The 128,996-nt window shown below is 39.7% G+C and overlaps 1 protein-coding gene across 1 annotated transcript; it reads right to left on the bottom strand.

Moving 5' to 3' along the window:
• Positions 1–71,276: 71,276 nt before the first annotated feature.
• On the bottom strand, positions 71,277–122,572 carry LOC308515451 (phospholipid scramblase family member 5-like; the record flags this gene model as incomplete). Its single annotated transcript, XM_081086031.1, has 7 exons — positions 71,277–71,315; positions 92,526–92,687; positions 94,281–94,442; positions 96,641–96,861; positions 97,790–97,832; positions 117,726–117,889; positions 122,536–122,572. The coding sequence occupies 7 exons, from the start codon at positions 122,570–122,572 to the stop codon at positions 71,277–71,279; spliced, it is 828 nt and encodes a 275-aa protein (XP_080942157.1).
• Positions 122,573–128,996: the final 6,424 nt, after the last annotated feature.

Raw genomic sequence — 128,996 nt, 5'->3', positions numbered from 1 at the left:
AGGTGGTAAGAGAGAAGGGAGTTGGAAGGGAGGGATATAGGGACATTGAGAAAATAAGACTGAAAAAGGAGGGAGGAAACTGTTAGGGAGGAAAGTGGTAAAGAATTATAAATTTACTAGCGGCCTGGTGCAAGAAATCTGTGCACTGGGGGCAGGGTGGAGGGTGTGTGTGTCCCTCAGCCCAGTCTGCACCCTCTCACAATCTGGGAGCCCTCGGGGGATGTCTGACTGACATCTGGCAGTCGGATATCCTTAGCGCTGCTGCAGAGGCAGGAGAGGCTCCCACAACCACCACTGCGCTCACCAGCCATGAGTCTGGCTTCTGGCTGAGCAGCACTCCCACAGAGTGCACTGACCACCAGGGGGCAGATCCTGCATTGAGCATCTGCCCCCTGTGGTCAGTGTGCATCATAGTGAGCAGACATTCCTGTCTATTTGCATATTAGCCTTTTATTATATAGTACAAGAGGCCAGGTGCACAAAAATTTGTGCACTTGGGGTGGGGGGTTGGTCCCTCAGCCCGGCCTGTGCCCTCTCACAGTCTGGGACCCCTCGGGGGATGACCATCTGCTGGCTGAGGCCTGCTCCTCGGAGGATTTGGCCTAAGATGGCAATCAGACATCCCTCTGGCAGCACGGCAGCCCTCGGGGGATGTCCACTTGCCAGCAGAGAGCAGACTTAAGCTGCAGCCAGACAATCTTAGTGCTGCTGAGGAGGCAGGAGAGGCTCCCACCACCACTGCTGTACTGGCAGCCATCAGCCTGGCTTGTGGCTGAGCAGAGCTCATCCATGTGGTAGCTCACTGACCACCAGAGGGCAGCTCCTGCATTGAGCATCTGCCCCCTGGTGGTCAGTGTGTGTCATAGTGACCAGTCATTCCCAGTCTTTCTGCTGTTAGGGTCAGTTTGCATATTACCCTTTTACTGTATAGGATAGAGGCCAGGTGCACAGGTGGGGGCTGGCTGGTTTGCCTTGAAGGGCGTCCCAGATCAGGGTGGGGGTCCTGCTTGGGTGCCTGGCCAGCCTGGATGAGGGGCTGATGGCTGTTTTCAGGCTGCCCACATCCCCTTCAGGGTGGGGGTCCCCACTGGGGTGGCTGGCCAGCCTCGATGAGGGGCTGAGGGCTGTTTTTAGGCAGGCCAAGCCTAAAACTGAAGCTCTCAGTCTCTCCTTTTTTCTTTTTTTCTTTTTTTTTTTATTCTGGGATTGATTTATCTTCTGTAATTGAAACTTTGTTGTGGCTCCAGCTCTGAGGCTGGCTGGCTGAAAACAGGTACCTGGGGTGTTTAGCTTCTATAATTGCAACATAGTTGCTTAGAGTGCAGCTCAGAGCTGGGCCCGCTACAGGCGGGAAATCTTGGCTTCCTCCATCTCCGGGGCAACCAAGCCTCCTGTTCGCTTCAGCTGCCTGGCTGCCGGCCACCATCATGGTTGGCAATTAATTTGAATATCGCCCTGATTAGCCAATGGGAAGCGTAGCAGAGGTATGGTTAATTACCATGTTTGTCTATTATTAGATAGGATTAGGTCACCTAGAAACCAGGTGGGTTGAGCCCCAAAGTGGCGCCAGCACCCAAGGATGGGGATTCAGAGATTTTAAAAGAATCTAGGAAGACTTTTTCAGAGGGAATTCTCTGGACAGGTCCAGATCTGGGGCAAGTCAGGAGGGGAAAGTTCCTGGTCTTAGCAAATGGAAGGTGGTCTAAGCTAAAGGGAATGTCAGTTGCCAAACGATCTAAAGGTCAGTTTCCCAGGGAGGGGAACATGGATTCAATTATTTGATCAGACCTAACAGAAACCAAGTCACTTTGGTTTGAATCCCTTCTCATTTGTGTGACTTTATGCAAATTGCACTCTCTGTGTCTATTTTTTAATCTGTAAAATGAGGGTAGTAATACTATCTACTCGTAGAATTTTTAAAAATCTTTTTTGTTGAAAGTATTACAAATATTCCTTTCCCCCCCTTTGATGCCCTCCTCCCTCACCCTTCTCCCCCCAGCCTTCACCAAACTATTGTCTATGACCATGGGTTATGCATATATACATGTAATTCTTTGGTTAAACTCTCCCGTGCCTCCCCTTCCCTCTGAGATTCATTAATCTGTTTTATGAGGATTAAGAAAGGTAAAATATACAAAAAGTTCAGAGTGATGTCTGCCACAGAGTAAACACTAAATAAATGTTTAAAAACATAAACAGGATTATTTTATATAAAGTGTTCTCTCATGTGTTTCCACGTTATGATACATCTTGGAAATCTCCTTACCTTTGATACAGAACTTAATGTTGATCTAGTCATCACAGTATACTTTGCTTCTAATTTCATCATTACAAATTATTTCATGGTCATAAACCTTGCACATATCTTTCTGTACAGACCATAGAAACTTATTCTGTTCTTCTGCCAATATAGTCTGAGAATGCTTGTTTTACCAGATCTCTCCACCTCATAAATATAATTTCCAAATGTTTTCTCTTTTTATTGGAAAGTATTAACTTATTATTGTTTTTGTTAATTCCGATTGTTAGTAATACTGAGTAATTTTTTCATATTTTTACTGAACATTATACCACTTTCTTTTGTGATATGTCTGATATTTAATACAGTTTTCTGTTGGATTGGGACATTTACTCTTCCTTTCTTATTTGTTGTGCTCTTTATATAGTGTGGATTGAATCCATGATTTATTAATAAGGTACAATCTTTTTGCCTGGATGGTCTCTGAATTAGGTCTAATTGTAAGTTGCTTTAGCAATACATAGTTTTCATTTTTAATCATCTTTTACAGTGTTTTCCACTTTTGACTTCTGGAATTTGCATCTATTTTAGAAAGCTTCCTGTATGCACTCCAGAAGATCCAGTATGAGTTCTTTCTTGACATCTGTTTATTCTTTCTTTTTAAATCAAGACACAACTTTTTATTTTTTTATAATAGTTAATTTACAATATTATGTCAGTTTCAGTTATATTAATTAGACATTTTATATCTTACAAGTGATCACTCCAATAAGTCTAGTAACCATCTGACAATATACATAGTTTTTACAATATTATTGCCTATATTCCTTATGCTTTACTCTACATCAGCAGTTCTCAACCTGTGGTTCGCGATCCCTTTGGGGGTCAAATGACCCTTTCACAGGGGTCACCTAAGACCATCGGAAAACACATATATAATTACATATTGTTTTGTGATTAATCACTATGCTTTAATTATGTTCATTTTGTAACAATGAAAATACATCCTGCATATCAGATATTTACATTATGATTCATAACAGTAGCAAAACTACAGTTATGAAGTAGCAATGAAAATAATTTTATGGTTGGGGGTCACCACAACATGAGGAACTGTATTAAAGGGTCGCGGCATTAGGAAGGTTGAGAACCACTGCTCTACATCATTGTGACTCTTTTTGTAACCAGAAATTTACATTTAATTTCTTCACCTTTTCATTCATTCCCCGACACCCCTCTCATCTAGCAAACATCAATTTGTTCTGTGTCTATGAGTTTGTTTCTGTTTTGTTTGTTTGCTATTTTGTTTTTTCAGATTCCACTAGTAAGTGAAATCATAAGGTATTTGTCTTTTACAGCATGGCTTATTTTGCTTAGCATGGGTCTCAAGGTTCATCTATGTTGTTGCAAATGACAAAATTTCGTTCTTTTTTATGGCTGAGCAATATTTCATTGAATGTGTACCACCTCTTCTTTATCCATGCATCTATTGATGGACACGTAGGTTTCTTACATATCTTGGCTATTGTAAATAATGCTGTAATTAACATGGGGGGTGCATATATCTTTTGGAATTAGTGTTTCAGATTTCTTTGAATAAATACTCAGCAGTGAAATTGCTGTGTCATAAGACTGTTCCATAATTTTTTGAGGATTGTCCATATTATATTTGTTAATGGCTACACCAATTTATAATCTCACCAACAGTGCTTGAAGATTCCTTTTTGTCCACATCCTCACCAACACTTGCTGTTTGTTGATTAGTTGATGGTATCCATTCTGACAGGAATGAGATGATATCTCATTGTTGTTATAATTTGCATCTTGTACCTCCTTAGTTAACTTTATTCCTAGGTATCTTAATTTTTTGTTGCAATGGAAATGGGATTGTTAGATTAGTTTCTCTTTCTGTGAGTTCATTATTGGTGTATGAAAAAGCCATAGATTTCTGGGTGTTAATTTTGTATCCTGCTACATTGCCAAATTCATTTATTAAGTCTAGTAGTTTTTTGATAGAGTCTTTAGGGTTTTCTATGTACAATATCATGTCATTTGCAAATAATGACAGCTTTACTTCTTCTTTTCCAATTTGGATACCATTTGTTTTTTTCTTCTTGTCTGATCATTATGGCTAGCACATCCGGTACTACGTTGAACAGGAGTGGTGAAAGTGGCATCCCTGTCTTGTTCCTGTTCTTAGGGGAAATGGTTTTATTTTTTGCACATTGAGTATGATGTTGACTGTAGATTTGTCATATAAGGCTTTTATTATGTTGAGGTATGATCCCTCTATTCCCACTTTGCTGAGGGTTTTTTATCAAGAAAGGGTGTTGGATTCTGTCAAATGCTTTTTCTGCATAGATTGATATGATCATGTGATTTTTATCTTTCAATTTGTTTATGTGATGTATCATATTTATTGACTTACAGATATTGTACCAGCCTTGCATCCCTGGAATAAATCCCTCTTGGTCATGGTGTATTATCTTTTTCATGTATTGCTAGATGTGGTTTGCTAATATTTTGTTGAGGATTTTAGCATCTATGTTCATAGGGGATATTGGCCTGTAATTGTCTTTCTTGTAGTGTCTTTATCTGGGTTTGGGATTAGGATAATACTGGCTTCATAGAAATAGCTTGGAAGTGTTCCTTCACCTGTAATGCTTTGGAATAGTTTGAGGAGAATAGGTGTTAAATCTTTTTTAATATTTGGTAAAACTCACCTGTGAAGCCACCCAGACCAGGGCTTTTGTTTGCTGGGAGTTTTTTGATCACTGCTTCAATTTCATCAGTAGTTATTGAAAGGGCAAGGGATATGCCCTCCATCTTGCCCCAGGGCGAGGGCTACACCCTCCATCTTACCCCGGATCCTCCATTTTTGGGCAGCAGCCATTAGCCATGTGCTCAGCAAGGAGCTTCTTCCCGGAAGCCCAAGCCTCTGCTAGCCACACCTAGGATTTCTTTAAACTAACCAATGATAATCAAGGGAAGTGCACGCCATAGATACGACCACATCCTGTGTAACAAGACACCAACTTGCACCCGGCCAATCGGCAGGGCCCACAGTACTCTCTCCTCCCCTTACTCCAACCCCCCTATAAAACCCCTCTCCACACAGAGCTCCCTCTCTCTCTGCTGCTTGCCGCTGTTTCAGTGAGTGTGGTCGGGGAGCCGAGCTAGCTCGAATAAAGACTCTTTGCTTTTTCATCAGACTCGGGTGGCTCCCTGGTGGTCTTTTAGGGATCCTGAAATCGGGGCATAACATTTGGGGGCTAGCCCGGGATCCCCAAGACCCTCGAGGGACCCCTGATCCAGAGAGTCTGACTGGCAGCAGTAGGTGTCTGTGTGTTGTGTATTCTGTTCTGTGTGTTATATGTTCTGTCCTGTGTTGTGTGTTCTGTCCTGTGTGAGCTCACTTCTGAAATTCTGTAATTCCCAGAGTGGTCTAAGTGGACGCACTGCTGAAGGACCACGGGCAGGGAGAGTCAGAAGACGTTCTGCTCCCCAGAAGGGACGTATATTCCCCTCGAGGATCGGAGACGAGGAAGGTCGCTCCAGCCAGTTGACGTACGGCCATCGTCTAGCTTTTGGTTTTGCTTCCATGGAGTTGGAAGACTGTACTTTTGGGCCCTTAAGTTGTCTATGTTTGTGTTGTTTTTTTCCTGTTTTATCCTGTGGACTTACTGGACGGACATTATGGGACAGACTCAAACTACTTCTTTAAGCATTATCGTCATTTTAATATCAAGGGCTGGGCCAAACCTGCTTGCCAGCCTCAGATGTGGTTTCTAGAACCGCTGGGAACTTGGGACCTTGGAGCTTACTGAATTCAAATGATAAAAACTTATTTCTAGGTATTTTGAAGTGAAATAATCCTGAAATATTGCTACAGGACAGAATTGAATCTGTTGGTTGATTATGTCTTGCATTTTTGAAGTTTATTCTTAAAAATGTTACTGATTGAGAAATGCTGAATATTTGACTTGCCAGCTAAATGTTTAAGGTTCAGATTGAATTGGGAAAAATTGTGTGTTGTGGTAGCTAAATGCTTTTGCTTATTGGTCTGATTAAAAAAGAGGATTAATTTTATGACCTCAACTGAAAATTTTTAATACAAAAACCAGTTTAAATTTAATTGATATTCTTTGAGATAATTATAAAAGGTATAAACAGCTAATGAGATTTCAGTTTGTCTGCAATATAATGTTGGCCATCTATCTTTTAGGGATTTTGTTTTGCTTGGTCAAAAAAAAAAAAAAAAAAAAAAAACAGTGTAGACAGCCACCATTTTGGGCTGCATGACTTGGCAGCTGCCATGTCAGCCACATGACTTGCCGTGCCCCTGGGGGCCGCCATCTAGAAACAGCAAAGGCCCCTCCCTCTGATTTAGTCAATCACAGAAGGAATGTCTGCTCACTAACGCAGGATGGAATTTCAGGGGTGGAGCTTTAAGGCAAAGTTTTACTACAGAAATGTGGATGGGGCAGAAAGTGTGCTTGCCTTGCAAATTTATTTAATACTATTTTTAAGAAGATATTTTTAATACTTAATTAGCAATCACGGTCTTAATATAATTTCAGTAATATGGTAGACCAATGTTTCTGAGCAGTTGACTTTATAAGAGCCGACAATAGTAAATCTAAAAAACCCTGCTTTCCTTAAACTAAGGACAATTAAAGGTTATATGTTCCATCCCTAAAGAAAAGTTAAGTAGCTTATGTCAAAGTCTTTAAAAGGGACTGATAACAGTAATATGGTAACAATTATTTCAGGTAAAACAAGAAATGATTTATTCTCTTCCACTGTGTGGAAGGCCCCCTGGGAAGGCACTTAAGCATTCTGTATTGACCTCTCTTGACCTTTTTTTGCCAAGAGGATTCCAATTGTCTACAGCTGTTATCTGAGCTCTCCATTCAAGCTGAGATCATGAAAAGCTGGTACCATGGATCTGTCTCTTGCCCAATGGCGTAAGCTGGGCCCTCTCTGGAGAAGAAACCTGTGTTCCCCATGATCAATGCCGGGGCCCCGCCAGCAGGTGAGGGGATGCAAAGGCAGTTGCTGGGCATGGAGGCCAGAGGGACATAGGTTAACAAGGAGACAGAAATGAACCTCACATCACCCTACTTGGCCCAGAGGATGGCTGGTAGTCAATGATGGGTAAGACCCCTCAGGGATGGGCGACCTAAGACAGGCACAGTTGGGGGGGCAGTAGGAGAGAACTTGAGGTTCAACAGAGGTGGGGCACAGATCCTCACCCCCCCCCCAATGGTGCAGGGGCTTGAACACTCGCCCCTTCTGAGGAAGGTCTCCTGTCCCCATGGCTGCTTCTTGCTTCCCATGCCCAGCCCAGATCAGGAACCAAATAACAAAAGAGATTTGGTCCAACCGAAATCAGAATCCAGATAAACGGAGGCTTGGCTAACAGACCCTATGTCTAAATCTAGCCTAACAACAGGAATGCTCAGAGCCTTCACAAGGATGTAAATTAAAATTATTGTTAGAGTATTAAATTTGACAGTAAAATAGTTGTCAAGTTTTCAAATTAATTAAATTTGGCTAACTTGAAATAGGTAATTATTCAAAAGGTATTAACCAAAATTTTCATTTCGTGGTAAGCTGCTGGAAGACATCTTACCCAGGTATGGTATTCCTGTTATGATAGGATCTGACAATGGACCAGCCTTTATTTCACAGGTAACACAGGTAGTAGCCAGGGCTATTGGGGCAAATTGGAAATTCTTATAGGCCCCAGAGTTCTACCTACCCAGGGCAGGTAGAAAGGATGAACATATCTCTAAAGGAGACCCTTACCAAATTTACCATGGAGACTGGTGGGGACTGGGTGGCTCTCCCACCATATGCCCTTTACTGGGTAAGGAACTCCCCTTACACCCTGGGCTTTACTCCCTATGAAATCATGTTTGGCAGGCCACCCCCTATCATTCCTAACCCTGTCTGTGACTGTGTTTTGTTTGACTTGCTGTTTTCAATTGTTTGTTGGAATCCACATGGAGGATGTGGCTTGGTCTTTCCCTTCCTCCCTCCTCCTGATTCTGAGATCATCTATAGCTAGATTTCGGGTGATCTCCAGGCTTTCTGTCTGCTAGAGATCTCCCTATGCACCCGTTGTATTTCCAGTCTGACTAGGAGTCATATTTCCCCACAGGTCGGACCCCAGCCTCCGGGAGGGAGGATGCTATGGGAGCAGTCTGTAGTTTTCTTTGAAACTCCCATTGCTTAAAGGGAGACAAGCAACCGGCCTGGGCTGAGACAAGGGGAGGGGGTGTTAGCAGTTATGTTACCAGCTGCAGACTGCTAGAAAAGCGGAGGAGGAACAAAGCTGAAGTCAAAACACCGCCCAGCTCCTGTACCACTTGCTTGAGTCCATGCCACTGCAAGAGGGCAGCAGCTTCCGGGATTTGCTGGGGGACGCTCTGGTCGGGCCCCCGGGAGACCCTAGGAGAAGCAGCTGGCTCGCAAGGGGGGCTGATGTCCCCTTCTGGTGCGCTCCCTTGCAGGAGACCTGGTTGCTGCTCTGCCACAAAGGGAACAGGTGGAAAGGCAGGAGAGCGGAGTGCTGTGGCTGATGGGCAGGGTTAACAAAGGGGCACTCTCCCTGGACCTGGAATCCATCAGGACTTTGAAGTTCTCCAAGAGAGTAGGAGTCTGACTCAGAGACTTGCCGAAACCTCGTTGGGTTAGGAGAACCGGAGGCTGAATGTTGAGCTTGTAGACTGCAGTTTGCTGGGCAAAGATCCAAGCCCAGTTGTATAGGGGTTGAGCTACCTGTGTTCAGCAAAACAACTTTCTCCCATGCCAGAATACATTTTAAGGAAATTGGACAGACTGTGTTTGCCGCTAGAAAGAAGAACTGGCCACAGTGCACAGCCCTGACAGTGACCTGCAGAAAACTATAATAGACTCAGGTGATGCCTGCATCTTCATGGACATTGCTCCAGAGAGGCGAGGACAATTTTGCCTTATATAGGAGGGTCAGGAGTGGACTTTAGTCACCTCCCTAAGATGTTTGTATAGCCCTGCCATATCTCATGTTTAGTAGCGGAGGATTTGGCTGCCTGAAGCAGCCATGGTGCCAATATTATGTTTCACTGTATTAATATTTGTATTAACCTTTGATTCTCTTACAGGTTTAAATGTAGCTGTAGCTGCCAGCAGTTGCTGTAGACCGGTGATGGTCTACAATCCTTGGTAGTCTTTGGGAGTAACTGGCAAGTGTCCAGTCTCCCACACTGAGGGACTTTGTTATAGCTATGTATTAGCTGTCCTGGAAGGTGGTCAGTTACCATTCTTGTTGTGTTTAAGTTGTTGAAGCTGAAATGGTTTCTTTCCCTTCCACCAGACCATTTGTTGTAGTTTGTCTCTGCCAGGTCACAGGCCCAGCTCCTTCTGTGCCCAGGACAGCAGGGAGCCTGAGTGGAAGGTGACCTCTGGCCAGATCACCCTCGGGAGGACAGCAGACCTCGCCAGACCCCTTGTAATCCTACTAATGCTGTTGACTTTCGGCCCTTGCATTATTAACAGACTAGTCCAATTTGTCAAGAAGCATATAGGGGTGGTTCAGTTGATAGTTCTGCGTACCCAGTACAGGCCTCTAGCAGCAGAAGGTGAAGTAGAAATGCAAACCGACCCATGATTGGGCCTTTAAGTCTCAAGACAAGGGGGGGATGAAAGGGCGAGTGCTACGCCCTTTATCTTGCCCCAGGGCAAGGGCTACACCCTCCATCTTACCCCGGATCCTCCATTTTTGGGCAGCAGCCATTAGCCATGTGCTCAGCAAGGAGCTTCTTCCCGGAAGCCCAAGCCTCTGCTAGCCACACCTAGGATTTCTTTAAACTAACCAATGATAATCAAGGGAAGTGTGCACCATAGATAAGACCACATCCTGTGTAACAAGACACCGACTTGTGCCAGGCCTATCGGCAGGGCCCACAGTACTCTCTCCTCCCCTTACTCCAACCTCCCTATAAAACCCCTCTCCACACTCACTGACACAGCAGCAAACAGCAGAGCTCTCTCTGCTGTTTGCTGCTGTGTCAGTGAGTGTGGTCGGGGAGCCGAGCTAGCTCGAATAAAAACGCTTTGCTTTTTCATCAGACTCGGGTGGCTCCCTGGTGGTCTTTTGGGGATCCTGAAATCTGGGCATAAGAGTTATTGGCCTATTAAGGTTTTCTGATTCTGCCTGATTGAGTTTTGGAATATTGTATCTTCTAGGAGTATGTCCATTTCATCTAGCTTGTCCAATTTGTTGGAATAGATTTGTTCCTAGTAATTTTTTATGATCCTTTCTATTTCTGTGGGGTTGGTTGTTACTTCACCTCTTTCATTTCTGATTTTGTTCTTTTATTTCTTGGTGAGCTTGGCTAGAGGTTCATAAATCTTGTTTATATAAATATTTCAATATAAATATTTCTCTTTTTTTTGCATCCAGTGTGGCTAGACAGCGGTCCAGTTCCTGAGTAGGGATGATGGGGAATTGAGAAAATGAAAGAGACAGACACAAATACAGTAGGGAAAGCTGGGACTGGGTGGGACCACTGTCCTCTGATGGAGAGACAGGGACCCAGAGTCAATACAGCGAGTTTATTTTATATAGCAAAAACCAGGAAGTTTTACTAAAGCCCAAGACAAAGGAGATTATGTGCATTCTTGTGACTTCTTTGTAATTATCACTTCTGGGTGGGCCCGGGTAATTGTGTTTGTTCCTGGTGCTTGGCTGGATTTAGATAATGAAACCCACCCCCTGACGCCTGAGCTGAAGGTCAAGCTGACAACACACCTGCCTCTAGCAAGGTGTGTTTCCAGGATGTGGCTCTGCCCATGCCACTGGATTCAGCTGGCAATAATTAAAGAAATGCTCACGTGCCTTCCCAGGTGCTCTCTACATGTTTATCCTTTCAAAGAACCAAGGACCTTTTTAGTAGGTCCTTGGGTTACGTAGGAGATCCGTTCCTATGGTGGGCGATGTAATGCAATTTTCACCATAAGTCCAAACCCACCTACATAAGCACCTATGTCACTCACATGGAGCACATACACAGCAGTAATGAAGTGAAACAGTAAAAAAAATTAAAAGAAAAATAACAATTCCTGACCTTTACTTGTGGTAAATAAATAATAAAAACATACAGCACATATGTACATACATTGAAATGACAGAACTTTTTAAATAAATAAATGGGAGATGGTGATGTAACCACAAAACAACATACATCGAGTCCAACGTAACCCGAGGACTGTCTGTATTCATTTTTTATATTTTTTGTGCGTGTCTCTATGCCATTTATTTCCAATCTGATCTTTATTATTGTCTTCCTTTTACTTACTCGGGCTTCTCTTGTTGCTCTCTTTCTAATTCCTTAACTTTTAGGGGTTAGATAACTTATAGCCATTTTTTTTTTCTTGTTTTGTGAGGTAGGACTGGAATGCTATGAACTTTACTCTCAGGATTGCTTTCACTGTGTCCCATAGATTTTGGATTGTTTTGTTTTCATTGTCATTTGTTATAAGAATGTTTTTTATATTTCTTACTTGATCTCTGTGGTTATCCCATTCATTGTTTAATAGCATGCTATTTAGCCCCTCATGTGTTTAATTGTTTTTGAGTATTTTTATTGTAGTTGATTTCCAATTTTATGGCATTGTGATCTGAGAAGATCCTTGATATGATTTCAATCTTCTTGAATTTGTAGAGACTGAGCCTGTGTCCTAATGTGTTCTATCTTTGAAAATATCCTATGTGCACTTGCAAAGAATGTATATTTTATAACTTTGGGGTGAAATGTTCAGAAGATGTCAATTAGTTCCATCTGATCTAGTGAGTCATTTAGAATTGCTGTTTCCTTGTTGATGCTTTAGATTTTCCAGTGATGTCAAAAGTGTATTAAACTCCTCTACTATGATTGTATTGCTATCGATCTCTCTCTTGATATCTTCCAGAAGTATTTTTATATATTTAGATGCTCCTGTATTGGATCTATATATTTTTACCAGAGTTAAATCCTCTTGTTGTATATATTTCTTTAGTATTATGAAATGGCCTTCCTTTATCTCTTGTTATGGCCTTCCTTTGGAGGTCTATTTTGTCATCTATAAGTGTAGCTACCACAACTTTTTTTTTTCATTTCCATTCGTCTGAAATTGTTTTTTTTTTTTTTCATTCCTTCACTTTCAGTCTGTGTGAGCCCTTTGTTCTGAGCTGGGTCTCTTTTAGACATCATATATATGGGTCATGTTTTCTTATCCATTCAGCCACCCTATGTCTTTTGATTGGAGCATTTAATCCATTTACACTTAAGGTTGTTATTCTTAAGTACTTTTTTTGTTTCCATTTTTATTCCTTATGTCTTTGTTTCTCCCTATCTTTCTATTCCTTCTTCTTATACCAGTCCTTGTAGGATTTCTTGCATTACTGGTTTGGTGCTAATAAACTCCCTTAGTGTGTTTTTGTCTGCAAAACTCCTTATCTTGTGTTCCATTTTGAAAGGTAACCTTGCTGGATATAATATTATTGGATTTGGTCCCTTTCTTTTCATTACTTTGCATATTTCATTTTATTCCCTTCTGGTCTTATGGGTTTCTGTTGAGAAATTATTTGATAGTCTACTGGGAGATACCTTGTAGGTAACTTTCTCTCTCTCTCTTGAAGCCCTTATGATTCCTTCTCTGTCGTTAATGTTTGCCATTGTAATTATTATGCGTCTTGATGTGGATCTTTTTTGGTTCATCTTGTTTGGGACTCTATGTGTTTGTGTGACTTTTTTCATCCCAAAGTCAGGGAAGTTTTCTGTCATTATTTTTTAAAATTGGTTTTCTATTCCTTACTTAGCTTCTACTTCTGGCACCCCTATTATGTTTATGTTGCTTCATTTCACATTGTCCCAAATCTCCCTTAAACTGTCCTCCTGCTTTTTACATTTTTTTTTTCCAATAGCAGTTCAGATTGAGTGTTTTTACTACTCTGTCTTCTAATTCACTAATTCAGTCTTCACCTCCTTCTAGTCCAGCAGTTTCCAACCTTTTGGACCTCATGGACCACCAGTGGTCACCAACCTTTCAGACCTCATGGACCACCAGTGGTCACCAACCTTTCGGACCTCACAGACCACCAGTGGTCCATGGACCATCAGTTGGCGACTGCTATTCTAGTCTACTGTTGAAACCTTCCATTGTGTTCTTTTTTGCAGCTATGTCATTCTTGAATTCCTCTAGATTCTTACTCTTGGTGAATTTCTCATCCACATGTTTAAGCATCCTAATAAACATTACTCTGAATTCTTTCTTTGACAAATTGTTTGCCTCCATTTCATTTAGTTCCTTTATTGGCAATTCCTCTTTTTCTTTCCTTTGAGGATCTTTTCTTTGTCTCCCCATTTTTGCTGTCCCTTCTTATATGTTTCTATGTAATGTGAGTGCCTATCTCTTTCTGTTCCTTGGCAACCTGTTTGAGCTTCAAGAATTTGAAGCCCATAGAGGTCCAATGGTCTGATACTCCTTAGACCAGAGGGTGAGCCTGCCTTGAGTCTCATGCCTTTATTGTCTCTGCTCTGAGTAGTATCCCCTTCCCCCACAGATCTTCCCTCAGTTATCTGCTGCAGATGCTCGGGGTTGGTGGGGGCACTTGCACAGTTCTTCTGGTGTTCAACTCCCTGTGAGGACTCCTCTGGCATGTGATTCACTGCATGGCCCCAGTGCCCATGGCAGGGTGGTACCCTAGGTCATTCTGGCAGCACACTTGTAGTGCAGTCCTGGATCCTGGATGGGGTGCTGTTCTGGGTGCCTCCATTGCACTTTCAGCATGGTCCTTGGGCCTGGACAGGGTTCTATGCTGGGTGCCTCTGCCTTTCACTATCAGCATGGTCCTGGGGCCTGGGTGGGGTGTCACAACAGGTCTGTTGAGTGTTTTTTGATTAGTGATTTGATTTTGTTATCAGTCTGTTTACATTTTCTATTTGTTCCTGATTCCATTTTGGAAGATTATATGTTTCTATGAGTTTATGTATTTCTTCCAGATTGCCTGATTTGTTTGGATGTAATTTGTATTCATGTCATATCAATCATCACCTCTCCTCTTTCATTTCTGATTTTATTTTTTGGATCCTCTCTCTTTTTTCTTAATAAGTTTGGCTAACGAATTATCAATTTTGTTTATCTTAAAAAAATAACCCAGCTCTTGAGAGGGAGGAGCAAGTGGTGGCTGAATAGTCAGACCTATTGTGTACTTTGTCCCAGGGCCAGACTTGAAATACAACTAAAGTAGAGAACATGCATCTGGAATTACCAACTGAGGTCCAGCTGAGGAAGTGACTTATAACAAGAAAGAACAAAAAATATCTGGAGACCGATAGGAAGGGCGAGGTCATGAGAGGAGGGTTGCCTGGAGAGGAAGGAGCACTGCGCTATGGGGAGAACTGTTCCCTCAGAAAATAGCTGGGAGCACAAGCTGTGCTCCACACACCTGCAGCCCCACCTGACCCATGGCATGACCCATGTCACCTGAACATCTCATCAATTGTGAAAAGTCGTAGAGCTTTTGGCAGCAGTGGAGTCTAGCCCTGGCAGACTGGAGCCACTGGGTGAGAGACCCACAGTTTTGTTGCTTTTATTTTTTAAATCTCTAAACCCAGAGCACAGGAGTTTTCATTGGCAGCTACACACCTGAGGCATTGGTGCAGGAAGGGAGGCATGGACTTGAGATGCCTGAGGAATTGCTGGAGAGAGAAGTAGTGCAGGGAGACTTGGAAAAGCAATAACTAGGAGTCCTGCATTGGATAGTTCAGATGCTTCCAAAATGGCGATTTTCATGGGAGGAGCTACCAGAGGTCAGGTAAAGGAAAAAAAAATACCCTAGGTCAGTGGTCAGCAAACTGCAGCCCCTTGAGTGTGGCTCTTCCACAAAATACCGCGTGCGGGCACGCACGTACAGTGCGATTGAAACTTCGTGGCCACACTCAAGGGGCCAAATAGCCACATGTGGCTCGTGAGCCGCAGTTTGCGGACCACTGTCCTAGGTTATACAGCCTGCCACACCCTGCATTTTGAGCTTTACAGAGGAAACAAGGGCAGAGGCCAAGCTTTCAGGTCTGAACAGTTTCCAGGAGTCCTCCGTACTGGATTGGGGGAGAGGCTATCTGTCCCACTATTCTAGGAACCAGATTAATGAAAACTCCAGGGTCCCAGCTGATCCAATTACTCTCCATACAAAGATCTCTGTCCAGTCAACGTCAGAGTAATATTTTGGGCCACTCGTGGAGGAATAGTGCTGGAGACCATGATCAGCAGTAATTGATATAAATGTTAGGAGTCTGGCAGAAGGCTGACCAGGACTCCTTTTGATATTCACAGGGTGAATATCTACATTTTATTACCTGCTGCTGACTCAATGGCCTAAAACAAACTCCCCAAAAACCTGGAAGTCTTACTGTTTACTAAACATTACCATTGATATGTCTGTTTGCATTCCTAAAGGCAATTGTGTATTCTAGCTAATAAAAGCAGCTGGGAAAGGAGCAACAGAGAGAACTTGACTCCTATAGTTGAGTTGTCCTCTGGTTTCCCCAGTATTCAAAATAATATTTCGTCTTGGGTGCCATTTGTGAGTCAGCCCTTCCTCCAAGTCTTTGAATCCGAGAAAGCCACGCTGGCCGTGGACTCTCGCAATTGGCATCCAAAACAGAAATTTGGAGGGAAAGGATTCGCCATAGCGGAAAAATATCACTGGACCTGGTGGTGGAAGTTTAACTACGTGCAAAACTCTTGTCAGCTGTGGAAGTCCGCGGATCCGTAAGTGCTCGAGTGATTTCTTTTGTTTCAACCAGATCAAAATGGGGCAGAATTTGTCAAAAGAGGAGAGAATTTCCTATAGACTTCTGACTTGCTTATTAAAGGATAAGGGAGTTGCAGTTTCAGAAGATCTTCTTTTACAGTTTCTAAAGATTATTATAGAATATAATCCATGGTTTTCTGATGAGGGTACATTGGATATTGAATGTTGGGAATGGATAGGTCAGAACTTGACAGAAGCTCAGCAGCAGGGGAAAAATTTGCCTCCAATTGTTTCTCCTTGTGGGAAACAATATTGTATTTGCTAGAGCCTTTCAAAGAAGAAAGACCTTCTCCCCTTGCACCCTCCGCTCCTAAAGAGAAGCAGAAAGATAAATTGGAGGAGTGGCCTTCATGTCCTGATTCTGAACATTTAAATCGCCACTAACAGAATCACCTATGCAAAAAGCCATCAGTAAAGGATTGAAGGACATGACAGTAGAAGATAGACTTGCTTTTCCTATTATACAAGTAGCTAATCCACAATTCCAAAATCAAATAATAAGACAGCATGAAAGAGTTGACTTTAAAATGATAAAGGCCTTGCGTGATAGTGTAATACAGAATGGTGCAAATGCTCCATTTACTGGAGAAATTATAACTAATATTTCTGAAGCGTTCCTAGCTCCTTATGATTGGTGAATACCTGTGCAACTCTGGATGGAGATGATTATTTGCCCTGGAAAGGAGAATTTTTAGAGAAATGTCAAGAGCAAGCCTCTTCAAATCTCAGGCAGAATGTTCCCATAACTTTTGAGATGCTTGCAGGACAGGGACAGTTTAGTGATGTTCAAAATCAGCTCCAATACGTCCAGCAGGCGTATGAGCAAATTAGACGTTGTGGACGAAAAGCCTGGTGGACTTTACCAACAAAAGGGGAACCTGAAAAAGCCTTTAGTAAGTGCATGCAAGGGCCCACTGAGTCATTCTCTGATTTTGTAGCTTGTCTCACTCGAGCAGTGAGAAGGCAGATTCAACATGAGACAGCAGAAGATATTTTGACTCAGCAATTAGCTTATGAAAATGCAAATGCTGATTGTAAGAAATGTTTAATACCTCTAAGAAAAAATAGTACCATTACCGAAATGATTTGAGCATGTCATAATGTAGGGCCAGGCATTTTTCAGGCAAGCTTACTAGCTGCCTCAATTACAAGAAGAAGCAAATTATGTTTCAATTGTGGACAACAAGGACATTTTAAAAAGGAATGTAAGCAACCAAAAAATGATGCTCAGGGAGAAGGCATAAATATTCCGCCTCCCAACTCAGGTAATGCAGGTCTATGTCCCAGATGTAAGAAGGGGAGTCATTGGGCCAATCAATGTAGATCTAAATTTCATAGAAATGGCCAGCCATTAAATCAAGACATAGGAAATGGCCAGCCACAGGAAAATGGCCTGAGGGGCTCCCCTCAGCCCCATTGTTAAATAAGGGGAAGTTCCACCCTGCCAGGTCCACAGTAGATTCCCTCCTTCAAGTCACTCCAGAAAGAAATGTTAACTTTGATCTTAATAGCACAATAACAATCACCCTGATCCCCGATATGGCTAGACAAGTTGTTCCTACAGGAATTTGGGGACCTGTGCCACCAGGTTTAATCCTAGGAAAGAGTGAAAATACGCTAAAAGGACTGTTTTTCTTGGAGTCATAGATTCAGAATATAAGGGAGAAATCAAAGTAATTTTAGAATGCAAACATATTATGCAAATTATTCCAGGACAAAAAAATTGCTCAGCTCTTGCTTTTACCTTATATTCAGCAAGGTGAAGTTATAAATAGGAGGAGAAGGACACAAGGATTTGGAAGCACAGATATATATTGGATACAGGAAATTAGCAAAACCCGTCCTATGATTAATCTAAAATAGAGGGAAAAATGTTTAAAGGTCTAGTAGACACTGGAGCAGATATTAGTGTCATCAGTCAAGAAATGTGGCCTCCAAGTTGGTCCATGGTAGAAGCTATGGGCTCTATCACAGGTGTTGGAATTCCTGATAACACACAACGCAGCGCTGCAGTGTTAAAGTGGAAAGATGAGGAAGGACAAACAGGATGGTTTCAGCCTTATATTGTCTCTGGAATTGCAGTCAACTTATGGGAATGAGACATTTTAGAAGGTTTACAAGCTTGTATTATTACTGGCAAAAGACAACAGTTAATAACTCAGATATTATATCAAGCTGGTCAAGGTTTAGGAAAAGATAATCAGGAGATTAAAGAACCCATTTAGGCCAAAGAAAACACAGGAAAACAAGAATTAGAATATCAGCCTTTTTAGGAGTGGTCACTGCTCAATCTCCTCACCCTCATGCTGAGCCTATACAATGGAAAGATAATAGGCCTATATCAGTGAATCAGTGGCCATTAACCAAGGAGAAATTAAATGAAGTAAGAAAAGATTGCCTTAAAACCTTAAATGACTTTCAAAAATTATTAGGGAATATTAATTGGTTAAGACCTTATCTAAAAATCTCTACAGGAGAAATGACAAATTTATTTAATATACTTAGAGGTGCCTCTAATCTTTCCTCACCCTGAGTATTGACAGATGAAGCTAGAAATGAGTTACAAAGAATTGAGCAGGCAATCTCCTTAGCCCAAGTGGTACGAGTACTGCCTGAATTGCCTTTATTGGGACAGATTAATCCTACTGCAAATAGTCCACTGGAGTCATCTTCCAAAATAAAAACTCTCTTGCTATTATTGAATGGGTCCCTCTAGGTCAGGGGTGGGCAAACTTTTTGACTCAAGGGCCACAGTGGGTTCTTAAACTGCACCGGAGGGCCAGAACAAAAGCGTGGAGGGAGTGTTTGTGTGAACTACTATAAATTCAAAGTAAACATCATTACATAAAAGGGTACGTCTTTTTTTTTTTTAGTTTTATTCATTTCAAACAGGCCAGATCCGGCCCGCGGGCCGTAGTTTGCCCACGGCTGATCTAGGTCATCAATCCTCTAAAACTGCAGTTACATATATATAGAGCTTATGGCTCAGTTAATATTTCAGCTTAGAAAACGCTGCAGACAGCTTAGAGGCCAAAAACCCCGATGTATTTACCTTCCCCTTACTGGGAAGCAATTAGAAATGTTATTTCAGACTGATTTAAATTGGCAAATTGGACTGAGTGGATATTCAGGGAATCTTAGTTGTCACCTACTAAAAGACAAATTTTTATATTATACTCTTATTATTATACCAAAAAATACTAGACAGGAATGTATTCCTGAAGCATTAACTGTTTTTATTGATGGATCATCAAATGGCAAAGCTGCTTATCATACAATGAATTTAGACCGAGTTATCCAAACTAGTCATACTTCTGTACAAAGAATTGAGTTAGAAGCTATTAAAGCTGCATTACAAGAATTGCAGGAACCTCTTAATATTATCTCTGATTCTTTTTATGCTGCAGGTTTATTAAATAGAATTGAAACTGCTCGTTTAAAATGTCTCAGTGACCAAAGTTTGTTTTTACTATTTAAACAAGTTCAGCAGATTGTGCAACAAAGACAATATCCTTTCTATATTACTCACATAAGGGCTCACAGTTTATTACCTGGCCCTTTGGCAAAAGAAAATGCACATGCTGATCAATTGGTAGCTTTATTAAAACAGGCCTCAGAATCTCATCAGATTTTACATCAGCCTGCCAAAATGTTGTCTAGACAATTTTCAATCTCTCGCCAGCAGGCAAAACAGATTCTCAGAGAATGTCCCACTTGCATGTTACATCTACTTCAAGGGCCTAACACAGGAGTCAACCCTAGAGGTTTGCTAAGGGACCATATCTGGCAAATGGATGTGACACATTATACTTCCTTTGGATGCCTTGGGGCATTGCATGTCTCTGTAGACACCTTTTCAAAAGTCCTTTGGGCTACTGCATCTACAGGGGAGACAGCAAAACAGGTTATTAATCATTGCCTAGCTGCTTTTGCCATCATGGGAATTCCAAAAATTATTAAAACTGATAATGGGCCTGCTTACACAAGCTGTCATTTCCAACAATTTTGTAAAAAGTGGAAAATTCAGCACATTACAGGAATACCATATAATTCCCAAGGACAGGCCATTATTGAATGACAGCATCAGTGGCTAAAACCCCAACTTGAAAAACAAAAATGGGGGATAATGATGGAGAAATCACCTGTGGGAAGGCTGCACCAAGTCTTAATTACCTTAAATTTTTTCACTTGTGATGCTGATGGCAAGACACCCATGGAGTTACACTGGTGTCAAAATAAAACAAAGGAAAATGGTCTAGTTAAATGGAATGATCTGGAATCTGGTTTATGGAAGGGACCTGACCCATTATTAACCTTTGGTTGAGGGTATGCTTGTATATTTCCAGAAAATTTCTCCAAACCTGTGTGGATTCCTGCTAGAAATGTTAAACTGCAACATGGATCCAAGAGAGGAACTAGCCAGATTAATGAGGACCTTGCGCCTGGAGCCAAACCATGCAGCTGTAGACAATCAGCTACCCCAGCCACAAACAGCAGCCCCAGGCAACACACTGAAGATAAGGAGTGGAAGAAGAACATGGCGGATGATGAACAGCCCAGAGATGACTTGGGGAGTGATAAAGAAGATGGTCCAGAAAGCTGAATGAATTTGCGAAGAGACCAGAACCCCAAGAACACCTGAAAATGTCTTTCTTGTCATGCTGGCAGTAACCAGCTGTGTGGGGATGTCCTCCCTGGGTAAAATCCCTTATATGGACTGATCCCCTGCCTAGTATAATAAATATATGGGCAAAGTATAATTACCCGGGTGTGCCCACCCAGCTTCCCTTTTTTATATGACACAAGAATCAAACTACTGCTCCTTTGTGTGTAGAATTAAAGCTGGCTAACATCACACCAAAGGAAGGGGAAGTGAAAACCTAATTAATTACTATCACTGCTTCTGGGAGAGTCCAAAAAAATTTAACATTACTAAGACCTCCCCCCATTAAGCCATTATGTAAAAAATCTTATGAATGGCACCTACTAACAGCAAACTTGAGAACAGTTTTTTCTTTGGTGGATTGAAGCCCCTATGGGTCTGCATAAAGTAATAATCAATGAAAATCAGCTGCTGCAATTGCACCAGTAAAATGATATAGTTTAAAATAATAACTTCAATGAAAAATCATCTTCTTCATGCTTACAGTAAAAATAACACCAACCTTGATATTTTAAAATTACAGCAACATCCTATCTCTAATAATAGACAAACATGGTAATTGACCATACCTTCACTATGCCTCCCATTGGCTAATCAGCATGATATGCAAATTAACTGCCAACAAAGATGGCGGCTAATTGGCATACTGCAGGCAGGGCGGGACAGCGCGAGCCGCCAGTGCGCCGCCATCCAACGCAGTCAGGCCCCAGAAGCCCCAGAAGCTGCCTGATATGGTAGTAACTCTATCAGTAAGCACTCTGAAAGTCAGTGGCATAAATGCACCAATTAAAAGACAGATTATGAGGTGAATCAAAAACAAAACCCACTTTAAATATAAAGACACATATAGATTAAAAGTAAATGAATTAAGCTGCAGCCTGTTTTGCTCAGTGGATAGAGCATTAGCCCGTGGACTGAAGGGTCCCAGGTTTGATTCCAGTCAAAGGCATGTATCTCAGTTGCTGGCTTGATCCCCAGTCCCTATCAAAGCATGTGCAGGAGGCAACCAATCAATGTGTCTCTCCCTTTCCCTTGACTCTCTCTAAAATTCAATGGAAAAATATCCTTGGGTGAAGATTAACAAAAACAAAGTAAATGGATTAAGAAACATTAAAGAGATTACAAGAAAAATATATTTCAAATTTTGTTAGTTGTATAATGGCTATGTTTAAATTATTAACACCTAAGAAATTGGGTGAAGGGTACATATAATATGCTGCAGTATTTTATATGGGTTTTTTTTACATGTATGCAATTATTTCAAATTAAAATATTAAAAAATTAAAAATTAATAAAATATTAATTGAAATATATCTGCATTACATGAAAAATCTAATTGTTTCTAGCATAATTTATTAAATTGTGCTAAAATTTATAAGGGTTCAATTAAAAATATCTTAATTCTAAATGATATAATAGAAAATATATAATAGTACAGTTATAAGCACTTATCTGAAAATAAAAATTTAAAGAAGTGAATTTAAAGAAGGGATTAGCCAAAGAAAATATATGCACAACCCATGGACACAGACAATAGTATGGTGATGGCCAGAGAGAAGTGGGGGGCAAGGGCTGGGTAGAGGGGGCAAAAGGGAGGAAATAGGGACATCCTATATTCTATATAATAATAGACAAACACGGTAATTGACCGTACCTTCGCTATGCCTCCCATTGGCTAACCAGCATGATATGCAAATTAACCACAAACAAAGATGGCGGCTAATTTGCATACTGCAGGCAGGGCGGGACAGCAAAGCCCCCAGCACCAGCCACCATCCCGGGCTGCAGGCTGGCCCCAGAAGCCCCAGAAACTGCCCAGAAGCCAGTGATCAGGGGGAGATGGGGGTCCCCTGCCCAGGCCTGAAACCTCTGGTGGAGGCGTCATGCCTGGGCAAGGGGCTGATCCTGTGATCGGAGGGTGATAGACGTCAATGCCTCTGGCCGAGGCATCAGGCCTGGGTGGAGGGCAGAGAAAGCAATCGGAGGGGTCTGGGGGTCCCCTGCCCAGGCCTGACGCCTGGGCCAGAGACATCAGGCCTGGGTGGGGGGGTTATCCGGCAATTGGAGGGTGATGGGTGTCCCCTGCCCAGGCCTGACACCTCTGGCCAAAGCATCAGGCCTGGGCGAGGGGCCAATCCAGCAACTGGAGTGAGATAGGGATCGATGCTTCTGGCTGAGGCGTCAGGCCTGGGTGAGGGCAGAGCCAGCGATGGGAGGGAGATAGGGGTCCCCTGCCCAGGCCTGAAGCCTGGGCCAGAGGCGTCAGGCCTGGGCCAGGGGGGCCAAGCCGGCAATTGGTGTGAACTACAGAGAAAACACCTTTTCTGACTGCTCATTAGCTAAGCTCCCTGTATGCCACTGGTAATATTCTTAGTAACTTACCCAAGTTAATAAGAATCCAAAAAGGTGATCTAGGGTTTTTCACCACACTCCTGGTGAAAAAAAAAGAAGGTCTGCTGCTGGAGGGCTAAGAAATGTCATATCCTGCTCTAGCTGGTTTGGCTCAGTGGATAATGCCTTGGCCTGCCAATGGCAGGGTCTGGGTTCAATTCTGACCGAGGGCATGTACCTAGGTTGCAGGCTCCTCCCTGGCCTCATGCAGGAGGCAACCAATAAAAGTGTTCCTCTCACTTTGATGTTTCTCTCTGTCTTTCCTTTTCTCTTCCACATTCTCTAAAAATCAATGGAAACATATCCTCAGGTGAGGATAAAAAAATAATAAGGAAATTATTATTATATGAAAGACACATCTTGAAAATGCCTAAAGAAAGTTGTCATTTTTTCATGGTGAGGAGATGAGTCCATGTTGATGAAAAAACCTTGCTGGCTACAGTGACTTGCAGTGGCTGCAGTAGCAGGGTGATGGGGCTGGTGCCTTCCCCTAATCAGCCTGGTCACCTCCCACAAAGGGAGGCCAGACTGTGACTTAGGCCCACTCCCCAAGGGGAGCAGGGAGCGGGCCTAAGCTGTCATTAGGACATCCTCTGAGGGCTCCCAGTATGTGAGACGGGGCAGGCTGGGTTGAGGGACACCCCCCCCCCCACCCAGTGCACAAATTTCGTGCAATGGGCCCCTAGTAATAATAATAAAAGGCTAATATGCACATTGACTGAACTGCAGAATGACCGGTTGCTATGATGTGCACTGGCCACCAGGGGGCAGATGCTCAATGCAGGAGCTTCCCCATGGTGGTCAGTGCACATCCATATGGGGAGTGGCACTCAGCCAGAAGCTGGCTCATGGTTGGGCAGCACAGTGGTGGTGGCAGGAGCCTCTCCCACCTCCGTGGCAGCACTAAGAATGTCCAAGTAATGGTTTAGACCTGATCCCTTGGGGTCCTAAGCCTTTAGTCAGACATCCTCCGAGGGATCCCTGGCTGCCAGAAGGATGTCTGATTGCAAGCTTAGGCCTGATCCCCCGGGGAGTGGACCTAAGTCAACAGGTGGACATCCCCCAAGGGGTCCTGGACTGTGAATGGGCGCAGGCCCGGCTGAGGGACCCGCCCCGAGTGCACAAATTTTTGCGCACCGGGCCTCTAGTCCTATCTAATAAAAGAGAAACATGCAAATTGACCATAACCCCGACACCCTTCCCATAGGCTAATCAGCATATCCTTATGCAAATTAACTGCCAACCAAAATGGCGGCTGGCAGCCAGGCACTGAAGCGAACAGGAGGCTTGCTTGCTCCAGTGATGGAGAAAGCCAAGGTTCCCCGCTTGCCGCTGCCGGCCTCTGAGCTTGCACTCTAAGAAACAATGTTGCAAGTACAGAAGCTAAACAAACTCCAGAAACCTGCTTTCAGCCAGCAGGGCTTCAGCCAGCAGGATCGCAGCAGTGTTTCAATTATAGAACCCAAACAAACCCAGGACTTGCTTTCAGCAGCCGAGGCCTCAGAGATGCAGCCGAGGTCTCAGAGCTGCAGCTGAGCCTCAGAGCTAAAGCCGGCCTTCAGCTCCAGTGACAGCCATGGAAGGTAAATAAATCCCAGAATAAAAGAAAAAAGAATAAAAGGAGAGATTGGGAGCTTCAGTCACCCACCAGCCTGAAAACGGCTCTCAGCCCCTCACCCAGACTGGCCAGGAACCCCAGTGGGGACCCCCTCCCTGAGGGGGTGTGACCAGCTGCAAACAGCCATCATCCCCTCATCCAGACTGGCCAGGCACCCCAGTGGGGACCCGCTCCCTGAAGCAACAAGGGGGTGGCTAATTTGTATACTGAAGGTGGGCGGCAGTGTGCAAGGCTGTCTACGGTCCCGGGACCGGATCTGTGACCCTGCCGGGCAGGGGGCAGCATGGGAGGCTATCCGCAGTCCGGGACCGGATCCGTGACCCTTCATGGTGGGGTGGCAGCTCGCACAGGGGTGGATTGGCCGGGTTTGGGCAGGGCAGGATGCCTGGCTTCCGCCCAGCCCTACTCACTCTGGGCAGGTGAGCAGCACAGAGAGCCTCTGGACAGGGGAGGCAGGCTAGCGGAGGGTGGCCTGTACTCCCCACATGGCAGTGGTGACAGCTGTGAGCGCACCAAGCGGAGCCTGCAGGCTGAGCTGAAGTAGCGCCTGCAGGCCATCAGCGCCCAGGAGTGGCTGCGCAAGATCCGCCTCCTGGCCCAGAAGGTGCAGGATCGCAGGGACAGCCACTGTGGTGGGCCAGATTGATATCTTCCTCCTGGCCACACCACGGGGGTTTGCAGATCTGCAAAGCCAGAGGCCTCTGGTGTGCACATCCCCCCCTGGCGTGCAAACATCTCCCAGCACACTGTCACCCTCCCATGCCTGCAACAGTTGCAAACCAAGGCATGCACAAGTTCCCCTACCTCTCCACTGCACTTCCATCACCCAGCATGCCTAACACCCCCACAGGATGTGCACACATCCCCTCTGATGTGCTCACGTCCTTTGGAGAGAGAGGGTGGAGTGGTGATGCCCTGTTCCCACAGAGGCCAGTGCAGCTACGAGATCACCTCTGGGGGATTAATGCAGGTGCTGAGGCAGGAGCAGGTGCAGATAGACACACCTGGTCGGCACAGGCAGCCCTCGCTGAGGTTCCTTCGGTCAGCGTTCAAGATCAAGAACCCAGAGGCAGAGAGGAATTCCATCCTCTCAGTGAAACAGTGGGATAGTTGGGGCAACTGTAGAGGAGGAATGTACACTTTGGGTGCCAGCACCCATGAGCAAAGGCTGCCCTGACTGAGCCTCGCTTGCTTGGGGCCTAGCTCACTCCTGCCGGGCAGCAGGTGAGAGGACGTGCTTTTCTGAATTAATGAGAGAAAACGTTGATTCTCCTGCTGCCTACGAAGGTGGAAAGTGAAGTGGGGAGACATGTGGGGAGTGAGCGAGGTTCCCTGTCTGGGGGTTCCAAATCTGCTGTTGGTTTCTTTCACTGCTGATTAGAGATATACAGGGTGTCCCCCCAAAATGTATACACACTTTGAATACCTACTAATTCCAATGGTTTTAAGCATAAGAAAGAAACAACAATGGAGCTGTTATCTGTTAAAAGTGTGGTCACAAACAGGTAGTTGGACATTCCCTGAGGGGTCTCAGATTGGAGAGGGTGAAGGCCAGACTGAGGGGCCCCTTCACCCCCCTACCCCAGTGCATGAATTTCATGCACCAGGCTACTAGTCCTATATAATAAAAGAGAAGCATGCAAATTAACCATCCCTCTGCTACTCTCAAGCCATGCCCATTGGCCAATCAGGAGCGGGTATGCAAATTAACCCAACTAAGATGGTGGTGGCCATGGAGCTGGAGAGAGAAGGAGGCTTGGGTTGGTTCCCCCAGTAATGGAAGAAGCCAAGCTTCCCGCCTGCCCTGGCTGGCCCTCGGCTCTGTTCAAGGCTACAAAGTTTCAATTATGGAAGATAAATAAATCCCGGATACCTGCTTCCAGCCTGCTGTGGCCTTCGCTCAAGGAGGGCCTGGGAACCAGGGCAGCCCAGGCTTCCAGCCAGACCTGGGCTCTGCTCAAGGCTACAAAGTTTCAATTATAGAAGATAAATAAATCCCAGAAAAAAAAGAAGAGGCTGGGAGCATGGGTCACTGGGGGTTGTGGCCAGCCTGAAAATGGCCATCAGCCCCTCACCCAGGCTGGTCACACTCCCATGGGGTGAGAGTCCCCGCTGGGTGGCTTGGCCAGCCTGAAAACAGCCCTCAGCCCCTCAACCAGGCTGGCCAGGCATCCCAGCAGGACCCCCCTCCCTGAAGGGGGTGTGGCCAGTCTGGAAACTTCCCTCAGCACCTCACCCAGGCTGGCCAGGCACCTAAGTGGGACCCCCACCCTGATCCGAGGCACCCTTCAGGGCAAACCGGCCGGCCCCCACCCATGCCCCAGTCCGCTATCCTATATAATAAAAGGGTAATATGCAAATTGACCCTAACAGCAGAAAGACTGGGAATGACTGGTCACTATGACACACACTGACCACTAGGGGGCAGATGCTTAATGCAGGATCTGCCCCTGGGTGTTCAGTGCTCTCCCAAAGGGGGCACTCTGCTCAGCCACAAGCCAGGCTGATGGCTGCCAGCATGGCGGTGGTGGCGGGAGCCTCTCCCTCCTCCTTAGCAGTGCTAAGGATGTCTGACTGCAGCTTAGGCCTGCTCCCTGCTGGCAAATGGACATCCTCCGAGGGCCCCCCGGGCTGCCAGAGGGATGTTTGACTGGCAGCTTAGGCCCGATCCCCTGGAGACCAGGCCTAAGCCAGCAGGTTGGACAACCCCCGTGGGGTCCCAGACTGTGAGAGGGCACAGGCCAGGCTGAGGGACCCACCCCAAGTGCACAAATTTTTGTGCACTGGGCCTCTAGTATTATATAATTATTCCAGGCAAACTGAAAAATCTAATTCCTTAGATGCCTGGAAGCAATTTAAAGAAAGAATTTGCTCCTTTACTTTTTCCTTTTAGCATAAACACTATTACCTGTCTCATTCTTGTTCTTATTTATTTAATTTTAGTCTGTAGATGCGGAATAAAAATTTTAAAAGAATTGAAACTCTGCAAGGGACATATCAACCTCTATTAAGAATTTGAAGAAGGGGGAATTGCTGGAGGCCTAGATCAGAAGTAATTGATATAAATGTGAGGAGTCTGGCAGAAGGCTGACCAGGACTCCTTTTGATATTCACAGGGTGAATATCTACATTTTATTACCTGCTGCTAACTCAATGGCCTAAAGCAAACTCCCCCAAAACCTGATAATCTTACTGTTTACTAAACATTACCATTGATATGTCTGTTTGCATTCCTAAAGGCAATTGTGTATTCTAGCTAATAAAAGCAGCTGGGAAAGGAGCAACAGAGAGAACTTGACTTCTATAGTTGAGTTGTCCTCTGGTTTCCCCAGTATTCAAAATAATATTTCGTCTTGTGTATCATTTGTGAGTCAGCCCTTCCTCCAAGTCTTTGAATCCGCGAAAGCCACGCTGGCCATGGACTCTCACAGAATAGCTCTGGGACAGGAAAACACTCTTATCATATTCCCTGAAAATGAAACTGCACTTACCCCACCTAAAGCCCTGTCAAAAAGAGACTTTTGAGTGATTAAGATTGATAGCTGTCTGACAGGCAAAGGTGGGCAGTGGTGGAACCCCAGGAATCAGGGGAAGTGTGCTGAACCAGCCCTGGGCCACGGGCAGCTGACAAATCTACTCTAGAGTGCAGATTGGCCCCTCCTGCTTGCAGCCAAGGCCTGAAGAGATAGAAGTGTTGGACTGGTGGATCACTTGGAGCTTCAACAGGGTGCTAAAAGCCAAAAGACAGTGCCTGACAGTGGTTAGCACCTAAGTGGTTAGCATCTAACAAGAAACCCAGAATTGGCAGACAGAACAGAAGAATGGGGTCCTAAGCCAGCTCCCATGGAGCATTAAAACTTGGATGAAATTAACACTTCACTTTTTTTGCACCTTTTTCTTCCTCCCTTCTCTTTTTTCCTCCCATTTTTCTTGTCCTTTCTCCTTTTTAGTTTTTCTCTTTACTTTCTCTTTTCTCCCTTTTAAAATGGATCTTCTTCATCTAGCTGCTTAGTTTTTTTTATTATTATCTTTTGTTAATTCTCACCCAAGGATATTTTTTCATTGATTTTTATGGAGAGTGGAAGAGAGAGGGAAAGAGAGAGAAACATCAATGTGAGAGAAACACATCGGTTGGTTGCCTCCTGCATGTGCTCTGACCAGGGCCTGGGCCGAGGCGGAGCCAGCAACCAAGGTACGTGCCCTTTACTGAAATGGAACCCAGAACCTTTGGTCTGCAGGCTAATACTCTATCCACTGAGCCAAACTGTCTAGAGCTATCTAGCAGCTTTATTGATTTGTTATTATTCTATCCTCTGTTGTTTTGTTCATATATCTAATTTTCATCTTCCCTGCTACTACTCAATTTTCCTTTCTCTTTTGCTGTGTCCCATAGAGTTTGGGTTGTTGCATTTTCATTTTCGTCTCAAGGTATTTTTTTTATTTATTCCTTGATCTCATTGTTAATCTAGTTGTTGTTAGTAGAATGTTATTTAGCTTTCACATGGTTGTATATTTTTCAGTTTTCCTTTTGTAATTGATTTTTAGTTTCATACCAATTTGATAGGAGATTCTTGATATAATTTCAATCTTTTTAAATATATTGACACTTGTGGTCTATCCTAGAAAATGTTCTATTTGAACTTGACAGGTTTGTATATTTGGCTGCTTTTTGGTTCAATGTACTAAAAAAAATCTGTTATGATGTGGCATTTAAGGCCAATGTTTCCTTCTTTATTTTCTGCCAAGCTGATCTACCCATTGATGTCAATAGGCTATTAAAGTATCCTACTATGAATGTATCACTGTTGACTTTTCCCTTTATACCTATCAGCTTTATATATTTAAAAAGTGCTCCTAAACCGGGTGCATAGATGTTTATGATTATTATATTTCTTTGTCTTTGGTTACAGCTTTTTTCTTTCTTTATTTTTAAAACTATATTGTTGAAAGTATTACATAGGTTCTCCTTTTTCACCCACTAACCTCTTCCAGACTCCTCCTGTCTTCCCACCCACCCCAGGTCCTCACCACCCCATTGTCTGTATCTACAGGTTTATGCATATGTGCATATATGCATATATGCATTGAAGGTCATTGGTTGATCTCTTCCCACCCTCTCTTCGTATGAGGTTCAACATTTTGTTCATGATTCTATGACTCTGGGTCTGTTTTTGATCATCAGTTTATTTGGTACATTATATTCCACATATGAGTGAGATCATGTGATACTTATCTTATTCTGACTGGATTTTTCTGCATCAATTGATATGATCATGAGATATTTGTCTTGCAGTCTATTTATGTGTTGTATCACTTTTATTGATTTGCAAATATGGTACCAGCCTTGCATCCCCAGTTTGCTAAAATTTTGCTGAGGATTTTAGCATCTATGTTCATCAGAGATATTGGCCTGTAGTTTTCTTTCTTTGTCATGGCTTTATCTGGTTTTGGAATTAGTTTGATTCTGGCCTCATAGGAAGAGCATTGGCAAATATGTTCTCCCATGCAGTGGGCTTTCTCATTGTTTTGTGGATTGTTTCTTTTGCTGTGCAGAAGCATTTTATTTTGATGTAGTCCAATTTGTTTATTTTCTCCTTAGTCTCCATTGTCCTAGGAGCTGTGTCAGTAAAGATATTGCTACATCATATGTCGGCTATTTTGCTGCCTATGGAGTCTTGTAGGATTTTTATGGTTTCCCATCTTATGTTTAAGCCATTTTGAGTTTGTTTTTGTGTATAGTGTAAGTTGGTGATCTAGCTTCATTTTTTTGCATGTATCTGACCAAATTTCCTAGCACCATTTATTGAAGAGACTATCTTGACTCCATTGTATGCTCTTGCCTCCTCTGTCAAATATTAATTGAGCATAATGGCTTGGGTCTATTTCGGGGTTCTCTGTTCTGTTTCATTGGTCTGTATATCTGATCTTGGACTAGTACCAGGCAGTTTTGAGAACTGTGGCTTGGTAATATAGTTTGATATATGGTATTGTGATCCCTCCAACTTTGTTTTTCTTTCTTAGGATTTCTTTGGCTATTCGGGGTCTTATTTTATTCCAGATGAATTATTGGAGAGTTTGGAGATCTTTGAAATATGCCGTTGGTATTTTAATGGATATTGCATTGAATCTGTAGATTGCTTTGGATAGTATGGACATTTTAATTCTACCAATCCATGAACATGGTATGTTCTTCCATTTGTTTATGTCTTCCTCTACCTCTTTTTAAAATATCCTGTAGTTTTCCAAGTACACGTCTTTTACCTTCTTAGTTATGTTTACTCGTGGGTATCTTAATATTTTTGGTGCAATGGTAAATGGGATTTTTTTTGTTTGTTTTTCTTTCTGTGAGTTCATTATTGGTGTATAAAAAAAGCCATAGATTTCTTGGTATTTCTTTTGTATCTGCTATATTGGCAAATTCATTTATTAGGTCTAGTAGTTTTTGATGGAGTCTTTGGGGTTTTCTATGTACAGTATCATGTCATCTGCAAATAAGGACAGTTTTACTTCTTCTTTTCCAATCTGGATGCCTTTTATTTCTTCTTCTTGTCTGACCGCTATGGCTAGCACTTCCAGTACTATATTGAATAGGAGTGGTGAAAGTGGGCATCCCTATCTTGTTCCTCTTCTAAAGGGGAATAGATTTAATTTTTGCCCATTGAGTATGATGTTGGCTGTAGGTTTGTCATATAAGGCTTTTATTATGTTGAGGGATGATCCCTCTATTCCCACTTTGCTAAGAGTTTTTATCAAGAACGGGTGTTGGATTTTGTCAAATGCTTTTTTTTTGCATCAATTGGCATGATTATGTGATTTTTATCTCTCAATTTGTTTATGTGATGTATTACATTTATTGATTTGTGGGTATTGTACCGTTCTTGCATCCGTGGAATAAATCCCATTTGGTCATGATGTATGATATTTTTAATGTAATGCTGGATCCAATTTGCTAGAATTTTGTTGAGGACTTTAGCATCTATGTTCATCAAGGATATTGGCCTTTAGTTCTCTTTCTTTATAGTGTCTTTAACTGGTTTTAGAATTAGGGTAATGCTGGCTTCATAGAAAGAGCTTGGAAATGTGCCTTCTTCTCGAATTTTTTGGAATAGTCTGAGGAGGATAGGTTTTATTTCTTCTTTGAATGCTTGGTAGAACTCTCCTGTAAAGCCGTCCGGACCAGGGCTTTTGCTTGCTAGATTTGTGATCACTGCTTCAATTTCTTCGTTGGTTATAGGCCTATTCAGGTTTTTTAACTCTTCCTGATTGAGTTTTGGGAGCTTGTAATTTTCTAAAAATTTGTCCATTTCATCTAGGTTTTCCATTTTGTTGGAATAGTGTTGTTCTTAGTATTTTTTTTCCATAATCCTTTGTATTTCTGTGGGATCGGTTGTTACCTCACCTCTTTCATTTCTGATTTTGTTTATTTGGGTCCTCTCTCTTTGTTTCTTGGTGAGCTCCGCTAGAGGTTCATCAATCTTGTTTATCCTTTCTAAGAACCAGCTCTTGGTTTGTTGATCTTTTGTACTGAGTTTTTGGTCTGTATGTTGTTTATTTCTGTTCTGCTCATTGTTATTTTCTTCCTTCTGCTTATGCTGGGCTTTTATTGTTGAGATCTTTCTAATTCTTTGAGTTGTAAGGGTAGATAGTTTATTACCATTTTTATTTTTATTTTTTTTATTTTTGAGGTACGCCTTTCAAGCTATGAACTTTCCTCTCAGGACTGCTTTCATCGTGTCCCATAGATTTTGGATTGTTGTATTTTCATTGTTGTTTGTTGCCATGCTTCTTTTTTTTATTTCCTCTTTGATCTCTTTAGTAACCCGATCATTGTTTAATAGCATGATATTTAGCCACCAGGTGTTTGATTTTTTTCATTGTTTTTATTGTAGTTGATTTCTAATTTTTATGACATTGTGATCTGAGAAGATGCTTTATATGATTTCTATCTTCTTGAATTTGAAGAGTCTTTGCCTGTGTCCCAATATGTGGTCTATCTTTGAAAATGTCCCATGTGCACTTGAGAAAAATGTATATTCTGTAGCTTTGCAGTGGAATGTTCTGAAGATGTCTATTAAGTTTACCTGATCTAGTGAGTCATTTAGGATTGCTGTTTCTTTTCTGATTTTTTGTTTAGAGAATTTACCCAGTGGTGTTAGTGGGGTATTAAAGTCCCCTACCATGACTGTATTGTTGTCAATCTCTCCCTTGACATCTTCCAGCAGGTTTTTTTTTTTTAATGTATTTGGGTGCTCCTATATTGGGTGCATATATGTTTACCAGAGTTATATCTTCTTGTTGAATTGTTCCCTTTAGTATTATGAAGTGGCCTTCCTTATCTCTTGTTATGGCCTTCACTGTGAGGTCTAATTTGTCAGATATAAGTATTGCTACCCCAGCTATTTTTTCATTTCCAATTGCCTTAAAAACCTTTTCTATCCCTTCACCATCAGTCTGTGTGAATCCTTTGTTCTGAGGTGGGTCTCCTGTAGACAGCAGATATATGGGTCAGGTTTCTTATCCATTCAGCAACCCTATGTCTTTTTGATTGGGGCCTTTAACCCATGTACATTTAAAATTATTATTGATAGGCATTTGTTTGTCGCCATTTTTATTCTTTATGTCTGTGTTCCTTGTTCCCTTCCTATTTCTTCTTTTTACAGCAGACCCTTTAGCATTTCTTGCATTGCTGATTTGGTGGTAATAAACTCCCTTAGTGTTCTTATGTCTATGAAGTTCCTGATTTCACCCTCAACTTTGATTGCTAGCATTGCTGCATATAGTATTCTTGGATTCAGACCCTTGCTTTGCATGACTTTGTGTATTTCGTTCCATTCACTTCTGGACTGATGTGTTTCTGTCGAGAAATCATTTGATAGTCTGATCAGAGCTCCCTTGTCAGTAACTTTCTGTCTCTCTTTGGCAGCCTTTAAGATTCTTATTTTGTTATTGGTGAGCTTTTTGTTATCTGTGAGCTTTTTGGACTTGTGTGAGTTTTTTTCTGTCCAATATCAGGTAATTTTTCTGTTATTATTTCTTCAAACAGGTTTTCTATTCTTTGCTCAATTTCTTCTTTTTCTGGCACCCCTATTATGCAGATGTTGTTTTGTTTCATGCTGCCCCAAAGTTCCCTTAGGCCAGCTGTGGGCAAACTACAGCCCACGGACCGGATCTGGCCTGTTTGAAATGAATAAAACTATTGAAAAAAAAAGACTGTACCCTTTTATGCAATGATGTTTACTTTGAATTTATATTAGTTCACACAAACACTCCATCCATGCTTTTGTTCCGGCCCTCCGGTCCAGTTTAAGAACCCATTGTGGCCCTTGAGTCAAAAAGTTTGCCCACCCCTGCCTTAGGCTCTCCTCTTGTTTTTTTTTTTTTTAAGTGTGTTTTTTTTTTTTTCCAGTTGCTGCTCTACTTGGTTATTTTTTTCCTGCCTTGTCTTCTAGCTCACTGATGTGGTCCTCCGCTTCTTCTAGTCTACTGTTGATGCTTTCTATTGTGTTCTTTATTTCAGTGATATATTCTTCATTTCTTCTTGGTTCTTCTTCATTTCCTCTTGATTCTTACAAATATTGTTGAATTTGTCTTCCATCCTTTTCAGCATCCTAATTACCATTGCTCTGAATTCCTTCTCTAACAAATTGGTTGCCTCCATTTCATTTACTTCCTTTTCTAGTGATTCCTCCTTTTCTTTCATATGGGGGCTATTTCTTTGTCTCCCCATCTTCACTCTTCTCAGGGTGTTTGGTTATGTATCTCTCTCTCTCCTGCAGTTACTTAAGGGCATAAAATACAACATGACAAGGCACAAGACATAGGCTGCCAAGCACAAATGTATTCATGATACCAATAACCGCAAATAAATGTGACTACCAGAGAAAAGAGAATTAGGGGAGAGAAGTGAGTGAAAAAATGATATTGAGAAAAGGAAATAATGTAAGAGAGAAAAGAAAGAGAAGAAAAAGAAGGGGAAAAATATATGTATATTGGGAGAAAACCACAACTAATTCGAAAAATGCAAATAACAAACACTCAGAGAAGAATGCAAACAACAACTAATTCAAAAAATTCAAACAACAAACACCCAAATAAGAAACACCCAGATGAATCTGAAGAGGCAGAGCTCATTTATAGAAGGTAAGGTCAAGGAATTGAATGAATGGGGAAATTTCCATGATTTAGTATATAGGAGGTAGAAAGAGAATAAGTATATAACAAGAAAAGTAAAAAACAAAATACAAAAAAAGAGAAAAAATAAATAAAAATATATGTATATTATATATGATATATATATATATATATATATATATATATATAATCTTTCCCCCTTCTTTATTCTATCTATGAATTCATCTATTTTTGGAAAAGGAGAATAGAGAGCAGATAGACCTGCATTTGTGATTGGAACTAATTCCACTGTTAGTATAAGAAGAGAACAAGTGAGGAGAGGAAAAATAGATGCAAAGCAAAAAGAAAAACAAACAGAAAAAACAAGCTAACAAACAAACTTCAACAAGAAGACAGAAAGAAAGAAAAAGGAAGAAAAGAAAAAAAATGGCTAGTGAAGAGAGAATTGTGCTTGGACTTGGAGCAGTGGAGAGGAAATCTATACTAATAAAAGGGTAATATGCTAATTAGACATCTTCTGGATGACCTCTCAGATGTCCTTCTGGACAAAGCCATGGTGGCAGGGCTGAGACAGAGGCATTTAGGGGGATAAGGCTGGCAGGGGAGAGCAGTTAGGGGTATCAGGCTGGCAGGGGAGCACAGTTAGGGTGATCAGGCCAGCAGGGGAGAGGACTTAGGGGGATAAGGCCAGCAGGGGAGATCAGTTAGGGGGATCAGGCCAGCAGGGGAGATCAATTAGGGGGATAGGGCCAGCAGGGGAGAGCAGTTAGGGGTATCAGGCTGGCAGGGGAACACAGTTAGGCGATCAGGCCAACAGGAGAGAGGAGTTAGGGGGATAAGACCAGTATGGGAAATCAGTTAGTGGAATCAAGCCAGCAGGGAAGAGCAGTTAGGGCAGCGGTTCTCAACCTGTGGGTCGTGACCCCTTTGGCGGTTGAATGACCCTTTCACAAGGGTCACCTAAGACCATACTGCATATCAGATATTTACATTACTATTCATAACAGTAGCAACATTACAGTTATGAAGTAGCAACGAAAATAATTTTATGGTTGGGTCACAACATGAGGGACTGTATTTAAAGGGCCAGAAGGTTGAGAACCACTGAGTTAGGGGGATCAGGCTGGCAGGGGAGAGTAGTTAGGGCTATCAGGCCAGCACGCAGGTGAGCGGTTAGGAGCCAAGAGTCCCAGATTGAGAGCAGGATGTCCGACTGCCAATTTAGGGCCTAAACTGGCAGTCGGACATCTCCCAACGGGGTCCCAGATTGGAGAGGGTGCAGGCCGGGCTGAGGGACCCTCCTCCTGTGCACGAATTTAGTGCTCCGGGCCTCTAGTCAGATATATGAGTAAGGCCAATTTTTAACAGGGAGTCAAAGGAAAGGATAGAGAAAAACTAAAGCAGGAAAAGGGTAAGAGAAACAAGACAAAAAAGGCAAAATTGAGAAAGAGAGTGTTGGCATAAAAGAAAAATTGAGATATAGTAAAATAATGCTAAAATAAAAATAAAAATAGAATGTAGAGCACTAATCCAAAAATAAAATAAAGAAAAAATAAAATAAAATGTAAAAAGCTAAAATAATAGTAATAATTATAAAAATTAAAAATAAAAATATAATAAAAAAGTAAAATAAAGGGAGAAAAATTTTAGTTTCTTATGTAAAAGATAAAAAATAAAAAAGTGAAGTAGTGAAGGTCGTTCACTTCAGTGGGGATTCAATAACCCATGGGTGCTGGTTTAAGACCCCTCTCTACTGTTCTGTCTGGCACGTCTGTTTCCTGTCAGGTAGTCAGCACAGTGTTAAAGTTCCCTGTGGTCCACCACTCTACTGTGTCATAAGCCACAACCTCTTTTTCAAGCAGGCAGGATCTCCCTGATCACTTTGTTCCTCTGCCTTCCTTCAGTTGTATTTACACAAGACTCACTTTCTGACACAACCCCTGGTGGTGGTGTTTTTGTATTAATTTCTGGGACTAAATGTCCCCTCTACCCAGTGTTTAGATTCTTCTTTCCCTGCCGCACTTAATACTGGAGGGACGGACTGACCCAGAGCTGGTTCCCTGCCTGTCTCTCCTCATTCTGATCCCCAGTTTCCACAAAAACAACTTTCCCCTGCAGTCTTGGTGAGTGCTTTTAACTGGAAGATCCTATGTACTGGACTTATCAAGCAAAAGCAAGGAGGGTTTTTTTAAAAAAAAAAAAAAAGACAAAGGGAACCACGCCAACTCAAGTCTTTTTTCCCCTGGCACTGTGCAGCCAGTATAGAACTTCAGGCTGCCTTTCGGTGCACAGGTTCTCATAGCTGTGGGCTTATATCTAGAGTCGCCTTCTGCCAGCAGCCCTGCGGACCCCCTTCCACTGTCAAAGGTTACACTGACCCCAAGGGCCGCAGGTTTGGTGGAGCGCAGTCTCCCACTGAGACTCTAGACTCCACTGCATGCATTTCTCCCTCCAGCCTGGATCCCATATCTTACCTCTGTCTAGGCGATCGATCTCTGACCTTTCTGTCCATGTATTGCCTCACCAGCTATGTTTCATTTGTCAATTTCAGGTGGGTGTTATTTGATTCAGCTGTTCCTTCTATCTGCTCTGTGAGAAGGCACAGGAGCCGTCCACATATTTGACAGCCACCTTGACTCCCCTGGACAAACTTTTTAGGTTCCCATGGCCTAAGAGGCTGGAGTCTTGGTGTTTGTGGGTTTGTAGCTGAGGCAGCTGGTCTGTGAGCATTGTGGTTGCAGAGTTCCTGGAAGTATCTGAGGTCTTCCTGGTTGAAGGTAAGGCTGGGGTTCTGATCACAGCTGCTCTCCCCTTCAAGATGATGTGGTCTCTGAGGCAGAGCTGGATGCTCAGCTAGATATTTCAGTAGTAGTAGAGGTTGCCCAGCTAGGGGAGCCTGGTCTGCTAGTCCCCAACCATCCTGTGAATATAACTGTGCCTCACCCACAAATACAGACACTCCATGCACGTCCATGCACTCTCCTTTTGCTCTGTCACTCACACACTATCTTGCAGCTTGCTGTCCTGTCAGCCACCATCTTCCAGCCTGACCCATTTTTAGTCTATTTTTTAATTGTTGTATCATTTAAAGTATTACAAAGAGTATTATATATGTCTCCTTTTTTTTCCTCCCCTTGACCTTTCCCTAGCCTCCCATACCTCCCAGTGTCTTGTGTCCATTGGTTATGCTTATATGCATGCGTACAAGTCCTTCAGTAGATCTCTTACCCCTCACCCCCCAACCCTCCCCAGCCTTCCGACTGTAGTTTAATAGTCTGCTCAATGTTGCTCTGCCTCTGTAACTGTTTTTGTTCATCAGATTATAGTGGTCTTAATTATCCATAAATGGGTGAGATCATGTGGTATTTCTCTTTCATTGACTGGCTTATTTCACTTAGCATAATGCTCTCCAGTTCCATCCATGCTGTTGCAAATGGTAAGAATTCCTTCTTTTTTACAGCAGCATATTATTCCATTGTGTAGATGTACCACAGTTTTCTAATCCATTCATCTGCTGATGTGCACTTAGGCTGTTTCCAGATCTTAACAATAGTAAATTGTGCTGCTATGAACATAGGGATTCATATATCCTTTCTGATTGGTGTTTCTGGTTTCTTTATATATTTTTTATTTTATTTTATTGTTTTACTGCTTAAAGTATTACAAAGGGTATTACATATGTGTCCTTTTTTTCTCTCGCCCGCCCTTGACAAACCCTGGCCTCCCCTACCCCCCAGTGTCTTATGTCCATTGGTTATGCTTATATGCATGCATACAAGTCCTTCGGTAGATCTCTTATCCCGCTCCCTCCTGCCCCCCAACCCTCCCTGGCCTACTTGGTTAAGTTTGACAATCAGTTTGAGGTAGCTCTGCCTCTGTATCTATTATTGTTCATAAGTTTATAATGGTCTTTATTATACATGAATGAGTGAGATCATGTGGTATTTTTCCTTCATTGACTGGCTTATTTCACTTAGCATAATGCTCTCCAGTTCCATCCATGACGTTGCAAATGGTAAGAGTTCCTTCCTTTTTACAGCAGCATAGTATTCCATCATGTAGATGTATCACAGTTTTCTAATCCATTCGTCTGCTGATGGGCACTTAGGCTGTTTCCAGATCTTAGCTATGGTGAATTGTGCTGCTATTAACATATGGGTGCACATATCCTTTCTGATTGGTGTTTCTGGTTTCTTGGGATATATTCCTAGAAGTGGGGTCACTGGGTCAAATGGGAGATCCATTTTTAACTTTTTGAGGAAACTCCATACTGTCTTCCATAGTGGCTGCACCAGTCTGCATTCCTCCCAGCAGTGCATGAGTGTTTCGTTTTCTCCACATCCTCTCCAGCACATGTCGTTTGTTGATTTGTTGATGATAGCCATTCTGACAGGTGTGAGATGGTACCTCATTGGTGTTTTGATTTGCATTTCTTGGATGATTAGTGACTTTGAGCATGTTTTCATATGTCTCTTGGCTTCTTGAATGTCCTCTTTTGAAAAGTGTCTATTTAGGCCCTTTGACCATTTTTTGATTGGATTGTTTATCTTCATTTTCTTAAGTTGTATGAGTTCCGTATAAATGTTGGAGATTAAACCTTTATAGGTGATAACATTGGCAAATAAGTTTTCGCATGCAGTGGGCTTTCTTGTTGTTTTGATGATGGTTTCTTTTGCTGTGTAGAAGCTTTTTATTTTGATGTAGTTCCATTTGTTTATTTTCTCTTTAGTTTCGAATGCCCTACGAGTTGTTGTATTGGTGAAGAAATTGCTTCGGCATATGTCTGAGATTTTGTTGCCTTTGGATTCCTCTAGTATTTTTATGGTTTCCCGTCTTACATTTAAGTTGTTTATACCTTTTGAGTTCATTTTTGTGTATGGTGTAAGTTGGTAGTCTAGTGTCATTTTTTTGCATGTATCTGTCCAATTTTCCCAACACCATTTATTGAAGAGACTGTCTTGACTCATCGTATGTTCTTGCCTCCTTTGTCAAATATTAATTGAGCATATTGGTTTGGGTCGATTTCCGGGCTCTGTATTCTATTCCATTGATCTATTTGTTTGTTCTTGTGCCAGTACCAGGCAGTTTTGAGAACAGTGGCTTTGTAATACAGCTTGATATCTGGTATTGAGATCCCACTTACTTTGTTCTCCTTTCTCAAGATCGCTGCAACTATTCAGGGTCTTTTTAATTCCAGATGAATTTTTGGAGAGTTCCTTCTAGGTCTGTGAAATATGCAATTGGTATTTTAATGGGAAGTGCGTTGAATTTATAGATTGCTTTGGATAGTATGGACATTTTAATGATGTGAATTCTACCAATACATGAACATGGTATGTTCTTCGATCTGTTTATGTCTTCCTCTATCTCTTTTTTCAACGTCCTGTGGTTTTCTGAGTAGAGGTTTTTTACCTCTTTAGTTAAGTTTATTCCTAGGTATCTTAACTTTTTTGGTGTGATGGTAAGTGGGATTGCTTTTTTAGTCTCTCTTTCTGCAAATTCACTATTGGTGTATAGAAATGCCTCAGATTTCTTGGGGTTAATTTTGTATCCTGCTACATTGCCGAATTCATTTATTAAGTCTAATAGTTTTTTGATGGAGTCTTTAGGGTTTTTTATGTACAATATTATGTCATCTGCGAATAAGGACAGTTTTACTTCTTCTTTTCCAATTTGTATGCCTTTTGTTTCTTCTTCTTGTCTAATTACAATGGCTAATACTTCCAGTACTATGTTGAACAGGAGTGGTGACAGGGAGCATCCCTGTATTGTTCCTGTTCTTAGGGGAAATGGTTTTAGCTTTTGTCCATTGAGTATGATGTTGGCTGTGGGTTTGTCAGATATGGCTTTTATTATGTTGAGGTATGATCCTTATATTCCCACCTTGCTGAGAGTACTTATCAAAAATGGGTGTTAAATTTTGTCAAATGCTTTTTCTGCATCAATTGATATGACTATGTTTTTTTCCCCCTCTAAATTTGTTTATGTGATATATCACGTTTATTGATTTGTGGATATTGTACCATCCTTGCATCCCTGGGATAAATCCTACTTGGTCATGGTGTATGATCTTTCTGATGTACTGCTGGATCCAATTTGCTAAGATTTTGTTGAGGATTTGGCATCTATGTTCATTTGGGATATTGCCCTGTAATTCTCTTTCATTGTGATGTCTTTACCTGGTTTTGGTATTAGGGTGATGCTGGCTTCAAAGAATGAGCTTGGAAGTGTTCCTTCCTCTTGAATTTTTTGTAATAGTCTGAGGAGGATAAGTTTTAGTTCTTCCTTGAATGTTTGGTAAAACTCCCCTGTGAAGCTGTCTGGTCCTGGGCTTTTGTTTGCTGGGAGCTTTTTGATGACTGCTTCAATTTCTTCCATAGTTATTGGCCTATTGAGATTTGTAAATTCTTCCTGATTGAGTTTTGGAAGCTTGTATTTTTCTAGGAATTTGTGCATTTCCTCCAGGTTGTTTGGTTTGTTCATAGTATTGTTTAACAATCATTTGTATTTCTGTGGGGTCTGTTTTTATTTCGCCTCTATCATTTCTGATTTTGTTTATTTGGGTCCTCTCTCTTTGCTTCTTGGTGCGCCTGGCTAGAGGTTCATCAATACTGTTTATCCTTTCAAAGAACCAGCTGTTGGTTTCATTGATCTTCTGTATTGTTTTTTTTTTTGTTCTCTATGTCATTTATTTCTGCTCTAATCTTTATTATCTCCTTCCTTCTGCTCACACTGGGCTTTTCTTGTTGCTCTCTTTCTAATTCTTTGATATGTAGAGTTAGATGATTTACTACCATTTTTTCTTGTTTTTTGAGATAGGCCTGTAGAGCTATAAACTTCCCTCTCAGGACTGCTTTCATTATGTCCCATAGGTTTTGGATTGTTGTGTTTTCATTGTCATTAGTTTCCAGGGTGTTTTTAATTTCTTCTTTGATCTCATTGATAACCCAATCAATAATAAATAGTATGCTATTCAGCTTCCAAGTGTTTGAGTGTTTTGGGTTGTTTTTATTGTAGTTTATTTCTAATATTATGCCATTGTGGTCTGAAAAGATGCTTGGTATGATTTCAATCTTCTTGAATTTGGGGATACTTCGCTTGTGACCCAATATGTGGTCTATTTGTGAAAATGTCCCATGTGCACTTGAGAAGAACATATATTCCGTGGTTTTGGGGTGAAATGTTCTGAAGATGTCAATTAAGTCTATTTGATCTAGTGAGTCATTTAGGATGGCTGTTTCTTTGATGATTTTTTGTCTAGATGTTTTATCCAGTGATGTTAGTAGTGTGTTAAAGTCCCCTACTATGATTGTATTGTTGTTGATCTCTCCCTTGATATCTTCCAGGAGTTTTTTTATGTATTTGGGTGCTACGGCATTGGGTGGATATATGTTTTTCATGATTATATCCTCTTGTTTTATCGATCCCATTAGTATTATGAAGTGGCCTTCCTTCTCTCTTGTTATGGCCTTCACTTTGTGGTGTATTTTTTCCGATATAACTATTATTACCCAGCTTTTTTTTTCATTTCCATTTGCCTGAAAGATATTTTTCCATCCCTTCACTTTCAGTCTGTGTGACTTCCTTATTCTGAGGTGGGTCTCTTGTTGACAGCAAATATATGGGTCATGTTTTTTTTTTATCCATTTAGCCACTCGATGTATTTTGATTGGAACATTTAGTCCATTTACGTTTAAAGTTATTATTGAAAGGTTCTTGTTTGTAGCTATTTCTATTTTTTGTGCCTTTTTTCTTTCTTAGCTTTTTATTTCTTCTTTTTACACCAGTCCCTTTAGCATTTCTTGCATTGCTGGCTTGGTGGTGATAAACTCCCCTAGGCTTTTTTTTGTCTGTGAAGCTTCTTATTTCCCCTTCAATTTTGAATGATAGCCTTGTTTGATAGAGTATTCTTGGATTCTGTCCTTGCTTTGCATCACTTTGTAAATTTCTGTCCATTATTTTCTGGCCTGATGTGTTTCTGTTGAGAAATCATTTGATAATCTAATGGGAGATCCCTTGTATGTCACTTTCCATCTCTGTCTTGCAGCCTTTAAGATTCTCTCTTTGTCCTGAACATTTGCCCTGGTAATTATTATGTGTCATGGTGTGGGTCTTTTCAGGTTCATCTTGTTTGGGACTCTCTGTCCAGTAGAGAAGGGGGTCCAGATTCCACTCGTCCGCACCTCCTCCCATTCCTCAGCATGGGTGAGTGTCTGTATCCAAAATTTCCTTTCATCAGGGTTCAGTGAAAAACAAACAAACAAATGCCGACTGCACAAATGGGGAAGACTGAGTCTCTGTGAGCTCCTCTCTTACCTGCACTGCATGGTCTGGTCAATGCTTCAGGCTGCCCCCTCTGGGCTCAGTCTTCCGTAATTATGGTACCCAGATCTCAAATCCCCGGGTGCCAACAGTCCTGCGGATCTCCTTTCCCTAGTCAGAGGCTGTACTTTTCCCAAGGGATGTGGCTGGGTGCAGCGCAGTTTCCCTCTGACCCTCTTGGCTCAGAGATCTGGCAAACACTCCTGCCCAGATACCTGTTTTTTACATTTCCAGGAGAACTCTGCCCTTCCTGGCTGCAAACTGTCTTACCAGCTGAGTTTCCTTCGCCAATTCGGGGTCGATGTTATTGGTTTCAGCTGCTCATTCTATTTGCTCCGCGACAAGCCTTGGGATGCATCTGCCTATTCCACTGATGTCTTGTCTCCTCTTTTTTCTTTCCAGGCTACCCCCTTGCATAGGTGTTAGGCAGTAGGTCTGAGGAAGATCCACAGAGAGGGTAGGCCTGAGATTCAGGGGAAGTCGGTTTCAACCAGCAGCAATGACTCCAAATCTGTGTTCATCTCAAGAATCCAAGGAAACAAAATAATTCCAAGCAAACAAATAACTTCGTCTTTTTGTTCTTTTTACAGCATCTTGCCTTTCAGGAGCTGCTCTTTCGCAATTTCCCTTCCACCTGCAACGCAGAAACCGAGATCCAGTTCATGTTGTACAGCCCCAAACCCTGGCTGTCTGACAAGCCGACAAGCCGCTGCGTGTTGACACTCGGAGCTGCTCGGTCAGGCTGAGCTGAAGCAGAGGCAAGAACAGGACCATTTTTATTCTTTATCCCTGTGTTTCTTCTTCCCTTGTAGTTCTTGTTTTTACACCAGTACCTGTAGGATTTCTTGTGTTACTGGTTTGGTGGTAATAAATTCCCTTAGCCTTTTTTTGTCTGTGAAGCTCTTGATTTCCCCGTCAATTTTGAATGATAGCCTTGCTGGATAGCGTATTCTTGGATTTAATCCATTGCTTTGCATCACTTTGTATACTTCATTCCATTCCCTTTTGGCCTGATGTGTTTCTGTTGAGAAATCAGTTAATAGTGTATTGGGAGATCCCTTGTTGGTAACTTTCTATCTCTCTCTTCAGCAGCCTTTATTACTCTTATTATGTACTTGATGTTTGCCAATTTAATTGCAATATGGCTTTGTTTTGGTCTTTTGGGGTTCATCTTATTTAGGACTCTCTGTGACTTCTTGGACTTGTGTGGCTTTTCTTCCCCCCAAAGTCAGGGAAGTTTTCTGTCATTATTTCTTCAAATAGGTTTTCTATTCCTTACTCAGCTTCCTCACATTCTGTCACCCCTATTATGCAGATGTTGTTTCAGTTGATGTTGTCCCAATGCTCCCTTAGTATGTCCTTTGGCTTTTTATTTTTGTTTTCTTGTTTCTTCTCTCTTTGCTGTTTTTTTTGTTTTTGTTTACATTGTCTTCTAACACACTGATTTGGTCCTCAGTTTCTTCTAGTCTACTGTTGGAACCTTCCATTGTGTTCTTTATTGCAGCTATGCCATTCTTAATTTCCTCTTGATTATTACACATGCTGGTGAATTTCTAATCCAGACATTTGAGCATTCTTATAATTATTACTATGAATTCTTTCTCTGAAAAATTGCTTGCCTTCATTTCATTTAGTTCCTTTGCTGGTGTTTCCTCCTTTTCTTTCATTTGTGGGTCGTTCCTTTGTGTCTCCATTTTTTGCCTCTCCTTTGTAATTGTTTCTATGTTTTAGATGTAATGGCTATGCCACCTAGATATTTTGAATTGGTCTTATACATTAGATGTTTTGTGGGACCCAGTGATGTAGGCTCTCATGTCTCCTGGGCTGAGTGTTCTAGGGAGGCCCACTCCTTGAGATATTTGAGTTCTACTGATTTAGTTGGGTCTTGAATGTTATTATTCCATTCATGGATGTAGTGTCCCCTCAGAGTGTCCAATTATCTGGCTCATTCCCTACCATGTAGTGCTGTTTTAGAGCTGCTGACTGAACAGTACCAAATACCACATGACAAGGCATGACATGGTTGGAACAGAACACAAATGTACACAAGCCAATTATTACCTTAATATATGTGCCTATCATAGAAAGAAGAACTAGGAAAGAGAAAAGAGAATAACATTCATAGTGAAAAAACATAAAAGAAAGAAAGAATATTGGGAGAAAACACACCAAAGCAATCAAATAAACCAAAAGACACAAACAAACAAACAAACAAAAAAACACTCAGAAAAAGGCAGAATCTGTAGATGCAGAGTTTAAATAAAGAACATAAGGTTAAGGAATTGGATGAGTAAGGGAAGGACCATGGTTTAGAATAGAGGAGGGAGAAAAGAAATGAGAAGATAAGAACAAACAAAAATAAACAAATAATAAAAAAAGGTGTTTTTTTTTGTGTGTGTGTGTTTTTTAAGCAGAATAGATGAGAGAGCAGATAGGTCTAAATTGAGGAAGTGAAACAAGTTAAAAAATTAGGAGAAGAAAAGAGTAAGAGAGGAGAGAAAAAAATAAATCAATAGTGAAGAAAAAGATAAGAGAAGGGGAAATGGAGTAGGAGCAGGGAAGAGGGAATTAGATATATGACTAAACCAACAGAGACTAGAATAATAACACATCAATAGATAAAGAAGATCATTTTTTTAAAAGGAGAAGAAAGAAAGGAAAGAGGAAAACTAAAACAGAGAAAGGAGAAGAAAAATGGAAGGAAAAAAAGAGAAGAGGGAAAAAAAGCACAAAAAATAAAAAAGTAAAAAATAAAAAAAAAATAAAAGTGAAGTATCATTTGCTTTAGCCGAGTTTTATTGCACCATGGGAGCTGGTTTAGGATCCCACTCTTCTGTTCTGTCTGCCAATTCTGGGCTTCCTGTCAGGTACTTAGATGCTGACCACTGTTAGTTATTATCTTCTGGCTTTTAGCACTCTGATTGATGATCCAAGTGATCCATTGGTCTTCTGCTTATGTCTGTTTCTGCATGCCTTGGCTGCAAGAAGGTGGGGCCAATCTTCCCTCTTTGCCTGTCTGCCAGCTGTCAATTTTAATCACCCAAGGGCTTTAGGTGTGATTGGTGCTGTTTTGCTTTTGGGGAATAAGATGGTGGATATTTTTCTTACACAGAGCTACTCTTCTGTGAGTGGCCCAAAATATTGCTCTGCCCTTGGTTGGTTAGAGATCCTTGTATGGATACCAATGGGGTTGGCTGGCAATCTAGAGTTTTTATCAGCCTGGTTTCCAGAATAGCGGGGCAGATGGCCCCTCTTACAATCTAGTCACTGAGGGCTCCTTGGGACTATTCTGACCTGTAAGCTTGGCCTTTGCCTGTTTCCTCTGTAAAGCTCAAAATGCAGGGTGTGGCAAGCTGTATCACCTGCCTTGAAGCTACTGGGAGGGGCTAGCTCTTCTGGGGAGAAATGGACGCTTATGTTTGGAAGCTTAAGAACATCCCAATGCAGGACTCCTGCAGTCTCCTTGCCCTGCTTCCCTCCACATCCTCTCTTCAGGCACCTCAAGTTCGTGCTTCCCTCCCTGTGCCAAAGTCTCAGGTAAGTGATTGCAATTGAAAAGTCTTGTGTTCGGAGTTTAGAGAATAAAAACAAAGACAAAACAAAACACAACACAACAACAAAAGCATGGCTTTCTCTCCCCCCAGCACCACTCTGCTTTCTCCTCGAAGTGCTGCCTTTGGAGGGGCAGCCTTTCATGGCTGTGGTCTTGGGTACAGATTCCCAGGCTGCAAGCAGCCCTGTGGCTTTTCCTTTTGACAGTTGGACATTAAATCTGCTGTTAAGGGACATGGCTTTGGTGCAAAGCCGTTTTCTCCTCTCCTTCTCAGCCTGCTGGTCCGCTGCCCATCTCAAGCCCAAGTCCCCATTTCAACCTGTTTCCAGGCATTTTCTTCCCTCTTGTTATAAGTTGTCTTCTCAGCTGTGCCTAATTTGTTAATTCGGGGTGTATGTTCTCTGATTTAGTTGTATTTCCATTCTGGCCCCTGGATGAAGTGTACAACACATCTGCCTATTCGGCCACCATTTTTTCATCCCAGCATTTTCTTTGAAAGTCTATTTTGTTTAATGTAAGTATTACTATAATAGGTTTTTTGTTTGTTTGTTTCTACTTGCATGGAATATTTTTTCCCATCCCTTTATTTTCAGTCTGTGTCTTTTAATTTGAATTGGGTCTCTTGTAGGCAGCATATGTATCTTTATTTTTCTTTTTTTATTCATTCAGCCAACCTATATCTTTTGATTAGAACATTTAGTCCATTTACCTTTAAAGTGATTATGGATAGCTATGTAGTTATTGCCATTTTGCTCAATGTTTTGTAATTATTTTTATAGTTTTACTCTGTTCCTTTTTTAGTTTCTTGTTATCTTCTTTTATAGGTTGATGACTTTCTGTAGTGTTATGTTTGGATTTTTTCTCTTTATTTATCTTATATTCCTTGTTATTTTTGTTTTGTGGTTATCATGTGCTTCCTATATACCAAGCTTTGTTTACAGTAGGGTATTTTAAGTTGGTGGTTGCTTAAGTTTGAACAAATTCTAAAATCACTACAATTTTTACTCACCCTCTCCACATTTTTACTTTTTATGTGCATGTGTATTTGTGTATCCCTTAATTTAATGTTGTAATTGTACATGATAGTCTTTCTTTTGCCTTTTGACTTTTGAAGTATATATTTTTATTAGTATCAAAGAGAAAGGGAAAAGGAGAGAAAGAGATAGAAACATCAATGATGAGAGAGAAAGAATCATTGATTGATTGCCACTTGCATGAACCACACTGGATTGAGCCTGTGACCTGGGCATATGGCCTGACCAGGAATTGGACTGTGACCTCCTGGTCCACAGGTTGATACTCAACCATTGAGCCACTTTAGCTGGACAAGATCCAGGATTCTTTAGTAGCAGAGCTGGCTATTACCAATCTTAGCAAAGTTAATTTCTCTAAAATGATGGGGATGGAAGCCATATTTTAGTAGTTTCCAGAATAAAAGAAAAAGCAATGAAGTACAGACAAGTGTAGGATTTTTTTAAAGGGAAATACAATTATTGGTAACCAAACTAACTTAAAAGTAATTATAAGCAAAGTAGAGGCCTGGTGCACAAAATTCATGCACTCAGGGTGGGGAGGAGGTCCATCAGCCTGGCCTGTGCCCTCTCGCAGTCCAGGAGCCCTTGGGGGATGTCTAATGAGAGAGGCTCCTGCCACTGCTGCTGCACTCACCAGCCATGAGTCTGGTTTCTAGTTGAGTGGTGCTCCCCCTGTGGGAGTGCACTGACTACCAGGGGCAGCTCCTGTGTTGAGCATCTGCCCAGTGCACATCATAGTGAGTGGTTAAGCAGCCTTAGCATATCATTAGCATATTACACTTTGGTTGAATGGACAACTGGATATTTAGCATATTAGGCTTTTATTATATAGGATACCAAGATTACTAACTATGAGGATGTAATGAAAAACCCAAAAGGGAATCAAGATTATTGGACTAAATCTTTTATTACAAGTTCATTGGACTAAACCTTTGTTAATTGAAAACAAACTTTCTTCAATGTATTTATTACAAATAAAAAGAAGAGAAGAGACACTTTAATAAAACTCTGAGAACAATTTGATACCCTGTTAACTGAAGAACTTAATATTCAGATAATAAGGGCTGATGCTTACAAAGTACAGATATTTGGTTACCTAATCATAGCTGAGATTTAGTGTCATACTTCATATGAATGCCAAATTTAGACAAAACGAAATGTAACATTAAAAATAAAAATGCATAGAAGGTCAATAGGGGAGACAACTAAGATGGCAGCATAGGTAAACACCTGAACTTGCTGCCATGCATAACCACATTAAAACTACAACTAAAAGACAAAACGAATATCATCCAGAACCACGGGAAGGCTGGCTGAGTGGAAATTTTATAACTAGAAGGAAAGAGAAAAGCACATTGAGTTTGGTAGGAGGTGCAGAGGTGTGGAAGTGTGGAGGTACAGAGGCGTGCGTGAAAGCGGCTAGCAGCTGGGTACGCTGTTGTCTTTTTCAATCGGGAGGGAGATACAAGCTCCTGACTGCTCTGACCTCCAGTTCTGGGAGAGTATTTGGGAACCCAGACTCATACAGAGAAAAACTGGACTGTCTGGCATTGGGCCAGAATGTGAGGGTGGCTTTCTCGCAGAGGTTCTTGCAGCGTTCATTGTTCCTGCACAGGGCCGGTGGGACAGAGAACCAGGGACCTCTCTGAGGCAGAGCAGACTGGTAGCCATAGCAGTTTGCTCCGCCCTGGTGATTTCCTGAAACCCCACCCCACCCAATTTACAAAATCACCCAACCTGTGCTCAGAGGCTTTTGCATACAAATGGCCTGGCCTTTCTCTGCCTAAAAACCTGTCAAACTGTAGCTGGGTCAGAGAACCCCAGAGCTTCCAAAAGAAGGCCTAATGGTCGCCAGCAGCCTGCATTGCTTCACAGCTGAGCCTCATTGGGGCACCTCCAAACCCCAAACAAAGAGGAGGAATCTCCAGATCTCTCTGTAGCTCCTACTGGGTGGCCTCAGGCAGTGGCTGACTTTGCACCTCCTTGGAGATCCAAAAGCCAGTGTACCCAGTAGTCATAGTGAGACCATCCAGATTACAACTCTTCACATCCATAAAAGACACACTCAGGGGGCAGACGCAGTGAGTGCCAAAGCCACACTGAAGCAAGTCCTGCCCCATAAGGGTGTCTCCAGCAGAAAAGTTCTCCCATTATAGACACAACTGCTCCTCACAGCCAGCTGGCCTGGAGGTCAATTCCTCCCAGTGATACCAACAGCAATCAAGGCTTAACTACAACAAGACTGTGCACACAGCCCACAAAGGAGTGCACTAAGATTGTCCACCTCAGGTAATTAGGGAGGCTGAGCCACTGGGCCCTATAGGACACCCAGCACACAAAGCCACTTTGTCAACATAGTGGAGAAGCCAAAATACGGAGACAAAGAAACAGGTCACAAATGACAGAAATGGAGGAAAGCAAACTACTGGATATAGAGTTCAAAACCACAGCTTACGGTTACTCAAGAATTTTCTAGAAACATCTGAAAAATTTAGTGAGACCCTCAAGGATATGAAAAAGGACCAATTAGAAATTAAGCATACACTGACTGAAATAAAGAAATATACAGAGATCCAACAGCAGACTAGAGGATCCCAAGAATCAAGTCAATGATTTGAAATACAAAGAAGCAGTAAACACCCAACCAGACAAGCAAAAGGAAAAAATAATACAAAAATATGAAGATAGTGCAAGGAGCCTCTGGGACAACCTCAAGCGTACCAACATTCGAATTATGGGGGTGCCAGAAGAAGAGAGAGAGCAAGATATTGAAAACCTATTTGAAGACATAATGACAGAAAACTTCCCCTACCTGGTGAAAGAAATAGACTTATAAGTCAAGGAAGTGCAAAGAACCCCAAATAAAAGGAATCCAAAGAGGGCCACACCAAGACACATCAGAATTAAAATGCCAAGGGCAAAAGACAAAGAGAGAAAATTAAAAGCAAGAAGAGAAAACAGTTATTTAACTACAAGGGAGTACCCATACAACTGTCAGCTGATTTCTCAACAGAAACTATGCAGGCCAGAAGGGAGTGGCAAGAAATATTCAAAGTGATGAATAGCAAGAACCTACAACCAAGATTACTTTATCCAGCAAAGCTACCATTTAGAATTGAAAGTCAGATAAAGAGGTTCACAGATAAGAAAAAACTAAAGGAGTTCATCACTGCCAAAACAGTATTATATGAAATGCTGAAGGGTATTCTTTAAGAAGAAGAAAAAGTAAAGATAAAAATTATGAACAACAAAGTGACTACAAATACATATGCATCTACAAGTGAATCTAAAAATCAAGTGAATAAAAAAATCTGATGATCAGAATAAACTGGTGAATAGATTCGAATCAGGGTCATAGAAAGGGAGTGGACTGATAATTCTCAGGGGGAAGGGGGTGTGGGGGTGTGGGAAGAGACTGGACAAAAATCGAATACCTATGGCCGAGGACAATGAGGGGGGGAAGGGCAGGGGGTGGGGTGGGAACTGGGTGGAGGGGAGCTATGGGGGGGGAAAAGAGGAACAACTGTAATAAACTGAACAATAAAGATTTATTTAAAAAAAAGAAAAAAGGTCAATAATGCCTTCAACTCCCCCAATCATGATAATAAGTATGTTATATGTCAATCTGAGTTCAATGTAAATAGTTTATTAAATAGTGTCAATAGATAAAAATCCTGGGCTCGGGAAGATGGCGGCGATATAGGGAGACGCGTCCCAGGTCATGTCCCGGAGCAAATGGAGTGTGCAGCTCAAACTAATAACACCCACACCGAATTGGCGAAATTGCTCAGCTGGTGAGACGGTTTGCAGCCAGGAAGAGGAGAACTCCCCTGGAAAGGTAAAAAAAAACAGGGAATTGGGCAGGAAAGTTTGCCAGACCTCTGAGCCCAGAGAGTCTGAGGGAGACCGCGTGGCAGACAGCCGCATCCCTTGGGACAGGCACAACCCCTGACTGGGGAAAGGAGAACCTGGCGCCGACAGGGGAATTGAGAGCTGGGTTCTGTGATCACAGAGGACTGAGCCTAAAGGGGGCAGCCTGAAGAGCTGACCAGACCATGCAGTGCTGGTAAGACAAGAAGCTTACAGTAACCAAGCCTTCCCCGTTTCTGCGGCCGGCGTTTGTTTGTTTGTTTTCACTGAATCCTGTTCATGGGACATTTCGGATACTCACCTGTGCTGTTCATGGGACATTTCAGACACTCACCTGTGCTGAAAAGAGGGAGAGTGTGCAGAGGAGTGGAATCTGGGGAGAGACTGAGGAGAGAAGGGGGGCCGGGAGAGGTGGCAGCGAATTGAGTGCTGAGACACCCCTGAGCCCAGGACTGGGACAGCCATTCTCTCCGGAGAGTGACACTCCTCCCCCCAGCCCCCAGGCAAGGAGCACAGCCACACCCAGATTCCACCCTGAATGAGATCAAGGATTAAAATATCCTGATCAGTTCCTGGGAGTTAACAGGGTCTGGCCTATAGAGGGATTTTCAATCCCAGCAACAACACAGCGCCGGTAACTAACTATTTTGCAGCCAGCTCTGGGCAGTGAACTTCCACTGGACAGACAGGCCCTATAGCCTCAGAGGCCAACCCCAGAACACTGCCACCCAGAGGCTGACCCACAAACTGACTCTTTGCTAAACACAAAATAAGGCAGTCTGGGAAACAAATGCGGCCTGCTTTAAAATAAGGACTGTGGTTTACAACACAGAGGAACAGTGTATCGCAGGGAAACTCAACACTCTCCTGAATACTTGGCAGGTCTTAGGCGAGCCACACTGAAGAATAGAAGAACTGAAGAACCTTCACTACTGCAATTTTTTTTCTTTTTTCACCTTTTAACTAAGAAACCAATTTTCTTTTCTTTTTTTTTTCTTTTTTTTCCTTCTTTTTCCATCACCTGAATTTACTCTTTTAATTAGTACCTTCTTATTTTTAACCAGTATTATTACTGCTACCATTTTACCATTTTTTAAAGTGACATTTTATTTTCTCTTTATTTTATTTTGGGATTAGTGTTCTCCATTCTATTTTCATCGTTATATTATTGGTTGTTTCTAGTTTTCATTCATCTCCAGGGAGCTGTTGCTGGAATTTGGTGGGATTAGTGGCTGTTTTATAGGAGTATTATCCTCATATAAAAAGTCTCTTCCCCTCTTCCACTTCATTCTCTCTTTTCGCTCTCTTTTTTTTTCTTTTCTTTTCTTTTCTCGCTTTTATTTTCCCCCCTCCTTTTTCCCAAATTCATTTTTGTACTCCTTTTTATGGTCCCTACTTTTCTTTTCTTTTTTCTCTTTTATCTTTTTCCCTTCCTTCCTCCTTATCCCCTAATTCTCTTAATTCGGGTGATCACCTTTATTTGGGGTTATTAATATAGTGAATATATGTGTGTATACTGCCTGGTACGTGGTGCCTTGTTGTGTTGTATTTTGTGCTTTTAAATCAACGCAGCAGATCCAAGCTACAGCAACCTCCTGAGCACCACACCCTCTGCTGAGGAAAAGCAGCTGTACGTGAAACCTCGCCCCACCAGCCAGAAGAGCCACCACAGCTGTGAACAGCACCCACCAAGGAGCTGCTGCCAACTGAAGAGCAGCTGCTACCACAACCCCCCGAAGAGCAACCACAAATCAAGGAGTCACTGCCACCAAGGGAGCAACCCCTGAATGACTCAACGTCTAGATATGTCAGTGAGATCAAACATGGGTAGACAAAGAAACCCCCAAAGGAAAGGGAAGGAGGACTCTCCAGAAAAGCAGCTAAGTAATACAGAGGCATGCAACATGACAGAAAAAGAATTCAGAATAAGGGTCCTAGAGTGCATAAACTGGATGGAAGAAAAAATCGACAACCTCTGCAAGAAGCAAGAAGAAACAGATGAAAAAATCGATAACTTATGGGAGAAGATAGAAGAAACAGATGAAAAAATCAACATCTTAAGTAAGACCCAAGAAGAAATGAAGAGTGATATAGCTGCAATGAAAAACTCCATTGAAAGTATCAATAGTAGACTAGGAGAAGCGGAGGACCGAATTAGTGAATTAGAAGACAAGGAAGCAAAACACACCCAAAATGTACTGCAATTGGAGAAAAAAATTAAAAGACAGGAGGAGAGCCTAAGGGAGGTTTGGGACAACATGAAACGAAACAACATACGAATAATAGGGGTACCAGAACAACAGAAGGATGAACAAGGATTAGAAAACCTATTCGAAGAAATAATATCAGAAAACTTCCCTGAGGTGGGGAAGAAAAAAGTCACAAAAGCCCAGAGAGTCCCAAACAAGGTGAACCCGAAAAGACCCACACCAAGACACATCATAATTACCATGGCAAATGTTCAGGACAAAGAGAGAATCTTACAGGCTGCAAGAAAGAGACGGAAAGTTACATACAAGGGATCTCCCATTAGATTGTCAAATGATTTCTCAACAGAAACACATCAGGCCAGAAAAGAATGGACGGAAATTTACAAAGTGATGCAAAGCAAAGGACTAAATCCAAGAATACTCTATCCAGCAAGGCTATCATTAAAACTTGAAGGGGAAATAAGAAGCTTCACAGACAAAAAAAGGCTAAGGGAGTTTATCACTACTAAGCCAGCAATGCAAGGAATGCTAAAGGGACTGGTATAAAAAGAAGAAAAAGCTCAGAAAGAAAACAGCCACACAAAAAAAGAAATGGCTACAAACAAGTACCTTTCAATAATAACTTTAAATGTAAATGGACTAAATGCTCCAACCAAAAGACATCGACTGGCTGAATGGATAAAAAAACATGACCCACACATCTGCTGTCTACAAGAAACCCACCTCATTAGAAGGGACTCACACAGACTGAAAGTGAAAGGATGGAAAAATATCTTTCAGGCAAATGGAAAGGAAAAGAAAGCTGGGGTAGCAATACTTATATCTGACAAAATAGACCTCAAAGTGAAGGCCATAACAAGAGATAAGGAAGGCCACTTCATAATACTAAATGGATCAATACTACAAGAAGATATAACCCTGGTAAACATATATGCACCCAATGCAGGAGCACCCAAATTCATAAAAAACTCCTGGAAGATATCAAAGGAGAGATCAACAACAATACAATCATAGTAGGGGACTTTAATACACCACTGACAGCACTGGATAAGTCCTCTAGACAAACAGTCAGCAAAGATACAGCAATCCTAAATGACTCACTAGATCAGATGGACTTAATAGACATCTTCAGAATACTTCACCCCAGTGCCACGGAATATACATTCTACTCAAGTGCTCATGACACATATTCAAAAATAGACCATATATTGGGTCACAAGCAAAGTATCCCCAAATTCAAGAAGATTGAAATCATAAAAAGCGTCTTCGCAGACCACGATGGCATAATGTTAGAAATAAAGTACAATAAAAAAAAAACGCAAAATACTCAAACACCTGCAAGCTGAATAGCATGCTATTATATATTGATTGGGTTACCAATGAAATCAAAGAAGAAATTAAAAACACCCTGGAAACTAATGACAATGAAAACACAACAATCCAAAACCTATGGGACACAATGAAAGCAGTCCTGAGAGGGAAGTTTATAGCTCTACAGGCCTATCTCAAAAAACAAGAAAAAATGGTAGTAAATCAGCTAACTCTACAACTCAAAGAATTAGAAAGAGAGCAACAAGAAAACCCCAGAGTGAGCAGAAGGAAGGAGATAATAAAGATTAGAGCAGAAATAAATGACATAGAGACTAAAAAAAAAATACAGAAAATCAATGAAACCAACAGCTGGTTCTTTGAAAGGATAAACAAGATTGACAAACCTCTAGCCAGACTCACCAAGAAGCAAAGAGAGAGGACCCAAATAAACAAAATTAGAAATGATAGAGGCGAAATAACAACAGACCCCACAGAAATACAAATGATTGTTAAAAAATACTATGGACAGCTCTACTCCAACAAACTAGACAACATGGAGGAAATGGACAAATTCCTAGAAAAATATAACATTCCACAACTCAATCAGGAAGAATGTAAAAATCTCAACAGGCCAATAACTATGGAAGAAATTGAAGCAGTCATCAAAAAGCTTCCAGCAAACAAAAGCCCAGGACCAGATGGCTTCACAGGGGAGTTTTACCAAACATTCAAGGACGAACTACAACCTATCCTCCTCAGACTACTACAAAAAATTCAAGAGGAAGGAACACTTCCAAGCTCATTCTATGAACCCAGCATCACCCTAATACCAAAACCAGGTAAAGACAACACGATGAAAGAGAATTACAGGCCAATATCCCTCATGAACATAGATGCCAAAATCCTCAACAAAATCTTATCAAATCGGATCCAGCAGTACATCAGAAAGATCATACACCATGACCAAGTAGGATTTATCCCATGCATTCAAGGATCGTACAATATCCGCAAATCAATAAATGTGATACATCACATAAACAAATTGAAAGAAAAAAACCACATGGTCATATCAATTGATGCAGAAAAAGCACTTGACAAAATTCAACACCCATTTTTGATAAAAACTCTCAGCAAGGTGGGAGTAGAAGGATCATACCTCAACATAATGAAAGCCATATATGACAGGCCCACAGCCAACATCATACTCAATGGACAAAAACTAACACCATTTCCCCTAAGAACAGGAACAAGACAGGGATGCCCCCTCTCACCACTCCTGTTCAACATAGTACTGGAAGTATTAGCCATTGCAATTCGGCAAGAAGAAGAAATAAAAGGCATCCAAATTGGAAAAGAGGAAGTAAAACTGTCCTTATTTGCAGACGACATGATATTATACATACAAAACCCTAGAGACTCCATCAAAAAGCTACTAGACTTAATACATGAATTTGGCAATGTAGAAGGATACAAAATTAACCAAAAGAAATCTGAGGCATTTCTATACACCAATAGTGAACTTTCAGAAAGACAGATTATAAAAACAATCCCGTTTACCATCGCACCAAAAAAATTAAGCTACCTAGGAATAAACTTAACTAAAGAGGTAAAAGACCTCTACTCAGAAAACTACAGGACGTTGAAAAAAGATATAGAGGAAGACATAAACAGATGGAAGAACATACCGTGTTCATGGATTGGTAGAATCAACATCATTAAAATGTCCATACTACCCAAAGCAATCTATAAATTCGACGCACTTCCCATTAAAATACCAACGGCATACTTCAGAGATCTAGAACAAACTCTCCAAAAATTCATCTGGAATAAAAAAAGACCCCGAATAGCTGCAGCAATCCTGAAAAAGAACAAAGTAGGTGGGATCTCAATACCAGATATCAAGTTGTATTACAAAGCCACTGTTCTCAAAACTGCCTGGTACTGGCACAAGAATAGGCATATAGATCAATGGAATAGAATAGAAAGCCCAGAAATTGGCCCGAACCAATATGCTCAATTAATATTTGACAAAGGAGGCAAGAACATACAATGGAGCCAAGATAGTCTCTTCAATAAATGGTGTTGGGAAAATTGGACAGATATATGCAAGAAAATAAAACGAGACCACCAACTTACACCACACACAAAAATAAACTCAAAGTGGATAAAGGACTTAAATGTACGACAGGAAATCATAAAAATTCTAGAAGAATCCAAAGGCAACAAAATCTCAGACATATGCTGAAGCAATTTCTTCACTGATACAGCTCCTAGGGCACTTGAAACTAAAGAGAAAATGAACAAATGGTACTACATAAAAATAAAAAGCTTCTGCACAGCAAAAGAAACCATCAACAAAACAACGAGAAAACCCACTGTGTGGGAAAACATATTTGCCATTGTCATATCTGATAAGGGCCTAATCTCCAAAATTTATAGGGAACTCATACAACTTAACAAAAGGAAGATAAACAATCCAATCAAAAAATGGGCAAAGGGCCTAAATAGACACCTTTCAAAAGAGGACATTCAGAAAGCCAAGAGACATATGAAAACATGCTCAAAGTCACTAATCATCCGAGAGATGCAAATCAAAACAACAATGAGGTACCATCTCACACCTGTCAGAATGGCTATCATCAACAAATCAGCAAACGACAAGTGCTGGAGAGAATGTGGAGAAAAAGGAACACTAGTGCACTGTTGGTGGGAATGCAGACTGGTGCAGCCACTATGGAAGACAGTATGGAGTTTCCTCAAAAAACTAAAAATGGAACTCCCATTTGACCCTGTGATCCCACTTCTAGGAATATATCCCAAGAAACCAGAAACACCAATCAGAAAGGATATATGCACCCCTATGTTCATAGCAGCACAATTCAACATAGCTAAGATCTGGAAACAGCCTAAGTGCCCATCAGTAGATGAATGGATTAGAAAACTGTGGTACATCTACACGATGGAATACTATGCTGCTCTAAAAAGTAAGGAACTCTTACCATTTGGAACCTCATGGATAGAACTGGAGAGCATTATGCTAAGTGAAATAAGCCAGTCAATGAAGGAAAAATACCACATTATCTCACTCATTCATGGATAATAGAGACCACTATAAACTTTTGAACAATAATAGATACAGAGGCAGAGCTGCCTCAAACAGATTGTCAAATTGCATTGGGAAGGCCGGGGAGGGTTGGGGGGCAGGAGGTAGGGGAGTAAGAGATCAACTAAAGGACTTGTATGCATGCATATAAGCATAACCAATGGACAGAAGACACTGGGGGATAGGGGAGGCTAGGGGACTGTCTGGGGGGGGGATAAAATGGACACATATGTAATACCCTTTGTAATACTTTAAGCAATAAAAAGAAAAAAAGAAAACAGATGAGACTTATTAGGAAACACTAAACATATTTATTAAATATTTATACCTCAAAATGCTTCAAAAAAAAAATAAAGAGGAATAGCAAATCAAATTTGGGAATTTACTTTTCATCACATGCTCAATTTTTATGGTTGCCTTTATTTAACTGTTTGATAAGAGAGTATACTCAGTCTCCTGGGAAAAATAGGAATATATGCATTCACTAAGTTGATTGGAAATGTATTCAGTCTCATCATAAAAAATAGTAATTACTAAATTTTTATGTTTTGTATAATGTATCCATAAAAAATGGTCTGTTTCTTGTTTGATAACAAAATTAACATCAAATTCACCCTCCTAAATACAAAATCAGTACCTTTTCTATTGCATATTAAACAAATAACACAGTGAATATTTAATAAAAATGTATATTTTCATGAGTCTGCTGGTATAGCTAAGCAGAGTTGATAATGTAAACTGTTGCTGCCATCTCCAGCATGAGACACTTTACAAGCATATTACTTACACTTATATAACTGGGTTTTGAACAACTTGCTTACTTGAAATATAAGAACTGTTTAATATCTGTTAGTTTTTCTATGTATTTTCTACAGCTAGCTTTAAACATAGTTAAAATATAACATATTTTAAAACATTCAAAGTATTTGTGAATATGATATAGATGCTAAAATAAATACTGAGATTGTATTTATTATTTGATTATGCTGAATTTGAAAAGGGAATTAAAAAGTCGATTAAAATAGTCTTTATGATTTATTTATACAAGAAAATATTTTCTAAATCTTTTATGTTTGACAAAATTAGAAAAATACTCCAATAAAATTTAAACATTTTCTCAGAGATCTTTTTCAGGTTTATCTATTTCCCACTTAATCTGTTATCTAGAATAGTAACCAGAGAGACAGCCACAAAAATGACATCAAAGATATAGTGAATATCTTTGATGAAATATTTTAAGTTGTTTTTTATATGCTGTTTTTCTGGAAAAGAGATAGCACATAGCATTGATGAGACTATTACTTATTCAGGTCTTAAGGGGATGAGAATACTTCTCTCCTAGTTTCCTGAATTCACATTCTATGTATTATAGAAGTTTTCCTTTTGCCATTTCTTGTCTACTCATATTCTCATAGTAGAAGGTGGGCTAAAACTTAATAGCTCTGTAAAATTTGTCAAGTTACTTTAACATTCCTGAGCATTGATTGCCTTATCTGTGCTTTTGGGCTTACAATAATAATTTTGTTGTATTGCATTGAAATTAAATGAGAATTGTATGTGAGATGTCTAGCATAATGCCTAAGATGTGCTCATAAATGTTAGCTTTTATATATTCATAAAAAATCATTTCATCACGTTTAGTTTTATTTCAAGCAAAATAACAAATTTCTATACTTCACATTTCTTATATTTCTATTGCAAGTGAACTTAAAAACCAGATATTTATAATTACACTAGAGGCTCAGTGCATGAAAATTCATGCACTGGAGGGGGGATCCCTCAGTCCGGCCTTTCCCCTCTCACAGTCTGGGAACCCTCAGGGGTGGGAGTCGACCCAGCGATCAGGGGAAGGTGATGCCCCCATCACACCTCTGCTGCTGTCATTGCTGGCAGAGGAAACCTCGGCCAGCCCTGGTTACCAGAGACTTGGGTGGGCCTGGGTGGCTGGGAAGCCACCATCTGAGGCTTGCCTGCACCTCGGGCCAGCCCTGGGTGGCTGGGGGGCTGATGGGACTTGGCGCCACCATCTGTGGCTGTGGGCTCCACCATCTTTGAGGGCAGGGCAGTCAATTAGCATATTCCCTTTTTATTGGCTGTGGGTGCTGCTATCTTTGAGGGTGGGGCAGTCAATTAGCATATTCCCTCCTTATTGGCTGTGGGTGCCACCATCTTTGTGACAGCATGAGGGTCAAGTAGCATATCACCTCTTTATTAGATAGGATAGAATATGCCAGAAAATGCATTTCGATTATTTTGATAATACTCGTTTGGAAGACAGTCATAAAAATACTGGCTCAGTTAGTAAATCCCAATATGGTTTTCTCCTTTTCTTCTAACAAAATTTTAATTACTTTATGTTTTTCTTTTTAAAATAAACCATAGATTCCATAAATTAATTAATTTAAATTACTGAAATCTGTAATGCCTGAATTTAACACCTGGACAACTGGATGAACTCTAATACATGCCACTAAGTACAATGTTCACATTTTGTGGCAAAAAAATGTCCTAGAGTAAGAAATAGAGTAAGCCATTTGAATTTAGAGAATTTTTATTAGAAATAACTTTTTTTCTTTCTAAGATAATCAACAGATTCCAACACAAAAATTACAAGAAAGAAAAATATTATAAATACTTTATTTTCCTCCTAATATTAACAATTAAAGACACTGTGACAGAACTGTAAAAATTAAATAAGAGAAAATTGTGAAGTACTAAACTTTTATCTTATTTCTTAGGTTTATTCTCATTTTGATAAAAACCAAATCTATAATAAATGTAGTATATAAACTGCATTTATGAATCAAATTTTAGTAAACTGCCATATATGCTGTCTAGGCCATACACTTATACTTCATATTACTGCTCCTCTTTAGGAGGAAAATACGTATGATTTACTAAATGAGTTTTAGTTTCCTTTCTCTAGGACCGTGGTCGGCAAACTGCGGCTCGCAAGCCACATGCGGCTCTTTGGCCCCTTGAGTGTGGCTCTTCCTAAGCCTTAGGAGTACCCTAATTAAGTTAATAACAATGTACCTACCTATATAGTTTAAGTTTAAAAAATTTGGCTCTCAAAAGAAATTTCAATCATTGTACTGTTGATATTTGGCTCTGTTGACTAATGAGTTTGCCGACCACTGCTCTAGGATATTATGAATAGGGAAAGATATTCAAGGCATTTTTTTCCCAGTACCTGTTGGTTTACTCAGACCTAGTTAATGACTTCAATATAGTTTCTAAATAAATTTCAAAGTACAAAAACAAAGTACATATATCCAGGAAAATAAGCTATTCTTTTTCTTTTTTAAAATCTTCACCCAAGGATCTGTTTTTATTTATTTTAGACAGAGAGGTAGTGAGAGAGAAAGACTGATGTGAGAGAAACATCAATTAGTTGCCTCTCATTCACACCTTGACTGAGGATCAAACCCACAACCTCAGTTTGTGCCCTGTTCAAGAATTGAACCCACAACCTTTTGGTGTACAGGACAATGCTCCAACCAGCTGAGTCACCCAGGCAGGGTGAAGCTATTGTTTAAATCATGATATAGCACTACTACTTGGAGGACACCTGGGCATGGCTGAATGGGAAAGTGTGGCCTATTTGCTGAAGAAGAGAGTCTAACTCATTAGGCACAACCTGAATTCCTGGGGTTTTTTCATCTTGGTGATAGCCATAATGATTCTCACTTCTATGTCTATGCTGTACTCTTGACTGGGAATGTTCTCCCAGACATAGATTTCCTGGTTTTGACCTCACCTGGCCTGGGGAACACACACTTATCTGATATGTTATCTACTCTCTAAGGGCTCTAATCTCCCACCCTAAGTGAATTGAATGTTAGTTCTTCTTGTGCCTTGATGTACATTCTTTTATTATAGCAGCTATAACACTGGATTACACCTGTTTGGGTGAGTGACATGGCCATACTTTCAGTTTCCTACAACAGAATCTGGAATTTAAGTTCTTAATATATCTTGCATCCCAAATTCAATCAAGTGCTAGGTTTTGTAAATTACTCTTCCAATCTTGCCTTGCATATATAGTCAGGGCTATATAGGATCTAGCCCCCAACTACTTTTTCTGGTGCAATGCATGCTTCTCTTCTTGTTTACTATACTCCAGTTCCTTAGCCTTTCTGTTTCTCAAACTTTCCCATCAGGCTCTTGATTTAGAGCCCTTGCATTTCCTTTTCCATCTGACTTTCCAAAATATTATTATAAATTGCTGCTTTCCTCCCTTTCTCTGGACAAATATAACAGCATCTCCATTTCTCTCCATTTCTTTATACTGAAGCCATTTTCTTTATAGTTTTGAGAATATAATGTTCTCTGCTCCTAGAAGGGAATTGATTGTTTTCCATTAGAGCAACAAGTAACAATCAAAACCAATATTTTAAGCAGGTTTAATCACTCAGTGACTGATTACAAAAGTGCACACACTTCTGAATGAAAACTAGTAACATCCTCTGCAATTAACTTCAGAAAATCAACTTTCCATATGCATCCAGGTCCAAAGGAGGAAGCCACAAGCTGTGAATTGCTGATAGCTCTTAGCAGGTTGCCCAGGACCAGTCATAGACAGTGTCTGACATTGGCCTGCACTAAAGTCACTCCAAAGAGGCCCAGAATCAATATACCCAATTGGATCCTGCTCAGGCAACAACAGATCAGGATCCAATAAGCTTCATAAGCAGCATATCCACAGGGAGATACTGGCAGGCATTAAGTCCTACTGAGGTGAATTTTGTGTGATCAGAACCTGCATAATAGCTTACACACTGTGTTGGAGGTTGAGCCTCGCAGTTGGCCATCCTGAGGATCAGTACCATGCACAAATGCACCAACAGACCTCAAGATTCCATTATAACAGGACGACACACATAATATGTACAAGGGGTATTTCTAGAGCATCAGCCTAGGTGATCAGGGAGACTGCACCACTGGTTCCACCAAAAACCTACTATATGAGGCCATACTATCAAGACTGGGAGTCATAGTAGATCTACCTAATACATAGAAACAAACACAAAGAGGCAACCAAAATGGGAATATAAAGAAACTGGCCCCAAATGAAGAAATAAGAGAATTTTCCAGAAGAAAAGCTAATTGAAATGGATGTAAGCAATTAATCATATATAGAGTTCAGAGTAATGATCATAAGGATGCTCAACAGCATGAAAAAATAACAGAAAAAATAAAAAAGGACCAGTCAGAAATGAAGAATGCCATTTCTGAAATAAATAATGCACTGGAGGGAATAAACAATAAGCTTAATGAAGCAGAGGCCATCAACTCAGTGACTTGGAAGACAAGATAGAAAAAAACCCCACACAAACAGAGTAGCAAAAAGAAAAAAAAATATTTGAAAATGAAGATTGTTTAAGGGACCTTCAGGACAATATGAAGTGTAACATTATCTGTGTCATAGGGATACCAGAAGGAGAAGGAAGAGAGCAAGGGATCAAGAAAATATTTGAAGAAACAGTGACTGAAAATTTCTCTAACTTGGTGATGGAAAAAGGCATGCAAGTCCAAGAAGTGCAGAGAGTCCCAAATAAGAAGGACCCTAAAAGGCTCATACCAAGATACATCATAATAAAATGGCAAAAGTTAAAGACAAAGAAAAAAATCTTAAAAGCTGCAAGAAAAAGACAATTACCTGCAAGGGACCTCCTATAAGACCATCAGATGATTTCTCAAGAAACATTTCAGACCTGAAGGGACTGGTATAAAATGTTCAAAGTAATGAGAAGCAAGGTTAAATAACCCAGGATATTTTACCCAGCAAGGTTATCATTTAAAATTGAGAGATAAAGAGCTTTCTAGGCAAGAAAAATCTAAAGGAGTATTTTACCACCAAACAAGTATTACAAGAAATGTTAAAGGGGTGCTTTAAGGAGAAAGAGAAGAAAAAGAAAAACCACAGAGGAATATAGTAAACAAAATAAATTGGTAATAAATACATATCTATCAATAATAATTTTAAATGTAAATGGTGTCAATGCTTCAATCAAAAGATATAAGGTAGCTAGATGAATACGAAAACAAGACCCATGTATATGCTGTCTTCAAGAGACCCACCTCAAAATTAAAGTTACACATATACTAAAAGTAAAGGGATGGAAAAAAATATTTCATGAAAGGGATAAAAATCTGGGGCAGCAATACTTATATCTGACAAAATAGACTTTAAAACCAAGGCTATAATATGAGATAAAGAAGGAAACTACATAATAATAAGGGATCAACCTAACAAAAAGATATAACCCTTTTAAACATTTATATACCCAACATAGAAGCACCTACATTTCTAAAGCAAATCTTGATGGACATAAAGGAATAGATTATTGAATATAGTTATAACAGGGGATTTTAACACCCCATTGACATCAATAGATAGATCTTCCAGGCAGAAAATCAATAAGGAGATGGTGGCCTGAAATGATACACTAGATCAAATGGATTTCATTGATATCTTCAGAGCATTTCACCACTAAGCAGTAGGATATACATTCTTTTCAAGTGCCCATGAAACAGTTTCTAGGATACACTATAGGTTAGGACACAAAACAAGTCTCAATAAACACAAAAAGATTGAAATCATATTGAGCATCTTCTCTGACCATAATGCTATGAAACCTGAAATCAATCATAGGAAGAAGAGAAAAATATGCAAATATATGGAGATTAAATAACATGTTACTAAACAATAAATAAATTAACAAGTGCAAAGAAGAAATCAAAAGATAACTTGAAATAAATGAAAATGATAACACAACAACCCCAAATCTGTGGGACACATGGAAAGCAGTTCTAACAGGGAAATTCATAACATTACAGGTCTATCTGAGGAAGAAGGAAAAGCTAAAATAAATAATCTAACTTTACATTTAAAGGAACTTGAGGAAGAACAACTAAATAAACCCAGAGTGAGTAAAAGGAAGGAAATAATAAAAATCAGAGCAGAAATAAACAAAATAGAGTTAAAAAAACAACACACAATTCACATATCAATGAAACCAAGAGTTGGTTCTTTAAAAGATAAACAAGATTGACAACACTTTAACCAGATTCATCAAGAAAAAAAGAGAGAAGACCCAAATAAATAAACTCGGAAATGAAAGAGGAAAAGTGACAACTGTCACCAAAGAAATACAAAGGATTGTAAGAAAATATTATGAACAACTATATGACAACAAATTGGACAATCAGGATGAAACGGGTAAATTCCTAGAAACTGAATCTTCCAAAAAGGAATCAGGAAGAATCAGAAAATCTGAATAGACATATTACAACTAATGAAATTGAAGCCGTAATAATAATAATAAAAAACAACTCTAACAAACAAAAGAACACAATGGCTTCACAGGTGAACTTTACCAAACATTCAGAGAAGAATTAACACCTATCCTTCTCAAACTATTCCAAAAAATTCAAGTGAAGGAAAGACTCCCAAGCTCATTTTACAAGGCTAGCATTATCCTAATTACAAAACCAGATAAAGACACTACAAAGAAAGAAAATTATAAGCCAATAACCCTGATGAACATAGATACTAAAATCCTTAACAAAATATCAGCAAAGTGAATCCAGCAGTACATTAAAAAGATATACATCAAAATCAAGTTGAATTTATTTGCGAATGCAAGGTTGGTACAATATCCACAAAATAATAAATGTGATATACCAAATGAACAAAATAAAGGATGACCACATGATCACATCAATAGATGCAGAAATAGCATTTGATAAAATTAAGCACTCATTTCTGATAAAAACTCTCAGCAAAGTGACAATAGAGGGAACATACCTCTATTGCCATATATGACAATACCACTGCCACCATCATACTCAATGGGCAGAACTAAGGGGCCTTAAGATCAAGAACAAGGCACGGATGTCCACTTTCACCATTCTTATTCAACATAATACTGGAAGTCCTAGTCACAGCAATCAAGAAGAAGAAGTAAAAGGCATCCAAATTGGAAAGAAATAAGTAAAGTTCTCATTATTTGCAGAGGACATGATACTGTATATAGAGAAATTTGAAGATTTCACCAAAAATCTACTAGATGATAAATGAATTCAGTAAAGTATCGGGATACAAAACAAATATCCAGAAATTAGCTGCATTTTTATACAATAATAATAAACTATCAAAATGGGAAAGTAATAAAAAAATCCTATTGCTTCAAAAAGACTAAAATATCTAAGAATAAATTTAACCAAGGATGTAAAAGACCTGTACTCAGAAAATTATAAAATACTGAAGAAAGAAAATGAAAAATATACAGCTAATCTGCAGCATATTCCATGTTTATAGGTAAGAAGAATTAATGTCGTTAAAATGTCCATACTACCCAAAGCAATCTACAGATTCAACTCAATTTCTGTCAAGATACCAATCATGTATTTCAGAGAACTAGATCAAGTCTTCCAAAAATTTATATGGAACCACAAAAGACCCCAAATAACAACAGTGATCTTGAGAAAGAAGAACAAAGTTGGAGGAATCACACTACCTGATATCAAACTATACTACCTTGGCCATAGTAATGAAAACAGCATGGTACTGGCATAAAAACAGACATATAGGTCAATAGAACAGAACAGAGAGCCCAGAAATAAATCTATGCCTTTATAGTCAATTAATATTTGACAAAGGAGACAAAAAACATACAATGGACTAAAGATAGTCTATTATAAATGGTTCTGTTAAATTGGACAGACATGTGCAAAATAATGAAACTAGACCACCTTCTTGCACCAGACAAAAGAATAAACTCAAAATAGATCAAAGACTTGAAATGTTAGACTTGAAACCATAAAAAAGCCTAGAAACAAATATAGGCAGTAAAATCTCTGACATTTCTCATAACAATATTTTTTTCTGATATATCTCCCCGGGCAAGGAAAACAAAACGAAGTATAAACAAATGAGACTATATCAAACTGAAGAGTTTTTGCACAGCAAAGGAAACCATTAACAAAGTGAAAAGACAAGCTACTGAATGGGAGAACATATTCGCCAATGATACATCAGATCAGGGGTTATTATACAAAATTTATAAAGAATTTATAAAACTCAACACCAAAGAAACAAACAATCCAATTAAAAAATAGGCAAAAGACCTGAATAGACATTTCTCCAAAGAGGACATACAGATGGCCAATAGACATATGAAAAGATGCTCAACATCACTAATCATCAGAGAAATGCAAATTAAAACCATAATGGGATATATCACCTCACACCTAATAGAGTGGCTATCCTCAATAAATCAACAAACAATAAGTGTTGGCTAGGATGTCGAAAAAAGGGAACCCTATTGCACTGTTTGTGGGAATGCAAATTGGTGCAGCCATGTGGGAAGCAGTATGTAGTTACCTCAAAAAAATTAAAAATTACCCATCAATCCCGCTTCTGGGAATGTAACCAAAGAAACCTGAAACACCAATTCTAATTGCACCCCTGTATTCATCACAGTGTTATTTATAATAGTCAAGATTTGGAAGCAGCCCAAGTGTCCACCAGTCTATGAGTGGATAAAACAGCTCTAGTACATTTACACAATGGAATACTACTCCACTGTAAAAAGGGAGAAAAAAAAATTATCCTTTGGGATAGCATGGATGGACTTGGAAAACATTATGCTAAGTATAATAAGCCAGTTAGAGAAAGTCAAATACCATATGATTCACTCCTATGTAGAATTTAATGAACAAATTGAACTAACAAGAAAAATAGAGACAGACTCTTAGATAGCAGGCAGACAGTTTTGGAGGATGGAGGTGGGGGTAGGAGACAGGGAGGGTTTGAGCAAAAAAGGGGAAAAAAGAGAAAAACTCATGGGCACGGTCAGCAGTGTGGTGACTGCAGAGGTGAGGGTGGTGGTGGAGGTAGGAGAGGTTATAGGTGGAGTAAGTGGTGATGTGAATAAAAATAAACAAAGAGAAAGAAAATCAGCAAATCAGCAACATATTCAGTCCAGCTAACGGATTTCTGACCAGCCAGTCTGCAACATTCTTACTCTGGTGATCCTGTTTCCACAGCTAATGTCAGCTCCTGTTGCTTTGTTCACTGCTAGAACTTAATGCTTGATATAAGCACCTAGCACATAATATGAATGTCACAAGCATTTATCAAATGCATCTTTAGATTAGGAATAATTGCCACTGAGCATAATATCCCCACTGCTTGAAACACTGCCTGGTGCATAGAAGTAATTTCATAAAACATTAGTTAATGAATGAATGAGTGAATTCATTGTCCATGCATGTTTTAAAATAATTGTGAGGGATATCCTTGAAGTAAACCAGTGATTATTCAAATATTTAAATTTCTGTAGGTTCATATACATCTCATATACATTTCTTTTTAAAAATACAAAGATGCCCACCTGCCTATTTGGGAGAGTTAAAAGCATTACAAATTCAATATGTTTAAAACTGAACCCATGCTTTTTATCCTATTTACTCCTGAATCAGATCCTCTTCTACTGTTTCCTCTGTCAGTAAATAGGATAGGTCTGAAATCTCCTTTCTCCTTTGAATTTCCATTTTCTACTCAGCATCAAGTAATGGTAATTTTACCTCCTAAATATATTTTGAATATTCTCAGTTCTCTCCCTTTAAATGAGTGAGCAGACATTAATCCAAGCTACCATTAGTTGTCACCTAAATTACTTTAGTAACCTATTAATTGGTCCATGGGCATCCTCTCCAGCCTTCTCACCACACTTAACTTTTATCAGTCAAGTCTCTCCTAATAAACTTTTATCAGATGCTTTGCTAATAGGACAGAGTCTAAATCTTTAACATGGCCCACAGGCCCCATTTATTCTCATCTGGTACCACATTCTTCCTCACTGTCTGAACTTCAATCACTGGCCTTCTTCAAGTAACTTGAGATTGTCATGTCTTCTCTTCCCCCATGAGAGAACTTTTGCAAATGTTAGTATCTCAGTCTGAAACATTCTTCCTTCTGCTCCTACTTATTCTTTATGTACTAAATCCCCATCACTCCTTTATTCCTTGACCAAGTCAAATATCCCTATCTTAGCCCTTTGTCTATTTCCTTTAAACAATTCTCATGTTCGAAATATTTTGTTTGTGTCATTATTGAATTAAGAGCTATTCTTTAACTAAACTATAAGCTATAAGAGGGGGAACTATACTTTTGGCATATAGAGGGAACTCAAAAATATTAAATTAATATAACAATGAATTAATGAATGAATTAATGGGAGGCATTTGGATCTGATTAGGTCTTCTCAGTACAATAAAAGTGAACAGTTAGATCCTGCCTTCTGAGAGGGTAGTGGGACAAAGGGAAAGCAATGCTGCTCAGAGGAGCCACCTCATTTAGCTGCATTCTTTTCATGGAAAATTTCACTGAACAATGAAAGTCTCTCTAGCCTCTCATGGATTCGTGTTAGGTGGTAAAGCAAAAATTAGAACATAGAAGACATATAAAAGTCAATTTCATCTTTACTGAGGAAGGGGAAGATGGATTTGTCATAGTGTGCTAATTCAGGAGTAAAGTACTAAGGCAGGTTTTACTTAATAAAATAGCCAATTTAAAAATGTGTGCTATAGTGTAAGAAGGATTTTTACCTTTAAGGAGTCTCTTTGTCTTTAGGTGTTATGTAGCTATTTTCACTTCTTTTTAGGGTTCATTTGGATAGTTTTTAAAAATACAAAAGCGATTGTAATTTTATAATGTACCATGTATAAATGGTATTTTTTCCTTCTATTCTTGCCTCACTGTGAAAGTTTCAATCACTGCTGTTACAACATCAGCAACAAAAATGTTTCATCTTAGAACTCAAAAGTAAAAGACAAGAAGAAGATATGAAACAAGATCAGCCTTAGGAAAAACATTTGGGATCTGAGCAGGTCTTGCACATACTGCCAAATTTTCCTTTGTTTTCATATCATTCTGTTACCTCATCAGGAAATGTTAGCTATTTTCCTCCATTTTATTAGTTAATATGGATCAACTTTTAAAATGCCATTTCATTTAGCTACTTATAAATTATCATAAATCACACACATTATGGTTAAAATAGATAAGAGGAAATGGAGAAAATATTGGGTTCTTAATTATCAACACAGCTCTGCAAAGTAGCAAATGGAAGAACTGAGAAGGGTCAGAAAAATTACATGTTTATGTTTATTCCTAAGTATCTTAATTTTTTGTTGCAATGGTAAATGAGATTATTTTTTTGTTCATTTCTCTTTCTGAGAGTTCATTATTGGTGTATAAAAATGCCAGAGATTTCTTGGTGTTAATTTTGTATCCTGCTACATTGCTGAATTCATTTATTAAATCTAGTAGTTTTTTATGGACTCTTTAGGGTTTTCTATGTACAATATGCCACCAGAAAAAATTGATTTCATCTATCTTCCTTCTCATCTTTAAACATATTATTTAACCAACTTTTAGCTTTTCCAAAATAAAGTCCTACTACACTAAGATTAATTAATAAAGTAAAAAAAAAGACTATTTACAAAAAAACATTTTAGAAATCCAGTTCTTTTGATTAGTAACCAGGTTTGGTACCAGAAAAACTTCAAAGTGCTCTCTAAACATTGAATTTTCATCAGTGATGCTGCAAGCCTTAGTTCTCATCTTTCATGCTTACTCATGCAATAACTTCAAAGGAATCAAATGAAAGGATGGTAATCTCTCAAAGCAACATTGTGCTAGGGCCAGTAATCTTGTTTTTAGCTATCATGCATTTACAACCAAATAATTGCTTCATTACACTATACTTTATTAAATATAATAATTAAAATTTTGTTACAAATGAGTAAATATTCAAATCATTCAGAAATGAAATCCAAGCCCAAGGGTTTCTAAAAAAAAGGAAAAAGAATTAGGGTCAAATGTCAACATCTTCAAGAGAAAGAGATAATTTAAACTTGTCTTTTACTTACAGAAATATGTTCTGCATATTTTATTGTTTTGTCATCTTGATTGTTATAATCCAGCCAGTGAATGTTCAAAGAACATAAAATCCTACAAATAAGTATACTGAGTATGAGTGAATTTATAAAAAGGCAACAATTTAAAACCAAGAGTCTCACATGCAATCTTTGATCACATAAAGCAATTTATCTTTCCTAGTGGTGCTTCAATAACATGTAATGTATCAGTAGAAGAAAAATAAAAAGAATTTGTAAGCTTCATGACACTTGTATGTTTAATTTTTCAGAGCAAAAGTAAGTTGAAAACCTTATCTGAATCAGCATGGTATCATCAGTAAAAATTTGGGTGATCAAGACTTTGTAAAATTAGATTGTAGAGCATTCTGAGTCAGTGCAGAAAGCTGTACTAGACACTGACTTTTGAACATGAATTAGACATATCATCATGGACTTTGTGGTCAGTAATTATCATCTGAGGAAGTACTGAAAACTATACCAGAAGGAACTTTGGAGGCAAAAGGTTAGAACTATGAGTTATGGAGTAGTAGCCTTGAACCAAAGGAGAACAAAAATTACGATGTACTTAAGAATTTTGCTGTTCAGATCAAGAAATGTCCTCATACTAGCAGCTTTTTAAAGGTCTCTTACAACAAAGTCATAAAATGGAGACAGCATTTAAAAATTAAAAATATAATTCTTCCTATAAATTTATTTAGAAGTCAGTAATTTATGCTGGTACTACAGGTGAAAAATTGTTTTAAAAGCTATGTTGGCAAAAAGTGTAAATGTTTTATAATATTATGGTAAAAAGGAAAAAAGGAAGGGAGCCATTGGATGTTCTCTGTAGTATCTTTCTCACTCAAGACACTGGAGTTAAAAATTATCTTTTAGATAATTGGGATATTATCTAGGTCTGTGCTTCTCCAACTTATAGTATATAGAGAATTGCTGATAGTACATTTTTGTCATCCACCAGTTACATATAAGAGGCAGTGGGGGCAGATTAAAGATGATCTCTTTTTTGATATAAACATTAAGTATAGGGATTATCAATAAGTCCAAATTGAAGTTTTGGAAAGGGGATATGTGTGTGTGTGTGTTTGTGTTGTGTGTACACACATGCATGTGTGTATTTGGAAAGATTGGTATTGAAGTGCTGAATGATCAAAATGGAAAAAGTGAGCAGGAAATCGCTAAATAAAAAGCCCTGTCAAAGATTAAAGTCCTCAGGATCCAAGAAGGTGGCAGACAGGACAGCAGTGAGAAAGAGTGTGAGTGAGTGAGGGACAGTTATATTCCGCAAGACTGTTGGGGACTGGCAGACCAGGCTCCCATGGCCAGGCAGCCTCTACTGCTGCTGAAATCTCTCCCAGGGTGGCCTACGCTGCTCCAAGTCCGCACACTCTTCCCTTTTCTCTTTCTTCGCAAGCCAATTTCTTTTCTGGTTGGTTGTTTGATTGTTTGTTAGTTTTTTTGTTTGTTTTTGTTTTTTATTTTATGATTTTGTTTTTCCTCTCCTTGCTTGTTCTCTTCTGCCGCTAATAGCTTAATTAGTTTCACTCACCAAACTCAGGCCTATCTTCTCCCTACTCTATTCTCCTTTTCCAAATATATATATGGTGAAATCATTTTTTATTGAATATTTTGTTTTTTACTTTTCTTCTTATATACTCATTTGCTTTCTATCTCCTCTAAACTAAATTGTGGCTATTCCCCCATTCATTAAATTCCTTTATCTTATCTTCTGGAAATAAGCTCTGCCTCTTCAGATTCAGGTCCCCTCCATTTTTTCTGGGTGTTTGCTGTTTGAGTTTTTTGGTTTAGTTGTTGGTTGTGTGGAGCTTTCCTGCCATATATGTATATATTTTTCCCTTATTTTTTCTTCTTTTTCTTTTCTCTCTTACCTTTTTTCCTTTTCTCAATATCATTTCTGCGTGATTTCCTCTCCCTTAAGTATCTTTTCTCTGGTGTTCACCTTTATTTGGGTTTATTGGTGTTGTGTATACACTCGTGTTTTGTTCCCTCTGTGTCTTATCTTGTAAAGTTGTATTTTGTGCTTTTTGATTAATGTGGTAGAGAGTGAGCAACATAACCAGACACCCAGAGAGGAGCAAACATGGGAAGACAAAGAAAGAGCCCCCATATGAAAGATAAAGAGAAATCACCAGAAAAGGAAGTGAATGAAATGGAGCAAGCAATTTGTCAGAGAAAGAATGCACAACAATGGTCATAAGGACACTGAAAAGATGGGAGACAAATTCAAAAACATGTGTAAAAATCAATAGGACATGAAGAATAATCAAGAAGAAATGAAGAATAACATTGCTGCAATAAAGAATACAATATAAAGCATCGACAGTAGACTAGAAGAAGCTGAAGACCACATCAGTGAGATAGAAGACAAAGTAGGGGAAAAAAACCCAATCAGAGCAGTAACTGGACAAAAAACTTAAAAACCAGGAGGAGAGCATAAGGGAGTTTTGGGACAACACAAAATGAAACAACATCCTCTTAGTAGGGGTAACCGAAGGAGAGGAAACTGAGCAAGGAATAGAAAACCTGTTTGAAGAAATAAAGACAGAAAACTTCCCTGATATTGGGAAGAAAAATCCACACAAGTCCAAGAAGCTAACGGAGTCACTAACAAGATGAATCCGAAAAGACCAACACAAAGACACATCATAATTACAGTGGCAAACACCAATGACAAAGTAAGAATCTTAAAGGCTTCCAGAGAGAGACAGAAAGTTACCTCCAAGGGATCTTCCTTTAGACTATCAACTGATTTCTCAACAGAAACACAAAAGGCCAGAAGGAATGGAATGAAATATACAAAGTGATGCAAAGCAAGGGATGGAATCCAAGAATACTATAGCCAGCAAGGCTATCATTCAAAATTGAAGGGGAAATCAGGAGCTTCACAGACAAAAAATGGTTAAGGGAGTTTACTACCACCAAACTAACAATGCAAGAAAAGTTAAAGGGACTGCTGTGAAAAGAAGAAATAGGAAGGGAAGAAGGAACACAGGCATAAAGAATAAAACAACTACCTATCAATAAGAACCTTAAATGTAATTTAAATAAATGCTCCAATCAAAGGACGTAGGGTAGCTGAATGGAGAGGAAAACATGACCCATATATCTTCTGTATACAAGAGACCCACCTAAGAACAAAGAACTCACAAAGACTGATAATGAAGAGCTGAGAAAAAAGAATTTAGGTGAATGGAAATTAAAAAAAAAAAAAAGCTGGGGTAGCAATAACTATATCTGACAAATTAGATCCCAAGTAAAGTCCGTAACGAGAGATAAGGAAAGCCACTCCACTAAAGGGAGCAATTCAACAAGAAAATATAACTCTGGTAAACATATATGCACCCAATATAGGAGCACCCAAATACATTAAAAAAAAAAACCTGCTGGAAGATATCAAGGGAGAGATCCACAGCAACACAGTCATAGTAGGGGACTTTAATACACCATTGACACCACTAAATAAATCCTCTAAACAAAAAATCAGCAAATAAACAGCAATCCTAAATGACTGACTACATCAGATGGACTTAATTGACATCTTCAGAACATTTCACCCCAAATCTACAGAATATACATTCTTCTCAAGTGCACAAGGGTCATTTTCAAAAGTAGACTGCATATTGGGACACAAGAAGTCTCTTCAAACTCAAGAAGATAGAAATCACATCAAGCATCTTCTTGGACCACAATAGCATAAAATTAGAAATTAACCACAATAAAAACAATGGGGAAAAAATCAAACACATGGAGGCTAAATAGCATGCAATTAAACAATGATTGGGTTATCAAAGAAGAAATGAAAAGCATCCTGGCAAGATACGACATTGAAAACACAATAATCCAAAATCTATGGGACACAGTGAAAGCAGTCTTGAGAGAGAAGTTCATAGCTCTATAGGCCTACCTCAAAAAAACAAGAAAAAAATGGTAACAAATTATCTAACCTTATATCTCAAAGAATTAGAAAGAGAGCAACAAGAAAAGCCCAGAGTAAGCAGAAAAAAAAGGAAATAATAAATATCAGAAGAAAAACCAAGATGGCGGCATAGGTAAACACCAGAGTTTGCTTCCTCGAACAACCACTTCAAAAAGCAACTAAAAGACGGAATGGACATCATCCAGAACCACAGGAAGGCTGGCTGATCGAGAGTTCTACAACTAGGAGGAAAGAGAAAAACATACCGAGACTCAGAGGAGGCACAGTACTGAAGTAAAATACTAAGGTGCGGAGTGCATGCGGAGCGGGCTGGTGGCTGAGGGCGCAGTTGTCGTTTTCAATTGGGAGGGAGCCTCAGGCTCTGAGCTTCAGTTCTGGGCGAGTCTCTAGGGACCCAGACTCATACGGGAGAAGCGGGACTGTCTGGCATCGCTCAGAACCCTAGGGAAGCTTTCTCTCTGTGGGGCTTGGAGCAATTACTGGGACACTGGGAAGCAGAGCCTCTGAGGGCAAGACTCAGAGCAGCCATAATTGCTAACCCCGCCCTGTTGATCCTGTGGGACCCGCCCCGCCCAAGCCCTGTAGGGAGACTTTTGCTGGATAGCCTCAGGCAAAGGCTAGATTAGCACCTCCCTAGAGATCCAGGAGCCAGGAAACCCAGAGGTCAGAGTGGGACCATCCAGTTTGCAGCTCCATGGAACCATAAAAGACACACGCAGGGGGCAGACTCAGTGAGCACCAAAGCCCCATCAAAGCAAGTCTAGCCCCAGAGGGGTGTCTCCAGCACAGAAGTTCTCCCACTGCAGACACAGCTGATTCTCACAGCCAATTGGCCTGGAGGTCAATTCCTCATAGTGATAACTACAACAATCAAGGCTTAACTACAACAAGACTGTGCACAAAGCCCACAAGGGGGTGCACCAAGAGTGTCTACCTCAGGTAATTGGGACACTTAGCACAGAAAGGGACTCTATCGACACAGCGAAGCATAAAAAATGCTGAGACAAAGAAACAGGACACAAACAACAGAATTGGAGGAAAGCAAACTGTTGGATATAGAGTTCAAAACCACACTTTTAAGGTCTTTAAAGAACTGTCTCGAAGCCACCAGTAAATTTAATAAGGCCCTCGAAAAGACTGGTGAGACCACCGATAAATGTAGTGAGATCCTCAAGAAATCTAATGAGACCCTCGATGTGTGATAAAGAACCAACTAGAAATTAGGCATACACTGACTGAAATAAAGAATATTATACAGACTCCCAACAGCAGACCTGAGGGTTGCAAGAATCAAGTCAAAGATTTGAAATACGAAGATGCAAAAAACACCCAACCGGAAAAGCAAAATGAAAAAAGAATCCAAAAATACGAAGATAGTGTAATGAGCCTCTGGGACAGCTTCAAGCGTACCAACATCCGAATTATAGGGGTACCAGAAGAAGAGAGAGAGCAAGATATTGAAAACCTATTTGAAGACATAATGACAGAAAACTTCCCCTACCTGGTGAAAGAAATAGACTTACAAGTCCAGGAAGTGCAGAGAACCCCAAACAAAAGGAATCCAAAGAGGTCCACACCAAGACACCTCATAATTAAAATGCCAAGAGCAAAAGACAAAGAGAGAATCCTAAAAGCAGCAAGAGAAAGAAAATCAGTTACCTACAAGGGAGTACCCATATGACTATCAGCTGATTTCTCAACAGAAACTTTGCAGGCCAGAAGGGAATGGCAAGAAATATTCAAAGTGATGAATAGCAAGAACCTACAACCAAGACTACTTTATCCAGCAAAGCTATCATTCAGAAGTGAAGGTCAGATAAAGAGCTTCACAGATAAGAAAAAGCTAAAGGAGTTCATCACCACCAAACCAGTATTATATGAAATGCTGAAAGGTATCCTTTAAGAAGAGGAAGAAGAAGAAAAAGGTAAAGATACAAATTATGAACAACAAATACACATCTATCAACAAGTGAATCTAAAAATCAAGTGAATAAATAATCTGATGAACAGTATGAACTGGTGATTGTAATAGAATCAGGGACATAGAAAGGGAATGGACTGACTATTCTTGTGGGGGGGGGGAGGAAAGGGGTGTGGGGGTTTGAGAAGAGATTGGACAATAATCATGCACGTATGGATGAGGACAGTGGGTGGGGAGTGAGGGAGGAGGGTGGGGTGGGAACTGGGTGGAGTGGAGTTATGGTGGGAAAAAAGAGTAACTAATGTAATAATCTGAAGAATAAAGATTTAATTGAAAATAAATAAATAAATAAATATCAGAGCAGAAATAAATGACTAGAGACAAAAAAGAAATCAATACAAAAGATAAATAAAACCAAGAGCTGGTTCTTTGAAAGGATAAACAAGATTGATGAGCCTCTAGCCAAGCTCACCAAGAAGCAAACAAAGAGGACCCAAATAAACATTATCAGAAACAAAAGAGGTGAAATAACAATCGACCTCATAGAAATACAAAGGATTATGAAACAATACTATGAACAACTCTACTCCAAAAAATTGGACAACCTAAACTAAATGGGCATATTCTTAGAAAAACACAAGCTCCCAAAACTCAATTAGGAAGAATTAAAAAAAAAACCTGAATAGTCCAATAACTACCGAAGAAATTGAAGCAGTAATCAAAAATCTTTCAGGAAAAAAAAGCCCTGATCCAACGGCTTTCCAGGGGAGTTCTACAAATCCTTCAAAGAAGAACTAAAACCTATCCTCCTCTGACTACTCCACAAAGTCCGAGAGAAAGGCAAATTCCAAGATCTTTCTATGAAGCCAGCATTACCCTAAACCTAAAACAAGATAAACACACTATAAAGAAAGAGGACTAAAGGCCAATATCCTTGATAAACATAGATGATAAAGTCCTCAACAAAATTCTAGCAAATTGGGTCCAGCATTACATTAGAAGCATCATACTTCATGACCAAGTGGGATTTATTCCAGGGATGCAAGAAAGGTACAATACCCACAAATCAATAAATGTGATACATCACATAAACAAATTGAGAGATAAAAATCACATAATCATACCAACTGATGCAAAAAGAGCATTTGACAAAATTCAACACGATTTCTTGATAAAACTCTCAGCAAAGTGGGAATTGAGGGATCATACATCAACATAACAAAAGCCTTATATGACAAACCTACAGCCAACATCATACTCAAAGGGCAAAAACTAAATCTATTCCCCCTTAGAACAGGAACAAGATAGGGATGCCCACTTTCACCACTCTTATTCAATATGGTACTGGAAGTGCTAGCCATAGCGGTCAGACAAGAAGAAAAACTAAAAGGCATCCAAATTGGAAAAGAAGAAGTAAAACTGTCATTATTCACAGATAACATGATACTGTACATAAAAAACCCCAAAGACTTCACCAAAACACTACAGTACTAGATTTAATAAATGACAATATAGCAGGATACAAAATTTATACCCAGAAATCTATGGCTTTTTTATATACCAATAATGAAGTCACAGAAAGAGAAACTAAAAAACAATCCTGCTCACCATTGCACCAAAAACATTAAGATACCTAGGAAAAAACTTAACTAAGGAGATAAAAGACCTATACTCAAAAAACTACAGGACATTAAAAAGAGATAGAGGAAGACATAAACAAATGGAAGAACAAACCGTGTTCTTGGATTGGTAGAATCAACATCATTAATATGTCCATACTACCAGAAGCAACTTATAGATTCAATGCAATCCCATTACAATACCAATGGAATATTTCACAGACCTAGAACAAACTCTCGAAAAATTCATCTGGAATAAAAAAAAAAAAGCAAAAAACTCCTAATAGCCACAGCAATGCTGAAAAAGAAGACTAAAGTTGGAGGGATCACTATAGCAGATATCAAGCTAATTATAAAGCCACGGTTCTCAAAACTGCCTGGTACTGGCACAAGAACAGACATATAGACCAATGAAACAGAACAGATAACCCAGAAATAGACCCAAGCCAATAAGCTCAATTAATATTTGACAAAGGAGGCAAGAACATAAAATGGATTCATGACAGTCTCTTCAATAACTAGTGCTGGGATATTTGGTCATATATACATAAGAAAACAAAACTAGATCACCAACTTACACCATACACAAAAACAAACTCAAAATGGTTAAAGGTCTTAAATGTAAGACAGGAAATCATAAAAATCTTATAAGACTCCATAGGCAGCAAAACATCAGACATATATAATAGCAATATCTTTACCGATACAGCTCCTAGGGCAATGGAAACTAAGGAGAAAATAAACAAATGGGACTACATCAAAATAAAAAGCTTCTGCACAGCAAAAGAAACCATCAACAAAACAACAAGAAAGCCCAGTGCATGGGAGAACATATTTGCCAATTCTATTTCAGAGAAGGGTTTAATCTCCAACATTTACAGGGCACTCATACAATTTAACAAAAGAAGATAAAAAAATCCAATAAAAAAATGGGCAAAGGACCTAAATAGACCATTTTCAAAAGAGGACATACAGAAGGCTGAGAGACATATGAAATATGCTCAAAGTCACTAATCACCCAAGAGATGCAAATCAAAACAATAATGAGGTATGATCTCCCACCTGTCAGAATGGCTATCATTAAGAAATCAACAAAAGACAAGTGCTGGTGAGGATGTGGAGAAAAAGGAACCCTCGTGCACTGCTGGTGGAAATGCAGACTGGTGCACCCACCGTGGAAAATAATATGGAGTTTCCTCAAAAAGTTAAGAATGAAACTCCCGTTTGGCCCAGTAATCCCACTTCTAGTAATATATCCCAAGACACTAGAAACAACAATCAGAAAGGATATATGCAGCCTTATGTTCACAGCAGTACAATTTACCATAGCTAAGATCTGGAAACAACCTAAGTGCCCATCAGCAGATGAATGGATTAAAAAATGATGGTACATCTACACAATGTAATACTATGCCACTATAAAAAAGAAGGAACTTTTACCATTTGCAACAGCATGGATGGAACTGGAGAGCATTATACTAAGTGAAATAAGCCAGTTGGAGAAAGATAAATATCACATGATCTCACTCATATGTGGGATATAATGATCAACATAAACTGATGAACAAAAATAGATCCAGAGACAAGGTAGCCAACCTCAGAGAGAATGCAGGGGAGGGGAGTGGAGGAAGGTTAGAGATAAAGCAAAGGACTTGTATGCATGCATATTAGCATAACTAATGGATGCAGACACTGGGGAACTGGGTGTTTGCCCTTGGGGGTGGGAGAGGCTGGGGGGTTCAATCAGGGGAAAAGGAGACATGTAATACTTTAAACAATAAATATATAAATTAAAAGCCCTGTCAAATGGGAAGAGAAGAATAAGGAATGAAAGAAATATTGGGTGTCAGGCAAGATTGGCTGGAATTGTTATATGTGTAGATAAAAATAGGAATTGAGGGTGACGGCTTAGTAAGTATAAAAACATAGTGGTCTATGTATAAAAATTCTCCCTTCTTCCAACAGTAGGGAACCAAAGAGTTAAGTTAAAGTAACTCCTCTTAAATTTCTGAAGAAAATACTCTCTCTTTATATATCTATATATCTATATATCTATGTATATCTATTATTCTATATATATGATCTCTTAACCACCCTCCTCCCCTGCCTTCCCTCTGAGGTATGAAGGTCTCTTTGGTGTTTCTCTGTCTCTAGATCTATTTTTGTTAATCTGTTTATGTATATATCTATTTATCTATATCTATACAGATATATATCTATTTATTTATATCTAAAGATATTATCTACCTATATACCTATATCTATATCATCTATATCTATATCATCTATATCTATATCTATATCTATATCTATATCTATATCTATATCTATATCATCTATATCTATCTATCTCTATATATCTATATCTATGTATATCTATCTATCTGTATCTGTAGTTATATCTATTCTATATTCATATCATGTATAATCTATCTATATAAATTCCTTAAATAGGTATCATTGAAGTCACTAGGGAATTATTTTTAGTTCATATATTTCCTAAGTGTCTTTAGAAGAGACTGAGAAAATAGAGCCTGTTATTTTTCCCACAGCAGCACACATTAATATAACCATAAGATTTACATTCTTAAAACCCAGAACAACAACAAAATATGAGAGTTAGAATGTAGGATTATTTTATTTTTTAAATTTGTCTTTATTGTTGAAAGTATTATAGGTTTCCTGCCTTTTCCCTCATTGAACCCTTCAACCCCACATGTAGGTTTATTTTTATTTTATTTACTTTGTTGGTTAATTAATTTATTTATTATTTTATTTTTTTATTTTTTTATTGTTTAAAGTATTACATATGTCTCCTTTTCCCCTATCAATCTCTCCCTGGCCACTCCCAACCCACACAACAAGCCCCCACCAACCCAGTGTCCATGTCCATTGGTTATGCTAATATGCATGCATACAGGTCCTTCAGATGATCTCTTAACCACCCTCCTCCCCTGCCTTCACTCTGAGGTTTGAAGGCCTGTTTGGTGTTTCTCTGTTTCTAGATCTATTTTTGTTAATCTGTTTATATTGTTCACTGGAGGGCCAGTTCATAAAATTTGTTCACTTGGGGGGTTTCCTCAGCCTGGCCTACACCCTCTCACAGTCCGGGAGCCCTTGGGGGATGTGTGACCGACATCCTTAGCACTGCTGTGGAGGTGGGAGAGGCTCCCACCACTGCTGCTGCACTCTCCATCCATGAGCCGGGCTTCTGGCTGAGCGGCACTCCCCCTGTGGGAGCACACTGACCACCAAGGGTCAGTGTACATCATAGTGGCTGGTTGTTCCGCCATTCGGTCGATTTGAATATTAGCCTTTTATTATATAGGATGAGAGGACCAGTGCATGAATTCGTGCACCAGTGGGGTCCCTCAGCCTGCCCTGCGGGATTGGGCCAAAACCGGCTCTCTGACATCCCCCGGGGGGTCCAAGATTGTGAGAGGGTGCAGGCCAGGTCAAGGGACCCCACCAATGCATGATCGGGGCCGGGGAGGGACCGCGGGAGGGCTCTAGGGCATGTCCAGCCTGTCTTGCTCAGTCCCGATCAGCTGTACCCCAGCAGCAAGCTAACCTACCAGTTGGAGTGTCTGCCCCCTGGTGATCATAGTGACTAGTCTACCAGTCAACTGTCTGCCACCTGGTGGTCAGTGCACGTCATAGTGAGCGGTTGAGCGGCTTTAGCATATCATTAGCATATTATGCTTTGATTGGTTGAACGAATGACAAGACACTTAGCATATTAGGCTTTTATTATATAGGATGTTATTTGGTTGATTACATCATACCCGCCCACCCAGGATTGGGGCCGGGGAGGGATGTAGTAGGTTGGCCAGATGGGGAGGGACTGCAGGAGGTCTCCAGGGCAAGTCTGACCCGTCTCGCACAGTCCCGATTGGCTGGATACCAGCAGCAAGCTGATCTACCAGCCGGAGTGTCTGTCCCCTGGTGGTTAGTGAACATCATAGCGAGTGGCTGAGAGGCCTTACCATATCATTAGCATATTATGCTTTGATTGCTTGAACAGATGACTGGATGACCAGGCACTTAGCATATTAGGCTTTTATTATATGTACTAGAGGCCTGGTGCACAAAATTTGTGCATGGGGGGTGTCCCTCAGCTGGCCTGCACCCTCTCCAATCTGGGACCCCTCGGGGGATGTCCAACTGCTGGTTTAGGCCCACAGGAATCATGCCTACACCAGCGGTCGGACATCCCTCTCACAATCCAGGACTGCTGGCTCCTAACCGCTCGCCTGCCTGCCTACCTGATTGCCCCTAACCGCTTCTGCCTGCCAGCCTGATCGCCCCCTAACCGCTCCCCTGCCAGACTGATTGATGTCTAACTCCTCCCCTGCTGGCCCAATCACCCCCAACTGTCCTCCCCTGCAGGGCTGGCCATCCCCAACTGCCCTCCCCTGCCAGCGTGGTCACCCCTAACTGCCCTCCCCTGCAGGCCATCTTCTGACAGCCATCTTGTGATGAGTGAGGGCATCACATGAGGGCACAAGGACCACCTAGGCTTTTATTATTATAAGTAATAATAAAAGCATAATATGCTAATTAGACGGGACAGCTGAACAATCTTTAGGACGTCATTCTGATATCCTTACCGATGAAGCCACGGTGGAGGGGGCTGAGGCAGAGGTGGTTAGGGGCAATGAGGCAGGCAGGCCAGCAGTGAGGGGCAATGAGGCAGGCAGGCAGTGTGGTTAGGGGCAATCAAGCAGGTGAGTAGTTAGGGGTTATCAGGCAGGAAGGCAGGCAGGCAGAGCGGTTAGGGGTTAGGAGTGATCAGGCAGGCAGGTGAGCTGTTAGGAGCCAACAGTCCTGGGCTGTGAGAGGGATGTCCAATTGCCAGTTTAGGTCCAATCCCTGTGGGCCTAAACCAGCAGTCAGATATACCCTGAGGGGGCCCAGATTACGAGAGGGTGCAGGCTGGGCTGAGGGACCCTGCATCCCATGTATTAATTTTGTGCACTGGGCCTCTAGTAGGATTATCCTATCTAATAAAAGAGAAACATGGTAATTAGCATACGACCGCTACCCTTCCCATTGGCTAATCAGGGAGATATGCAAATTAACTGCCAGCCAAGATGGCGGCCGGCAGCCAGGCAGCTGGAAGTGAACATGAGGCTTGCTTGCTACAGTGACGGAGGACTCCAATGTTCCCTGCCTGCCGCTGCTGAGCTCTGAGCTGCTAAGAAACATTGTAACAGATATAGAAGCTAAACAAAACCCCAGAAACCTGCTTTCAGTGAGCCGGGATCTCAGAACTGGAGTTATACATTGTTTCACTTATAGAACACAAACAAACCAGATACCTGCTTTCAGCAGCAGAGGCCTCAGAGCTGGAGCCAGAGCTAAAGCTGGCCGAGAATAAAAAAGAAAAAAAGGAGAAGTTGGGAGCTTCAGTCACCCGCCAGCCTGAAAACAGCCCTCAGCCCCTCACCGAGACTGGCCAGGCACCCTAGTGGGGACCCCCACCCTGAAGGGTGTGTGACCAGCTGCAAACAGCCATCATCCCCTCACCCAGGCTGGCCAGGCACCCCAGTGGGGACACCCACCCTGATCCAGGACACCCTTCAGGGCAAACCAGCCAGCCCCACCCATGCACCAGGCCTCTATCCTATATAGTAAAAGGGTAATATGCCTCCCGGCACCGGGATCAGCATGAAAGGGGGCAGCGCCCAAAACCCCTGATCGCCCTGCAGCTCTGTGTGTGACAGGTTGCAGCGCCTCCCCTCCCCCCGCCACCCACGGGCCCTGCTCTGTGTGTGATGGGGTAGAGCCATAACCTCCCCATTGGCCCTGCCCTGAGTGTGACAGTGGTGGCATCCCAAACCCCTGATTGGCCCTGCTCTGTGTGTGACAGGGGGTGGTGTCCCAACTCCCCTATCGGCCCTACTCTGTGAGTGACAGGGGGGAGCTCCTCAACCCCCTGATGGGCCCTGCTCTGTGAGTGACAGGGGGCAGCGCCGCAACTCCCCGATTGGCCCTGCTCTGTGCATGACAGGGCGTGGCGCCGCAACCTCCCCATCTACCCTGCCTTGAGTGTGACAGGGGGCGGTGCCCCAACCCCCCAATCGGCCCTACCCTGAGCGTGACTGAGGGTGGCATCACAACCTCCAGATCCACACTGCTCTGTGCATGACAGGGGGCGGTGCCCCAACTCCCCAATCAGCCCTGCTCTGAGCCCGACCAGGGGCTGCACCTAGGGATTGGGCCTGCCCTCTGCCACCCGGGAGCAGGCCTAAGCCAGCAGGGCGTTATCTCCCAAGGGGTCCCAGACTGCGAGAGGGCACAGGCCGGGCTGAGGGACCCCGCTTCCCCCCCTCCCCCCATTGCACAAATTTTTGTGCACTGGGCCTCTAGTATTCTATAAATGAATGAGATCATATAATATTTATCTTTCTTCAACTGGCTTATTTCACTTAGCATAATGGTCCATCCATGCTCTTACAAATAGTAAAAGTTCCTTCTTTTTTATAGCAGCGTAGTATTCCATTGTGTAGATGTACCACTGTTTTTAAATCCACTCATCTGCTGATGGGCACTTAGGCTGTTTCCAAATCTTGGCTATTGTAAATTGTGCTGCTAAGAACATAGGGGTACATATATCCTTTCTGATTGGTGTTTCTAGTTTCTTGTGATATTTTTCTAGAAGTGGGATTACTGGGTCAAATGGTAGTTCCATTTTTAACTTTTTAGGCAACACCATACTGTTTTCCACAGTGGCTGCACCAGTCTGCATTCTCACCCAGCAGTGCACAAGTGTTCCCTTTTCTCCACATCCTCACCAGCACTTGTTTGTTGATTTGTTGATGATAGCCATTTTGACAGGTGTGAGATGGTACCTCATTGTTGTTTTGATTTGCATCTCTTGGATGATTAGTGACTTTGAGCATGTTTTATATGTCTCTTGGCCTTCTGTATGTCCTCTTTCAAAAAGTGTCTATTTAGGTCATTTGCCCATTTTTTGATTGGATTGTTTATCTTTCTTTTGTTAAGTTGTATGAGTTCCCTATACATTTTGGAGATTAAACCCTATTGGAGATAACATTGGTAAATATGTTCTCCATGCTGTGGACTTCCTTCTTTCCTTTCTTCCTTCCTTCCTTCCTTTCTCTCTCTCTCTCTCTCTCTCTCTCTCTCTCTCTCTCTCTCTCTCTCTCTCTTCCTTTCATGGTTTCTTTTGCTGTGCAGAAGTTTTGTTTTGATGTAGTCCCATTTGTTTATTTTCTCTTTAGTTTCCATTGCCCTAGGAACTGTATCAGTAAATATATTGCTATGACATATGTCTGATATTTTACTGCCAATGGAGTCTTATAAGATTTTTATGGTTTCTCGTCTTCCATTTAAGTCCTTTATCCATTTTGAGTTTATTTTTGTGTATGGTGAAAGTTGGTGATCTAGTTTCATTTTTTTGAACGTATCTGACCAATTTTCCCAACACCATTTATTGAAGAGACTGTCTTCACTCCATTGTATGCTCTTGCCACCTTTGTCAAATATTATTTGAGCATAATAGATTGGGTGCATTTATGGGGTCTCTGTTCTGTTCCATAGATCTATATGCCTTTTCTTGTGCTAGTACCAGGGTGTTTACATTATGGTGGGTTTCTAGTATAACTTGAAATCTTGTATTGTGATTCCTTCAACTTTGTTTTTTTGTTGTTATTTTCCCCCCCTAAAATTGCTTCAGTTATTTGGGGTCTTTTTTGATTGCATATAAATTTTTGGAGTTTTGTTCTAGGTCTGTGAAATATGCTCTTGGTTTTTAATAGGGATTGTATTGAATATGTAGATTGCCTTGGGTAGTATGGACAATTTTATGATGTTGACTAGATGCCTGGTGTATGAAATTGGTTCACACAGGGGGTGTTCCTCAGCCTGGCCTGCACCCTCTCCAATCTGGGACTCCTTTGGAGATCGGGCCTAAACTGGCAGTTGGACATCCCTCTCACAATCTGGGACTCCTGGCTCCTAACCTGCCTGCCTGCCTGAATGCCCTTAACCACTTCTGCCTGCCAGCCTGATCGCCCCCTAACCACTCCCCTGCTGGCCTGATTGATGCCTAACTGCTCCCGTGACAGCTTATTTGCCCCCAACTGCCCTACCCTGAAGGCCTGGTCCCCCCTAATTGCTCTCCCCTGCAGGACTGGTCGCCCCCAACTGCCCTCCCTTGCTGGCCTGTTCACCCCCAACTGGCCTCCCCTGCCAGCCTGAGTGCCCAAAACTGCCCTCCCCTGCTGGCCATTTTGTGGTGACCATCTTGTGGCAGCCATCTTGTGGTGTCCATCTTGTGGCAGCCATCCTGTGATGATGTGAGGGCGGCCATCTTATGACAACCTCGCTCAAGGGCGTCACACGACTCCACCTAGGCTTTTATTATATAGGATTCTACCAGTCCATGAATATGGTCTTGTCTTCCACTTGCTTATATCTCCTTCTATCTCTTTTTTCAGCATCCTGTAGTTTTCTGAGTACAGGTATTTGTCCTCCTTTGTTAAGTTAAATCCTAACTGTTAATTTTTTTGTTACAATGGTAAATGGTTTGTTTGTTTAGTTTCTCTTTCTGAGAATTCCTTATTGGTTGTGTATACAAGCCATTGATTTTTGGGTGGTGATTTTGTATCCTGCTACTTTGATAAATTCATTTATTAAATGTAATAGTTTTTTGGTGGAGTCTTTAGGTTTTCTTTAGTCTTTCGGTTTACAATATCATGTCACCTGCTAATAATGAGAGTGTTACATCCACCTTTCCAATTTGGATGCCTTTTATTTCTTCCTCTAGTCTTATCGCTGTGGCTAGGACTTCCAGTACTATGTTGAATAAGAGTGGTGAGAGCAGACATTCCTGTCTTGTTCTGGTTCTTATGGGAAATGGCTTTAGTTCTTCCTCATTGAATATGATGTTGGCTGTAGGTTTGTCATATAATGCTTTTATTATGTTCAGGTATAATTCCTCTATTCCCACTTTGCTGAGAGTTTTCTTTTTTTTTAATCAAAAATATGTGTTGGATATTATGCAATGTTTTTCTGCTTCTATTGATATGATCATGTGATTTTTGTCTTTCAATTTGTTTATGTGATGTATCACGTTTATTGATTTGAAAATATTGTACTAGCCTTTCATCCCTGGAATAAATCACACTTGGTCAAGGTGTATGATCTTTGTAATATATTACTGGACCTGATTTGCCAACATTTTGTTGAGGTTTTTAGCATCTATGTTCATCAGGGATATTGGCCTATAATTCTCTTTATCTGTAGTGTCTTCATCTGGTTTTGGAATTAGGATAGTGCTTGCCTCATAAAAAGAGCTTGGAGGTGTTCCTTCCTCATGGATTTTCTGAAATAGGTTGAGAAGTATAGGTATTCATTCTTTGAATGTTTGGTAAAACTCCCTGGTGAAGCCATCCGGGCTTTGGCTTTTGTTTGCTGGGAGGTTTTATTACTGCTTTTATTTCATTAGTTGTTATTGGCCTATTCAGGTTTTCTGATTACTCCTGATTCAGTTTGGGGAGATTGTATTTTTCTAGAAATTTGTCCATTTCTTGGGCATTGTTCAGCTTGTTGGCCTATAGTTGTTCATAGTACAGTGGGGCCTTGACTTATGAGTCTAATTTGTTCCATGATAGCGCTCATAACTCAAATTACTCGTATGTCAAATCAAGAAGTGAATGAGTGAGACACGTGATGCTGGGCTGATGTTGTGGTGTTCACTGTGACGTTCGCTGCTCCAACTAGTGGTCGGGTATCTGAAGCTGGCTTGTAACCCAAATTTTAGTTCACAACTCAAAGCAAAAAATCAGCCGAGAGAAGGCTCATAACTCGAAAAACTCGTTAGTCGGGACACTCGTAAGTCAAGGCCCCACTGTATTTCCTTACAATCCTTTGTATTTCTGTGGTGTCAGAAATACAACACAGAAATACACTTTTGTTTCTGATTTTATTTATTTGGGTCCTCTCTCTTTGTTTCTGACAAGTCTAGCTAACGATATATCAATTTTGTTTATCCTTTCAAAGAATCAGCTCTGGGTTTCATTTAGTTTTTGTATTTTTTTTTTTCAGTCTCTATGTTATTTACTTTGGCTCTGTTTATTATTTCCTTCCTTTTACTTACTCTGGGCTTTTCTTGTTCTTTCTAGTTCTTTAAGTTGTAAGGTTAGTTTCTTGTTGACTTTTCTTGTTTTTTGAGGTATGCCTGTAGTGTTTTGAACTTGCCTCTAAGGACTGCTTTTGCTGTGTCCCAGACATTTTGGGTTGCTGTGTGTTCCTTTTCATTTGTTTCCAGGAAGGTTTTTATTTCTTTCTTGATATCATTGGTAATCCATTCATCATTTAATAACATGTTAGCCTCCATGTGTTTGAATGTTTTGGGGTGTTTTTACTGTAGTTGATTTTAATTTCATTCCACTATGATGTGAGAAGATGCTTGATATTTCAATCTTCTTGAACTTTTAGAGACTTTTTTTGTGTCTGACATGTGGTCTATCTTTGTGAATGATTTATGTGCACTTGAGAAGAATGTATATTCTCCTGTGTTGGGATGAAATGTTCTATCAATGTCAATTAAATCCATCTGACCCAGTGTGTCCTTTAGGTCACTGTTTCTGGGTTAAGTTTTTGTCTGGAAGATCTATCCAGTGAATTCAGTGGGGTGTTAAAAGTCCCCTACTATGACTGTATTTTTGTTGATCTCTCCATTAAAGTCCTCTAGAAGGTTTTTTATATATTTAGAATCTCCTATATTGGATGCATATATGTTTACCAGGGTTATAGCCTCTTGTTGGATTGATCCCTTCAGTATTATATAGTTACTTTGTTGTCTCTTTTGTTGGCCTTCATTTTGAAGTCTATCTTGTTGGAAATGAGTATTGCTATTCTGTTTTGTTTTTCTTTTCCATTTGCTTCGAAAATTTTTTCTTATCCCATCACTCTCATCCTGTGTGTGCCTTTTGTTCTGAGATGGGTCTCTTTTGGACAGCATTTAGTTGGGTCATGTTTTTGTATCTATTCAGCTATCCTATGCCTTTTGATTGAATCATTTAATCCATTTACATTTAGGGTTATTATTGATAGGCACTTATTTATTGCCATTTTAATTCTGAATGCCTAGGATTCTCTCCGTGTTTCTTTTTCTCATTACAGCAGTCCCTTTAGCAATTCTTGTTAAATGCTTGCTTGGTCATGATACACTCCCTTAGTTTTTTTGTTTTTGTTTTTGTCTGGGAAACTCTTTATTTGACCATCTATTTTGAATGACAGCCTTGTTGGATATAGTAATCTTGGTTTCAGATCCTTGCTTTCCATTATCTTGAGTACTTCATGCCATTCCCTTCTGGCCTGTAGAGTTTCTGGTGAGAAATCAGGCGTCAGCCGTATGGGAGTTCCTTTCTAGGTAACAGTTTTCTTTCCTCTTGCTGCCTTTAAGATTTGCTCTTTGTCTTTAAATTTTGGCATTTTAATCATGATGTATCTGGGTGTAGATGAGTTTAGGTTCTTCTTTCTTGGTGTTCTCTGTGCCTCCTGAACCTGTTTGAGTTTTTCCTTTAACAGTTCAGGGAAGTTTTCTGCCATTATTTCTTCAAACACATTCTCTATCCCTTACTCCCTTTCTGCCTCTTCTGGCAACCCTGCTATTTGAATATTGTTATGTTTCACATTGTTCCACAGCTCCCTTAAGCTGTCCTGTTTTTTTGGTTGTCTGATTGAGCGAATTTTTTCAACCCTGTCTTCTAATTCACTGATTTGGTCCTCAACTTCCCCTAATATGTTGCGTATTCCTTCCATGCGTTCTTTATTTGTGTTATGTCATTATTCATTTCTGACCATCCTTTTTTCATAGTTACTATATTTTTGTTCATGCTGTTGAGCTTCTTTGCCATCATTACTCTGAACTGTTTCAGATAAATTTCTTATCTCTGCTTCATTTTCTCTTCTTCTGGAGAATTCTGTTTTTCTTTCATTTGGATTTTTTTTTTCTTTGTCTCCTCATTTTGGCCATCTTTTTGGGTTAGGTAGATCCTCTATGCCTCTCAATCTCTAGTGCAGGACAGTGTCAAATGCTGTTTCTGACTAATTAGACCAGCAAAGACTTAAAGACTCCAGAGACCACCTCTGTCTACAGCAGTGGTTCTCAACCTTGGCTGCACATTAGAATCACCTGGGAAGCTTTTTAAAATCCTGATTTATGGGCCTCACCCTCCAGAAATTCTGTTTCTTTGTTACTTCTGGAATTACAACTAAAATACAGAAAAATACAGAAATTCTAGAAACAGAATTTCTGGAGGATGAGGCCCAGAAATCAGGATTTTAAAAAGATTCCCAGGTGATTCTAGTGTGCAGCCAAGGTTGAGAACCACTGGTCTACAGACTGATAGGATTCTGACTTTAATGGCCCTAGAGCCTAGACAATTGTCCTCAGGTGAGGCTAGAGTTTTTTTTTCAACAGGGTGGGGTGGTTGCTGCCTGGAGGCTAATTGTTATTTTTAGTCTCTTAAGTGGCCTCAGGGCAAGGTGTTTTCCAATAGGATGTGTCAACTGTCTTCCCCCCACGCAAAGCAAATGTCTGTGTGGGAAAGATGTCCTCTGCTGTGTGAGGGAATGACTCAGCACTGGAAACTGTGCATATCTGCCTTCTGAGCTCTAACCCCCAAGTCTTCAATCCTAGCTCCTGCTCACCTAGCTCTAGTACACTCTGCCCTCCCTCTGTGGAAGCACCAGGTGGGTCATTCCACAGGGAATTTTGTGTATTGGCCCTTTAAGAGGGTGTCTGAAATTCCAACTCTCTCTTCCTGGCAGATAACTACCCTGCTGCTTTTCACAGCCACATGTTATGTTGGTACCCTTCTCAGGAGTGGTGATCTCTGCTGGGGAGCCCATATTGGAGCTTAGACCCCAGAATTCTCAGTAGCAACCCCCCACAGCTGAGATATCTCTCCAGAACTTCAGTTGCTTTCTGTGGGTGCCTGGCCAGCCCTTTTGTGCCTCTGCCCCTCCTACCAGGCTCTATGCAGTCTCCACATTCGGTCCTTGTGTATCAGGGTTCTCTCCTGCGAGTATTCCATTGATTATTATGGAAGTTTTTTCTCTATTTTAGTTGTAATTTCAGTTTGTTTCTGGGAGCATGTTCATGAAGCATCCACTTACTCTGCCACCATTTTTAATCTTCTGTAGGTTTATTTTTAAATTCCATGAGTTTTTGTTACTGCACTGAAAATGCTGGGCAGTGAGCAAGATATTGGAGGGACATGAGGAACAGGAGACAACCAATCCTTTGGCACAGATATTATCAGACTTCTATTCTTCTATCCAAAACCAAAGAAGAAAAGGTTGCTAATTAAGTTGAAAGTTGGAAAGAAAGGACAGACATAATATCTTTATAACATGGAAAATCTGCCATCTCCTATATCTATGCACACATCAGAAGGGCAAGAACAGGGCTCTTTTCACATTCTGAACATCACCTAGTTCATTCTTAAGCAATGAAACTGCCCTGAATTTTATCTAGGGTAAATAATTGGGATACTTTTGTTTACATATTTTTCAGTGAAAGTGAAAACAAGCCAAAAATATAAATTGAATTTGAAAGAGAAGGGAAACTCAGGTTTTGAGGAAATACAAGAAGGTCTGCCTACCAGAAATGCATTCTCATTCCTGAAGAATGTTGGTTCTAAACTAGCCTTCTATATAAAGCTTAGAACTGGGGGAGTGTGAAATGCTGTAATTGACAATTGAAAGGGAGAGAAATAAGTCAGTTACACTCTTCAAGACCATACTTACAAAGAGAAAACAGGCACCAATCATGGCTGCTTTGACCCTCACATCTAAATCCGCAGGAACATGAATCCCAAAGTTGTCAGCATTGGTGAAAACATTGTTTACAAACCCGGACCAGTACTTTGAAATCTTCCCAATTGTAAGATTTTCATTAACGGTCTTCACCTTTAAAAAGAAAATAAGAGGAATGTAAACAGATGGTCTTATATTTCTTCACATGCTTATTTCATGAGAGATTATTTTATTCATCGTCTCTAAATGACAATATGATGTTACTCATTCCTTTATATAAGCATAAGTTTATATATTTAACTTTCCATTTCACTGTTCAGGAATTTTGCTTTCCTGACAGTTTTCTAATCCATCATAAATTTTTATTTTGTTTTGGATATAGATGGAGAATATAATAGCAATACACAATTAAGGCCAGCTGACCACAAGATGGCAGCAGGTACATATATAGTTTCAATTATGTGGTCTAACCAGAAAGGTGATTCCTTACTGGAGGTCCAAATTTTAAACCTCAATTCCTCATAAAAAAAAAATAAAATAAAGAGAGAAAGAGAGAGAAAGGGAGAGAGAGAGAGAGAGAGAGAGAGAGAGAAATAGATAAAGGCTTTAGGAGGAATTAGCTTCACTTCTAGATACAATTTGTTAACTTCTAAATTTTATTACTGATTTTATAAATACAAACACATTTAAATTTTATTAGCCATTGCTTAATCTCATTTTTATATTATACTTAGACATTTACTAGCTAATTTCTTGAATAACCAATCATAAGCAATATTTTTGCATTAAAAAGTCCTAATATACCACATAGGAAGTTCAGACTAATTTGACATAAAAAAAAAAATCTATAGTCCTCCTCAGCTAGGTGTTCACAATGAAACTTTATCAGCTATTCATTTGCTTGCCTTGTTTCCCATTCAAAGGCTGAAAATGATTCAATATAAACTTTCATTTTCAGTATGTCAGTAGAAGATAGAAAATAGAGAAAGTTACTTAGGACATCCCTATACCCAGAATATTAAAACTCTATGTCTAATTTCTTCTTTGATCATAGGGCATGTTTTTATACTTTATTCTTATTAGAGCCACGCCACGTCTTTTTGGAATGGAGTGGAGTTAAGAGATCTCCTTTTGCAAAATTTTCATTGTATCTTATGTGAATGCTGTTAAACTGAACATCTTAGGTGGTGCACATGAATGAATAAATAAAAAATTAATATACAGTTTAAATCAGACCATATCCTCTGCCTAAGGTGGAGAAACTAAGATAGTTCATATTGATATGAACATATTGTTTTTTAACATTCAATTCACATAAATACATTTATGTGAGAATATCTTGTTCTATAAAACAAAGATAGCAGGTCTTATGAACATAACTTTTCAATTAGTGATATTTTAATGGAATGTGCTTCTGAGATGAGATCTGAACTGGGGTATGTTACCACCAGGGCTATAGGATGTAATTTATGTGACTCTAAACTATATATATTTGCTTTATACCATGGGTGCTATACTTCTACATAAATAAAATTTTTGTAGTATGTTTAAAAATTCCTTAGTGTTTCTGAAATTATGAGTTACTATAGGGATGTAAAATATTGGTTTATTACATTATTTCACAATATATATTATTTTCTAAATTTATTACAGAAATATTTTATTATTTGAACATTTAAAAGAATTGAATTATGTTGCAACAAATCAGGATCTAAGCGAAAACTTCCTTCATTTTGTCGATCATACCTCAAAATCCACATCACCAAAACAGCCACATGTTGCACAAGGACCAACAATTTTCAAAATATCTTCTTTGTTTGCATTTTGTATTGTGAATTTAGGCAGAAATGGGTCCCACTTCTGTGCCACATAACCAACTACAGTACCAGGAGGAGCTTGGATTTCTAACTGGAAGAAGAAATAATAATAAAATAAGATTCTCTAAGGTTATTGTATTTTAATTTTATTATAATTTAAATTTACTTCTAAACAATATACTTTTATGAAATTATTTTCACATTATACAAGTCATTTTAAATATCTGGTTCTAAGGAAGCAAAGCAGTGTTTATTCATATTTTATAGAAATGAAGAAACTCACTGTATAGATATATGTTTGGTATTATGCACTAAAAGTCCATATCTTTGATCTTATTTCCTAAAGAGAACCTATCCCAGAACTGTCTTTTGAACCTGGGACACTGGATTCTTTGCCATTTTTGTTCCAATTACAGCAGTTTGTCAAGCATGGAAAGTTGTTTCCCCTGAGGGCCCTAGTATCTACTTCTTTTCAGTTGTTGCCACAATACACATCTATTTTTAAGCCTCTTATCAATTATTAAGTATGCATATTTCTTCTCTTCAGATTGTCAACTTCCAGATCCTCTGTGTTCTATTAAAAGTAAATGTTTCTGAAGAGTTCAGTTATTACACACCTATATCATCACTGTTTAACTTTTTCCAAAGTGTTAAAAACAAGCAATTATTGCATTTTCCCAAATAAAATCCTTTGTATAATAATCTGGAAGTGGGTGCAAATAATGAAAATTGTTTGCTTTTAAATCAAACTAACTCTCCATCATCAGATCTCATTCTGTCTTTTCTTATTTATTAAGTTAATAGTCTTATGTATATGTCTATAGTGTTTTTGCATAAACAAAAGTAGTTTCAACAAGACTGCTTAGAATTACATAGAATTGTTCTGGGATCCCTTTCAAAGTTATTGGTTTGATTATGACAAAAATTTTTAAATTATTAATGGGTATCAAGATACATCTAATGTTTAATTTATGTGATAATGACTACTATAAAAATAAAATATCAATTATCAGAAATATTCAAATATTCTGTGATTATACTGACTATACCATGTTGGGCCATATTAGATCTTAAATATCCTCAGTGGGAGGATAGAAATTCTTGGGTTCATGTATAAGTACCTTAGCTATCTTATCACTTAGCCAGGTGATTAGCTATAAATAGTTGGAGAATTAGTTGGAGAATAAACTTCCCTAATTATCCTTCTTACATTAATATTTATTTCCATTGTCCTAAATAGAGTATATATACACTACTTAATAGAGTATTTGTACACTACTTCATTAAGACACATAGGCTTGAATAAGAACACATGGATCAAGTCCCATTTATGAAATTTTCTAGATATGTGATCGTAGGTTAATCATCTCCAGTTTCTAAGCACCAGTTTGCTCAACTGCAAAATGTGGAGAGTAAAATCTGTTCTTTCTAGCTCATAGAGATGTCATGATACTGAAGATGTCTAAGTAAGTAAATGTTCTTTGTCACCTGCATTATGTCAATAAGAGCTATTATTACAGGTCCATTAAAGAGTAATGGAATTTATTATATATTGAAATAAAATAATTGAATCATTCCCTCTAGAACAGCAGTTCTCAATCTGTGAGTCACGACCCCTTTGGTGGTCCAACGACCCTTTCACAGGGGTTGCCTAAGATCATCCTGCATATCAGATATTTACATTAGATTCATAACAGTAGCAACATTACAGTTATGAAGTAGCAACGAAAATAAATTTATGGTTGGGTCACAACATGAGGATCTGTATTTAAAGGGCCAGAAGGTTGAGAACCACTGCTCTAGAACAATAACATTGTCTTTTCCAAACCTTGATGTTTCTCATAAATGAGAGCATGCAATGTGACATCTGTACTAAATAATATTACATAACTAAGAGAAACCACCTTAGAAGAGTTCAGTATTACTTGACACTTCCTGAATTTTGCTACAGTGAGAGAAGACAAAGGGACAAAGGATAGATTTGCTTAATGGTGGAACTCATAGATATTACAATTAAATGCTATTAACAAGATTCAGGAAGGTATGTCTCATTTACATGATGCATGAGCTGTCTTCACCAATTAACATCACAGAAGCCAGTATCATTTTTGGTTGGAAAGGGAAAAAATATTAGTGAATTACCAAATCTTCAAGGTGTTCTAATTCTAAAGGAGTGATGTACCAATCCAAACAATTGAAAGGCCCCATAGTTCTAAATGAATGCCATTTATTAAAGAAATGTTTGCTAATCTTTTCAAAATTAGAAGGGAAAAGCACACCAGAGCCAACCTCTTGTAGGAAGCAAGGACACCAGCAGCTGTCACACCTCAAAGGCCTGTTTACTGTAATCACCTCTTGACCCGAGTTGTCTGTGATCCTTAGAGTGCAAGATCGAAGTGTGGAACAGAAAGTACGATTGAAGCAGACACTTTCCTCCACGGCAAAGTATATTCTTTGTCCCAAGTTGTTTTTAATCTCATATTTGTTTACAGTTTCAGTGCCAAGTATCACTGATGGAGCAAAAAAGAAAATTCATCAAAATAATGCTGTGCTTAGTATCATGCCTTTAAACGAAAAACAAACACAGTGACAGATTATTTATTAAGAATATTGTACTTTCTTTACACAAATCTACATCCATGCTCTAAAATTTGAGCATTCTCCATGAAAGTCAAAGTAAACTCTGAGAACAGAGCTGTGCGATGAATAAATTTTTATTCTAGATCAATGCTCTACTTGGAAACATGCAATACCACTTTCAACTGGGAAAGCAATGCTGTCAACAATAACCGAATGCTGTACTCAAATAATAATTCTGTCATTGGTATGAAATTTATTGGAACAACTCATATGATACTAAGAATTTTGTCTAAAACCTCTGTCTGGCAATATATCTGCAGGTGTATGTTCTTCTACTATCTATTTCAATTTTGACATATTTTAGAAATAATATCATATGTTAAGAACAAAAATACTCAAGTAATTTGCAAGTTAGTCACACTTGTAAATTTGTTTATTGTTAATTTGCCAATTTGATGAATCACTGATGAAATCATAAAACAGTGGAATTTTGTTTAGATAATTTTTTAAAAATTTAGTCTTAAACTTGATTTCCATTTCTGGAATTATTAAGAAAAATTAAAAGTACTAGCAACCAAGGAAATGATCACATTTTAAAAAAATAATTATAAGATTAAAAATAATGCTAGATTTCTAATGGCATATCACCAAAGACTTGGAGAGTTTTATGCTTTTAGGCTTATTTTCATCAGCCTAATAATTTCACTTTCAATGTTTATTTTTTAAAAATAAAATAGTGCTATTTTTAGATAAAGTTATTCTAAACATTTAACTATCATTTATAAAATATTTAGATATAAAGGAACTTCTGAAACCTAAGATATTTTCAACAACTTTAATAGAAGAGTATACACTTACTTCCAAGAAGCTCCACCTGCTGGTGCACAACGATCAGGTCTAACTGTGAGGGAGACAGAACCGGAACATTACATCACAACACTGAAAACTTGTGGGGATATTCTTCTTTTTCTTTTTTCTTTCTTTCTTTTTATTTTATTTTTTAAATTTGAGAAGCATGTTTATTTTCACAAAAAAAACAGGAAACATGGAAATTGGCTATTTGTTTAAAAGCTCAAAAAATATTCCACTTTATATGTTTTAAAGTTTATACAACTGGTCCAAAAAAAAAAAAAAAAAGCCTACCTGATTCAGGAATTGTATTCTCGCTATAAATACCTTAAAAAACAGAAAATATATATGAAAATGTTCTTTTCAGATATTTGAAAAAAGGCCTTACAGGACTGTGGTACCTAAGAGAAGGAAGAAAATGAAGTAAATCTTACAACTGTCCTATATTACTGCAGGAGTCTGTTTCCCAGCCCCAGCAAAGGCTGTGTAAAACGAGAGTCTAAGAATCTTGCAGAGCTGAAGAGACAGCTATTGGAATTCAGATAGGCTGAAGTAGCTATACTATTTTTTCTTTTGTAATTTTTATCTTTTCTTTCTTTTTTTTCTTTATTAGTTAAGGTATTACATATGTGTCCTTATACCCCCATTGCCCCCTGCCATGCCCTCACCCCCCTGGTGTCTGTGTCCATTGGTTAGGCTTATATGCATGCATAGAAGTCCTTGGGTTGATCTCTTCCCCTTACCCCCACCCTCCCCTTCCCTCTGACCTTTGACAGTCTGATCGATGCTTCTCTGTCTCTGGATCTGTTTTTGTTCATCAGTTTATGCTGTTCATTATATTTTGTGGGGATATTCTTAACCAGTTTACTAGACTATATACAATTAGGTCTAACTGTTAAAGATGACATGAAGGCTATGAAACATTACATCACAACATTTTGAAAACTTTTAGAGATATTATCAACTGTTTACTAGAGTATATAAAATTAGATGCTTTTCATGTTCTCTATTATCAAAACAGTTGAATACAACTCACATTTATTTTATCTGATTATTTATTTTTAAATATATATTTTTATTGATTTCAGAGAGGAAAGGATAGGGAGAGAGAGACAGAAACATCAATGCTGAGAATCATTGATTGGATGCCTCCTGAACTAGCCCCACTAAGCCTCAAGACTGCAACTTGGGCATATACCCTGGCCTGAAATCAAACCATGACCTCCTGGTTCATAGGTCGATACTCAACCACTAAGCCACGCTGGCCAGGCACAACTCACATTTTATATTAAAAAAGAAAGTAAAATGTTTTTTTTATTTTTTTATTTAAGTGAAAATAAGAAATTACAAGAACCTTGATGATTCCTATGCAGATTTGCCTAGAATATAAATAGAAACTGTGCTTAACTATGCTCTCTTTTTGTGGTAATGGATAAAAGAGTAGCTGTTAGAATCAATACTTTGAGAAGATTTTTAAACAATCTCTGTGAATAATAATCCCTGTGATTTTTAAAAAGTTGATTCCCCTTATTTTTATAAGAAAACGAAATAAAACAACAAGGATCTGAATGTCTGGCCGCTTGTTCTAACCCTGCCTAACTTTACTCCTACTGAGTCATGCAGCAGTTCATTGCCCTCAATTACAGCAGAAAGAGCTTACTGTGGAAAATTTTTCATTCACATCTCCCTCTGGACTAGAAAAAAATCAGATATCCTGCTGATGTTGATAAAATATCAATTTAAGCAGAATAAAAGTTATGTCACTAAATGCATAACAGTAAAACTTTCCTTATGTAATTAGAAATGAAGTCCATTTACAGGGATACAGTATCCACACAATTGAGAAATGACTATATTAAAAAGTAGGTAATGCAAATTGTTTTTAAAGAAAATAATAAAAATGTGCTTTTAGAATGAATGAATGAATTTGTATATATTTTAAATTTGACATTCAGTACTTGAACTCATAAATACAAAATCTAATGCTGATTGTCTTTTCTAATGTTTAATTTTCTATGTTGCCTTTAAATGTACTTTATTCTCTTCCACATTAATACACTCATATGTAATTGTTAAGTTGAAGTAGACACTACTAATATTTGGCATTGGGCATCACAAAATCAAAAAAGTTGGAAGTTACCTTATTTTGTTTATTCTTATATATACTGACATGAAGGTAAAACTAATATTTCTTTAATTCAAATCTGGTTATTGATAAAAGTGTGCATGTGGCCTCTTAAGATTTATAACAAATATTTTCCAAAAATAATTTATGATTTTAAATATTCTAAAACCTATTTTAACAATTATGCAAATAAAAAAAATAGAACCAACCAAATGGGAGAATGCATTTGCAAATAACAGCTCCAGTAAGGGGTTAATATAAAAAATATATAAAGAACCCATACAACTCAACAATAAAAAAGATACCAAATAATTCAATTAAAAATGGGCAGAGGATCTGAACAGATACTCCTCCCAAGAAGACATAAAAATGGCCAACATATATGAAAAGACATTCAACTTTACTAGCTATTAGGGAAAATGCAAATCAAAACTACAATTAGATACCACCTCACATATGTTGAAATAGCTATTATCAAGAAGACAAGTAAGTGTTAGAGAGGTTGTGGAGAATAGGAATCCTCATTCACTGCTGGTGGTAATAAAAACTTATACCACCACTATGGAAAAGAGTATGGAGGTTCCTAAAAAAATTCACAGTAGAGTTACCATATGACCCAGCAAACCCTCTTCTGTGTATCTACTTGAAATTTTTGAAAACATCTATTCTCAAAGATATATGCACCCCTATGTTCATTGCAATATTATTCACAGTGGCCAAGATATGAAAACAAACAAAATGTCCTTTAACAGAGGATTGAATAACTAAGATATTATATATATAAGATATATATATATATATATATATATATATATATATATATATATATAGACTACTAATAAAGGAATATGCAAATTGTCCAGGACCCCATCACAGTAACAGTAACAACTGAATAAGCAGGCTGCGTGGGGGGACCAGGCTGGCAGGGGGGGTTAGTGAGGGACGACCAAATGACTGAACAGCAGGCTGCATGGGGTGACCCGACTGGCAGGGGGGGTTAGTGAGGGATCACCAAACGACTCAACAGTAGGCTGCATGGGGCAACCAGGCTGGCAGGGGGTGAGCAGTTGGGGGTGACCAGGCCAGCAGGAGGGGGGGGGGAATTGGGGGTGACCAGGCCAGCAGGGGGGCAGTTGGGGGCAACCAGGCTGGCAGGGGGGGTGCATTAGGGGCAACAAGTCTGGCAGAGTGGGGCAGTTGGGGGCAACCAGGCCGGCAGGGTGGGGAGGCAGTTAGGGGCAAACAGGCTGGTGGGGGTGTGGCAGTTGGTGGCAACCAGAACAGTGGGCAGGGGCAGTTAGGGGTGATAAGGTAGGCAGGCAGGTGAGCAGTTAGGAGCCAGTGGTCCCAGATTGTGAAAGGGATGTCCAACTACCAGTTTAGGCCCAATTGCTGGGATCGGGCCTAAACTGGCAGTCGGACATTCCCCAAGGGGTCCTGGATTGGAGAGGGTGCAAGCTGTGCTGAGGGCCCCCCACCCCATGCACAAATGTCATGCACTGGGCCACTAGTATATATATGTGTGTGTGTGTGTGTGTGTGTGTGTGTGTGTGTGTGTGTGTGTGTATGTGTAGATACACACACACACACACAATGGGGTACTACTCAGCCATAAGAAAGATGAAAAACTGCCATCTGTGACAACATACATGTATGTACCTTGAGAATATCATGCTAAGCAAAATAAGTGAGATAGAAAAAAAATTAAGAACAATATGATTTCACTCACATGTGGGATATAAAACTGAAAGCAACAAATGAACAAACAAGACAAACAAACAAACAAAAACTCATAGACATAGGCAACAGTATGGTAGATACTAAAAGGAAGAAGGGTAGAGGTATAATTAAGTGTAGAGGGGGTAGACTGTATGATGTTGGAAAGAAATTTGACTTTCATTGGTGGGCACACCATAGATGTATTATAGGGTTATAGAGTTGAAACCTATATAATTTTATTAATGTCACCTCAATAAAATTATTAAAAAATTATAATCAGTTTTTCTAGTGTACTATTGTTTGTTCTGGTCTCTTCTTTTTAGGAAAAAAAAAATGGAGGGCTTTGGGAAAGGAATACATTAGCCTCATAAAAGCTATCCATGATGATTTACCAGTGGATATATGTAGAAGTAACTTAGGAATGAGGGAAGAACTATGAGGGCAAGACTAAGGTTTTGAATTTAGGAATTTTGAATATTAGTGTCATGGATCAAGTTTTAGTCTTGAAAATGAGAGGCCATCAATTAAGATCTGCTGTTCAGAAAAGAGATTACAAACAGTGGTGGAGAAAGTGGATGCTGCATGGAAATGCTCCCAGGACCAAACTGAAACTACAAATAAAATATAGAAAAACTTCCTGATGACTGTGGACCAACAGTGGTGACCACATAGAGACAGGAGGAAAGTGCAGAGGTGCAAAAGGGCTGGTGGGCTCCCACAGACAGCAACTGAAGTCCCAGAGAGATATCTCAGCTGTGAAGGGTTGCCACTGAGAATTCTGTGGTTTAATCCCCAAGATGGGCCCCCCAGCAGAGAGCACCACTCCTGAGAAGGGTACCCACATAACATGTGGCTATGAATTTCCAGGAAGAGACAGCTAGAAATTCAGGCACCCTCTTAAAGGGCCAATGCACAAAATACCCTGTGGAACCACCTACCTTGCGCTCTGGTGGAGGGAGGGTAGAGTGGACTAGAGTAGTGTGAGCAGAAGCTAGGATTGGGGACACAGGGGTTAGAACTTAGAAGGCAGACACCCCCAGTTTCCAGTGCTGAGTCATTCCCTCACACAGCAAAGGACATCTTTCCCACACAGAGATTTGACTTCCTGGGGGGAAGACAGTTGACCTACCCTATTGGAAAACACCTTGCCCTGAGGCCACTTAAGAGACTAAAAATAACAATTAGCCACCAGACAGAAGCAACCACCCCATCCTGTTGAAAAAAACTTTAGCCTCACCTGAGGACAATTGTCTGGGGTCATTAAAGTCAGAATCCTATCAGTCTATAGACCAGTGGTTCTCAACCTTGGCTGCACATTAGAATCACCTGGGAATCTTTTTAAAATCCTGATTTCTGAGGTGGTCTCTGGAGTCTTTGAGTCTTTGCTGGTCTAATTAGTCAGAAACAGCATTTGACAGTTTCCTGCACTAGAGATTGAGAGGCATAGAGGATCTACCTGACACAAACCCAAAAAGATGGCCAAAATGAGGAGACAAAGAAAAAAATCCAAATGAAAGAAAAACAGAATTCTCCAGAAGAAGAGAAAATGAAGCAGAGATAAGAAATTTATCTGAAACAGTTCAGAGTAATGATGGCAAAGAAGCTCAACAGCATGAACAAAGATACAGTAACTATGAAAAAAGAATGGTCAGAGATAAATGATGACATAGCACAAATAAAGAACACATTGGAAGGAATACACAACATATTAGGGGAAGTTGAGGACCGAATCAGTGTATTAGAAGACAGGGTAGAAAAAAATCACTTAATCAGAGAAACAAAAAGAAAAAAAAAATTAAAAACAGGAGGACAGCTTAATAGAGCTGTGTGACAACATGAAACATAATATTCAAATAGTAGTTGTGCCAGAAGAGACAGAAAGGGAGTAAGGGATAGAGGATATGTGTGGAGAAACAATGACAGCAAACTTCCTGAAACTGGTAAAGAAAAAAACTCCCACAAGGTCCGGAGGCACAGAGAACACAAAGCTAGAAGAATGCAAATTGGCCTACACCCAGACACATCATAATTAAAATGCCAAAAATTAAAGACAAAGAGAGAATCTTAAAGACAGCAGAGAAATAAAACTGTTACCTGGAAAAGAGTTCCCATAAGACTGACACCTGATTTCTCATCAGAAACTCTACAAGCCAGAAGAAAATGGCATGAAGTACTCAAGGTAATAGAAAGAAAGGATCTGAAGCTAAGATTACTATATTCAGCAAGGCTATTATTCAAATTAGAAAGTCAAATGAAGAGCTTCCCAGACAATGAATAAATAAATAAATAAATACATAAATAAATAAATAAAGGCTAGAGTACATCCACACCAAGACAGCATTACAAGAAATGCTAAAGGGACTGCTAGATGAGAAAAGATAAAAAGAGAGATACCTAGACATAGAGAATTAAAATAGCAATAAATAAGTACCTATCAATAATAACTTTTAAAGTAAATGGATTAAATGATTCAATCAAAAGGCATACGATAGCTGAATGGATACAAAAACATGACCCAACTATATGCTGTCTACAAAAGACCCACCTCAGAACAAAAGACACACACAGGATGAGAGTGAAGGGATGGATACAATTTTTCCATGCAAATGGAAAAGAAAAAAAAAGCTGGAGTAGCAATCCTCATATCCAATAAATTAGACTTCAAAATGAAAGCCATCACAAGAGACAACAAAGTCACTACATAATACTGAAGGGATCGATCCAACAAGAGTATTAACCCTAGTAAACATATAAGCACCCAATATAGGAGATTCTAAATATATGCAAAACCTGCTAGAGGACTTTAATGGAGAGATCAATAAAAATACAGTCATAGTAGGGGATTTTAACACCCCGCTGAATTCACTGGATAGATCTTCCAGACAAAAACTTAACCCAGAAACAGTGACTCTAAAGGACACACTGGGTCAGATGGATTTAATTGACATTGGTAGAACATTTCACCCCAAAGCTGCAGAATATAAATTCTTCTCAAGTGTACATGGGTCATTCTCAAAGGTAGACCACATGTTAGGACACAAAACAAAACTCTACAAGTTTAAAAAGATTTAAATCATATCAAGCATCTTCTCAGAACAATGTGGAATGGAATTAGATATCAACTACAGTAAAAACACAGAAAAATATTAAAACACATGGAGACTAAATAGCATGTTATTAAACAATGAATGGGTTACCAACAAGATTAAGAAATAAATAAAAAAAAAACTTCCTGGAAACAAATGAAAGTGAACACACAACAACCAAAACCTCAGAAACTAAAAAAAACAGTCTTGAGAGGGAAGTTCTTAGCACTACAGGCATATGCACCACTCCCCACCAAAAAAAAAAAGAAAAAAAAAAAAGTCAACAGCAAACTATTGCTCTAGCCAGTTTGTCTCAGTGTATACAGCATTGGTCTGTGGACTAAAGGGTCCCAGGTTCAATTCCAGCCAAGGGCACATACCTGGGTTGCAGGCTTAATCCCCAGTGTGGGGCGTGCAAGAGGCAGCCACTCAATGATTCTCTCTCATCATTGATGTTTCCATCTATTTCACCCTCTCTGAAATCAATAAAAATATATTTTCAAAAGCCAAAAACAAACTAACCCTACAGCTTAAAGAACTAGAAAGAACAAGAAAAGGCCAGAATAAGTAGAAGGGAGGAAATAATGAGGAGTAGAGCTGAAATAAATAACATAGAGACTATAAAAAAAAAATACAAAGACTCAAGGAAACCAAGAGCTGGTTCTTTGAAAGGATAAACAAAATTGATTTACCACTAGCTGACTCATCAAGAAACAAAGAGAGAAAGGAAGATGGTGACTGGCAAGATGTCAGGGAGGTGGAGAATGTGAGAGAATGAGAGAGCTAAAGGTGAGTTTGTGAATGTTTGTGGTGTGTGTGTGTGTGTGTGAGTTAGAGACAGTTAGATCCTGCAGGACTTTCAGGGGCCAGAGGACCTGGTGATCATACACTTTGAGGCCCCACTGCTGCTACAAACACACCTGGGCAGCCAGTGCTGGCACAGAAACCATGCCATCTTGAAGGGAAGAACTGCTGTGACTAGGATCCTAGCCTCACCACCACCCAAAATGGCCTCAGGTGCAAAACAGGAACCTACAGCCACTCTGAACAAAGACATGCTACCACAACTGCAGACCCACAGACACTGAGACTCCAGACATCCAGGCCACAGATTTCTGTGAGTCACAGAGTGCATTCTTCTCCCCGCTGGCCCACTGCAGAAGCATAGGGCCTGTGTGACCTGTGACGTGCGAGCAGGCCACCTGCCAACACAAGGTGGCTGTGCAACCAGGGCCCCCTAGCAGGCCAGGGACTCTGATTTTCGGCATGCAAAGTGAGGCTGCACCCAAGAGCCAGTGACTCCGATTCTCGGTTCTTGGCGCTCACACATGGGGACTCTGATTCCTGGTGCATGCTTGAGGACTCTTATTTTTGGCACATGTGCACAAGGACTCTGTTTCTCAGCACATGTGTGCAAGGACCCTGATTCTAGGTGCACGAGCAAAGCCACACCAAGCACCAGTGACACTGATTCTAGGTGCACGCAGCTCCCACAGACCCACAACAGCCACACACCTCAGTGTTTGAGCTCTTCAGAGATACTTAGGTGGTGCGATGTTCCTGCTGCACACAGCTCAGGCCCCCATAACTCGGCTCTTGAACCTTCTGGTTATAGCTAGAATGGGGAGACATGAAACAATCCCCAAAGGAAAGAACAAGATGAGTCACCAAGAAAGGAACTAAATGAAATGAAGGCATACAATGTCAGAAAAAGAATCCAGAGTAATGGTCATATAGTTCATGAACCGGATCAACAACCTATGGAAAAATCAGGAAAAAATCAAAAGTGATATAGCTACACACAAAAATGTGATGGAATGTTTCAACAGTAGTCTAGGAGAAGCGAAGGACCGAATAGTGCGTTCACAAGCCCAATCTGAACAGCAACTGGAGAAAAAAAATTAAAAAGCAGGAGGAGAGCCTAAGGGAGCTTTGGGACAACATGAAATGAAGTAACATACATATGATAGGGCTGCCTTAAGGACAAGAAGAGCAGCAAGGATTAGAGAATCTATCTGAAGAAATAATGACAGAAAACTTCCCTGATATGGGGAAGAAAAAAGTCAAATAAATACAGAGAGTCCAAACAAGATGAACCCGAAAAAGCCCACATCAAGACATGTCATAATTACAATGGCAAACATTAAAAAAAAACAAAGAGAGAATCTTAAAGGTTGCAAGAGGGAGATAGAGAGTTACCTACAAAAAATTCCCCATCAGATTATCAAATAATTCTTCAACAGAAACATATTAGGCCAAAAGGGAATGGAAGGAAGTATATAAAGTGATGCAAAGTAAGGGACAGAATCTAAAAATACTCTATCCAGCAAGGCTATAAATCAAAATTGAAGGGAAAATCAGGAGCTTTGCAGACAAGAAAAGCCTTAGGGAGTTTATCACTACCAAGCCAACAATGCAAGAAATGCTAAAGGGAATGCTGTAAAAAGAAATAGAAAAGGGGGAAAGAACACAGGCATAAAGAATAGAAATGGTTAAAACAAGTACCTATCAATAATATTAAATGTAAATGGATTAAATGCTCCAGTCAAAAGACATCAGTGACTGAATGGATAAGAAAACACGACCCATATATATGCTATCTATAAGAGACCCACCTCAGAACAAGGGACTCAGACTAAAAGTGAAGGGATGGAAAAATATCATTCAGTCAAATGGAAATGAAAAAAAAAATCTTGGGTAACAATATTTATATCTGACGAAATAGACCTTGAAGTGAAGGCCATAATAAGAGATAAGGAAAGCCACTTCATAATTCTAAAGGGATAGACACAACAAGAGGATATAACTCCGATAAACATATATGCACCAAATGCAGGAGCACCCAAATATGTAAAACAAAAAAACTTCTGGAAGATAGCAGGGGAGAGATAGACAGCAATACAATCATAGTACAGACTTTAATACCCCAATTTCATCACTGGATAAAGCCTCTAGACAAAAAATCAGCAAAGAAACAGCAATCCTAAATGACTTATTAGATCAGATGGACTTAATTGACATCTTCAGAACGTTCCACCCCAGAGCTACAGAATATACATTCTTCTCAAGCGCATATGGGATATTATCAAAGATAGACCACATATTGGGACACAGGCACAGTCTCTCCAAATTCAAGAAAATTAACCCCTAGAGTGCCTGGGAGTGCTATCACGCTCCTCCTGCAGTGTCACTATTAGATGCTAGTAGTTCACTCTTTATGTGGGAAAAAAAAATTTAAAAACCTTAACTCAAAATGCCTTGGCAATTTTAGCATAGTTCCTAGGATATTGGTTGTCACTCAAAGGGTTAAAATCATATCAAGCATCTTCTCAGATCAGCCTATATAATAAAAGGCTAATAGGCAAATTGTCTCCTCAGGAATTAAAACAACCAGGAGTTTGACCACTTGTTATGGTGTGCGCTGACCATGAGGGGGCAGTGCAGAATGAAGGAAGGTCCCAGCCAGCATGCAGAATCTGAGGGAAGGAAGGCCGTGGCCAGCAGCCAGCAGCTGGGGGAAGGAAGGCCCTGGCAGGCAGCCAGAAGCCAGAAGGAAAGCCCCAGCCAGCACCCGGAAGGTCCTGATTGGCCCTGATTGCCGGGCAGGCCTAGTGACCCTATCCATGCACAAATTTTGTGCCCCAGGTCTCTAGTATTAGAAATAAACTACATTAAAAACAATCCAAAAAATTCAAACACTTGGAGGCTGAATAGCATATTACTAAACAATGATTGGGTTACCAAAGAGATCAAAGAAGAAATAAAAAACATTCTGGAAACAAATCACAATAAAAACACTATACAAAATCTATGGGACACAGTGAAAGCAATCCTGAGAGGGAAATTCATAACATTACAGGCCTACTTCAAAAATGAACAAACAAGAAAAACTGATAATAAACCATCTAACTCTGCAACATGAAGAATTAGAAAGAGAGCAAAAGGAAAAGCCCAAAGTGAGCAGAAGGAAGAATCAGAGTGAAAAATAAATGACATAGGACCAAAAAAAAAAAAATACAAAAGATCAATGAAACCAAGAGCTGGTTCCTTGAAAGGATAAACAAGATTGATGAACCTCTATCCAGGCTCACAAAGAAGCAAAGAGAGAGGACTCATACAATCAAAATCAGAAATGAAAGAGGCTAAATAACAACAGACCCCACAGAAAAATGAAGACTCATAAAAAATTATTATGAGCAGCTCTATTCCAACAAACTAGTCAACTTAGAAGAAATGGACATATACCTAGAAAAGTATGACCTTCCAAAACTCAATCAGGAAGAATAAAAAAAACCGATAGGCCAATAACTCTGGAGGAAATTGAAGCAATGATAATAAAAAAGGAAACTTCCAACAAACAAAAGCCCTGGACTAGATGGATTCACAGGGGAGTTTTATCAAACATTCAAAGAAGAACAAAAACCTATTTTCCTCATACTATTCCAAAAATTCATGAGTAGGGAACACTCCCAAGCTCTCTCTATGAAGCCAGAATTACCTGAATCCCAAAACCATATAATGACAATACAAAGAGCCCTAATTGGTTTGGCTCAGTGGATAGAGCATCGGCCTGCAGACTGAAGGGTACCAGGTTTGATTCTGGTCAAGGGCAGGTACCTTGCTTGCAGGCACATCCCCAGTATGGGGTGTTCAAGAGGCAGATGATTGATGTTTCTCTCTCATCAATGTTTCTAACTCTCTATCCCTCTCTCTTCCTCTCTGTAAAAAAAAATCAACAAAATATATTTTAAAAAAAGACAATACAAAGAAAGAGAATTACAGGCCAATATCCTTCATGAATATAGATGCCAAAATTCTCAACAAAATTCTAGCAAATTGAGTCTGGCATTACATTAGAAAGATCATACACTATGGCCAAGTGCGATTTATTCCGAGGATGCCAGGATAGTATGATATCTGAAAATCAATAAACATGATACATCACATAAAAAATTGAGATATAAAAACCATATAATCATATCAATTGATGCAGAAAAGCATTTGACAAAATTCAACACCCTTTCTTGATGAAAACCCTCAGCAAGGTGGGAATAGAAGGGTCATACCTCAACATAATAAAAGCCACATATGACAAACAAACAGCCAACATCATACTCAATGGGCAAAAACCATTTCTTCTAAGAAGAGGAATAAGACAGGGATGCCCACTCTCACCACTCCTGTTCGACATAGTACTGGAAGTGGTAGCCAAAACAATCAGACAAGAAGAAATAAAAGGCATCCAAATTGGAAAAGAAGAAGTAACAAATTGGAAAAATCTAAGTAACAAAATAAATTGATGAATGGAGTGAATACAGAGACATGGAAGCATGGAACAGAGTGCAGAATCTCAGAGGCAAGTCAGGGGAGGAAATGTGGTGGTTAATCAACCAAGGATCTTGTGTGCATATATGCATAACCCATAGACACAGACCATGGGCAGTGAGGGCCTGGGGTTTGGGGGTAGGGTGGGCTGGTGGGGGTTTGTTCCCCCATTAACCCCCACCAACCCACCCTACCCTATGTAATACTTTTAAACATAAATAATTATTTAAAAAAATAAAAGATCTGCTCTACAATGGAAAGGGAAATTGTACCTCTGTAATCCTATATAATAAAAGTCTAATATGCTAAGTGTCCAGTTGACAGGTCGGCCATTCAACCAATCAAAGCTAATGATATACTAAGGCCACTCAACTGCTCGTTATGACATGCACTGACCACCGGGGGCAGACCTGCGACTGGTAGCTTAGCTTGCTGCTGGAGTCCAGCAAATCAGGACTGAGTGAGAAGGGCCAGACATGCCCTGGAGCCCTCCCACGGTCCCTCCCTGGCTGGCCAACCTCCCGCATTACTCCCCGCCCTGATCATGTACTGTGCACCAGTGGGGTCCCTCATCCTGGCCTGTGCCCTCTTGCAATCCGGGACCCCTCGGGGGATGTCAAAGAGCTGGTTTCGGCCTTATTCCGCAGGCCAGGCTGAGGGACCCCACTGGTGCATGAATTTGTGCACTGGGCCTCTAGTATCTAATAATGGCAGTAGTTTGTTTAATGACTTCTCTGTAGTAGTTACTCTGCTAAATATTTTGACATAGTGTCTGTTTTAATTTTCATAAGAACTCAGAGGTAGATATCATTGTTTTACATATGCAGAACCAATCCCAGGTAGATTAAGTAGTTTGTCCCAGAATTACAGTTTGCAAATTGTTAAGCCAGGACTTGAACCCTGGCTGTACTGTAGCCAATTTTGATATTCTTTCCAGTCTGTTACACTGGCATCACTAAACTAATCTTAGAACCTGGTAAAAACAATTCTTTAGCGATACTATTGAACTTTTGAATACCTTTCTTCCATATTTTCTCTACTCTAATATTCACCCCATCTTCTGTAAAAACATTTGATTTGATTTGATCTATCTTTTGAGAAAATCTACATTTGAGGGTCTCATTTTGGTTGTTCTTGTAGTTTCCTTTATTCCTAGGCCATATATCAACCATGGTCCAAATGAGCCCTTTCCATCAATTGCTATTAATATATAAACTGGGAATTGTTGGAAAGTGTAAACTTTGAACTTTACTGAGTCATATATACAGGTGTCAGGGCAAGTAAAGTACTCCTGAAGTATGAAAGTTGTAGAATGGATATCTAATGACAGCATTGAATATATAGCTTAATAATAAATTCTTCTCCATAATTTATCATGTTTACAAGTCTCAGTAATTGCATTTAATATATGTACAGTTGACTCTTGAACAAACCAAACTTGAATTGCATGGATCCACTTATGTGCAGATTTCAATAATTACTATTAATATATTTTATCTTCCTTATGATTTCTTAATAACATTTCTTTATCTCTAGCTTACTTTATTATAAAATACAGTTTATAGTACATATAACATACAAAATTTTTGTTAATTGAGTATGTTATCAGAAAGGCTTCCAGTCAATAGTAGGCTATAGAAGTAGTTAAATTTGGAGAAAGTCGAAAGTTTTACATGGACTTTTGACTGTTCAGTGGATCAGTGTCCCTAACCTATGCATTGTTCAAGGCTCAACTCTACTTCAAAATAAACTTAATCTTTACATTTTTTTGTAGACTATAACTCACTACTTTTATCTCTAGGTAAATAAATTATAATAATTATACTTTGACACTTGTAGAATAAAATATCTTTGACTATTATGAACATGTTAATCTAATCTGGAAGGAGAAGCTTTATATTATTCTTAGGTTTAACCTACACAAAAAAAACATACATCTACAAATATGCATATATACACATGTGCATACACACACACACACACACACACACACACACACACCTGGGAATTTATTTACAAATTGTAAATGAAAAAAAAGATTTTCAATAGTGATTGAGTGAACTTGATTAAAGGAGAATAGATGATTTTTTAAAAAATTTTACTTTGATATTTTTAATTTAGAGAATTTTGTATATTTTTGTGTATTTTTCTGTTTGTTTACAGAAAAAATGTATTATTTTCCAAAGTTCATAACTTTACTTAATTCTTATGGTTCTTAGATAAAAGTTAATGCATTCTATGTCTCTTACGGGCTTGTGGTATAAAGCTTTTAAAATGGTCATTCATTCTGTTAAAAATACACTGCTTTAAAACAAATATGTATTTTTTTAGTGTATAATGAATAGACTACCTTTTCCTTTGAAATAAAATATTTACCAATTTGTGGTATATTTTTGTATTCTGTAAAATATTGCCAAAGATATATTCTTGGAAAATTGACTTTGCTTTATAACTGAAGCCAATGAGCTTATACCTCTATTTATTGAATGTGGAAAAAAAATGTATTCATGTCCAGCATCTTGCTCTAGGTGTGTCATCATTCATGGACGGAAGAAGAATATGTGATGACCGTATGTGATCATCAAACCTCAGCCCTCTGTTACTGGTCTATCACTCTTATCCTTGGCAAAACCTTGTCTGACAATGTTCCCAAACAGCTTGCAGCAGTTAATCAACTCTAGTCAGCTCTTTTACACATCTCCCTGAGCTCTGCAGTCTCTAAAGTACATTTGTCTGCCAGTGGGTTTCTGGAGAAAGCATCTGCAATAATAAACATTTTCCCAGGAACATATGCTGCATGCAGCTTAAACCTATCAGGCATAACAGAAATCTCTTGCACCTTAAGGGAATTAACACAGATTTGATTTTGCTAAAGGAGATAAACTTGATACTTTGAAAGAATGCCAAACAAGCAGAAAATTGCAGCAGATGTGCTCACATCTCAATATTAGTGTAAGTGTATTTCCAATCTTTTGTAGAATAAAATACTCAAACAACAACTGTACATATATAATCGCTATTAACGTGTCACATAATTCTGATGATATTTCTTTACTGAATTATTATAAGGCTTGAATTATTATAAGCCTTATTATTATAAGCCTTACCGTAACTCCAATGATGACTAGTGGCTATATATAATAATATGATTTTTCAAGCAAATTGGCTTGGAGATGCACAATGTCAAAGACAATATTATCAACTTGGTGTTTGATTTCCCTTGGATTTCCACCCACCTTTTTTTTCTTTATTGATTAAGGTATTACATATGTGTCCTTATCCCCCCATTGCCCCCCACTCCCCGCACTCATGCCCTCATCCCACTGGTGTCTGTGCCCATTAGTTATGCTTATATGCAAGCATACAAGTCCTTTGATTGATCTCTCCCCGTTACCCCCACTCTCCCCTACCTTCCCTCTGAGGTTTGACGGTCTGATTGATGCTTTTTGTGTCTCTAGTTCTGTTTTTGTTCATCAGTTTATGTTGTTCATTATATTCAACAAATGAGTGAGATCATTGTGATATTTATCTTTCTCTGACTAACTTATTTCATTTAGCATAATGCTCTCCAGGTCCATCCATGCTGTTGCAAATGGTAGGAGTTCCTTCATTTTTACAGCAATGTAGTATTCCATTGTGTAGATGTACCACAGTTTTTTAATCCCCTCATCTGCTGATGGGCACTTATGTTGTTTCCAAATCTTAGCTATCTCAAGGCCATATATCAAGCTGTATTACAAAGCCACTGTTCTCAAAACTGCCTGGTACTGGCACAAGAATGGACATATAGACCAGTAGAATAGAACAGAGAACTCAGAAATTGACCCAAACCACTACTCTCAATTAATATTTCACAAAGGAGGCAAAAGCACACCATGGAGTCAACACTGTCTCTTCAATAAATGGTGTTCGGAAAATTGGACAGATACATGCAAAAGAAAACTAGACCACCAACTTACACAAAAATAAACTCAAAATGGATAAAGGACTTAAACATAAGATGGGAAACCATAAAAATCTTAGAGGAATCCACAGGCAGCAAAATCTCAGGTACATGCCAAAGCAATATCTTCACCAATACAGCTCCTGGGGCAACGGAAACCAAAGAGAAAATAAACAAATGGGACTACATCAAAATAAAAAGCTTCTGCACAGCGAAAGAAACCATCAGCAAAACAACAACTAAGCGCACTGCATGGGAGAACATATTTTCCAATGTTATCTCTGATAAGGGTTTAATATCCAACATTTACAGGGAACTCATACAACTTAACAAAAGGAAGATAAACAACCCAATCAAAAAAATGGGGAGAGAAACCAAGATGGCGGCATAGGTAAACACCGGAGTTTGCTGCCTCGAACAACCACTTCAAAAACACAACTAAAAGATGGGATGGACATCATCCAGAACCACAGGAAGGCTGGCTGAGTGGAAATTCTACAACTAGAAGGAAAGAGAAAAGCATACCAAGACTCAGAGGAGGTGCAGTACTGAAGTAAAATACTAAGGTGTGGAGGTGCATTCGGAGCGGGCTGGCGGCCGAGGGTGCGGTTGTCATTTTAAATTGGGAGGGAGTCTCAGGCTCTGAGCTCCAGTTCCGGGTGAGTCTCTAGGGACCCAGACTCATACGGGAGAAGCGGAACTGTCTGGCATCAGTCGGAACTCGAGGGCAGCTTTCTCTCCAAGGGGCTTGCAGCGATTACCTGGACACTGAGAAGCAGAGCCTCTGAGGGTAAGACTGAGAGCAGCCATAGCTGCTATCCCTGCCCTATTGATCCCGTGGGACCCACCCCACCCAAGCCCTGCAGGGAGGCTTTTGCTGGATAGCCTCAGGCAAAGGCTAGATTAGCACCTCCCTAGAGATCCAGGAGCCAGGAAACCCAGAGGTCAGAGTGGGACCATCCAGTTTGCAGCTCCATGGAACCATAAAGGACACACTCAGGGGGCAGACTCAGTGAGCACCAAAGCCCCATCGAAGTAAGTCTAGCCCCAGAGGGGTGTCTCCAGCACAGAAGTTCTCCCACTGCAGACACAGCTGATTCTCACAGCCAATTGGCCTGGAGGTCAATTCCTGCCAGTGATACCTACAGCAATCAAGGCTTAACTACAACAAGACTGTGCACAAAGCCCACAAGAGGGTGCACCAAGGGTGTCCTTCTCAGGTAATTGAGGAGGCTGAACCACTGGGTCCTAGAGGACACTCAGCACAGAAAACCACTTTATCAACACAGGGAAACATAAAAAATGCCGAGACAAAGAAAAAGGACACAAATGACAGAAATGGAGGAAAGAAAACTACTGGATATAAAGTTCAAAACCACACTTTTAAGGTTTTTCAAGAATTTTCTAGAAACTGCTGATAAATTTAAGGAGATCTACAAGAAATCTAATGAGACCCTCAAGGTTGTGATAAAGGACCAACTAGAAATTAAGCATACACTGACTGAAATAAAGAATATTATACAGACTCCCAACAGCAGACTAGAGGATTGCAAGAATCAAGTCAAAGATTTGAAATGTGAAGAAGCAAAAAACACCCAACCAGAAAAGCAAAATGAAAAAAGAATCCAAAAATGCGAGGATAGTGTAAGGAGCCTCTGGGACAGCTTCAAGCGTACCAACATCTGAATTATAGGGGTGCCAGAAGAAGAGAGAGAGCAAGATATTGAAAACCTATTTGAAGAAATAATGACAGAAAACTTCTCTTACCTGGTGAAAGAAATAGACTTACAAGTCCAGGAAGCGCTGAGAACCCCAAACAAAAGGAATCTAAAGAGGACCACACCAAGACACATAATTAAAATGCCAAGAGCAAAAGACAAAGAGAGAATCTTAAAAGCAGCAAGAGAAAGTCAGTTACCTACAAGGGAGTACCCATACAACTATCAGCTGATTTCTCAACAGAAACCTTGCAGGCCAGAAGGGAGTGGCAAGAAATATTCAAAATGATGAATGCCAAGAACCTACAACCAAGATTACTTTATCCAGCAAAGCTAGCATTCAGAATTGAAGGTCAGATAAAGAGCTTCACAGATAAGGAAAAGGTAAAGGAGTTCATCACCACCAAACCATATTATATGAAATGCTGAAAGGTATCCTTTAAGAAGAGGAAGAAGAAGAAAAAGGTAAAAATACAAATTATGAACAACAAATACACATCTATCAACAAGTGAATCTGAAAATCAAGTGAATAATCTGATGATCAGAATGAACTGGTGATTATAATAGAATCAGGGGCATAGGAAGGGAATGACTGGCTATTCTTGGGGGGAAAAGGGTGAGAGGGATGCAGGAAGAGACTGGACAAAAATCGTGTACCTATGGATGAGGACAGTCAATGGGGAGTGAGGGAGAGGGAGGAGGGTGGGGTGGGAACTGGGTGGAGGGGAGTCATGGGGGAAAAAAAGGAACAAATGTAATAATCTGAACAATAAAGATTTAATCAATAAAAAAAAAATGGGCAACGGACCTAAATAGATACTTTTCTATAGAGGGTATACAGAGGCCAAGAGATATATGAAAATATGCTCACAGTCACTAATCATCCAAGAGATGCAAATCAAAACGACAGTGAGGTATCATCTCACACCTGTTAGAATGGCTATCATCAACAAATCAACAAATGACAAGTGTTGGTGAGGATGTGGAGAAAAAGGAAGCCTCTTGCCCTGCTAGTGGGAATGCAGACTGGTACAGCCACTATGGGAAAGAGTATGGAGTTTCCTCAAAAAAGTAAAAATGGAACTCCCATTTGACCCAGTGTTCCCACTTCTAGGAATATATCCCAAGAAACTAGAAACACCAATCAGAAAGGATATATGCATCCCTATGTTCATAGCAGCATAATGTACAATACCTAAGATTTGGAAATATCTATCGACCTTTTGATATTCAGTGGAAAACACTTAACTCTAAGATCATTTTAGAAGCCTCTCTTCAGGTATAACAACTTTTTCCCCTTCTATGCATATGCTACAGTTGTGTGCTTATCTGGCTTTGGTACATAGCCTGGTGCTTTTTGTCAACATTTTTTGTCTTGCCAATTAGGTTGAAGAATGTTTGGGTGAAAGGGTCTAGGTTTTATGTTTTCTATGTGCCTTGATTTTAGCACGTACTCAATAAATATTCTTTAATTAAATAGCTCTAGGTGTCAAGACATACATATTAGACAAAGATCAATTTGCTGATACTTTGAGCAATGAGGATAAATGTGCTCTTGTTACTCTGTCAAATAAAGGAAACTAAAAGTGGTAATAAATGTAAACATAAATTTCTTCCCTCAAAGTAGAAATAAATAAAATAAAAAATTATAATTTGATGTTTCATAATACTATTCTTTTTTTTGTATTATCAATTTTTTTTATTGCTTAAAGTAATACAAAGGGTATTACATATGTGTCCATTTCCCCCCCACCCCTACCCTAGACAGTCCCCTAGCCTCCCCTATCCCCCAGTGTCTTATGTCCATTGGTTATGCTTGTCCTACCTCCTGTCCCCCAACCCTCCCCGGCCTTCCCTCTGCAGTTTGACAATCTGTTTGAGGCAGCTCTGCCTCTGGGATGTTTCATAATACTATTCTTAATTCAGTAAGTTATTTGTTGAAGTCTTTCAACCTTGGTTGAAAAGCAAGAAATCACATTTGTATTCATATCGAGGGGAAATATATAGAAATAGAGAAATAAAAAGCACCTGACTTAAATAATCTAGACCAGGAGGGAGGCTGCCTGGTGGAGGGTGACCTGACTGCCACACTTGGTTCTCTGGATTGGAAGATGAGACATAAAGGCTGTGGTCTGGGTCTGAAGCTCCAGGAAGAAAACCAGGTAGGCCTCTACTTCCTTGGTTCTGTGCATCTACAAGAGAATGAAAAACCCAGATTACATTTAAATTCAGACAGACCATTACATTTAGTCTTTCTTATAATGTTTGTTACTTCTTAATTCAGTGGATAGATTCTCTTCTGCTGCCCTTTACTTCATTTTTTTGGGGGGGGCAGGGGGTGCTTTTTTTTATTGTCTAAAATTTTACATGTGTCGCCTTTTTCCCAGATTGACCTCCCACCACTCCATTTCCATCCCTGAGGGCAAGCCCCCACTGCCCCGGTGTCTGTGTCCATTGGTTATGCTAATATGCATTCATACAAGTCCTTTGTTTGATCTCTAACTCCCCCACCTCCCTTGCCATTTGTCTCTGGATCTATTTTTGTTCATCAGTTTATGGTGATCATTATATCCCACATATGAGTGAGATCATGTGATATTTATCTTTCTCTGACTGGATTTTTTTTTGCTTAGCATAATGTTCTCCAGGTCTATCCATGCTGTTGCAAATGGTAAAAGTTCCTTCTTTTTTATAGAGGCATAGTATTCCATTGTGTAGATGTACCACAGTTTTTCAATCCACTCATCTGCTAATGGGCACTTAGGTTGTTTCCAAATCTTAGCTATTGTAAATTGTGCTGCTGTGAACACAGGGATGCATACATCCTTTCTGATTGGTGTTTCTGGTTTCTTGGGATATAGTCCTAGGAGTGGGATTACTTGGTCAAAAGGGAATTCCATTTTTAACTTTTTGAGGAAACTCCATACTGTTCTGCACAGTGGCTGCACCAGTCTGTATTCCCACCAGCAGTGCACAAGTGTTCCTTTTTCTCCACATCCTCTCCAGCACTTGTTGTTTGTTGATGATAGCCATTCTGAGAGGTATGAAATGATATCTCATTGTTGTTTTGATTTACATCTCTTGGATGATCAGTGACTTTGAGCATGTTTTCATATATCTCTCAGCAAGAAAAGTGTCTTCTTTCAAAAGTGTTCATTTAAGTTCTTTGCCTATATTTTGATTGAATTGCTTATCTTCCTTTTGTTAAGTTTTACGAGTTCCCTCTAAATTTTGGAGATTAAACCCTTATATGAAATAGCATTGGCAAATATGTTCTCCCAGGCAGTGGGCTTTACTTCATTTTTCCTTTTCACTGTCACTACCATTTGCACCTCAAAACAGAGAAAATGAATGTAGAAGATTGCTAGCAGTAGCTGTGAGAAAAAATGGATAATTGGGGCAAAGTACATGATTTTTTAAAATATATTTTTTGAAGGCCCTAAAGACTTCTGTTCAAAGAGCTAAAAAATCATAAACTACAAAATAAAAGGAAATGGTAAAAGGAACCAAGTATTCTCTACTTGTAAAAGGATAACCTTAGATATAGGTTTTGAATCATATTATAACTTTCAAGGCACATTCTCTCTTCCCCAAATATTATGAGGGTGTCTCATAATTTGAAGATTACTTTGTGTCCTTATCAATCATGCTGTGATGACTAAATTTAATTCATAATTCTTATCCTTTAGCCAGCCCCTGAACCACCTGGAGACCTTGTGATAACAAGATTTCTGGACCTCACTCCAGAGTTTCTGATTTAGTAGTTGGGGTGGGGCTTGAGAATTTGCATTTTTAATAGGCTCCCAGGTAAGCTAATGCTGCTTGTCTGATGATATACTTTGAGAACTAATTGTTTAATTCTATATACTATGAGAATATTCATAATTAATTTATGGGCTTCTTAAGAACAACATAATATCTAATCCTACCTAATAAAAGAGTAATATGCAAATTAACCATCACTCCCTCACTCTGTCACTCCCTCACTCCATCATAAAGATGGCAGTGGCCACGGAGTTGGAGCAAGCAGGAGGCTTAGGTTGCCCCCGGCAATGGAGGAAGCCAAGCTTCCGGCCTGCACTGGTCAGACCTGGGCTCTGCTCAAGGCTACAAAGTTTCAATTATAGAAGATAAATAAATCCCAGATACCTGCTTACAGCTGGCGTGGCCTCTGCTCAAGGAGGGGCTGGGAACCTGGGTTGCCAAGGGCAACCCAGGCTTCAAGCTGGAACAAGGCTACAAAGTTTCAATTATAGAAGTTAAATAAATCCCAGATACCTGCTTCCAGCCCACGGGCGTGGCCAGCCTGAAAATGGCCATCAGCCCCTCACCCAGGCTGGCCAGGCACACCAGTGGGACCCCCCCACCCTGAAGGGGATGTGGCCAGCCTGCAAATAGCCATCAGCCCCTCACCCAGGCTGGCCACACCCCCATGGGGTGAGGGTCCCCACTGGGGGGCTTGACCAGCCTGAAAACAGCCATCAGCCCCTCACCCAGGCTGGCCAGGCACCCCAGTGGGACCCCCAACCTTATCCAGGACACCCTTCAGGGAAAACCAGCTAGCCCCCACCCATGCACCAGGACTCTATCCTATATAATAAAAGGGTAATATGCAAATTGACCCTAACAGCAGAATGACTGGGAATTACTGGTCACTATGACACACACTGACCACCAGGGGGCAGACGCTCAATGCAGGGTGGGCAGTGCGCTCCCACAGGGGCGCTCTGCTCAGCCACAAGCCAGGCTGATGGTGCTGGAGGGAGCCTCTTCTGCCTCTTTAGCAGTGCTAAGGATGTCCGACTGCAGCACCTGGTGCACAAAAATTTGTGCACGGGGGAGGGGGTGTTCCTCAGCCTAGCCTGCACCCTCTCCAATCTGGGACCCCTCAAAGGATATCCTACTGCTGGTTTACAGGGATCGGGCCCAAACCAGCTGTCAGACATCCCTCTCGCAATCCGGGACTGCTGGCTCCTAACTGCTCACCTGCCTGTCTGCCTGCCTGCTTGCCTGATTGCCCCTAACCACTCTGCCTGCTGGCCTGCTTGCCCCCAAATGCCCCCCTGCCAGCCTGATCACCCCCAACTGCCCCCCATGCCAGTGTGCTCATCCCCAACTGCCTCCCCTGCCAGCCTGCCAACCCCCAACTGCCCGCCCTGCTGACCTGCACACCCCCACCTTCCCTTCCCACTGGCCTGCTCACCCCCGCCCCCTGCCCCCCTGCTGTCCTAATCACCTCCAACTGACCCCCACTGACGACCTGCTTGCCCCCAACTGGCCCCTCTGCTGGTTTGCTTACCCCCAGTGGCCCTGCCCCCCACCAGCCTGATCACCCACAACTGCCCTACCCTCTTGGCCTCTAACTGCCTCTGCCTAGGCCCTGCCACCATGGCTTTGTCCAGAATATCCGGAAGGTCTCCTAGAAGGTCTCCCAGTCTTAATTAGCATATTACCCTTTTATTAGTATAGATTAGCTTAGGTCTCAGTATTTTGTATAAAAGCTTTAAAATTAAAAAATATATTTTTTATTGATTTAAAGAGAGAGAGACATAAATTTGTTATTCCACCTATTGAGGCATTCCTTGATTGATTCATGTATGTGCCTTGATTGGGGATTGAATTTGAAAGGTATCTGGAAGACAAACTTAACTACCCGGCCAGGACTAAAAATTTTTTCTTTCACAATATAAATCACTTTGTAGCTCACCTAAGATAAAATAATTACAGATTTCTATAATGCTTGGATTTTTTTTAGAGAATAACCTGTTTTTTATATTATTGCCAGGTAAAAATGTTGCTATTTCAATGATCTCTTAGATTGAAATTTGGAGATTGCTATTTCTCCTGTATTAATCTGGAGCCTGTGTCAAATTGTGCATAAGCCCTAATAAGTGCATACAAAAGCATTCTTCTTTGTTAAAGAATAGAAATAATTCTTTCTATGATTATTTTTCCTTTTTTTTTTCATATGATTGCCATTTGGATACCTTCCTCAATAGATACCAATTTTTTAAAAAATTTATCAGTGTTTTTATTTCTCATATTTATTAATCCATTAATTAACAAGTTATCACATGTGCATTCATTTAGTTTATCAATACTATGCAGTTTTAGAATAAGTGTAGGTGTGGATTAAGTTTCATGACCCTTCACATATTAGAGGGGCCATTATAAAGACAAATAATTCAGACTATTCTAAAGACAGATGAATAGAAAGGTCAAAGAAAATGTTTCTGGTTTACTATAAGAAAGAAATTTCTTCCATTTGCACAAAGATTTGAACAAGTATTCTCATACATAAACTAAAGTTAGAGTGACATCTATATAATAATTCACAATAAATTAGAATGATCTCTCTTCAGCATTGATCCTCAAATTCATATAAGTTCTGTAAGTGTATGTGGAGGGGGTGTTTTCTGAATCTTTTAAATCTCTAAAAAATAAATTTGGGAAAGGACTGAATTGCCCTTGGAGTTACTAAGTTCCTCATTATTAAGAGAATTCAACTTTAGCCAGGATGAGCACGTAGGGATTTTTTTAAAATCACAAAAAACTGGTGAAGAAATATACGCATCAAAAAATGGTCTTTTGAACACTGACATAAACTGTTTCTAGTAATGGGAGGTCATTAAGGCTCTGTGTAGGTGTGGCGTTAAAGAGGAACAATAGCAGATTATTCCTTTATTTATTTATTTATTTATTTATTTATCCTTAAGATAACAAAAATAGACAAAGATGGATGTTTGTACTGCTCTGTGGCATTTAGAATTTAGACAAGCTTTGGGGTTAAGACCATAACAAACTTTTCATTTGGCCCTACTAAAATAGAGCTCCCTACCTGTAACATAGCAATTTGCTTCCCACAAGGACCCCATTCTGAACTTCTCTCAGCTCTGGGCAGACACAGAGGATAGAAGCTTTAGAACTAATTCCTCTTCCACTTGAGAAGGAGCCTGAATGGGACCCTAAGTGGTAACCTGAGAGGAAGACTACATACAGTACATCAGATTTGGGAGAGGAGTTAATGGTTAGTGTAGTAATAACTGCTGAAAAATAACAGGCAACAAACATCTTTTCTTCAGTATTAGTGCCAAAGCACTGTTGCCATTGACTTTCAGAGAAACACACAGGCAAAATCATGATCTAGGGACAACTAGTTCATGATGATAAAATTAAGAATAGAGCTTTTTGGGAGTTAAGGTATATGGCTAGTGACTGGAAATGGAACTTTATGAGGTACTAGAAATGTTCTATATCTTGATCTTAGTGGTAGTTACACAAGTTTATCTTATTTAAAAACCATACAGATTAAGTTGGATGCTCATTATGTACTTTACTGTTCTCATGTTATCCTTTAATTAAAAAAAAACACGTGTGGGAATCAATTTCTAATAATAGCTGGTAGAAGATTATTAGATTCTCTCTGTCGATGTTACTACTAAAAAAGATTAGCAAATTACTCTAATTTTATCATGTAATCTATGTCTGCTATAACAAAATGTAGTAGGTTATTGAGTGTCTGTCAAGTGGCTCTACAGTCCTGACCCAGGTCTGTATAGTTTCTTAGACATCACAGCAGGCCCAGGGGAATTAATACACATGAGCCCACAGCAGATCATGTCCAAAGTCTTAATTCATTAGTAGCTCCAGTAGCTGGAGACTGTTAGGGTCCCTATTCTGAGATCACTTGCTTCATCTTCTGGGATTTCAGTTCACCTTGGAGCAGCCTTTAAAGCAGCGGTTCTCAACCTGTGGGTCACGACCCCCCTTGGGGGTCGGATGACCCTTTCACAGGGGTTGCCTAAGACCATCGGAAAACACATATATAATTACATATTGTTTACAGTAGCAAAATTACAGTTATGAAGTAGCAATGAAAATACTTTTATGGTTGGGGGTCACCACAGCATGAGGAACTGTATTAAAGGGTCGCAGCATTAGGAAGGTTGAGAACCAGTGCTTTAGAGAGATCTCTTATCAGGTTTGATCATCCTGGAAAATCCATTTTTCTCAAACTTAAAACAAAGTTTCATACCAACCTGTTATTAAATTGTGTTTATTTACACTAACAGGGGGCTTCAGACTACACAAATATTTTTTCAGTTCTAATGACGTCTAGTATTCAGACTATCCTTTGATTTAGTGGTGCCAATTGAACTGCCTAAAAAATGTGTGAAATGTCCAATAAGCCTGTATTCCTTGGGAAAATTATAATTGCCTATATAGTTTCACTGGCCAGAAAATATTCATATTACAAATAATGTCTTTAAATGTATCTGAAGAAAACTGTCCACAAAAATGTTTAAGTAAATAATGATGATAATTCAACTTGCCACCTCAAACATGATTTCTAAATCAAAAGAATGCTTCATTTTTATTCCCTTTAAGCAGTTTAGGGACTCTAACAGATGTTTTACCCACTCCACAGGTTATTTTGAGTTGGTTGCAGGAATTTTAGTTTTCCACCAGAAGTTTTACCTCTAAGTTTAGTGTTGAGCACTTATCATTAATGAACTTCACTGCTTTCTTGGTAGGTTAATCATATTCTGATCATAGTATTGCTTTCTAGTCACACGTTTCTTCAAAGACTCAGACCACCAGATAAAGAAGAAACTCCTTTGAATTTCCATCTGGCTTTGAATTTCTATCTACTATTTTAAAAATGTATAACTAGCTCATAAATATTTCAAGTACTCTGTAACTCTTTACCTTCCAGGCTATAGTTTTATAACTCTTATTTTATAAAGTGATGAAGTGTTTTGAACGAAGTGTTAGTGCTAGTCTTAAATGAAAGAAAAGACCTGCCAAGATTTTTTTGTCTTCAATGTAAAAATGAAGCACATATATTAAAATGAATGATTTTGATGTCTCAAGCCTATATTTCACAATTCGTTTGAGCTTTCTCAATAATACTCAGGAACTGGTATACATTAAATGTTGATGAAAAATAAAAAGTTACATTGCTTGTTCCATATTAAATAGCATCCAGTGTGTATTTTGATGAAAGAAGCAAAGAAGCATACACATTTCTTTTAATGGGTCATTAATTTAATTTAGGATATTTTAAATTGGTAGACTCTAATACCCTATGAGTAACTAGGTTACGTTTCCACCAATTATTAATCATAGTTATTCATGATAAAACTTTTTATTATAGCTTAGAGTTTAAGGACTTGTTCTGATGATGGAATGAAAGCACATTGCAATTTCATTTGTTTTTATAATCTCACAAGTGTTTTTAGTAAGGATGCTATTTATTACCTTAAAAAACAATGATATCTCTTGTCTTTTTGAGAAGTTCTTTAAAGTAAGAAAAGTTAGACAACACTAATGATATTTATACAATTTTAGGGATTTGAGGAAACACTTACCAGCTCCCTCCTCCAGTACCTAATTAACCTGCTTGCTTAATTTAGTTATTATATATAAAATTTACTATCAAAGACATTTTGAAAGAATTTCTGCTTTGTAATTCAGAAATATTAAGTTCTAGTCCATTAAATTTTTAAGATTTACTGATAACACATGTTGAATTCATTATAATAAATGATATATCACCTATTTTCAACAACAAATGGAAATTTTTTAAACACTGAACTGTACTTTAACACTTTTTAACTTATGTGTGAAGAGTTTTCTTCAAATCCCTTTAAACTTGGAAGATCAACCTATTCTTGTGTTTGGCATTAAATATTTCCATTCTGAATTTTGCTATGAAGCTTTTCTTATTAATTCACTATTATATTCATTATAGCTAAGACATTGTTTATAGCTTAACTTTCACATTCTATCAGATAGTGTGTTTTTATTTACTTAATGCAATATGCTCCTTGAAGTTAAAATTTAAAAAATTAAAGTATCAATCTCTAGATTTTGAGTCATAATATGAAGAAAAATTTATTACCTGGCTATATTACTCTTACCTTTAGAGGCCATGAATATTTCTGAGTCACGTCTTCAAAGATAGCCAGGTGAAAAGAAAAGGTTTTTCTTGTTGCAGCAAAGAGAGGAAACATGGCATGAATAAAACTTCAGAAGGTGTCTGTCTGCTCCATGTCAACTTACAAATAACAGAGAAAGGGAATGCTTCATTCAGCCTCCAGAGAGCTGTATTTTATCACTCCGAATAAGAGGGGAAGACGAAGCTACCAACAAAGGTAAACTCTACTCAGAAACCATCATATTACTTGGTGGTTGAAAGAAAAAATTAAAAATAATGAAAACCAAAAAGGAAAATATATAACACTCATTTTAAAAGTCTTGTTTCCACTTAGTTGTTTTTGTGTTCCTTGGAGTATATACTTTTGCTTTCACTATACATTAGACATTCTATTTTCCTGGTTGCTATAAATCTCCTGTGCCAGAGTCATGATAAAATATTCTATCATGTATAACTTTCTGATAGTTCTAAGTACAATATTTTATATTTTGAAAATGTTTGAACATAAACTTTCTTATTTTTCTTTCGAGATTTCTACCTACTCTCTCCCACAAAACAAATAAAAAGAACATGTATCCCCTCCTATTTATGTACATAAATAAATCTTTATTTTAATTTTTAATTGAATTTGATGAATCGGAGACATTTGGAAATACAAACCTTCGATAACCTTGCAGTTCATTGGAACATACAGGTGATATTTAGCTGCACTGCATACAGCAGGGGAAAAAGCACTGAAACCTGGCAGCTCACATTTCTAAAAGCAGCTGATCAGGTGAACATGGAAATTTTGCTCACCAAGTCAATTGCCCTGGATGGCACAATTTGCAAAAGTTGAAGTTGCTTATATATTACATTATCAGCAACAATCTCTACTTCCAAAAATAGTTAAGCAGCATGAGAAAGCATAAAGAATGATGAAAACTTATAAAGTCAACCTCACAGGTTGTAGATAGCCAAAAGTTTAGGTTCTTCTTATTTGGCAAAGAGAGATTTCTTTTTATTATTGTTGTTTGGAAGTGTTCGGGATTAAAAAGAGTTGCCATTATTTGAATTGCAGGAAAGATATATAAACATGATCAGTATTTTTAAATTAAATTATCTGTTTGCTAAATTTCTTAATGTTTGTCATGAGCATTTGGAAACACTTTACTCTAAAAAAAACCCCCTAAATTGTTGTCAACACTATCAAAGTTGGTATTTTAAATTATGGTCATAATTGACAAGTTAATTTTTACTTTCTCTAAAGCACCAATTTGAAATTAAAAAATAAAAGCCTAAGTGAATTAAGCATATATATTGACCTGTACAAAGCCAACCATCTATGTATTTGTATTGGCCATATGACTAACTGATAGACTCTGAATATTTAGCTGCAACAAAGACTTTCCAGGCCATCTAACTTGGTAAAGTTTCTACCCATTTCTTTTTTCATGCTTTCTCCCTCAGTTCTGCTAAAGACACAGCAGATACTAACCTGAGGTTTCATCTCCTCTTCCCTATACTCTTTTCTGTTTGCCAGCCTTTTTCTAGGTCATACTCACAAACCTTCCTTAATAGATTTCTCAGATGTTCATGTGTCCTGTTAATGTGCGCTTCTGCAGCCAGGCGATATTTCTCCAGGAGCTGGCCTCACCTCCTCTCCTGCTGCTGTTGCTGCTGCCCTTCACCTTCACGGTACACTCAGTCCTCCTCTCCAAACATTTCCCACCTCCAAGAAAGAACCAGTATCACCATTTATCACTCAAAATGGTCACAGCATCCTCATCTCCCTCTATGAAGCCCTTGGCTTTTTCAAGCAGCATCAGTATCAGTTTCACTCTGCCATCAGGTTGCAGGTTTCTGCTCCGCTCCCTTGATTCCAGGAAATATAGCAATACAAATATGTTTAACAGACATAACCCAAGGCTTGAAGGTAACATAATGGGAATGCAGTACAAGAAAAAAGACTTACAAGTGAATATCAGCACAGATGGGTCTCAGGAAAATTAGCTCCCTCTCTCACCTGAGCCTCTGCTCTGCTGCTTGGCATGCTCATTCCTCAGGATGTTCTGCTTTGTCTGTCCTTGTCCCTCATGAAGGAGGGGCCTCTGTATTCTCACTGTCTTCCGTTATTGCCAAGAGGAAATAAAAAAAAACCAACAATCACATCATAACCTCACCATCATTGCCTCCTGCCCATGGCCTTTTTTGTAGGGCAGGCTATCACTAGTTTTGAAGGTCTGTTCTTCAATATTACATCATTAAACAGAACTTCCTTATTATTTAACTAGTGGCCCAGTGCACGAAATTCGTGCATGGGGGGGGAGAGGGGGTTCCCTCAGCCCAGCCTGCACCCTCTCTAATCCAGGAACCCTTGGGAGACATCCGACTGCTGGTTTAGGCCCAATCCCTGGGATCCCCCTAACTGGCAGCCGGACATCCCTCTTGCAATCTGGGACCACTGGCTCCTAACTGCTCACCTGCCTGCTGACCTGATCTCCCTAACTGCTCTCCCCTGCCAGCCTGATTGTCCTAACTGCTCTCCCCTGCCAGCCTGATCGCCCCTAACCGCCTCTGTCTCGGCCCCGCCACCATGGCTTTGTCCAAAAGGACATCCAGAAAGTTGTCTGGAAGTTGTTTTGTCTAATTAGCACATTACCCTTTTATTAGTATAGATTGATTTCAGAGAGGGAGGGAGATAGAAACATCAATGATGAGAGAGAATCATTGACTGACTGCCTCCTGCACGCCCCACACTGGGGATCAAACCCATAACCCAGGCATGTTCCATACCAGGAATTGAACTCTGGGCCCTTCAGTCCTCAGGCAGAGGCTCTATCCATTGAGCAACACTGGCCATGGATACACTTTCCCTTTCCACTGGGACGTGTTCTGTTTGCTGGAGCTGAAACACTGAAGCTGTCTCACTGGGGCAGAGTGAGGTGCAGTGGGTTGGAGTAGGCGAAGCCCCCTGAAAGATAGAGAGGGGCCTTGTTTAACAGCCAGACTGTTTCATGGCTGTGCTGCCTCGCAGTTGAATGGCCACACTGTTGGGCTGCGCTACTGTCAATGGGAGTTTACACAACTGAACTGTCTGCAGGGATAGTTTCCTCCTCACCACACCCCCAAGCTGGGGGTTTCTCTTAGGGTTGAAGGGACACCGACCACCCTTGGTTGGTAGCCCAATCAGCCACTTTGGAAAGAGAAGTGGGGAATCCTGATTTTACGTGAATGCTCCAATTTCTTAAGTTGGCAACTAATGCGAACTTCAGATGTTTGGGCCAAACCAGAGAGATGGTCAGGGCTGGTGTCCAGGCCACTGGGCGGCACTGGGCTCAGCCCAGCCATAAAGGGACCTAGGCGTCTGGGCAGGTGAA

This window comes from Myotis nattereri (assembly GCF_964212035.1).
Source record: "Myotis nattereri genome assembly, chromosome: 3".
In the NCBI taxonomy this organism is placed as follows: domain Eukaryota; kingdom Metazoa; phylum Chordata; class Mammalia; order Chiroptera; family Vespertilionidae; genus Myotis; species Myotis nattereri.
Note: the sequence above shows the minus strand (reverse complement) of the source record. Positions and strands in the feature narration are given on the sequence as shown.